The 136,995-nt window shown below is 42.0% G+C and overlaps 1 protein-coding gene across 6 annotated transcripts; it reads left to right on the top strand.

Moving 5' to 3' along the window:
• The first annotated feature begins 27,021 nt into the window (after positions 1-27,021).
• On the top strand, positions 27,022-108,290 carry PDE9A (phosphodiesterase 9A). Of its 6 annotated transcripts, none has more exons than XM_073359704.1 (19): positions 27,022-27,397; positions 39,458-39,528; positions 41,328-41,405; positions 42,363-42,406; positions 59,560-59,614; positions 60,475-60,545; positions 70,566-70,650; positions 78,770-78,851; positions 81,150-81,224; positions 88,891-88,977; positions 92,942-93,046; positions 95,728-95,810; positions 96,815-96,971; positions 98,034-98,147; positions 99,358-99,462; positions 101,614-101,742; positions 101,911-102,006; positions 105,417-105,503; positions 108,088-108,290. In XM_073359704.1, exons 1-18 carry the CDS (start codon positions 27,329-27,331, stop codon positions 105,465-105,467), a joined length of 1,557 nt encoding a protein of 518 aa, XP_073215805.1. In that variant the 5' UTR covers positions 27,022-27,328; the 3' UTR covers positions 105,468-105,503; positions 108,088-108,290. The 6 variants fall into 6 exon arrangements, with proteins under 6 accessions (XP_073215805.1, XP_073215796.1, XP_073215813.1 ...); XM_073359695.1 differs by having other exon boundaries at positions 108,083-108,290; XM_073359712.1 differs by lacking the exon at positions 98,034-98,147 and having other exon boundaries at positions 108,083-108,290.
• The last annotated feature ends 28,705 nt before the right edge of the window (positions 108,291-136,995 follow it).

The following is a 136,995-nucleotide window of genomic DNA, read 5'->3' as shown; positions in this document are numbered from 1 at the left end:
TTGAATGTCCAAGATATCTTGCGGAATAATAAACCTGGTGAAGCATTAATGATGTTTTCTAAGGTGCTAGGAAATTCATTACTTTCTGTGCCAGGAAAAGAATTTGTCGTCATATGGAGTTCCCTGGCCATTAAGGCCAAAGGGTTTTGTCTGTAACAGGAATTCTGCCTAAGAACAGCAGGATCAGGCTTCAAATTTCCAAAGGGCCCTCAGTCTAACCTCTAAATATGTGTTCACAGCTTGCATGTGTAAACATTTTCTGGTGCAGATAATTAAATTTGAAGGCCTAACTCCCATACCTAATTTGCCCATGGGCAAGGAATTTGGCCACTTCTCTTTTATAATCAGCCCTAAAAATCCTTGCATTCTGAACAAACAGTGCATTTTGTTAGCTTCTGGTATGGATACTCATTCACCTGGGGGTGAACAAATCTGGTGACAAATGTGTATAGGAATGCAGAAGTGCAGTAATCAAAGTAGGGTTAGTATCTGAATGTGAAGTGTTTGTTTTAAATATTGATTATTTGCAGATTAAAATATTTTTTCATAGCACGTATTAAATAAAGATGGATTCTGCATTTCAGTTTAAAATGTGGATCACTTTTTGCCTCTTTTATATTTTAATAAGGAAATTGTTCATTTCCTGCCTGTGAGAGTAGAGAGTAGCCCTTTCTTGCAGGAGTAGTGGAGCTAGTTTATTAAGGAAAACAAACTAGAATCTTTCTTCCAGACACAGTGGCTTTCTCACTTGAAAGTGGAATTAGACACCTTGGAGCAGGATGCAATGACCAATGTGACAATTAGAGAGATGATGTGGGTGAGGTAATAGCTTTTATTAGACCAATTTCTATCTGTGAGATACATTAAGCCTTCCTCTCTGTCCTGTGTGAAAGCAGGCACTCAGGAAAGGAGACGGGCCCAGCACTTCTTATACTAGTTAGCTTAGAGTGCCATTTAAACTCCATGTCTATTATGTTCCATCTGTTCTTGGATTTGTAGTCCATATATGTAAACAATGAATATTCCTGTGTCTTCCCTCTTTACTCTGCTCTATCTTTTCTCTCCTTTTCCCTCCTCTCTGTTCCCAGCCCTCTCAAGAATTTCATGGTCTTGATCAACTTCGTGTTTAATGTTGTGTGACTCTCCTAGAGATATAATGGGATTTAAAGCACTTCTGCATGGGGGAAAATGCTAGGAGCTGAAAGCAAGTTTCCACTTAAGGAAGCTTTGCAAAATTACATCAGAAGAAAGATTTCCATGCGTCTAAAATACTTCTAAAGAAAATATGCAGGGGGACTCTGAAATCTAGTACCTTTTTATGGGGAGGTGAGGGGAAGAGGAGCAAGAAATGAAGAAATGAACAAGTATGAAAAAAAAATTCAATTTGATGTACAAAAAACTGGAAGCCCTGAGGTGGTTAGAAAACTATAAAGGCCCATGTGGCACAGAGCAATTTCAAATGGTTTTGGTAAGTGCAGTCTGCAGCTGTGGCACTCCGCCTTGCAGAGCTAGAGAGCTACTTCGGCGTCACAGAGATATAGGGCCATAGCAAAATAGATGGAGAGAAAGGTTAAGCCCATCTGCCTGGGTGTTTGTAGACAGACCCACACAGGTTTGGCCTCCAGCGGGCCACCTACTTGTCACTGCAGTGCAGACATGAAGCTGGTGTCCTGGAATGCAAAATGCATTGGGAGTAATCCCACCTTTGAGAATTCCTGAACCACTTCCTTCTCTGGTGAGGTTCCAAGTGGGACAGCTTCCAAAAACTATTGGCATAGTCCACTATTACTAGAATTAATGTACGTCTTTCTTTATTGGATCAAAAGACTCATCCTAATCTTCCCAAAAGGCCACTTCTCATTGGAACCAAGGGAACTAGAAGAGGCTGGTAGCTTTCTGAGCCACCTTCTGGCACTCTGGACAGGAGGCACAAAAACTTGCCATCTCATGATGGGCCATCAAGACTGCAACCAATCTCTGTAGAGTCTTCTCCCTTCCCATGTGGCCAGCAGAGGGTAAGATATGGACAAGCCATAGAACTTCCCTTTGAACTAGTTTCGAGCATAATGTAAGATATCCGAACTCTTTCATTTTTGGATAAATTGGTCCACTCAGTAAAACAACTCATTTCTCAACTCAAAATGAGGAAACAAGGTGGCCAATCTTTCACGAGTTACCACCCTATTTATCATCCATCACTGCTGGTGTGCTCCCGGAAGTTCTTCTCGCTCCTGTTCTGCCACTAGATTAAATTGTTCCCTGACAATGTCTGGTTCCAGGGTAGCAATTGATCCATATAGTAACCTGGTCTCAGAGGCCTTGAAAGTAAAAGCTGCTCCCTTATTTATATTGTAAATCTTCAGTTTAGGGACTTTCTTTTACTATGTGTTTGTACAGTGCTTAGCACAATGAGGCCCTGATCCTAACTGGAACCTTTAGGCACAACCCAAATTAAAATAATAAAGAATATCTAACCATGCCTTGTAACTGGTTTGGCTGGTCCTTCTTCCTTCCAGCTCTCTTTGCACTTAGCCATCCGAGAGTGCATTGCCTCACATCCTGCTTTTGCTGCTCTGTGCCGATGCCCTGGAGAAACTCTAGCCTCTCTGGAGCACTATGGGATAGCTGCCTACATTTTCCCGGAATGGATTAATACAAACAAGGTAGGTGCAGACATACAAACATGGTTGTGATGGCAGTAAAGCTGCTCCATGGACACAAATTGAACCATGTTGCCTGTAACCAGTGAAGGTGACTATGTCCTTCTCCCACCATGCTAAAACGTGACTTGATAACACGACTTCAGACATTTTAGCCTGCATGTTGTCAGAGCTTTTTGGTCATGCAAAGCTAACTCGATTGAGCTAACCCTATTGGAAAAAACATACCCATTTAGCCAATCAAGCAAGGGTCTAGTAATTTACAAAACCAGGGTTCAAACCTCTAGTGAGGACAAAGGTAAAGGAAGTACAGTAACTCCTCACTTAAAGTTGTCCCAGTTAATGTTGTTTCATTGTTACGTTGCTGATCAATTGAGAACATGCTCGTTTAAAGTTGTGCAGTGCTCCCTTATAATGTCGTTTGGCAGCCACCTGCTTTTTCCACTGCTTGCAGGAAGAGCAGCCCGATGGAGCTAACTGGTGGGGGCTTGGAACCAGGGTGGACCAGCAGCCCCCCCATCAGCTCCCCTTTCCCCTAAGTTCCCTGTGTCACAGCCTCCCAGCAGGCTACCAATTGCCGGCAGTTCAGCTGTCCCTCCCTGCACTGCCATGTGCTGCTCCTGCCCTCTGCCTTGGAGCTGCTCCCCGGAACCTCCTGCTTGCTGAATGTGGGGGGGAGAGGTGGGGAAGGAAAGAGGGGGGCTAATGTGAAAGTGTCCCCCACCCCCCCTGCTCCTGCATTCCGCTTACCTCATCTTCCATAGAACAGGGGGAACACATGACAGGGCTCAGGACGGAGGGAGCTTCCTGGGAGCAGCTGCTGTCTCAGCTTGCTGATCAACTTAAAAAGGCAGTGTACTTAGAGTGGCATCAGCTACTTAAAGGGGCAATGTTCATCTCTCTCTCTCTCACTCACACACACACGGTGTGTCTCTGTCTGCCATGCTGTCTCCCCTCCCTCCATTCATGCTGCCTTGTAGAATGTGAGGCTACATTACCAACAATATGTTAACCCTTGAGGGCTCAACCAATTGCTAGTTCACCACCTCAACCAAGCTTCACAATCATCATCGCTGTGTACCAGTATTAAATGGTTTGTTTAAAATGTATTGTGTGTGTATGTATATATAATATAGTCTTTTGTCTGGTGGAAAAAAATTTCCCTGGAACCTACCCCCCCCACACACACACCCCCTATTTACATTAATTCTTATGGGGAGATTGGATTCGCTTAACATCGTTTCGCTTAAAGTTGCATTTTTCAGGAACATAGCTACAACGTTAAATGAGGAGTTACTGTAACTTAAATCTACTGAAAGTGCCCTGGGAGAAGCACTGTATTAAAACAGATGGAACCTTTAGCTCCTAAGGTTTCTTTTTCTCATTCCAGTGCTTATATTCCTATATAATACGAGTGGCAAATGCGATGTGCACGCAGGCTTATGGAGAGGCTACAGTGCTTTGAGTTTGGCAACAGAATATAAAGATGAAAGAAACATAGCAGAAATGTAATCTTCTGTACCTCATTACAGTCCATCTTCTAGATAGCCAAATTACTGTAAATACATTCCAGTGTCAGTCTTTCCTTTTTCATCTAATTGAAATAAAATTAGAAAGAATAATAACTCTGGAACTTTGCTTATCAAATCATGAGGGCCTGAATAGAAGCCATAATAGCATTAACCATCCATTGTTTATGTATACCTCTTGGGATGTAAGTCTCTAACTCTGGCAGATGCTGCTGTAAATTCCCTGGAAATACCCATCTCTGTTGCCTGAAAAAGTGGAGTTCTATTTTTAATGGCATTTCACCTTCAAATACTAAAGAGACCACATGGAAGATTTTTTTGTCTTCAGCTTCCTGCAAGGGGTACCTGTGGCATTTTAAAGAACAAAACAAAAAACGCCTGTTGTGGTGGTGCTTGCATCTCAATAAAGGAATTTCAGATAGGATTCCTCCTTATACTTGTAAAAGTTATTCCATATGCTGAGTTTATATGTCTGAGGTACAAAGACTTTAGAACAATATCGGGGATGTCTAATTTATATTTATGCTGATGTCCTATTCATTCAGACTTTCTCAGTGACCTCTTAATAGATTTAAACTTACGATTCCATTTAGCCATCACCACTCATAGGTTCCTGCAGTGGTCAATACACAGGATTGCTAATGTTAAAAGTGACAAGGAGGGTTGAGGTAATATCTTTTATTGGACCAACTTGTGTTGGTGAAAGAGTTCAAAAGCTTGTCTCTCTCACCAACAGAAGTTGGTCCAATATAAGATATTACCTCACCCATCTTGTCTCTCTAATATCCTGGGACCAACATGGCTACAATGACACTGCAAACATCTATGTTATAAGTGTTGTTCAAAGTCAGATTGACCTAGTATATTACAGAAGTCAATGGACGTTCAGAGTTGTTGGATATTTTCAAACCTGGGTCTGATTTTAGGAAGATCAGTTTTAGTCAAACACAAGTTATTGGGCTCAATACAGAGAGATCTGGGTGAAATTCTTTGGCCAGTGTTATACAGGATATCAGACCAGATGATCTAATGGTCTCTTCTGTCCTTACAATCCAAGAATTATGATTTCCTTACCTCTGAACTATGACTTTTTCAGCTTTTGGGGGGAGTCTGGTTTTTGGGGGGTGTTTTTAAAACTTTTGAAATAGAAATCACTTGCATTATCTGTCTTCTCTGGTAATTACAGGTGAGACTGTCAAAGCTACTTTATGAATTTAGAAACACATCTCTCCTTAATTTCAATGGGAACTGTGCATCCTGCAACTAGGGTGACCAGACAGCAAATGTGAAAAATCGGGATGGGGGTGGGGGGGTAATAGGAGCCTATATAAGAAAAAGACCCAAAAATCGGGACTGTCCCTATAAAATTGGGACATCTGGTCACCCTATCTGCAACGCTGAATTAAAATTTTGTGTATCCTCTTGATTGGGGGCTGGTTCAAATGTGTTTATGGTTTACTCTCAAGGGCTGTAGATGTATTATAATATACATTTCTCTTTGGAATTTAATTGTCTATATAGATGTAAAGAATTGAGCATTTTCCCTGTTCATTTCCCTTGTTATGGCTAATTTTCTGGGTGGAGTAATGTTGGAAATATATCTCCCTACAATCAGAGAATTACTTGCCATTCGGGAAATATTCTATTGCACATGCCCCTCTGTGCCACCGGAGACCATGCTCTCTTTCTACTGCCGTAAACTTTTTGTTCATTCAAAGACTATAAACACCACAGCCAAATTCTTTTCAGACATGTTGCATATGAACGGTCTGTCACCTGTTTGAAAACCGTGCTGTGAGAATCTGTCGCAAGCTGTTCCTGAAACTGTAGATTGCTATATATTCCGTTACCATGTTTTTATTTACTTTCTTCATCTGCCTGTTCCACTTTTTAGGTATAAGCAGGGTAGGGTAGGACTTTTTTCCCCTGCTTTTACAAAAGGGTCTTAGCCATGTTTCCTTCATTTCCATGAGTGATCCAGAAGCTTACTCCATCTTTAAGGCAACTCTGCACTACAGTGGGCTTATATAGGTTCCTGTGGAAGGACACAATGCTGTATTTGACAGCTCTCTTCTCTGTTTACATAGCACAAGCTTCCCTTGATGGAAAAACATATTGTAATTAAATCGTTGTTGTTGCTGGCTGTTTTTCGTTTCCTTGTATCGCAGTACTGCCTAGAGGCCAGGGTTCCATTAAGATAGGCACTGTATGCACATGTATGCACACACAATGAAAACAGTCCCTGCCACAGAAGCGTACAGTCTAAGTACATCACTGCTGTAAACAACACAACTCAGATGCATCTTGCAGGTCCAGAAGACTTTTATTTTAAATTCCTGAATGACTTTTGAAATCGTGAATGACCTTGTGTTCACCTGTCCTTGGGTTCACCGGTAAAGAAATATTTTGGTAATCAAATCCATGGGGGAAATGTAGCATTTAAACAGGGCCATTTTAATGCTTTACTTCCTGTTTTCTTATCATGCTTACTATATTTTCTAATGAAAGGACACCTCAAAGAAAAAATTGAAAGTGAGAATCATTTTGTGCATTTTCTGTTATCAGAGGCAACGTTCTTTTCCAATTCTGGCAATGTTTATGATGTTTTCCCAACATTAAGTGATGATTATGGTTTTGGATACACCAGAAGACAGGCCTCTTGCTGCATACAAATGAATGCATTTGATGATGTGACGTAAATGCTTCAAAAGCTAGGGCCTGGGCTAGATTCAAGGTTTTAGAGATTGATTTGATTATGACATGATTGTTTTATTTTTTAATAACATTTTAATTATATTATTTTAACTAGTTTTACTTCCACATGTACAAAAAGAAGATAGGAAATGTCAGGGCTATAGCACTGTTTAGCAATAGAAAACACCACATATGCTATTTGAAGAACACTCGGCCAAGATTTTTTTAAAATGTGTGTCTACATTTAAGTTGCTAAATCAGTATGTATATTTCAAAAATGTGGCCTGTTTTGAAAAGTGCAGAGCACCTAGCAGCTCTCATTAAAAGGTGAATTTATCGGCTAACCCTAGTGTGTGTGTGTGCGCATGGGTGGGACAGGGCATCTGTGCTAGAATTGGGGTATGGACTCAAAATCTTCACTGGGAAAAAAGAATTAAAACTGCAGTCTGATAGATTCAGTGAGTCTGTTTCAAAATAAGGAAAAGAACAGATGTAGCAAAATGACAAACTGGTATATGAATGCTCCTATTTTCAGTGTTATGATACAAAGAGTCAATTCTTTAAACAGGGAACAAGTGGCCAATTTAAAGTACAGTCAACTTCTTTCAGAAGGCTTTGTTTTCTTCTGAATGACCAGCCAAAACATTGATATTAATTCTGCTGTAGAACATGAAAAATTATTTTTGGTTGAACAGTCATCATTTCATTGCATGTGAATGGGATGTGAGGTTTTAATTTAATAAATAAGGCTGATTCTGAATCTATTATTAAATCTCTCTAATTTATGTGACAGGTAAGAACTGAACTTTGCAAGTTATCCTGTAACAGAATATGTATACTTGGGTCTTATATGATTAGTTATATGTATTAATACAGCTGGAATTCAAGTTAGCAGCTCACAATTAGAAAGTTCTTTACAACTACTTCCCTGCCTCGCTTTCCTTTGCCCTCGGCTCCACAAGGTTATGCATAATGACGTAATAACAATTTTAAAGTAGATCTCAGCAGAGAGAGGGTCAGACCACAGAGAATTTTTATTAAGATTCATATCCTTTTATCTTGAACAGAACAAAGAACTCAGATGATGTAGAGGGATCTATGAGGGTCCTGTGCACTGGGATGAACTACCCTACTTAGGGTTTGGGTTTGGGTTTGGGTTTGGGTTTTGGTTCAGTGCTGAACAGGTTTTTACGTTCTTCTTAGTTCTACTAGCTATATTGAAATACCACTGAGTTTCTTTGTACTGGCCTCTCTGTATGAGTGCAAAGCAATTTGGATGGTGAACATAGAATGACTGTTTTATTTTCCTTTCCTTTTTGGTTGGCTGGTTTTTAAAAAAATCTTTGCTGTTATCCAAGTCAAGGTACTTTGAAGTGGGTATTGACTGCAGATTTAAGGAACTATTATTTTGCGGGGGCGGAAGGGGCAGGAATATCAATCTAAAATCCTAAATGATGGTTAATTCTGAAAGCGGAATTAATTTCTTGCATAGATGAGGAAATCGAATACGCTGGCTAGCTCTCCTCAGAACACCATCTGCACATTACTGTTTGAAATAAGCCTGTGGATAGAAAGGTTATGAATGATGTAATTGTTATCATTAAAAGCAGAGCTCCTGTGTTTGACTAATCAAAATCCTCTTGTAGAACACCAAAATAATCCACTTGTTAGAGCAACACCAACATTTTGTGCCTATGTAACCTCATAAAGGAATTTATTTTTAAGTACCTATTTGCTCCCAGGGAATATTGTTTAAGGGTTTTAATCCAAACCCTTAAAAGCATTCTAGCAGTTAAAATGAATGCATGGCAGCTTTTATGCTTTCATCTATACACATGTATAAATATCAACAACTAAGTTGGATTCTTATGGTTATCTAAAATTTTCCTAGGCATGACTGAAACTGTATGCAGCCATGTGAGTCCCAGGATATCTGAGAGAAGGTGAGTGAAGTAATATCTTCTATTGGACCCGAAGAAGAGCTCTGTGTGGCTTGAAAGCTCGTCTCTGTCTCCAACAGAAATTGTCCCAGTAAAAGATATTACCTCACCCACCTTGTCTTTCAGAAGAATGACTGCCTGTAATTTATCATAGTGTTACTCATTTTTGGTATGAGGCAAAAATGTACAGGATCAAACGAGCAGTCAGGAACTGCATGGTTTACAAGCAACTTTTAATATTCTATGACATATGAACCTAATGTCAAGCAAGGCTGTCCAAATGATCACATCATGGATTTCAGTCACTTGTCATCCAGCATCAAATTCTGAGTCTGTTTCAAGGTACCGTTCAGGCATCCTAGCTCCCTACTAGATCTTCTAGTCTCAGTAGCAATGCTGTGGCTGACAGAGTCCCAGTTTGAACTTGTGGTGGTCAAGGTCAGGATGTTCTCACAGGAAGACCCATGATGATGGATTTGGCTTCTGCAGGGGATTGGGTTGAGTCTGGATCTCATCACCTTTCAACTATGATGCCGACTGCAGACCCACTTGATTATGCTGGCAGCCCCTCAAGCAATCTCATATAATGAGAAACCCAGCACAGATGGAATCGATCCACAGCACCTAAGCTAAGTGAGAAATTCACTTCAAAGGAATAAAAAGAGTACTACATTTTAGAGGTAACAATGTATCTTCATCTTACCAGATGGTCTGATAACAGAGTGAGTGTGCTGTAGACATGGCTACAAATAATACTTAGCCAGGAAAATTTTTGTAAATGTAGACCCAAAGATATACTATTCATGATCTGATGTAACACAGCATATCAGGAATATGCATTTTTATAAAGCCATCACCTTCTTTTGCACTGGACCCCGTGTCTCCAATTAGTGGTGAGTAGTTGATTTAAATGTGAGAGAGTTTTTAAAATGGATCATATATTTGCAAGAATTTGTAAAACACACAAATAAATAAAAACACCAAGACCAGTTCTGAGAAGCAGATAATCAGCAAGAGGCTTCTATGTGAAGAAAACTTATAAAAAGGCCAATTTTGCTCACTTTCCTCATACGCATAATCCCATTGGAATGGGACGTGTGCAGAAAACAAGAAGAATTTGGATCACGATCACAGATTTAATTCATGAAAACAAACGGATATATTGTACTTGGTCCTTCCGGGAAAGACAAGGCTCAACTGTCATTGACATCAAAGAAAGCCGAACTTGGTCTCACTGGGACTTGACACAAGGGGGCGTGGGAGTCCCAGGAACTGACCAATTACAAAGGAGGGAGACTGCAGCTAAGAAAATGAGTGCATATCAGAAATATCTTGGTTTAAGCATCTAAACTTTGCAAGAGGTAGGAATGGATGAACTGGTTTTCTCCGAATTTAATAATCTATTGCAATATCACAGGCTTGAAAATTGACCTCTAAATCAGGTGTTATTGGGCGTCTGTTTGACTTAGGAGAGACTGTGAAAACAAAAGAGGGAAGAGGGGAAACTAATAGGGCAAAGGTGAAAAATGGAGCTGAGAGTGTGGGGTGAAGGGAGCAGAGGAAAAATTCAAATGGAAAAATAAAATAGTGTGAAAGTCTTTTATACAGGCCATCTACTTGTTGTTTGCCTAACTTTGCTTTGTAGCTGTGTTACCAACTCTCTCAATTGTGTCACTAGTCTTGCAATATTTACTGTCTGACTTCGAGCCTCTGTCACAGAAGTCATGTGGTTGTTACATGAGATTCTCTGCTTTCATTTATAAAACAAAATAAAAAATCTATCCTTCATGCTTGCAAAGAAATGCTTGACAATGTGGCCTGAGGGCAACCTAAAGGCTAAGAAACCTTACGGCAAAGAAAAAGAGCCCAAATTTATTACTTTTTTAAACTCTTTTTTTTTTTTTAAGCCGATCATGATTTTTATTTATTTATTTATTTACTTATTTAGTTTGGTCCCTGTGTCCTGATTTTTTTGTAAGTTGTAAATTACAAGAAAAGATGGTTAATTAACTCAGGCTAATTTGGGGAACCCAAAAGAGAGTTTGAGAGGCTTACGAAAAATTGAACTCCATGAGGCTCACCTGTCCCTGATTTAGCACTATTTTCATCTGCTTCAGACATCTTTTAGCACTCCACTGAAGCAAGTGAGAAGCCCTCCGTGCTGATCCGACCTGTTGTGGATCTAATTTGATCTTCTTCACTTGCTAAAATATTCTCCCCCTCCATGTACTGTCATATCAGCGAGTATATCTCCACACATTCTGATATGTTGATTCTCTGACTCTTTGTATTGAAAAAGCATACGTATCTCTGCATGTTAGTGGAAGCAGTGCAGAATCATATGCATACAGAACAAAAATGTGATTGTTATGTATTATAAAGGAATATGTTTTCGTATCATACAGTGAATTATGTAAGCTAACTTCACCTGTACTGATGTAGCAAACTTCAGGTAGCTGATTCTGATCTCACCTATTGTACGTGTGTGTAAATCAGAAGTAACTTCTCTTTGCTAGGTTTCAGAATAGCAGCCATGTTAGTCTGTATTTGCAAAAAGAAAAGGAGTACTTGTGGCACCTTAGAAACTAACCCATTTATTTGAGCATAAGCTTTCGTGAGCTACATCGGCTGAATGCATCCGATGAAGTGAGCTGTAGCTCACGAAAGCTTATGCTCAAATAAATGGGTTAGTCTGTAAGGTGCCACTAGTACTCCTTTTCTTTTTGCAAATACAGACTAATACAGCTGCTACTCTGAAACCTGTCCTTTTCTTTTCTCTTTGCTAGTTGAATTGTACTGGCGCGAGACAACTGAAAGTGAGATCACAAGCCCTGGAAGTGTCTAACGTGCTGTAAAACAAAGAATTTAGTTTTGTATATCACATCCATTTTAATTTTTTCCAATATGTCTAGACATAGCACACAAAAAAAGTCTGCAAGCAATGGATAATCTTATAAAATGGATAATCAGATAAACGAATCTGTAAACTCAGGGGTTGTACCGTATGACTGGAGAATTGCTAACATAGTTCCTATTTTTAAGAAAGATTAAAAAAAGCAATCCGGGTAACTACAGGCCTGTTAGTTTGCCATCGGTAGTATGCAAGGTCTTGGAAAAAAATTTGAAGGAGAAAGTAGTTAAGGACATTGACGTCAGTGGTAATTGAGACAAAATACAACATGGTTTTACAAAAGGTAGATTGTGTCAAACCAACCTGATCTCCTTCTTTGAGAAGGTAACAGATTTTTTAGACAAAGGAAACACAGTGGATCTAATTTACCTCAGTTTCAGTAAGGCATTTGTTATGGTTCCACATGGAGAATTATTAGCTAAATTGGAAAAGATGGGGCTCAATATGAAAGTTGGAAGGTGGATAAGGAACTGGTTAAAGGGGAGACTACAGCGGGTCACACTGAAAGGTGAACTGTCAGGCTGGAAGGAGGTTACTAGTGGAGTTCCTCAAGGATCGGTTTTGGGACCAATCTTATTTAATCTTTTTATTACTGACCTTGGCACAAAAACTGGGAATGTGCTAATAAAGTTTGCAGATGACACAAAGCTGGGAGGTATTGCCAATACAGAGAAGGACCAGGATATCATACAGGAAGATCTGGATGACCTTGTAAACTGGAGTAATAGGATGAAATTTAATAGTGAAAAGTGCAAGGTCATGCATTTAGGGATTAGTAACAAGAATTTTTGTTATAAACTGAGGATGCATCACTTGGAAGTAATAGAGGAGGAGAAGGACCTCGGAGTATTGGTTGATCACAGGATGACTATGAGCTGCCAATGTGATATGGGTGTGAAAAAAGCAAATGCGGTCTTGGGATGCATCAGGCGAGGTATTTCCAGTAGAGATAAGGAGATGTTAGTACCATTATACCAGGCACTGGTGAGACCTCATCTGGAATACTGTGTGAAGTTCTGGTGTCCCATGTTTAAGAAGGATGAATTCAAACTGGAACAGGTACAGAGAAGGGCTACTAGGATGATCCGAAGAATGGAAAACCTGTCCTATGAAAGGAGACTCAAAGCGTTCGGCTTGTTTAGCGTAACCAAAAGAAGGCTGAGAGGAGATATGATTGCTATCTATAAATATATCAGAGGGATAAATACCACGGAGGGAGAAGAATTATTTAAGCGCAGTACTAATGTGGACATAAGAACAAATGGATATAAACTGGCCATCAGGATGTTTAGACTTGAAATTAGATGAAGGTTTCTAACCATCAGAGGAGTGAAGTTCTGGAACAGCCTTCCAATGGAAGCAGTGGGGGCAAAAGACATATCTAGCTTCAAGACTAAGCTTGATAAGTGTATGGAGATGATATGATGGAATAGCCTAATTTTGGCAATTAATTGATCTTCGACTATTAGCGGTAGATGTGCCCAATGGCCTGTGATGGGATGTTAGATGGGGTGGGATCTGAGTTACTACAGAGAATTCTTTCCTGGATGTCTGGCTGGTGAGTCTTGCCCACATGCTCAGGGTTTAGCTGATCGCCATATTTGGGATTGGGAAGGAATTTCCCTCCAGGGCAGATTGGCAGAGGCCCTGGGGGTTTTTCACCTTCCTCTGCAGCGTGGGGCATGGGTCACTCGCTGGAGGATTCTCTGCACTTTGCAGTCTTTAAAGCATGATTTGAGGACTTCAATAGCTCAGACATAGGTTAGGGTTTTGTTACAGGAGTGGATAGGTGAGATTCTGTGGCCTGCGTTGTGCAGGAGGTAAGACTAGATGATCATAATGGTCCCTTCTGACCTTAAAATCTATGATTCTATGAAATACAAAAGGATGACATAGCTGCAGCAATAATCTTGCCTCTAGATTCTTGTCCCCTTTTGAAATGAATGCAAACCCTGATGGATAAAGGAACTGTGCATAATTCCTTTTGGGGAGGGAAGCAATTATATAGAACTACTGTCCTTATAACTGTTCTGCAAAATGAGCATGTGAGAGAAAAATATATACAATATTACCAAAATAAAATAATATTATCCAAAACATTTAAGACTTCATACATCCAGCATGTCTGAGATTTTTTTTTTTTAATTTTTGACACTGTATCAGGTCTGTGGATCCTTTCATCCTGATATAAAAGTCCATTGAATCTTCCATCCCAAGTTCACAATAATGATTTGCCCACAGTATTCCAGAGCTGATATTATTATGAAAATATCAGTGCCTCTTTTCACTCTAAGTATCTCTCAACTTTTGGAGACTCCTTTTATTGTGATATCCAGTCCCTGTATCTGAATTATCTTACTTTCCTGGAGGATATAAAATAATACATGATTTTCCCTAAATAGAACCTGATACTTGTCTGTCTGCTATTTTGAGGCATATACTCTTGCCTAGAGCTCAGCTTCCTTGCCAAGAGGGTCAGTCAGTTTTAGTCTAGTGGACGGACTTTACTTTTCCATTTCTTGGCTATCATCTCTTTGAGTGATCCAGCAGGTGTCTCTAGACACAGTTAATTTTATTTTTTGCCCACCAGTTATTTAAGTTTTCAGCTATGTCTGTAAATTCTTCCATAACCTTGAGAAAATAAGTCCAGACAGATTTTAAGGTTGGGCTTTCCCAGAAACTCTGGATGTGGGAGCCAGTATTCTGACTACAGCCCCAACAGCTCATTAGAACATTTATACTTCTTCTTGTAGAAGAGTGCACAATGTCAGATGTGCAAGATTGTGAGGTGCTCAGATACTGTGGCAAAGAGGGCAATATAAGTAGGAATGGATTGCTGAAGTAAGAGGGGCACAGGATTAATGAAGGAGATCGGTAGAAAAGGGAAAGGAGGGAGAAAGGAGTGTAATAAGCAGGAACGGTGAGACTGTGCTGTTGAAGGGTTGCAGTGGTAAGGGAGGTGGGATGAGAGAAGGACGACAAAAAACAGTGCAATACAACAAATGGGGTGGGAAGTTTGTTGTCATTCTGCAATATTGGAGGCTGCCAGCAGATGGCACCATGGCTTGGGCACATTAAATTTAAGAAAGAACTTTCTATAGGAACACTTAAAAGAGAGTCAGAAGGAAAACTGCTTAGAGATGAGAAATAGCTAAAGCCAGTTTGTGCCAGGGCCCCTTAGTATAACCAGCGTAAGCAGGGTCTGAATGAGCTCTCTGCTGACATGTAGTGATGAGCTATGGAAGAAAACTTCAGGAGCTGATCTCGTTTGCATGGGCATGCCTACCCTGCCGAGGTGCTCAGCATGATGGGATTGCTTGCCCAAATGATGGCTTTTGCCTGGTGTTGGATCCCCAGTCTCCTTGTTATTGGGGCAGGAGTAATAAAGGGTGGTTGTTCTTGTTGTGTGAATTAAGGGCAGCAGAACTGTGCTTAACATAGCCTGAGTGAGGGACTCATCCTCAACAAAATGACACTTGCTAGGCAGGGGACATGGGTTCCAACTTCCAGTGAGTGGGGAGAGGGTGGGAACAGGTATTTGTACCTGGTGGTGTGGGCCCTAGACAGTATTTGACCCTTCCTTTCTTCCCTGTGTAATAACATAGCTGATTAAGACTCAATTGGGAATCTTGTTACACACCGCAGAGCTGAAATCACTGATATCTAGGTCTAAGCACTAGACCTGGGTCTCTGATACAAGATGCTGCCCAGTGTGCACCAGCAATGAGGCTCCCCCACTAACAGCCAGCTGAAATCAGCGAGAGCTGTGTTAAGCAGTGAGACCTGAAGACATCCTGGTGGATTGGTGATCGGGTGGCCAGCAGAGAAGACCAGAGTGGAGCCCTGCAGAGAGGTGTGGTAATGGATTGCAGGGTGGCCAGTGAACAGGAGGAGAGCACCGGTCGGCCAGCAGGGCAGCAGGCAAAGAGGAACAGCAAGCGAGTGCCTGGCAGCGGAGCGAGTAAGGTGCCTTCTTACTCCCCCGCCTCTCCGCACACCTCCACCCAGGTGGGAGGTGAACTGTGCAGAAGCACCTCTCAACTCTGGGTCTGCCCTGACCAAGGGCAACAACAGTGAGTGGGGTGCAGAGAAGGTACAGGACTTTTGGTTGCTGGACTGAAGAACCTGAGGGAGAAGGACACAGCCTAATTTATTTGTCAAGGGTGGTGGGTCTTTTGCTCATGGTTTAGGTTTATGAACCCTGTTTGCGGTGTTTTCCCAAATGAATGCTGAGTTACTTCCCTCCTTTTATTAAAAGTTTCTTTGCTACACTCAGACTCTGTGCTTGGGAGAGGGGAAATATTGCCTCTTAGAGGTGCTGGGGGGGGGGTATAATTGTCCCAGGTCACTGGGGTGGGGACTTGATCTGGTTTCATGTTGTACTGTTGAAAAGGAACTCCTAGATACTGAATCCAGCCCTTGTTGCTGCCAACTCTGACTAGCAGAATAGAGGCGTTAACCTCAGTGTCCTGGCCAACCCCAGCTTCGATTACACACTTTCCTCTTTAGTTTCAGTTGGGTACAATATTATTAACCTCCCCTCCTAAACTGTTCTCTAGAGCTTCGGTGTGCCATAAAACAGCTGCTGTTTTCCACTTCACTGGTCTTGGTGTGTATTTCAGCTTAAAATTATCAAGTGCTCTGGGGTCCTTTTGGGATGACAGATGGTATATTATAGCATGCTTTTATATTAGTGATAATAAGCTCTAAATGCAATAGCATAAACTCTGCTAAATAGTACAAGAGTAGACGTGCTCTACAATAAAATCTTCCACCCACACGCCATATCTGAAACCCTCAGCTTTGACCCCAATCTTGCAAACTCTTATTAGTGAGCAGAGTGCTTACCCCAGTAAGTAGTCCCATTGTAGGCACTGTACTTGATGAGACTACTTGCAGCACTACTCCCTCTAGCAAGTATTTGCAAAATTGGGCCCCATAGACTTTGCTGGGACTTATCACATAAGAATGGCCCTACTGGGTCAGACCAAAAGGCAGTGCCAGGTGCCCCAGAGGGAATGAACAGAATAGATAATCATCAAGTGATCCATCCCCTGTCACTCTCTCCCAGCTTCTGGCAAACAGAGGCTAAGGACAGCATCGCTGCCCATCCTGGCTAATAGCCATGGATGGACCTATCCTCCATGAACTTATCTAGTTCTCTTTTGAACCCTGTTATGGTCTTGGCCTTCACAACATCCTTTGGCAAGGAGTTCCACAGGTTGCGTGTGCGTTCTGTGAAGAAATATTTCCTTTTGTTTTAAACTTGCTGCCTATTAATTTCATTTGGTGACCCCTAGTCCTTGTGTTATGAGAAGTAGTAAACAACAATTCCTTATCTACTTTCTTGACACCAGTCATGATTTTATAGACCTCAATCATATCTCCCCTTAGCCATCTCTTTTCCAAGCTGAAAAGTCCCAGTTTTATTAATTTCTCCTAATATGGAAGCTGTTCTATACTCCTAATCATTTTTGTTGCCCTTTTCTGACCCTTTTCCAATTCCAATATATCTTTTTTGAGATGGGGTGACCACATCTGCACACAATATTCAAGATGTGGGAGTACCATGGATTTATATAGAAGCAACATGATATTTTCTGTCCTATTCTCTACCCCTTTCTTAATTATTCTTATCATTCTGTTCACTTTTTTGACTGCCACTGCACCTTGAGTGGATGTTTTCAGAGAACTATCCACAATGACTCCAAGACCTCTTTCTTGAGTGGTAACAGCTAATTTAGACCCCATCATTTTATATGTATAGTTGGGATTATGCTTTCCAATTTGCATTACTTTGCATTTATCAACATTAAATTTCATCTGCCATTTTGTTGCCCAGTCACCCAGTTTTGAGAGATCCCTTTGTAGCTCTTCGCAGTCTGCCTGGGTCTTAACTCTCTTTAGTAATTTTGTATCATCTGCAAATTTTGCCACCTCACTGTTTCCTCCTTTTTCCAGATCATTTATGAATATGTTGAATAGGACTGGTCCCAGAACGGACCCCTGGGGGACACCTCTATTTACCTCTCTTCATTCTGAAAACTGACCATTTATACCTACCCTTTGTTTCCTATCTTTTAACCAGTTACCAATCCATGAGCGCACCGTCCCTTTTATCCCGTGGCTGCTTACTTTCCATAAGAGCCTTTGGTGAGGGACCTTGTCAAAGGTTTTCTGAAAATCTAAGTACACTATATCCACTGGATCCCCTTGGTCTACATCCACATGACCCCCTCAAACAATTCTAGTAGATTCTTGAGGCATGATTTCCCATTACTAAAACCATGTTGACTGTTCCTCAACAAATTATGTTCATCTTTATGTCTCTGACCATATGGTTCATTATTATAGTTTCAATCAGTACTGAAGTCAGGCTTACAGGCCTGTAATTGCCAGTATCACCTCTGGAGCCCTTTTTAAAAATTGGCATCACATTAGCTATCCTCCAGTCATCTGGTACAGAAGCTGATGTAAATGATAGGTTACAGACTACAGTTAGTAGTTCTGAAGAAACTCAAATGTGAAATTTCAGAACTCTTGGGTGAATACCATCTGGTCCTGATGACTTATTGCTGTTTAATTTATCAATTTGTTCCAAAACGTCCAATGACACCTCAATCTGGGACAGTTCCTCAGATCTGTCACCTAAAAAGAATGGCTCAGGTTTGGGAATCTCCCTCACTTCCTCAGCCGTGAAGACTGATGAAAAGAATTCATTTAGTTTCTCCGTAATTACCTTATAGTCCTTGAGTGCTCCTTTAGCACCTCGATCATCCAGTGGCCCCACTGTTTGTTTAGCAGGCGTCCTGCTTCTGATGTACTTAAAAAAAAAATGCTATTACTTTTTTGAGTCTTTGGCTAACTGTTCCTCAAGTTCTTTTGTGGCCTTCCGAATTGTATTTTTACACTTCATTTGCCCGTGTTTATGCTCCTTTCTATTTTCTTCATTAGGATTTAACTTCCACTTTTTAAAGGATGCCTTTTTGCCTCTCACTGCTTCTTTTACTTTGTTGTTTAGCCACAGTGGCTCCTTTTTGGTTCTCTTACTGTGTTTTTTAATTTGGGGGTATACATTTAAGTTGAGCCTCTATTATGGTGTCTTTAAAAAGTTTTCACACAGCTTGCGGAGATTTCACTTTTGGCACCGAACCTTTTAATTTCGGTTTAGCTAACCTCCTCATTTTTGTGTAGTTCCACTTTCTGAAATTAAATGCTACAGTGTTGGGCCACTATAGTGTTTTTCCTGCCACAGGGATATTAAATTTAATTCTATTATGGTCACTATTACCAAGCGGTCCAGCTACATTCACCTCTTGGACCAGATCCTGTGCTCCACTTAGGACTAAATCCTCTGGTGGGTTCCAGGACTAGCTGCTCCAAGAAGCAGTCATTTAAGGTGTCAAGAAACTTTATCTCTGCATCCCATCCTGAGATGACATGTACCCAGTCAATATGGGGATAATTGAGTTTTTTATGTTAATAGCTTCTCTAATCTACCTAAGCATTTCACAGTCACAATCACCATCCTGGTCAGGTGGTCGGTAATATATCCCTACCACTGTATTCTTATTATTAGAGCATGGTATTTCTATCCATAGAGAGTCTATGGTACAGTTTGATTCATTTACGATTATTACTTCATTTGATTCTACACTTTCTTTCACATACAGTGCCACTCTCCCACCAGCACGACCTGTTTTGTCCTTCCGATATATTTTGTACCCTGGTATTACTGTATCCCATCGATTATCCTCATTCCACCAAGTTTCTGTGATGCCTATTATATCAATATCCTCATTTAATACAAGGCACTCTACTTCACCCATCTTATTATTTAGACTTCTAGCATTGGTATATAAGCACTTTAAAAACTTGTCTCCTTTTAGCTGTCTGCCATTACACGATGTAATTGAATGGGATTCTTTTTTATTTGACTGTTTCTCATCAGACCCTGCCTGTATTTTATCATCTTCCACCCTCTCCTCCTTACTAGGACAGAGAGATTCTCTATTAATAGATCCTCCCTTAAGGGATGTCCAAACCATGTGCTCCTCTGCAGCTGTCAGCTTTCCCCCAGCCCTTAACATTAAAAAGGTCGTAGAGTAGTTTTTAAATTAAGTGCCAGCAATCTGGTTCCATTTTGGTTTAGGTGGAGACCATCCTTCCTATATAGGCTCCCCCTTTCCCAAAAGTTTCCCCAGTTCCTAATAAATCTAAACCCCTCCTCCGTGTACCATCGTCTCAGCCACGCATTGAGACTCTGCAGTTCTGCCTGTCTGTGGAACTAGGAGCATCTCTGAGAATGCTACCATGGAGGACCTGGACTTCAATTTCTTACATAGCAGCCTAAATTTGGCCTCCAGGACCTCTCTGCTATCCGTCCCTATGTCATTGGTACCTACATGTACCACGACCACCGGCTCCTCCCCAGCACTACACATAAGTCTATCTAGATGTCCTGAGAGATCCGCAACTTTGCACCAAAACAACAAGGAGTCCAGTGGCACCTTAAAGACTTAACAGATTTATTTGAGCATAAGCTTTCATGGGTAAAAACCCCACTTCTTCAGATGCATGGAGTAAAAGTTACAGATGCAGGCATTATTATATTGACACGTGAAGAGAAGGGAGTTACCTCACAAGTGGAGAACTAGTGCTGACAGGGCCAATTTGATCAGGGTGGATGTAATCTACTCCCAACAGTAGATAAGGAGGTGTCAATTCCAGGAGAGGCAAAGCTGCTTCTGTAACTTTGCACCAGGCAGGCAAGTCACCATGTGGTTCTCCCGGTCATTGCAAACCCAGCTATCTATGTTTCTAATGTTCGAATCGCCCATTACTAATACCTGTCTCTTCCTAATAACTGGAGTTCCCTCCCCCAGAGAAGTATCCTCAGTGTGAGAGGATACCACAACATCATCTGGAAGGAGGGTCTAAAGGACAATGAAATGGTATTCAGGCATTACAGCTTTTAAATTATCATTATGTATTTATTTATGTTACAGTAGCATCTAGGAGTCCTGATCAAGAATCGGGGCCCCATTGTGCTAGGCTTTGAAAAGGGCAAGTATCAATACAGATAGTCAAAGCTCCAGAGAGCTAGCAAACTACAAGGTAGACAGCATACAACATGGAGTGGAGGTGGGGGATTTGGTAACAATACCACAGTTTACCATGAAAGGAGAACTCTCAGAATTTCACTTGCCAAACTAATGCCAGATGGTAGCAATTTGTAAGCATCACAACAGAGGCAGGTTTTAAAGAAGGATTTAAAGGAGCGCTGCACATTTTAACGGGTATTTTTTCCCCCACACAGGGAGGGCTGGCTGGGGGGAACACACAAAGTTGCATAAGGGGGAAGCAGATGGAGGCGGTTATCACTGGTGGGGCAAAGGAGAGGGTTGATGTCTCAGGAAGTGGGTAGATCTCATCAACGGTGGGGGATTAAGTGATGAAGTACCTTCAAGGCCAAGATGAGGGGTTTGTGATGGAACAGGGAGAGCTAGTGGAGAGGGGCACAAAGAGGAGGGTGAGGAGGCCTAAGCAGGGAGCCGGGAAGATGATCCTGGCAGCAGCACTTTGAATGGATTTTGGGCAGGGAGGAGGAAATGTGGCTGGTGCCAATAGTAGAGGTGCCAAAGGATGAGGGCTTGAACAAGCACCTTGGCAACCTGCACAGACAGGTGCAATGATATCTTAGAAATGTTCTGTGATCATTGATTAAGCAGGATGTAATCAGCATCAAATGTGATTGTTTCCAGTGCTGGCTAGGGGGGAAATGGCAAAGGAATAAAAGAAATGGGAGGAGAGAAAGTATTAAGGGCTAGTCTACATGGGAAAGTTGTACTGGTATAAGCTAAGGTGTGAATTTAAAGGGGTTTAAGATAAACCAAAAAAACCCCCTCTTATTCCAGAATAAGAGAATCTACACGGGTGTGTGTGTGTGTGTGTGATACCCAATATAACCATCCCAGTATAATATGTAAAACTTTCCTGTGAAAACAAGCCCTAAAACAGATTTTTGGGGGGTGGAAATCTAGGAGTGAGGGTGAGAAACTGAGCGGGGAAAAACCCTAAAAAAGAGGTGAGTGAGAAAAACAGATTCAGAGAGAGATAACTGGGGAGGGGGGGCGGAGGGGAAGGACAGTCAGGGGAAAATTTTTGAGCTTCAGTGGCAGAGGAAATGAAGCATTAGAATAAATGAAAGAGTTAAAAACTGTGGAAGAGTAAAGCAGTAAGACAAGGCCCTGAGGGGAGCCGGGAAAGTCAGACCTGAGAGAGGCGTATAGCAGAAGCTCGGAAATTGGGGAAAAGGATGCAGGTGAGGCAGAGGAAGCAAAATGGGAGGCAGAGATACAAAATAGACTAGAAAAATGTGTTTGATTTCTTTTTAATAACCTCCCTGTACTTTAGCCAGAGGGATGGCTACATGACCTAATCCCAAGAAATATTTCAGCTTCCTGAAACGGTTGGTTCAAATCATGCTAAGACCAGTGTCTGGCCCTTCATGCTTCTGAGGCAGATAATTACATTTCCATTTCCACTGGTCTGGGTATCTCTTTCAGATGAAGCTTTAAAAACTGCCATCCTGTCTTTCCTGTATAAACACTAGAGAACCCACAGTGCTTTCCGTAAGTACAGGGGTTTCCCCTTGGTGGCTTTGACGAAAGCCTCCTTTGCATCCCCTGCCAGGATTGCTGGCATAGTTCTAGTGCACTGGATGGTTGACCTCAGTGTCACACAGGTTTGAGGTCTGCACTAGAAAATTAAGTTGGCTTAACTATGTTGCTCAGGGGTGTGAAAAATCCACACCCCTGAGCAGCATAGTTAAGCTGACCTAACACCCAGTGCAGACTGTTCTAAATGGATGAAGAATCCTTCCATCAACTGAGCTACTGCCTCTGACCTATGCCGATGGGAGAACCCCTCCTGTCGGCATGTGGAGTGTCTACACTCAAGCACTACAGTGGTGCTACTGTAGCATTTTAAACGTAGACCAGCCCAAAGTCTTATTCTCAAAATTACTTCTAATTGTCTGGGTTAGGAATGCAGTCACAGGGATTTAAAACTGGCTGGAGGACAAAACACTGGTAAATGTAGAGTAGGGAATAAGATGCATGAGCAGGGAGCTGGATTAGATGGCTTTAGCAGTTCTTTAATTCTAGATCCACAAGAAAAGGGCAAGGGTACATGGCAATCCATCAAGTTGGAAGAGAGATCTATAGAGGTACAAAAGGGATTGGTGTTGGGTCCAGTCACACTTATCATAGATTCCAAGGCCAATATGGACCATGGTCGTCCTCTAGTCTGATCTCCTCACATCTTCATTAATGTTCATGAAGAGAGAGTAAACAGCATGTTAAGGAAATTCACTAATGATGCCATGTCTGTGTGAAGACTGAGAGAGCCAAAATATGGGCAGGAAATAACGAAACAAGGTTCAGCACTGAAAAATGCAAACTCCCTTACTTTTGTAGTGATAATCAAGATGGGCCATTTCCAGCAGTTGACAAGAACCTGTGAGAAACAGTGTGCGTGTGGGGGGGGAATAAACATGGGGAAATAGTTTTGCTTTGTGTGATGACACATCCACTCCCAGTCTTTATTCAAGCCTAATTTAATGGTGTCCAGTTATCCCTACAAAAGGTTTTTTTTTCTCTCCTGCTGATAATAGCTCACCTTAACTGGTTTCAGAGTAACAGCCGTGTTAGTCTGTATTCGCAAAAAGAAAAGGAGGACTTGTGGCACCTTAGAGACTAACCAATTTATTAGAGCATAAGCTTTCGTGAGCTACAGCTCACTTCCTCAGATGCATATCGTGGAAACTGCAGCAGGCTTTATATATACACAGAGAATATGAAACAATACCTATTCCCACCCCACTGTCCTGCTGGTAATAGCTTATCTAAAGTGATCATCAGGTGGGCCATTTCCAGCACAAATCCAGGTTTTCTCACCCTCCACCCCCCCACACAAATTCACTCTCCTGCTGGTGATAGCCCATCCAAAGTGACAACTCTTTACACAATGTGCATGACAATCAAGCTGGGCTATTTCCTGCACAAATCCAGGTTTTCTCACATCCCCCCCACCCCCATACACACACAAACTCACTCTCCTGCTGGTAATAGCTCATCCAAACTGACCACTCTTCAAGTTAAAATCCAAGTTAAACCAGAACATCTGGGGGGGGGGGAAAACAAGAGGAAACAGGCTACCTTGCATAATGACTTAGCCACTCCAAGTCTCTATTTAAGCCTAAATTAATAGTATCCAATTTGCAAATGAATTCCAATTCAGTAGTTTCTCGCTGGAGTCTGGATTTGAAGTTTTTTTGTTTTAAGATAGCGACCTTCATGTCTGTGATCGCGTGACCAGAGAGATTGAAGTGTTCTCCGACTGGTTTATGAATGTTATAATTCTTGACATCTGATTTGTGTCCATTTATTCTTTTACGTAGAGACTGTCCAGTTTGACCAATGTACATGGCAGAGGGGCATTGCTGGCACATGATGGCATATATCACATTGGTGGATGTGCAGGTGAACGAGCCTCTGATAGTGTGGCTGATGTTATTAGGCCCTGTGATGGTGTCCCCTGAATAGATATGTGGGCACAATTGGCAACGGGCTTTGTTGCAAGGATAAGTTCCTGGGTTAGTGGTTCTGTTGTGTGGTATGTGGTTGTTGGTGAGTATTTGCTTCAGGTTGCGGGGCTGTCTGTAGGCAAGGACTGGCCTGTCTCCCAAGATTTGTGAGAGTGTTGGGTCATCCTTTAGGATAGGTTGTAGATCCTTAATAATGCGTTGGAGGGGTTTTAGTTGGGGGCTGAAGGTGACGGCTAGTGGCGTTCTGTTATTTTCTTTGTTAGGCCTGTCCTGTAGTAGGTAACTTCTGGGAACTCTTCTGGCTCTATCAATCTGTTTCTTTACTTCTGCAGGTGGGTATTGTAGTTGTAAGAAAGCTTGACAGAGATCTTGTAGGTGTTTGTCTCTGTCTGAGGGGTTGGAGCAAATGCGGTTGTATCGCAGAGCTTGGCTGTAGACGATGGATCGTGTGGTGTGGTCAGGGTGAAAGCTGGAGGCATGCAGGTAGGAATAGCGGTCAGTAGGTTTCCGGTATAGGGTAGTGTTTATGTGACCATTGTTTATTAGCACTGTAGTGTCCAGGAAGTGGATCTCTTGTGTGGACTGGACCAGGCTGAGGTTGGTGGTGGGATGGAAATTGTTGAAATCATGGTGGAATTCCTCAAGGGCTTCTTTTCCATGGGTCCAGATGATGAAGATGTCATCAATATAGCGCAAGTAGAGTAGGGGCTTTAGGGGACGAGAGCTGAGGAAGCGTTGTTCTAAATCAGCCATAAAAATGTTGGCATACTGTGGGGCCATGCGGGTACCCATAGCAGTGCCGCTGATCTGAAGGTATACATTGTCCCCAAATGTGAAGTAGTTATGGGTAAGGACAAAGTCACAAAGTTCAGCCACCAGGTTAGCCGTGACATTATCGGGGATAGTGTTCTTGACGGCTTGTAGTCCATCTTTGTGTGGAATGTTGGTGTAGAGGGCTTCTACATCCATAGTGGCCAGGATGGTGTTATCAGGAAGATCACCGATGGATTGTAGTTTCCTCAGGAAGTCAGTGGTGTCTCGAAGGTAGCTGGGAGTGCTGGTAGCGTAGGGCCTGAGGAGGGAGTCTACATAGCCAGACAATCCTGCTGTCAGGGTGCCAATGCCTGAGATGATGGGGCGCCCAGGATTTCCAGGTTTATGGATCTTGGGTAGTAGATAGAATATCCCAGGTCGGGGTTCCAGGGGTGTGTCTGTGCGGATTTGATCTTGTGCTTTTTCAGGAAGTTTCTTGAGCAAATGCTGTAGTTGCTTTTGGTAACTCTCAGTGGGATCAGAGGGTAATGGCTTGTAGAAACTCGTGTTGGAGAGCTGCCGAGCAGCCTCTTGTTCATATTCCGACCTATTCATGATGACAACAGCACCTCCTTTGTCAGCCTTTTTGATTATGATGTCAGAGTTGTTTCTGAGGCTGTGGATGGCATTGCGTTCCGCATGGCTGAGGTTATGGGGCAAGTGATGCTGCTTTTCCACAATTTCAGCCCGTGCACGTCGGCGGAAGCACTCTATGTAGAAGTCCAGTCTGCTGTTTCGACCTTCAGGAGGAGTCCACCTAGAATCCCTCTTTCTGTAGTGTTGGTAGGGAGACCTCTGTGGATTAGTATGCTGTTCAGAGGTATTTTGGAAATATTCCTTGAGTCGGAGACGTCGAAAATAGGATTCTAGGTCACCACAGAACTGTATCATGTTCGTGGGGGTGGAGGGGCAGAAGGAGAGGCCCCGAGATAGAACAGCTGCTTCTGCTGGGCTGAGAGTATAGTTGGATAGGTTAACAATATTGCTAGGTGGGTTGAGGGAACCATTGCTGTGGCCCCTTGTAGCATGTAGTAGTTTAGAAAGTTAACTGATCACTCTCGTTATAGTGTGCATGGTAACATCCATTGTTTCATGTTCTCTGTGTATATAAAATCGTCCTACTGTATTTTCCACTGCATGCATCCGATGAAGTGGGCTGTAGCCCACGAAAGCTTATGCTCAAATAAATTGGTTAGTCTCTAAGGTGCCACAAGTACTCCTGTTCTTCTTGCGGATACAGACTAACACGGCTGCTACTCTGAAACAATGCAAAACAAGACAGACATTGAGCAGATGGCATTTGGAGTTCACTTAGAATCAAAGAGCAAATGTATTGCTCCCTCCAGTTTTTAGACGGTTTTCAAATATGGTACACATTTCTCAGAGTACTTAACATTTCCCTACATTTCTTTTAAATGGAGGAATTGCATTTAGGACATTAGTCAATAGCAACAGGCAGGCTTTGTTTTCTTCAAACTTTATTACTGTAACTCTTTCTTGCCTGTCTTGTGTTCTATGCATTGATAGCAAAGGTGGTATATAAATGAAACTGCTTCATTTTAGCTGGGTCAGTCCCAGCTCTGGCTACATGGTGTTTTTAAAATGGGTTGTGTCCGTGTTCAGTGCAGTCGGGAGTCTGTCACACTTCTTAAGATGTATAGAAAGGCAACTAAAAGGATAGATGTTAATGGATTATTCTGTTTCCATTTCACCATAAAAAAGAGTGACACTGACTGCAATCCAGTCTAATGTAGAGGATTCTCCCAGTGATAAGTGGTACTTTGTCTTGTGTGTTGAAAGCAACTAATCAAGCCCTGCTCTCCAGTACAGCATTACGGATTGATTGCCCACAGGCTCCCAGCTCTGAAGTCAAAGGGGGTTGCTATGGGAATCGGGAGGGCACTTGAAGACAGGATCTGAAGCTTGTGTTTCCCTGTCCAAGGCAGCTGAAGTCAGAGAAAAGGGAAACTAAGAGGAGGTGGCACACACACTGCCACAGCAAAATGCATGCATGTTAGAGGAAGGATCTTCATAGCATGAGACTGTGGTTTATAGAAAAGCAAAGACACTAAAGGATCTGGCAGTGGTGGCTCAGCATTGTTTGGCTAATCCCTTTTTCCTGCTATATAGCTGACAGTAAGAAAGTACAGTAAAAGTCCAACTGTAGCAAGATGGGATCCGGCTCCTCAACTTACCGGCCCAAGTGTATTTATTTGGATATTGATGGAAGAATTCAAAAGGTACTTTTCTTATATTTCACAAACTGGTGTCTCTTTCAGTAAGCAGCAGCAATAATGATGGCAGGCTGTATTTATTTTGTGACCTATAAAATATAAAAGGTTGTTTATATTCAGCTCTGGTATGGATCTTGACTCTTTGTAAAATGCTCTTGAGTTACTTCTGTTTTGCGAATGAATATAGGGGTTTTTTTTAAGTGCAGTTAGGACTCTCTGTGCTGCAGGGTGTGTGTGTGTGTGTATTCCTGATTTAATAGTCTTCCAGGGTTGCTCTACAAGAGCAGCCCTTTACGTGTTTGCAAAGTTTTGCATGTGGAAAGGTGCTTTCCTGGTTTTCACATGATCAATAGTAACTGGAAAAGAAGCTATGTTGCATTATTTTGAGATTGTTTAGCACATGGATATTAACGGTAGGAAGACATTTTAAAATATACTCTAAATGGTGTATAGGAAGCTATTTCATTCGTTGTTATAATCTATTGTGTATTTGTATCAGCAGGTAGGGATCCCCAATAACATTGGCAAAGTTCTTCTTCCGTATCATTAAACTTTTATCAGAACTTCAGATATTGTGTGCTCCGTGCTATACAGAACATAGAGGAAGATGCAGTCCCTGCTCTGAGGAATGTTTAGTAACTAAAAAACAGACAGCTCAGAATATGTGAAATATATTAGACATGCATTTTACACATAAACACCCTACGGTTTCTATTACTAATTTATCCTAGATCATCTTTCAGCTACAAATCAAGTGCCTTATCTTATACAGCAAATAGAAGACACTAAGCTATTAAAGAGTGATCTCAGTGTGGCTTGCAAAATTCAAAATAGCCATCTTTTAGGGTTCAAGCCTAAATTATTATTTTACCTAGCTTCAGCTTTTCCTTTGGAAAGAAATAGCATTATGCATTTCCCACATGTTTTAAATGACCTTATGAACACGTAATTTAGGATTAGCTGCCTACAGTCATATCCAAATGTGTTGCCTTTGCCTACGGTCTCTGCCTCTTCCCCCCCCCCCCCCCCCACTGCTCTGGTCACCTAGAAGACTTAACCAATTCTCCTGCATAAGGCACACTCACAGAAACATGCAAATAGAGAATCAGAAATGCAGTCAAAATAAGACCTTGAATAATGAAGAGCTGCACAAGTTTCCCCAGAGCAGAATATTATCACCTCATCATCAGTCTGGGGTCTTTGAGTTGAAGGTGAAATCTCTGTTGCTGTCAGCTCTTCGTCACTAGCAGAAAGGAGCATCCAAACTCTCTTAAACAGGAGGGAGGATTTATGTTTTGCCACAGTTTAGCAGAGCTAGTTGCCTAATAATCCAAGGAAACGACACTTGCAATGTGAAGTTCCCCAGCACCTTCAAAAATAGAAAAACAAAGGTTTTAATTTTTATTTTAAAAAGATAGAGATCATTTACATCATATTTACTAAATAATACTTTTCACTTCCTCCTGCTAAAACTTGAGCATTTCCCAGGATTAGTCTCTGGAGAGTAATTGTATCGTAGAAGAACACACCAGAGGCATGACTGCATGAAATAGCAACGCAAACTCCAGCAATATAAATTTTGCTCAATAAACATTATCTGTTTCTTTTGTCAGATGTGAAATTCCATCTGTGCAATGTTTGGAAGGATTCCTGCAGTAAAAATACAGAGTAAACGCGGGTTCATTCAGGGGTAAGCAGAGCATATCGCAAAGCTTCATGCCTCCTAATTAGACAAAAGGAATCCATAATCTTCCAAGGAATGCAGTATTTGTGATTTCTAGAGGCAACTCTTTAAACTAATGCTGAACTACTCCTTACTTGACCCAGTACTGAAATACGATCATTATAAAATTGTTTAGGCTAAATCCTTTCAGACTCAAAGTCTGGCTGAACTGATGAACATTTCAGAGTATTGTAATGGAGGTGGGCATCTCATGATAATTATAATAATAAATACTTTTGCTTTTACATGGCCTGATTCTGACCTCACACCGTTTTTGCACTGGGGTACACCATTGACTTCTGTGGAGTTACTCCTCATTTACATGAGTTTAAGTCAGAGGACAATCAGACTTATTGAGTATTATGCCTGAGGATCTGGTATGTAGCACATTGCAGTTGAGGATCTGTTAATGAAAACATTCACATTTAATTAAGTATCACGTCCTAGCAGGTAAGGGTACTGTTAGGTAAACTGAGGCACAAAGCAGTTACATAGCCTGCCCAAAGAGACCTGACTCAGTCTAACTGCTAGACCAGGGGTCACAGTATGTTGAATTCCTGGTGATCTGCAGAATGAAAGTGTTTGAGACCCCAGCAGTAGAATCATAGTCCAGGAAGGAACCTCGCGAAATCATCTAGTCCAGTCCCCGTCAGGGTAATCCGTTGGCGGGCCGCGAAACAGTTTGTTTACATTGACCATCCGCAGGCACGACCGCCCGCAGCTCCCAGTGGCCGCAGGTTGCCCACCACTGATCTAGATCATCCCTGACAGGTGTTTGTCTAACCTGCTCTTAAAAATCTCCAGTGATGGAGAGTCCACAACCTCCCTTGGCAATTTATTTCAGTGCTTAACCACCCTGACCCTTAGGAAGCTTTTTCTAATGTCCAGCCTAAACCGCCCTTGCTGCAAGTTAAGCCCATTGCTTCTTGTTCTATCCTCAGCGGTTAAAGAAAACAATTTTTCTCCCTCCACCTTGTAACAACCTTTTATGTACTTGAAAACTGTTATCATGTCCTCTGTCTTCCTTTCCCCAGACTAAACACACCCAATTTTTTCAATTTTCCCTCATAGGTCATGTGTTCTAGACCTTTAGTCATCTTTGTTGCTCTTCTCTGGATTGTCTCCAATTTGTCCACATCTTTCCTGAAATGTGGCGCCCAGAACTGGACACAATACTCCAGTTGAGGCCTAATCAGCATGGAGTAGAGTGGAAGAATCACTTTTCATTTCTTGCTTACAATACTCTTGCTAATACATCCCAGAATGATGTTTGCTTTTTTTGCAACAGTATTACACTGTTGACTCATATTTAGCTGGGATTGCAAAGGATTCACTCTGACCCCCAGATCCCTTTCTGCAGTACTCCGGCCAACTTTCACATGTTCTTTATTCATATGAGTAGTCCTATATGAGTACCCATAGGATTACAGTTATGCAGTGGCTCCCAACCTTTCCAGACTACTGTATCCCTCTCAGAAATCTGATTTGTGTACCCCAGCTTTCACCTCAGTTAAAAATGACTTGCTTACAAAATCGGACAATAAAATACAGAAGTGTCACAGCACACTATTACTGACAAATTGCTGACTTTCTCCTTTTTACCATATAATTATACAATAAATTAATTGGAATATAAATATTGTATTTACATTTCAGTGTATAGTGTTTATAGAGCAATATAAACAAGTCATTGGCTATGAAATTTTAGTTTGTACTGACTTCGCTAGTGCTTTTTATGTAGCCTGTTGTAAACCTAGGCAAATCTCTAGAAGAATTGATGTACCCCCTAGAAGACCTCTGTGTACCCACAGTGATACATGTACCCCTGGTTGAGAACCACTGCAGTTATGCATGGTAATAACTGTCTGCAGGATCAGGGTCATAGTTCTTGATGATAGACCGCTAAAGACAACAGCCTATGAAAAATAGTGCAGATCATGATTCATGTAATTTGTTTCAACTTACCCTGTGACTCATCACATTTCAGTGAATTCAAGGGAGCTGATAAAATAGTTTCTTGTTAGTTAGTAATGCAGCAAATTAAGCAATGGGCACTCTAAAACACCCTGTCATGTTAAACTATTTGTACAGTACAGTTTAGTGAATATTTTTAGAGTAAAAAAATGGTTTAAAACAGACTGTTTGGAAATTTGGAAGAGGGGATCAATATCCATAGTTAATGCTCCTTTCTGCATTCCCTTTAAAAGGTGGTATCTCTATTTAGCTGGTTGGGTATCTTTGGCATACTTCTTAGAGCCCCAAGCATTCCTCCAAACGCTTCAAAGGCATAAGTTTATGGCCACCATCCTTCTGGCCAGAAGGACTGCACTGGATCCACGCTGAGCTCTCATCACTTCCTGTACCAGTCACTACATCACTAAAAAGCGCACAGCTTCTGCTGCACTCCTCCTTCCCAAGGCATTCCTGACCAGGAATCTAGCCTGGAGCTCTCATGTGCCAGTGCTTAATTTATTCCAGGGCTGAGCCCTGGCGCCTCTCGGCTTGGCAGTTCAGAGCCCCAGCACTGTTGGACTTGCCGTGTCAGTTATGAAAGTAAAAAAAAAAAAAAAAAAAAAAAAAAGCTTGAACCCCAGCACCTAATTGCTTGAGCCCCAGCACCTCTTTAGTTACAAATTAAGCACTGACCAGTGCATATCACTGACCAGTATCGCACCATGTGCCCACCAGATAATTTCTCTTTACTGAGGGTTCCACCTGGAGATGTTTCTTCCAAACCTCTCAGTTTGTGGATATTAAAAAATAGCAGAGGATAAAAAGTATGTTTGATCATACAGTCGTGTGTCTTGAAATCTCAATATGCAGGATCTTTCTGGTTTCTGAGCTTCATTTCAGAATCACATGCTGTCATTAGAAAAGTAATCACTTACTCTCCATCTGTGTACTGTGTTGAAGTGAATATCCTCAAAATATGCCAATATTCTTGAGACAAAACTGGCTCATATAGATGTTAGATCTCTGGCCCCAACTGATCTAACATCCACCTCTCTGATACACAGGCAATGTGAAAAGCTAGTGGGGGGTTTAAGTTCTTGTATTGATGTTTCTCTCTCTTCTCCTGCCCCCAACTAGAGTTACACCTGCATAAACCAAGAATCAGGCATAACATTTTGAATAGAAATTTAAAACTTTAGTAGGATAGTAGCAAACACAAAATGAGCATCCTATGTGTTGTATCCTAACCACGCTCCACAGAAACTGAAATCATTTAGACAAGACTACCAATTATAATTATACACAGCTCTTATTGTTTTTTAATCAGTAGGTCACAAAGCACTTTAGAAAAGAGGCAAGTATCATTATCCCCACTTTATAGATGGGAAAACTGAGGCACAGAGAGGTGAAGTTACTCAGCCAACTATTAATTAGGTTGGGAAATAAAGGAGAAATCACCTGATATTTTGGATAGGGATGGGCTCAAGTTATACTACTTGTATCTGAATTTCAAACACTCCTAAACTCAGATGGTATTTAGAAGTGAGGTTTTAGATGGGGCTTATCTCTATGTTTGGGAAATATAACTGATAAGACAGGTAGTCTTATCAGTACTTTCTCAGCTTCTCAAGAACATTTGATTACAAAAATAGAAAAGAAAGTTTCTTCTTTCCCAGTGATTTCAACACAGTAGTATTTAAGTGCTCCTGTTTCACATTGATATAGCCATTTAAGATTGTTGGAGAGGAAAGGATAATCATAATGATAGAAACATCACATCAGACTTCTTATTCAGCAGTTCAAAATTCTTCTGAGAAAACTGTTGTTAAAGCAATTCAGTAACACTTTTCACAGCCTGGACAAGATACATTACACAATAAAGCATAATCGTATTGTGCCAGCTCCCTACCCTTTCTCTGAGCCGGACACAGGTGTTGGTAGATGTCCTAAGGTAGCATGACCTGAACATATTTCTCTTTGGTTTGGGCATAGACCCCCTTTGCTTACATGGATCCAGAGGCCCCGAACACAAAAACCCAATTTCACAGACGGGAATTCTGAGACCATTTGTATAAAGGAATATAAGCAAGGGAATGGGTACAGACCGATGGGCTGAAAAGGGATGGGTGACTGAAGGGAATTCAACAGCAATAGTGAAACAATAGGTACTATCCCTCCCCTTTCCGGCCCGCCCCCCACCCCCCCCAAGATACCCAAAAGTATCTCACACACACACACACACACACACACACACACACACACATGGCCTCAGATCACACCAGTGGTGCGCATAAAGCAGAAATGCGCTAGCTTGGTGGAGCGCGCTGCTTGGTGGCTGCTCAGTCTGGACCGCTGACCTGTTGGGGTACCTTGCTCCCTGGCTACTCAGCCTTCACCTGCCCTTGGGACACACATGTGAGTCTGAATCCAAAGTGTCCACCACTAGTTGCAGTCTAGCAGTGTTCATCACAGGCTTGTTCCCTGGGCTCACAGACACCCACACTCCGCGCAACACAGTCCTCCTCCTTCTCCACCGAGGCGCTTCTCCCCTCTGTCTCTCCACCTACTCCTCCCAACTGTTCTGGAATCCTCCGGCTTCTTGCCCCTATTGGCGATTGATCCACCAAAACTTGGCTGCTTGCACTTAGGCACCATCTGCTGCCTTATTATGGTATGTTCTACGACACCAGCTATGCTGCAGTGTTATTCTACAGACACTAGTGTTTTACATACTTTTAAAAGGTCGCAAACCCTGTACAGTTTGACAGTGATCCTGCCTATTTTACTGACTGAAAAAATACATCACCTAAGGGCTACCGATGTCAGATCCAAGGGGTTGATACTACCATACAAAGGGCTGGAAGCCAAGCACAGGCTTACTTCGAACGTATTTTTTGCACTACTCAATTAGGAATTTTACCAGGGGAAAAAAATTCAAATGTTTGTTGAAAAATTGGAACGAAATCCAATGATCAACAAAAATTGATAAGGGATAGAATTCTGGACATGTGGACGATGAGATACTCTGAAGCTAAATATAGAACAGAATTTGGGTTAATACACTGTTTCCTACTCATGGTATCCATTTCCCAAAGTGAAATACAAAGTAATTAGTCTCAGCCCTACCAGTTTACAACTATGTGTAATCAGAGCAGTTATTGTATCTTTAATAATCGCTCCTGCTCAGCCTTGAGTATTAAAATATATTTTATTGAGTGGGAATATTGGGCAAGACACGGGTTATTAATCTCTAACCTCTCTGCAAAGTAACGTGAGATCTTTGACGCACACCAGAGCTGTACAGAAGGGAGTAAGATAGAAAGGACATTTGTCTAAAAAAGTTACAGAAATATTAACATTGTGGATATGACCCAAAGCCCAGTCAATAAGCATTAGCGCTGACTCAGTGGCCTATTTCACACTCTTTGCACACTTAATCTAACTATTATTTCCACTCCAGAAAGTCTCAGTCATCTCATTAGTCACTCTGCTTTCTTTCCTTGCTTCATGTTACCCTCAGAAGCAATCCGAACATATCCTGTGCTTAAATCAAATGGCTACATGTTGGCTTTGTTGGAGGCTTATTAAAATGATTGTGCAAAATATTAAATGATGACCAGTTTCACTGTCCTTTTTTCTAAGCCTATTGGAAATTCCTCTAAAGACAAGGGGGCAACAGGGCTGAAATGTAGCAAATGTTAACCCTAAAACAGGGGAAGCAAACTATGTGCAGTTGCTATAATGTTTTTGAGGATTATATTCCTTCCATTGCTGTCTGGCACATGCATGAGGGAGAGGCAGTTAACTGGATTTATATATGGTTGGGGATCTTGAAGTTCGCAATCTGCAAATTCAGACTGAACCCTCTAGCACCCTCTCCCCCACCTTTAGAGTGTTGTTAAAAGAGAACCAGAATAAAAATGACTAAACTGAGCTGGCTCTGATAGTTCAATGAAGAGAACTTTGAGACAGCATTTCTGCAGGGAACTGGACAGGGAAGGAAATAGCTGGTGAAATATAGAGCCTTCTCTCTCAAGGTGGCGAGTTCAAATCCAGTCCAAAATTGTAGTTACCAAAAGTTCCTACAACATGAGGTCTATTTGAAATTAACCTAGTGGCACCAGTCCAGTTCCCAGCAGATAAGAATCCACACAATCATGTCACCCTTGCCAGTGAAGTTAACAAAGAATGGCTATATTTCCTCAATCCACCATTAAACCCTAGATGTCAGTTCTCCAGGGCAAGCTGAAGTGTGTTGCTGGGGCAGTGTAGGGCAACCTGAATTGCCCCTGCCTGTGCTATATCTCTTCTATGGGTACGTAGAAGAATTCAGTCAGAGTGCCAGCACCCTTCACTACAGTCACATGATTTTGGTCATTCAAGTGATTGGCACCCAGGTTGGCCTAGCAGCAGCGTAAGTGCCCTCACTGCAAAGCCACAGTGGAATTGCTGCACCCACACTGATACTGTACTCGTGCCTCTAAGGCTGTAGAACTTCTGGGAGCACGTCCCATAGTTCTTAGTCCTACTCTAAGCTGCGCTGCTCTATGAATTATTATTTTGTGGAAGCGTATATTGGGACAACCTGGGCACCTGTGTGGACGTGGTCTTAGCCCACCAACTCAGTGAAGTACTTCTTGTTTGGCACTCTCTAGATTTCTGTCCAGGATGGACCTCCATCCCAATCTGTTGGTAACCATGTCTCCTACTCTGAGATGCTGGCATTAATGCAACTTAAGATGGATACAGGACATCAGACGCAACAGAGGGCATTTCAGCAGCTGCTTGTCATCCTGAGAAAACGATGGCAGCAGGGCTTGCTAAGGAGATCATGCAGGCTGCATGGAGATATGGAGCAGTGGAGACAGCTGATGCAGCTTTTAATAGCTGTGGAATCCCAGTAAGCTGACTGGCAATTCTGGAGCAGGACCACAAGCACGGAGCGATGGGACTGCATTATCATGCAGACCTAGGATGACCGTCAGTGGTTCTAGAACTTCCGTATGAGGAAAGATGCCTTTCTGGAGTGTGTGATGAGCTTCCCTTGGCCCTCAAGTACTGGGACATGCAGTTGAGAGAGGCCAGAAGTGAGCTGCAGTTGCCATCTGGAAGCAGGTTACCACAGACTGTGACAGGTCAGTGGCTAATCATTTTCCCATTGGCAACTAGGGTGACCAGATGTCCCAATTTTATAAGGAAAGTCCCAATATTTGGGGCTTTGTCTTATATAGACGCCAATTATCCCCCACCCCCTGTCCTGATTTTTTCACACTTGCTATCTGGTCACCCTAGGTGGCAATGGATGTTTGCAAGCTAATATTGCTGTGGTTCACCCATAGATGGTGAAAATTGCTAATGGCTCTGGAATAAAAGCCAGCTCTGAGTGAATTGGCTTTTCAGACTTTGCTAGGGCTATAAATGGCACACACACATGCCCAAAGTCCACCCTCCCCCCCACAAGTTACACATAATGTAAAATAGAAAGGATACTACTAGCTCATTAATCGAGCCCTAAGGCAAAATAACTCACCGCCACAGTCTCAGAACAAAGGGCCCAACTCCTTTTCCCACTGAGAAATCACCAGGAAAACTCCCATTTACTTCATTGGGAGTAAGAATGTGCAGACAATCACAGAAACAATTGTATATTTGCTGGGAAATGATTGCTTGCTGGCTGACTGCTTTGTTTGAAAAGAGAAGGAAGCCAATCAGAAGAGCGCAGCAACTGACAAAGGAAAAGACCTTTTACAGCATAAAATCATTGGTTTAAAAGAAAACCTAAAGACAATCATTCAAATCTTGCTCTCCTTAGCAAAATGCAGCAAGTGATTTATGAATCAGTTTCTATCAAACTTTTAAAAGACCAAGAAAATTAGGAATCTAGCCCATAATCCACTTAAATATAACCACAAAGGAATATCTTTATTGCCTAACTTTTCACTCTTTCATTATTATCTGGAACTTTTAAAAATTCATCCTGGCTTCATTGAAAGCCTTGTGTTTTCCTTCATGAAACGGGCTGGCTTTCTGATCTTTAGTGCTTCCTGAATATTTTTTTATCTTATCCCAGTTTCTGGTCACTAATAATTGATTTCCAGAATGAGAACCCCGGACACCTGAAATAGCGCTCCCAGCATGTCACAAAAGTTCGTTCTAAGTTCAGCTACAATTGCCATCATCTCCTAAATTATTGCATTTGTCAGTTGTTTGTACAATAATGGGCTTGTGATATTGTGTCGGACAGTTTTAGTAGCTAGAACCTCTGAAAGATGCTGTGTTTTGCTAAGAGCAGGATTTCAGTCATATCTAAATCTGATTAAAATATATTTAAAACCTTGATTTACTGCTTTGATTGCAGCTGGATTGTAATAAACTAAGGTCCATCACTGTGGTGATTATCAAAATAGCCATATAGGGTAAATTGATGCCAGTTACTTTCCAAATAACATGTAATAACTGGTAATGATCTGTCTCAGGTTTTTAATGATCTAATTGTTCAATCCTGTACATTTAATCTAGATACCTGAATGAGTGGGGTCCAGGCAGTGAGGAGGAGGGTGCTGCAAAGACAAGAGCCAGACCTGAGGAAGAATAGATTAGAACAAGGAGCCTGAGTGGGGCTGCAGGCTGATGGTGGGTGGGGGGAGAGGGAGACTTGGGCAGGCTGGTCAAGGAGACTGCGACTGGATGAATAAAGAGACTGGGATTATGAGCTAGGGAAGGCCCTGGGGAGGGAGACATGGATCAGATCAGCAGTTAGGGCAGGAGGGAGACTAAGACTGGGAGCCAGGGAAGGTAATGGGGAGCAAGCCAGTAGGTGGGAGGATACTGGAACTGAGTGGGGGAAGAGTGAAGGAAGTGGCCGGGGAAGGGAGAGAGATCTGATGAGGAGCTGGGTGCAGAGGAGAAGTGGGACTGACTGGACAAAGAGAGTGGTTCAAAGAGCTGGGACGCAAGAGAGAACAGTGAAGTTGGATGAGGAGACTGGGAATGTGGGTGGAGGGGGCAACTGGAGGCCAGGGTTGGGGAGAGAGGCAGACTGGATGAGAAGCCAGGAGGGGAGAACTGGGACTGGCTGAGCAAGGAGGTTGGGACTGGGGTGAGAAGCCTGAGGCATGGAGACTAGGAGCTGCCAAGTGAAGAGAATGAGATTGGAAGAAGGAGCTAGGAGTAAGGAAGCAAAAGAATTGGAACAGGCTAGAGAAGGGGTCATGCTTGGGGGGGGGGGGGGGGGAATAAACAGAAGAATCCATGCCCAGTAGAGCACACTCCCCATTAGAGCCTGGAATGGAAAGCAAGATCCTTGAGTCTCACCATTCCTCTGCTGTAGGCAAATATATGTGACACCCACTGGCAAAGCGTCCTGTCCCCCCTCTAGTGCTGGTCCACATACAGGAAGACAACCTACTACTGCTATCAGTTACTCGAACGGCAGAGGTCTGTGTGGTGAAAGGAATGAGGCAGGGGATTGCAGGAGGACCATGAGTGTGTCCTTTCTCTTCCTGCAATCCCCTTCCCCACATCTTCTAACTTCTGCAACAAATGAAGCAGGGGTCTGACAGACAACAGTCTTCTTTACAACACAATCATGCTTCATCTCCAGAGCAGGTCTATCCTGTGCACTGAAAGAGGCAGGGGTCCAATGGAAAAAATAGTATGTGATCATGTAATTAAAGACTGTATCATAATGCAAATGCACAAAGGGATGGCATGGAACACCTAATGCCAGCATTTCCTGGCTTTTGGAGATTTTTAAACTGACATCTTTTAGGGTTGTCTTTGCAACCTTAATAGTGTTTTTTAACATAATTTTTTGTGTGTAAAAGGATAAAGGGCATTCTTTGGGGGTCAACAGCAGTTGGAAAAATTAATCTCAAGTGGATTCAACTGCTAACTTAATAGTACTGCAATAGTGCCATACATTACAGTGGGAAGTTTGGCTTCCTTGGAAAATATTACATTCCATCTAAATTACAGGACCGGATCCTCAGCTGATATAAATCAGTGCAGCACCGTTGACTTGAATTAACCAATGCAAATTGACACTGAGGATCTGACCCATTCTATAGATCATGATCATTCTCTAGATTAATGATAAAGTTTCTTTTGCTGTCATTTCAGATACCATATGCTAGATTTGTTGATAGTTCGGTTAGGATTCAAAAATCCCCTTTCCTGCTCTGCTTTCTCATTGAAAATAAATGAATTAGAAAAGGGGGAAGATAAGAAAGGGAGGAAAGAATTTCGATGCCCAGGGCAAATCAGATATTTTAAAAGCAAGAATGGTCATTTATGTAAAGCCAGTACATGAGGTCCATGTCCAATGGAATTTAACCGTACCTTCTCTTCTTTTTCTTGTTTTTCTTCACTGCTGCTGTTTTGCTTGGAAGGTGGTCTTCAGTAAATACTGCAATTCCAGAGATATTGTTGACCTCTTCTGCATTGCAACTGGGTTACCAAGGTAGGCATCAGTTGATACATTTGACAAGGGCTAACACACCTTTCACCTTGATTCCTTCCCTCTTCAGAACAATTCAGAGGTGGGCCCAAAATGGAACCTCACACCCAACAATCCCTTAGTTTTGGGAAGAGGAGAATATATTTCAAAATCTAGATCTGAACCTAGATTTGAATTTTGCATCTCAGGCATATCTCAAGTTACAGAATGTGAGAATCAGAAATTGGGGTAACAGTAATTCATGCATAATGAATAACAGAAGAGGGCTTAATGCACTATTGGAAGGTGCTCGGATATCACAATATTAGTCTGGTATAAGGAATAGAATAGAAGAGAGGGATGTTTTGAGAAATTGTGCACAGACAAGCCCAGTCAAGGATGCCAGTTTTACATTTGGGGCACTGTCAAATAGAACTATACCACTCTTGTTCAAGGTTCCTGGTATCCAAACAGAGTACCCACTAGAATTTTGCACAAATGGGACAAACAAACAAAAAATGTCACCGAGTCCCTTGTTCCAGGCCATGTTCTCCTTTAACTGGGTTATTTTTGTGAGGTGGGGGGCGGTCTAAAAATTCCATTAGTTTCCACTCCTGGAGTTTCTTGTTAATTGTTTCATTTGGGATAGAGTTTGGTGTACCTATCCTCCACAAAGAGAATTGGTTGGAGGTTTCACCCATGAATCTGGGGGAATCGGCCAGCAACCCTTTGCCTATGCGCTGGAGTCCAGTTCCCACTGCTCCCTAGACATCACAGAACTCTCTAAAAGGGGTATGCAGAGAGGAGTATGATGTCCCTTAGATGTACACACCCACAGTACAAAACCCAAGAAAAACATTAAATCACAGGGTTATTGAGTGTGGTTAACTCTGTGGGCATCTGGAGAATCCTACTGACTATTATTTACATAAAACTCTGGGATTGAATCCAATAAGCTTTGCTGTTTACCCTTGCTATTACCCCTCCTTTGATATTGGAGAGCTCAACAACTGTCATTTGCCTGTGATGTCAAGCACTTCCACTGTCCCTCAGAAAACCTTGTTTAACAATGTAAGCCATTCATGGACAATAACAGGAGGGTTTCAGTTAAACAGGTTAGGTTATGGTTTGTTTTAAATAGGGCCATACAAAGGGCTGCTGAAGTTTCACTAATTTAAAACAAGCTTCTGGTGAGCACAGTTCAGTCTGTGGTGCCCAAACTAGCAAACTAATATTCAGAAAACATTGCCCTCTTTTCAATTGCTGTTGGTGTTTTGTTTTTGTTTGTTGTGAAGGAGTTTCTTTAACAATTTCAGAATTCCCTTTTGTAAAAGAAGTGGATAACAACACTGATAATCACTTGTGTAGCTTGGAGGGGGTTGGATTTTGTGTGTATTATCTCAAGGTAAGTATTTTTATTGATTTTTAACTCCGTCAATATATATCTGCCAAGTCAATAAATCACGATACCTCCTCAGTAGAAGTCAGTATCTGATTATTCAACAGCACAGCATATGTGATTTTATAGGGAGCAAAGTTCCCTCTGGGGAAAGACAAGACCACAATTGCATTTTAATCACAAATGTCTCTTGTGGTTATACTGTACAGAACATAGCCATTAAGGACCTAATTCTCCACTGCCTTGCCCCTGGTGTAGTCATCTACATCAGTGCAAAGTGGGTGAGATACAGTAGCTACTCAAAATAGGAGTGTTTTAAGCCCACTTAGCCAGTTATACCTGTGCAATGCAAGGTCTGAGGCAGCACAGAATCAGGACCGTCACTTTCGAGGTTAAATAAACCTCTTTGATTTGTGTCTTTCAGGAACACAACTATCTCACTTTTGACAGTTGATAATTGCATGGTATCCATCGATCCAACAATGCCAGCAAACTCAGAGAGGTAAGCCTGAGGAGGACGCGATATTGTAAAATAGTGTCAAGCCCAGGGAAGAGGGTTTGTTTAGCCATAAACACCTTTCCTGTGCAATGTGGCAGGAGAGCCTGTGCAGTGGGAAATAGCTGTCAGCAGAAGTTGGGCACAAGATTATAACACTAATGCCTCTTTGGTTTGTAATTTTACCTGCTATTAAAGTAGGCGGAGTTATCTGAGGAAAAACTACTGCACATAAGTATTTCATGTAGAACATCCGTTTACAACCCACTATGTTTACTCCAAAGGCTCCCAGCTCCCTTAATTCACAGTCTTTTTTATTTCTCTGTTAGAACTTAGGCATGTCATTATTTGGAAACGGGGGGTCCCGGCTTTTATGAGGTGCTGCTCCAAGCCCAACTGCTCTGAACCCCATTTATTTTTGTTCCCTGGCTTCTCAGAGCTTGCTCTGCCTTGCTATTTTTTTTTTACGGTGGCCACTCTCATTATTATTTATTTATTTGTATTACCACAGTGCCTAGGCCCCCACCCCAGTCATGGGCCAGGACCTCAGTATGCTAGGCACTGTACAAACAGAACAAAAAGTCTGTCCCTGCCCCAAGGAACTTTCTTCTTCCCAGTGACTGTTTCCTTGACACCTCTATTTCCAAGCTAACCTGACTCTCCCCAAAGGGGAGAGATTTCTGCTGTGCTTGTAGTGTGACCATGGTGTGTTCTGGTGGCACTAAAGCAGCCTGAACAAGTCCTTGACTACCAGTGCAGTGGCAAATTTGAAGGCGATAAATTCATAGAAAGTGCATGTTCTTTATTTCCATGGGTAAATTTTCAACCCACAAATTTCAAGCTGGCTCAGAATGCATTCATATGCTTCCTCCCACTCTTCATGGCATGTACACCAGTCCTATACAGAAAACACAAAGTGTTTTATCAGTGTCATTGTAACCAGCCCTCTTTGATATTTTGCAGTACTCCATATAAAGTGAGACCTGTGGCCACTGGACAGTTATCAGGTAAAACACCTTTATTTTAGTCATATTTTCTAAAATGCCTTTGACTGAGCTGGTAGTTTGGGATTAAAATAATCTGGAAAATGTATTACTTGTATGTTCTCTAGCTATACTGCAAAAAAAAACAAAAAATTGATCTGACATGGCTGTGGCTATGCCATAATCAAGAATTGTGTAAAATATTTAACTCCCAAGTAAAAAGTGGTTAAATTCAAGTTGGAGACACATCTGTGAACATGTAGCATGGAATTTTCAAAAGGACTCACCACTGGTCTAACTCCACTCCCACTGAGGTCAAGGCTAAAAGTCTCAGGGTATGTCTACACAGCAACTAGACACCCATGGTTGGCCTGTGCCAGCCCCTCTGGCTGTTGTGTAGATCTGTTGTGTAGATGTCTGGGTTCAGGCTGGAGCCTGGGATCTAGGATCCTGCAAGGTTGAAAAATCAGAAGTGTACAGAGCAATGAAACAGCCCTGCAGCCCAAGCCCTGTGAGCCCTAGTCAGCTGGCACAGGCCAGCCACGGGTGTCTAGCTGCTGTGTAGACATACCGTTCCCACTGAGATCAGTAAGGGTAAGGCTGTTGCTGATCACTTTTGAAAGTGTTTTGTAGTGTTTTGTTTTGTTTTTTACCTCTGCAAACATCTCCTCAAAGTTGGGCACAACATTTGTACCCTAGGTAGCACTAACAGGCTGAGGAAAGGGTGTCGTTCCTTCAAACATTTACTGGGCGCAGGTTCAGTAGCTCTAAATAAATGCGACATGACTGAAGAAGCTCTGGGTGGACAACAACATTGCATATACCATGTGTGCTTTCAGGGGCCTGTTCTCCAAAGCAGCTAAGTTGTTCCTTCTCCAAAGGAACAGAAATGGCACTTTCACTTCAGTCCGATCTGCTTCACGTTTTCTCTCTGCTTTTGAGCAACATGCTTAGGCCAGCAGCTCCCAGAGTTTGGTGTGGCGAGCACAGGAGGTTCACAAGCACATTTTTGTGTTCAGCAGGGAGCCAGCTAGTCATGTGGTAGTGGCTGTTTCTGTCTACCTGGTTCTAGAGCAGTGGTTCTCAAGCTGTGGGTCTCCAGGGATGACGTTAGACTTGCTGGCCAAAGCCTAAACCCCACTACCCAGGACCAAAGCCGAAGCCCAAGGGCTTCAGCCCCAGGTGGCAGGCCTTAGGTTACAGGCCCCCAGCCTGGGGCTGAAGCCCTGGGGCTTTGGCTTTGTTCCCCCCGCTCGAGGTGGTGGGAGTCAGGTGGGCTCAGGCTACAGTCCCCACTTCTGGGGTTATGTAGTAATTTTTGTTGTCAGAAGGGGGTCGTGGTGCAATTAAGTTTGAGAACCCCTGTTCTAGAGGGATGCTGGCTTTGCACTGCAAAGAAGTATGCAGAGGCCTGTAAAGGCAGCTAGAAACAAGGAAGAATAGCCTGGCCCTAGCTGCATCTGCTAGCTTCCATTGGAAGAGGAATATCCAGAGGAAAAGGAAATGAGGCAGCCTGGCAATATGTCCAGGGGAGGGCCAAGCAATTGGGAAGCATGTCAGGAGAGAGGGAACAGGTGACAGAGAAGCATGTGCAGGGGAGCAGGACAAGGGAGAGGAATAGAATGGATTGAAAAGGGGAAAAGATTTTCTGACAGGAAAGAGACTTCACATAGCAGTGACTGCTGAAGACTGAGGAAGGCTATCCAAATGAGAGGAGAGGGGTCCATGTGATAGCAAATGGGAAGGGAGCAAGCCTGAGAAATATTCTTCTTATTAAAATGTGCTCCACACTGTAAAAGGGTCAGAACTCTTGGCCTAGGAGCTAAATACCTGCATTATCAAATGAGAAGGAAAGGGGTTTTAGGAGGTGTGCCCTTCCTTAAATTCCGACTAGTGTCATTGTTTGCTTGCCTCATCTACAAAAAGGGACAGATCCTCATTTGGTATGCGTAAGTGTGGCTCTGCAGTCGAGCTACACTGATTTACACTGGCTGAGAATCTCACCCGATGGCTCCAGGTAGTTTGGCTTTATTTACACGAAGCCCACTTTGTATTTTCCAAGAGCACATTTGCCTTTTCACACTTTCTGATAGTCCTGGTTTTTTGGTCAGCTGAGGGTGGGGGGAGGGGAGAATGCTTTGTGCAGAGTACGGCTCATCATTTTCATACTGTCTGTGGCTTCTTGCTTCATTTTATGAAGTAGGGATTCCCAAAGATCTAAGCTGGAAAGGGCTGGAAATTCCTGGTGGTATAGTAGCCGAAGCAGGCAAACATTTTCTGTTTTGGAAAAAGAGAAGCAAGTTGGACTGTATGCAAGGGAATTAATGTTTCTTTTGTTTCTGTTTCTCATTTACATTGGTTGCCATTAATTTTAAACATTCCTGACCTTTTTCAGGGGATAAAAAGAATTGAGAGTGGGAAAGTGTTTTTTTCTGTAAAAATGCTCAGTTCTAGTTCTTTCTTTTTAAACAACCCTGACTTCATGAAAGGAGGGTGCAATCACATTCTGCTTTCAGAAGCAACTAGCTGTTAGTCAAATAGATGCCAAAAAAGGCTCACAGCAGTTTCCATACGGGGTGTAGCTAGCACTGCTCTTTTCACTGCTCTCTGACACAGCTGGAAAACAGTGAAGTATGGGTAAACGGAGCAAAGAGGAGCATGAAAGATGAGATTGGAAAGTTTGACCCTTGGAAAGGAATATAAGCAGCAGCTTCACCACAGTGAGGCCTGGTCTACGCTACAAAGTTAGGTCGACGTAAGCCATTTTGCATTGACCTAGTTGTGCATGTGTCTACCCTGAAATTTGTCTCCCACCAATGTAAGCGCCTCGTTACAGCAACGCAGTTACACGTGCCTCCCCAAGCAGCATTGAGCCATGGTTGATGTACAGAGGTCAATGCTGTGCAAGCAAAGACACTGAGTTACCTGTGTTGACCCTAGCAGTCCTCCAGCAGCTGTCCCACAATCCCTACATTGACCACTCTGCTCTCAGTTGTGAACTTCACTGCCCAGGAGCACAGAGACCAGAAGGCCCCTCCTTCCTTTTAATGCCCCATGAATTTTGAAAATGCCTGTTCCTGATTGCCCAGCCTGGTGAGCACACCTGGAAGCTCTCCACTGTTGTGAACAACTGCCCAACAGACCATGCTGGCTACATGCTCCAGATGAGCTCCAGCTTGGCATAGACAGGAGATACTGGATCTCCTAGGCCTGTGGCGAGAAGAGGCTCTGCAAGCACAGCTATGGACCCACCATAGAAATGTGGCCATCTATGAGCAGATTGCATGGGGGTTGCAGGAGAAGGTGTATGACAGGGACCAGCAGCAGGGCCGCATGAAAGCAAAGGGCATGTCAGGCATACCTGAAGGCCAGGGAGACCAATAGTGATCCACAGGCCTGCTGTTTTCACAAAGAACTGCATGCCATACTTAAAGGAGAACCCACCACCGTGGATGCCTCCAGGGAGCCTGAGCCACAGTTCCCTGACCTGAACAGCAAGGAGGAGGAGGAAGATGGGAGACAAGCAACCAGGGGAGGGGTCCAGCTATGCCATTAGCCAGGAGCTGTTTGAGACTCCAATGCATCTAGTCAGTCCTGGCAATCAAGAACGAGTGAGCCCAATGGAAGGGAAGGATCTTGGGGTAAGTGTGTAAATTTATTTCCCATTACAGTGGTGGCACTCCCAACTTAACAGGACACATTTATCGATTTTGCATTATTTTACTTCTACTAGAAGAGGCAGCAGTACAAAAAAGAGAAGTAGTGTTGTTATATGCTTTTCATTCCCCTGTAGAGTTAGGCAAGGTGTGTACCATGAGGAGAAATTTGTTTATGTCCACAGGGATGTCCCTTGAATCCTTCTGAGAGATCTCGATGATACTTTCATAGAGGTATTTTGCAGTCCTTTCCAGAAGGTTTCTAGGGATGGCAGCCTTATTTCTTCCTGTGCGGTAAGACACTTTCCCATGCCAGTCAGCGGTAACTTCAGCAGGCCATTGCAGTACACAGGCTAGCAGCATACAGGCCTAGGCAACTTTGGGTCACCAGCAGCAGCTGTGATCTCTGTGCCTTTGTCACCCTCAGGAATGAGATATCAGCTAAAATCACCACAGTCTGTGGAAAATGGTGCCAGTATTCAGTGCCACTGCCCTAGTTTCATGCAACTGAGTAATTCCTGCCTCATTTCCCTCACCCCTAGCAAGACTTATTCACCACGGCTGGTGCTGAGTGGTGCCGTATACAAGCACTCCAAAGCAGAAGTGTCAATAGGCATGGCCTGTTTAAAACTTTGGGGGAGCGAGGGAAGGGAGTTCTGAACTTTAACTTTTGCTTTCTGTTGTGATTATACTGACAAGGGTACCTCTGTGTTTTATCTGTAACTGCTGAAGTTGCAGCCTTGAAGGGGTTCCCCCTTCACACCAGCAGAATACCTGAGCCAGATAAGGAGGAGAAAGAAGAGGACTTGGGACAACATGTTCAGTGAGATCCTGCAAGATAGTGCTACATGAGAATGGGAGCAGAGGGCCTGGAAGGTGAACATTGCAGACAGCCTGGAGAAGGAGAGTGTGGAGAGGAGAAAGGCCCAGGGTTCCCAGCAGGAAAAGGAGAGAGAGATGCATCAGGACATAATGGGGCTTTTCTTGCAGCAAACACAGATGCTACAGGCTCTTGTGGATCTACGGGTTCAACAATCCTGGGGTCTCCTCCCTTTGCAGTCCAGGGCGAACTCCATTACAGCACTTCCCTGCAGCCACCCATCAACATTCCACATGGCACCAGGGTCCACAGTCCTACCACACAAGGGACATTAAGGACCAACAGTGCTTCACTGACCTTATGAAAGCCACGGTAGCTGTATGTGTAGCACAAATGGATATGAATATTCTTTCCCCTTGATACATTTTGTTCTATTAATTTATTAAAGTTTTGAGTGTATTTGCTTTTAAATTGCACAGATTTTTCTCTGCACTGGTTTTGTTACTGAATAAAATTCAATTATTTGGAACATCTTCATCAGTTCATAACATACCTTGCAGAGTGCGTAGCAGTTCTGAAAGCACCCACTTACTTGTTCCTGCATAGTGTGACACAACTCACAGGATCAGTGACAAACCCACACAGTATAATAATCAAAATGTACAGCAAGCAGCACAAAATTAATAGGTACATTGACTGTTACATGCATAGATGTACACCAAGCACCATAAAATTCCTAACAGGCCCCCTCACAGCAGGGCCAGGTAGAGCACACCACACCACACCATATTACTGTGGCTCACTGATAAAGTGCCCTTTCAAAGCCTCCCTGAGCCATATAGCTCCTTGAGATCTTCTAATAGCCCTTGTGTCTGGCTGTTTAAACTCAGCAGACAGCTGCTTCACCCTCCACTCCAGCAGCAACTTTTCCCCCTTTGCTTCACAGCTATAATGCAGGGCACAGCAGGCAGCTATAACTATTGGGATGTTTTTCTCACTGAAATCCAATCTTGTGAATAAACAACACCAGCGACCCCTCAATCTACCAAAAGCACATTCAGCTGTCATTCTGCACCTGCTGAGCCAGTGGTTGTGCATCAATACAAGCACTCCTGGTGACTATCGCAAAGCGCCGATGCCAGAAGACAAGTGTGCACGCACAAGCGTATACTAACTGCAGCAGCTTTACTCTGACATAACTTGCATCAACCAAAGTTTGTACTGTAGACATAGCGTAAAGGTGTGATGCACAGGTGTACTGGTAAGAGGCCAGTCTTTGTCCTGGCCATAGTCACATAGGTCAGGACTGCGGAAGATTACCACAGTCACATGATAGGGGCATCCTCCGTTAACTCCAGTGAGTACTGTTATATCACAAGTAGCTTAGATTTCTGCAATGTGAAGACAGCGGTCTCATTCCTGAAGTTAAAATGGTCTTAGGACTCACAGATTCATGACAGTAGTGTTTTGGAACAACTAAAGTTCAAGCACTTCTTAATACGATAGATGCAAGTTAAATTATGCTGAAGATCAAATCCTACAGAATTCCAACCCTTAAGGAAAACAATAAAACTAAATTCCTCTCTAGCGTTTTCTTTCTGAGGCCTTTGTCATCACTTAGATGCACCCAATTCACCTCTGAGCTTTTCCTAGCACCACTGTCACTAGATCAGTCAGACAAGTCCTTGGGAAAAGTATAACAAAGTAACCTCATGACCAAATTTGGACTGCATATTGAAATGCAAAGAGATCAGTAGCCTCTTTGTCTTATCAACTGAGATGATATCTAGACAAACGCACAGGGCAATTAATGCCTTTACCACTTCTTTCTACAGAGCCTCAGCATTAGGAACAGTTACCAGTGCATTTCATATTCTGTTGGCCAGACAAAGAGTGAAGAATGCATCTCTGCCTCCAACTTCAGTTGCCCTTTATTTTCCTTGTCAATTAGCTTGTTATCAACCACTCATATGGAAGAAAGCCCATGATTCTTCCCCAGAGATACCAGCATGAATTGGAAGAGTTGGATCTACACAAATTAATGTAGCTGCCTGGTACGAGACCTGTGCGCAAATCTGTTTATATACCCGCCTTGCTGATTGATGAGCCCATTGATGATATATAAGTGAGACCCACAGATTTTTTTGAATAGTTATATATAGCCTATTGTACCTATTCGTTATTTGTGAAATGACAGAAACTTGTCACCAATGCCTGAATCTACATATATGATGATCTATTTTCATTTAGGAGACAAGATAACTCTTAAAACTTATGCAAGAGTGTGACATGCTCATTCTAAACAATGTCTTCAGGGAAAAGGTCCCCATCCTGCAAAGCTGTTCCCTACATAACTTATTCACACAAGTAGCTCGTGGGCTGGACTCTGATCTCGGGTACGCCAGTGTAAATCCAACAGTAGCTACTGTAACTTGCAAAGAGAGTACTCACCTGAGTAAGGGTTTGCAAGTTTCAGCCCTAATTAACTTGTGGAGCAATCTTAGATGATGAGCTGCAATGGATTTGGGGTCAGAATTAGAGCTGGCTACAAAACAAGAATTCCGTTTTGTGAAAAATTTCAAGGTTTCAGAATTTGTTTTTGTTCTGCAGTGGAACAAAACCATGACCTTTAAAAAATTTTCAGGGGGGCAGAGCAAGAGACCCTTAGCAAGAGCAAGAGACTAGCCTAGTGGTTAAGGCCCTCTCCTGGAATGTAGGAGATGCAGGTTTAAGCCTGTCCTCTGCCTGAGCTCTCTGGTCCTGTGATTATTAATTATTTCTGCAAAGTCCAACTGGAGAAATTGAGACTGACTCTATAGTCCAGTGGGTAGGGCACTTAGCTGGAATGTGGGAGGCATCTCTGCCTGCTTCAGAATGGGCACTTGAACCTGGGTCTACCACATCCCAGGTGAGGGCCCTAATCAAATGACTATTGTGCGGAGGGTCTCTTCTGTTCCCAGAAATTCCAGCTTAGACCTCAGCAACATTTCCATCCAAATTTCCATGGAAAGCTTTGGTTTTGATGAATCGGCATTTTCCAATAAAAACACATTTTGTCAAAAAATTCCTAACCAGCTCTCATTGTGCCCATTTCTAAGGCGTTTGTTCTTCTGATCTTTTACATTTGGAAGGGCTATCATCCTTATCAAAACAAAATGCTTAGAGATAAATCCTGACTGCGAGCTGGACAGAGGCACAAGCTCGGGTAGGTGTGTTGAGGATGGGACCATGGGGCAGAAATTATCCAGCCTGATTCTGGTCCTTAGGCTGAGATTATCACAGGCCTTGCTTGGCCACCTAGGGAAGTGTGAGGTAAGCCACAACCTCCCCCCGCCCCACCACCTGCTTTGACCTGCTCAAAATGCAATTCTGACTGTTTTTCAGGGGAACAGGACCAAATTGCCTGCTACTCCCTGTGCCCCATGAGCAACTCAGTGGGAAGTGGTAAGATCCCTGCTTCTGCCTCCCCATACTTGTAGGCTGCAATAGCTGTCTGGGGCCAGAGGTGAAGCAGGGGAGGGATTGTAACTCTGGCCATTCTAAAGAAGGCACCGAGGGGTTATGGGATATGAGGCCACCTGTTTTAGTGTGTGTGTAACCTACTCAGCCCAGCATATACCTGTCCTACTCTAAATTTCTCCTGATTCTGGCAGGAAAAATCTGTGCATGGCAGCAATCTGGCACAGTACACTTGACAAAGAAAGTGCTTTTACAGCATTGGTATGCACCTGTTTTCTGGCCAAACCTGAAGGCTGCTGGAATTTGGCCTTTAAAGAAAAAGGGCAAACTCCTCCTCTCTGATCCTATATTGCAGAGCTCATATCCAGGCTGTGGAAGCACTGCTGAATATCATGCCCTCATTTGGGGATCAGAGTAACAGCCGTGTTAGTCTGTGTTCGCAAAAAGAAAAGGAGTACTTGTTGCACGTTAGAGACTAACCAATTTATTTGAGCATAAGCTTTCGTGAGCTACAGCTCACTTCATCGGATGCCCGATGAAGTGAGCTGTAGCTCACGAAAGCTTATGCTCAAATAAATTGGTTAGTCTCTAAGGTGCCACAAGTACTCCCTTTCATTTGGGGATGAATTTCCATTGTCGTCATACAAGAAACCTTGCCGAGAGCTCCACACAGAGCAAGTGCAGAATAGGTAACAGATAGCTGCAGAAAGAGTTGAATTTGGCCTGTAAACTGTGCAGCATTATTTTACTGCAATATCATTGGGTGGGTGTAAACCTTCTGATTTTCACTTGAAAAATGTTGGGGAGCAAAACTGAAGTCCTTTGCAAATTATGCAAAAACTCTTGTCTTGTAAAACCATATCCACTTTTGTAAATGTGAATTTCAGAATGGAGGTGACAATTACGTTGCATGTTTGCATTCCAGTAGGAGCTAGAGGCCCTAATGAGGCATTGTGCTATGCACTGTGCATACATGTAAGGTCAGATTGTGATATCCTGATGCACATTAAGTTACACAAGGACTTGCAGTGAAATCAATGAGATTACTGATGGCATAAGGCAGTATTCAGCATGAGAGGGAGATTGCAATCTGGCCCATAGTAAGAGCCATTCCCTGCCCAAAAGAGCTAAATAGATACAACAGACAGAAGATAGGAGAATGGGAAGATTATTATTATCCTCATTTTACAGATGGGAAATTGAGGCACAGAAGTGCAGATCCTCAAAGGTTTTTAGGCACCTAACTCCCATTGATTTCAATGGGAGCTAGGGTCCTAAATGCCTTTGAGGATCTGAGCCAGAGAGATTAAATGGTGTCTGCATAATTCTTTTTTTTTTTTTTTGTATAAGCAATTATATCATTCTTGATTAAAATGGTGAAAAGAAATGGTGCTTTGTCTCTTTAAGATGAGAGGAACTACCATTGTTAGTCATATATATTTATTGCACTCTAGGGTTGTAAAAACACATTTTTGTTTTGAAAGTCATTTATTACATCCATAAACATCACATTGCAGTTGATTGTTCCCTGGATTAGAATGTCCTGGTACTTAGTGAGTTTTGACAGGCGGAAGGAGTGAAAGTAGAACATCTAGTTTTGTTACTGGGTTGGTTTTTAAAAGCAACTTGTCACTCTCTTGTATGCTACAGCCATTGAGACAGATCTGAGAGGCATTGAATTCAGGGTACACAGGTTTCTGTGTTTATTCTTACTGCTGGACTCGTAGCATTCCAGGCATTGTATACGGTAAGCAGAGATGAAGCTTTCCTGGTATTTTAAATAAGAAGTATTATTTGTTTTGTTTCAGCTCTTTGATTTTCAACAGCAGTTTTAAAACCCTTTCTGAGATAACTGAAAACTATTCCCTGTAATGGAACAAATCTTTTTATTTGCTCTTCAGGTCACTGAACCCGGGAATCGAATAAAATAAAAACACAACAGAGCATGAATTAGATCCTAGACTTTCAGATTACTGTGTGCTTGTCCCATTTTAGAGTCACATTCATGTAATAATCAAATCATTTGGAAAATAAAAGCAAATGTTCCTGAGAAGTATTACTGATATCTCTCATAATTAACTGTAATATTTTGAAGAGTAGCCTAGTGATAATGGATGATCTCAAAGGAAACAGAAGCTGTTTTAAAGAAATATATTTTATATGTTGGGTATCTATTTCTTACATGTGTATACAACTGATTCTTTTCCAAAATGTATTTTGCATTATGTATGTTATATTCATGATACATTTTGGTATATCAGAAAAGTACAAGAGGCAGCTGTTAGAAATGACAATATGTTGTTTAGAAATGACAATAAATGTGTGTGTGCCAATATATTAAAAATATATTTAAAACATATGCAAGAATATCAAATATTTAGCTTGCATTTCCAGAAGAGAGTGAGAGAAATATAGCATATTGTTACTGGACTTCATTTGTGGAGGACAGGGGATTATATTAGCACCATTTTCTCATTTTACTTTTTTAAACCTAACTAAAAGAACCTACTTCTTAAAATCTAGTATCTTGTTTAAGAAGCAGTTGCTGTTTCAAACACTAATTGCATGGTCTTGTGGATAATCTCAGCAAAGAGTCTGGGGATTTACTAGATAGAGGAAACCTGAACTACTCTGCTGAGCAAGTTTAATGGACACAGCTGCTGGAGACAGAGAGCTGTCTACACTAGGACCTCCAATGTTGCAAACAACAGTGCAGCTGAACCAGTGCTGGCAATGGTGGGATTTTTACATTTTAATTCCCTACTGTAGACAAGGCTGTAGAGATGGGTTAGGTTTGATTTTCAGGGGAAAGTGCTTGGGAAGTTTGTACTGCAAATGCCAATGCTCTCCCTCTCCTATGGATACTCAGAGGACTCTGTTCTCCAGCGCTGTCAACCTGGCACTTCATATTAGCATTTTATGCACTTACATTTTTTAAAGGTTAGCAACTTTTTAAAGTATACTAAGAATTTTTTAAAGAAAGTCTGTTTTTTTAAAAAATAAATCAATTAATATATTACCATATAATATAAATTTAGTGGTCTGATCCTGCCATCCTTACGCAGGCAAGATTCCCATTACTCTATTAGGAGCTTTTTCCTGGGTAGAGACTACTCCTGGGGGAATTCTGCACCACTGCGGACATGCAGAATTCGTGTGCAGTACAGAATATTTTTTTCTCAGCAGAAAATACATTCTGCCAAGAAGTGCTGCAGTTATGCCTTTCACCCTCTAGGAGCCACTGTGTGCCGGAACAGAGAGCAGCCACTCTGGGGTGGGAGCTGCCCCAGCTGCAGATAGGGAAGAGAAAAGGCTGCGTTCCTCAAAGTGCCCTGCCCATGGGGCAAGGTCAGGAGGCAAGGGATATGGAGGGATGGATAGGGTGTGGCACATGGACCTGCTGGGGGGTCACAGATTGGGGTTCAGAAGGGCCAGTGGGAGGCACAGACTAGGGTAGGGGCTGAATAAGGATGGGGGTACAGGGACACATGGGGCAGAGGGAAGGGGCTGCAGAGACATATGGGGGGGCTGGCTGAGTGGGGATGCAGGGACACATGCGGACAGGGGCAGATGTGCCTGACTGAATGAGAGAGACTAAGGGTCAGCCAGGGTCTGCATGGGGAAGGCTCCCTAACAATCCTTTCCTGCATAAAAAAAACCCTGTTCCATACTTCTCCCACCCATACCCAACAACCCTCCAAGTTCACACCCAGGATCCTCCAAAGCAATTACTTCCATCTCCCTCAGCTCCTCTGTTACCCTTGGCTCCCCCAAGCTTTTGCACTACTTCTGAGGAGCATAGGAAATACATTTCTGTATCACAGTTCAAATGAATTATTACTCTGATGTCTGTATTAATATGCCTAGTAATTAATCTATTTGTCAAAAAACCTTTCCTGAATCATTTTTGTTGTCTGTATTGTTACAGACATACTTGCTGACAGGTATTCTGAAATAAATTACCAAAATAATTGAAACTGGTGTGATTATATTGTGTTATTTTGACAAATAAAATATGCAGAATTTAAAAATGTTGTGTTCAGAATTTTTTATTTTTTGGCAAAGAATTCCCCCAGGAGTAAGACCTCAGGATTATGCACTTTTCTGCTTTATCCTAAGGATGTTTGTGTAGTACAAAGCAACTTTGCTGTCCTGCTGCATTATCAGTGGTTTAGAACAGAGCTCTGTAACTGGGATTTTACTTGGAAATACTGATACTATGATTGGTCCTTGACTGGGGCTGTTGGGCACTATGCTAATACAAGGATATTATCTTGTAGCATATTGGTAAAGCAGAATGTAGCCTGTAGCATATTGGTAAAGCAGAATGTACGGACTAGTGAGGTGGTCTCTACTGCAGGTGGGATGCATAGATGTTAATTCTCATTTAAGTCCATGCTTGAATGGGGAAGAAGGCATAAGCCATGTGCACAGAGGTAAAAATTAAAGCGTGAGTAGCAAAATCTAATGTAGAAGTAGGTTATCTCCCAAGCAATGTCAACAACAGATACATCTTCCATGTTTACTTTCTAGATTTACCTCACTTAGTCCAAAACTTTGGACACATTTATGTTTAATGTTATTTGAAATGCTCCATCTTACTTTAATTTGCATTCGTGCCACAGACTCTTGTCCAGTCAAAGTTATTTCTTTTTCATATATATTTACAGTTTTACTGAATGTCAGTAAATACAGCCTAAAAAACAAACCAAATGCCAGCAAAGGATATCAAGGCCAGTGAGGATCATAACATTTCAGACAAAAGAGTTAAGGGGTACCATTTTTAATAGTACCTAAGTTACTTTTGAAAATGATGCTTAGGTGCGGAAGTTATTTAAATGCTTTAAAATTTTTTACCCAAGATTTCCTTTTAGAATTATAGGCCTGTTCCACTTTAAAATGTCTATTGCTGATTCCTTCTCTATTGGTTACATTACATTTGGATAAATAGCGCAAAACAAAGAGTTTGGGACAGATCCTCAATTGGTGTAAACTGTCATAGGTCCATTGATTTCTATGGAGCTATGACACTTTATATCAGCTGAGGATTGCCCTTAGACATTTATATATTGTGTGTGAGTGTACATATAGATGATAGAGATAAATGATAGCTCTGTGTGTGTAGATATAGGTGATGGATATAGCTTCTGCAGCTATACTGGGGAGGATATAATCTGGCTGTCGTGTTTCATGCTTCAGGGCATAAGCATAAATAAAAAATCATGTCCCTATAGCATGGCATTTCATAACTAGAGCAGTTACCCACTGTCAGGAATAGAAAGGATACTAGACAAGTTGGATCAAGGGTCTTCCCTAGTATGGTACATCTTAGTTTTTATTGCAAGAATTATTTACTGGAGATTGTCAAAGGCAAGTATATCCTGAATGCCTTTCATTTTGTCAAACATCAGCGTTCTGGAAAGTTGCTCCTTATTTATCTGTCTTAAGGTTTGCTAACATGCCAACTACTGCAGTACTAAGCATTGTAAAGCCAAGATATAGCATAAACCTTTCCTATATGTCTAAAGTGTACTTGCTGTAGTTGTGTTGTCATAAAGAACAGTAAAGAGCTAGAATTCTCTCCTGCAGTAAGCATTGGTCTCAATGTTTGGTGTATTGCTTTTCCTCCCATTGAAGAATTAGCAATGTTTTACTTGTGAACATGGACACCACTTCTGTAGGTTTTAGGCTGTTTTTTAATATGTACAAAATCAAGAAATTTTACTTGCTGTTTTCTAGCTACCTGGTTAAATCACTCAGTGCTGTCTAGGGCAGTGGTTCTCAAAGCCGGTCTGCTGCTTGTTCAGGGAAAGCCCCTGGCGGGCCAGACCGGTTTGTTTACCTGCCATGTCCACAGGTTCAGCCAATCGCGGCTCCCACTGGCTGCGGTTTGCCACTCCAGGCCAATGGGAGCTGCGGGAAGGGTGGCCAGCACGTCCCTTGGCCCACGCCACTTTCCGCAGCCCCCATTGGCCTGGAGCGGCGAACCGCGGCCAGTGGGAACCGCAATTGGCCGAACCTGCGGACGTAGCAGATAAACAAACTGGTCCGGCCTGCCAGGGGCTTTCCCTGAACAAGCGGCAGACCAGCTTTGAGAACCACTGGTCTAGGGTTGCCAACTTTCTAATGGCACAAAACCAAACACCCTAGCCCCAGTCCTTCCCTGAGGCCCCGCCACTGCTCATTACATTCCCCCTTCCTCAGTGGGTCACTCTCCTCCACCCTCACTCACTTTCACTGGGCTGGGGCAGGGGATTGGGGTGCGGGAGGTGGTGAGGGCTCTGGCTGGGAGTGCGGGCTGTGGGGTGGGGCCAGGGATGCGGGGTTTGGGATGAAGGAGAGGGCTCCAGTCTGGGGGGTAGGGTCGAGGGATTTGGAATGTGGGAGGGGGCTCCGGGTTGAGGCAAGGGGTTGGGGTGCAGAAGGGGGTGTGGGCTCCAGCTGGGGGTGTGGGTTTTGGGGTGGGGCCATGGATGAGGGGTTCAGGGAGTGGGAGTGGGCTCTGGGCTGGAGAAGGGAGTTGGGGGGCAGGGGGGTCAGGGCTCTGGCGGGGGGTGCAGGCTCTGGGGTAGTGCTGAGGATGTGGGGTTTGGGGTGCAGGAGAAGGCTCTGGATTTGGGCAGGCTCAGGGCTGGGGCAGGAGGTTGGGGCTCGGAGTTGGGGTCACAGGCTTACCTCAGGGGTCTCCCAGTCAGCGGCATAGCAGGGCTAAGGTAGGCTTCCTGCCTGTCCTGGCTCCATGTTGCGCTGTGCCCCAGAAGTGGCCATCAGATCCGGCTCCTAAGCGGGGGGGCCAGGAGGCTCCACGCGCTGCTCTCACCCGCAGGCACTGCCCCTGCAGCTCCCATTGGCCATGGATCCCAGCCAATGGGATTGTGGAGCTGGTGCTCAGGGCGGGGGCAGCACACTGAGACCTCTGGCCCTCCCGCCTAGGAGCTGGACCTGCTGGCCGCCTCCAGGGCACAGCACGGAGCCAGGACAGGTAGGGACTAGACTGCCTTAGCCCCGCAGCACCACTGACCGGACTTTTAATGGCCCGGTTGGCAGTGCTGACTGGAGCCGCCAGGGTCCCTTTTCGACCGGGCTTTCCAGTCAAAAACGGGACGCCTGGCAACCCTAGTGCTGTCCTATCATTTATAGCTTGACTTCCTTTTCAATTTCATGTGTTGGGCCCTCTAGAAAATTAAAATGGGATTCATGCTAAAGCTAATAGAGCAAGTTAATACACAGACTGGCCTTTCTTGTTTGGGGACCTGAATTTTAATCCTAGTTTGGATTACAAAGGAAAATGAATATGGTGGTCTCCTCTCCTCCTGCATTTACTGTGTTGTGTGGGAGAAACTTTCACAACATCTGCTTGCACACTACCTGATTTATGATCATGCTACTAGTCTCTAACTTTCATGAGCACTAAATTCACCTGAAATTTTTTAAGTTAAAAACAAACAAACTAGAGGATCTAGTGGTTTCCTAGGTCTCCAGAAAGGTCAAAATTTTATATTTCCTGTAATGCAGTTTATTTCCACATTGTAGTTACTCACAATGGAGGACAGGGAGTAGGCCAATATCTGGAGTGTGTTTTTGCAGGCAATGGCTGAAACGCACTACAGACTCCACAGTCAACCAGCCAGCTCCGACTCTGCAAAATCACCTTATTTAGCAATGGTGTGTTATGCCCTTGTAAAGAAGACACTTCTGATACTATTACCTACCCTAGAATACAACATGGTTATGGAATGACACTTCCTAGATTTAAGAAGTTACTGAACTTTTCTGCTTTTTACAGTCAGTGCCAAAGATAGGACTAAAGCGTGATCCCAAGCTGTGCTTTAGCTACGTTGAGGCATTAACATGTTGTTACTGGGTTCTTCAGACAGTGTGTTTATAGTGTAAATGCAACCTGTGTGAGCCAGAAAGAGGAAAGTGGGCCAAGATTTTCAAAAGCTATTAGTGATTTTGGGTGCCTCCAGTTTTGGGTGTCCACCCTGAGACACCTGAAAGGGACCTAATTGTCAGAGGATAGGAGTAGAATTCTTTCTGGAAATCAGATATTTTTCAGATATCTCAAGTTGGGCGTCCAAAATGACCAGCCTCTTTTGAAAACCTTGACTGTAATCTGTAGCCAGAGGATATGAGACTGTGGTAGAACCAAGGAAGTAGCAAGTCCAGTGGAAGGGGAAAGGTACCATCACTGGCATATCTACATTCCAAACGAATGGTTACATTCAAGGCACCAGAATAGCTGCTTTGCTTTATATATTTCTTTGATGCGGACCCACTGCGAAAACAGGACAGACACGTGGATGGATTTTAAGCCGAAAGCTACAAATCTTATTAAACTTTAACACAGCGGAGGGACCCTACCTACAATCACCCCTGCTCATCTGTACCAGGCATTTAGTTGGTTCCAGTGCAAGACTTCCAGAGCTCCTACCACATCACTCATAACTCAGTGTAGGCACTCCTCAGCCTACCCCCTGGTACTCTGCTCCTTCTGAGTGGCAGCACAATGTACCCTCTCAAGGGGAACAAAGGGTGCAGCAGAATGGGCACTCTGCCCGTGAGGGCCCTAACATCTCACTTTGTCCCAAAAACCCAAGGCCCATCACCAAAATCCTAGGTTGGAAACTGTTTGTTTTATCCCTTTAACTGTGCTGGAACCAGCTGCAAATTGTGACAGATCAACAACTCAATCAAAGTACCCCCGTTAGGTACCAAACGCATTCCTACTTAACCCACTGTGGCTTGAAGGTGCTGCGAAGAAGGCAAAAAACTCTCTGGTCCTCTGCTACTTGGCCCAGGGGGGAAAAAGAATCTTTCCTGACGCCCCTAATCAGACGATGAGCTAGGTGTGCAGCCTCTGTCAGGCCAGGTTCCCATTCCTAGTTCAGTGTGGGTAGGGTGGGGCTGCAGGAATAAAGTCCAAAGAGGCTCCACATGGCTCCCTATTCCAGGTTAAATCCTGGGAGCTGGGGAATGCCAGCCAACCAGCACCCTTTTCCCCTCCAGCTGGCCAATGAGTGCCAGAGACTCCAAGGGAGAGGTCCTTCAGTGAGTAGCTCCTTACCTCACTGCTGGGACTGTCCCCCTTCACTGATGGCTCCATCAAGTTCCCCGACCTGTTGCAGCAGGTGGGTGGCATTTGCCAGGCTCTAAAGTTGAAGTAATGCATACAGTGTCAGACTTCACTGTCTTCTCTTTCTGTGTCGTGTACTATGTTTTCCCATTGTTTTGTTTTTTAGAGAAAGAGGAATTGTTCCAGAGTGTACTGACACAGGTTGCTGAACAATTCTCAAGGTAAAAACTTTACATCGTTGTTATGAATGCAAAGTTCTATTTCTTTTATTGACCCCGGCTGAGGCTTTCAAAGAGGGCTAAAGAAGTGAGGCACCCAACTTCCACTGAAATTCAAAGGGAGTTGGGCACCTCATGACCTTAGAACTCTTGACAATTCCAGCCTTACTGCCAGACTCAGCCCATACAACTCCCATTGACTGCAACGAGGAGATGCACAAGGCTTAGGCCAAGATGGAATTTGGACGGTATTTCCAGAAGAAAGGAAAGGTTAATTGATTTAATTGTGCTTCCATCATCTTATTGGCGGCAAAAAAAGTGCTGCTTTGTTTAGTTTTGTAGGCTCAGCATCGGTTTATCAATTTTCATGTGCACATTTTTCTTCCCTCAGATAATAATTCTGAATGTTTTTCGAATGCTTGTTTTATCCTCACTGGCTTCAGTAAGAGGGATCGATTCTGCTACATCTCTGCAAGCCACCAATCTGATTGAAAGAAAAAAGAGCTTCAAAGTGTACAAATACCTGTATGCTGGTCTTGAAGCACTATCAATTTAGTTTTGCTTCCCTAAGGGGCATGATAACAAGTATCTGCTGGAAGATGGGGTGATGACTTCATTTTCTTAGAGCCATAACTATAGCATTCTCTTTTAATTTTCATGGACTCTCCATCGCCTTTGAATGTGCACATATCTTTCTTCAAGGTTGTACATTCAGCACAGATTTTGCTGTTCTTTACTTGCCGTTAAATGTCATTCCTTAGTCCACCCTTTGAAACTGGTGTGTGGTTTCTAGCAGAAAATCTTTTCTTTCTTGTGTACATATAGATATAAATGTATATTTCAGATCTGAATTTGTTTCCCAGGGTGTTTAAAATCAATGAACTGAAAACTGAAGTAGCAAATCACTTGGCAATGCTGGAGAAAAAAGTTGAACGTAAGTGCCCTTTATTTTTTAACACAATTAGGAATTACTATATATAAAATCGATATCTGTTTAATTATAATACAAGGGACTGGTAGCATTGCCTATTATTAAAGTCTCCTGACACTTCTCATTATATCACTCTGTTTTCAGTTACTTATGACTTTTACCAGACTTTAGACATTTGGGCTGAAATTTTCCATGCTGGGTCTTTGCCTGAGGCTGAATTGTTCTGGAAATTTTCAGCCAAAAAAGTTAAGTCATTTCCAAGAAGCTAGGGGAAAATATGGTGTTTTGTCCATGTTAAAAAAATTCTGGTGACCTTTTCATTGACAAGCTCTAGCGCCCCTATGCTTTGGAGAAGGGACTTGAAAGTTGGGAAGGGAGGTGGTCTTTATGTCAGGATGTGCCTTTTTCTGTCCCTATGAATATTTGCCCAAATTTGGACAAGTAATAAGCCTCTGAAAAATCACAGTTTACACATGCTCAGTAGAGACTGCTTCAATTTTAGCTGCTAAATTCCCCAAATATTCCATCTGTACTGAGCACACTCCAGTCCAGTGATTAGCAGGATTTTCTGCACAATTGTAGTTCTGAGCTGCCATGGGCCAGAGCAGGGCCAGACATTGAAACTGAGGGCAGACAGCCTGTCTCTCCACGCCCTTCTGCTGCTGATGACAAGGTAGCGTGTAGGAAGAAGCTGCCTAATTTGAATGCAGAGGGAACAAGAGCCTCACCTGCAGGGGAGGCAGAGGGAGCAGATGGTGACAAGGAGCCTGTGGGAAGACTGGGACTGGAGACTGGCAGGGGGAAGAGGGAAACGGAGACTGGAAGTTGAGGGCGGGGGGGGACTGAAAGCTAGGGAGGGAAACAGGAGGGGACTGGGAGCCAATAGATTTAGGGGCTGCTGAGAATGGAAGAGAAGGTAGGGGGGACTGGGACTGGATGGACAAGGAGACTGGAACTGAGAACCAGGGTAAGGAGATGTGGGAGGAGGGGAGACAGATCTGACAAAGAGCTAGGGTATGGAGGAGAACTGGGAGGGGCCCTGGGATTGGGGGAGAGACTGGTACAGAGAGTCCAAAGAGTTGAGACTTGGAGTCTCTAGGTAAGGAGACTGGGCCTGGGAGGAGAAGCTGAAGGAGTGGAGGCTGGGATGGGAATGAGGAACAAGGGATGGGGAAGAGAGGGCTGGGACAGGGACATGTTGGAGGGGATGGGGTTGAAGGGGTCATGTTTATGGGGGACAGACACTACAATACACTCCCATCCAGAGCCTGACATGGAACGAAGGATTCCTGAGTCTCACCTTTCCTCTGCTGTCAGCAAATATCTGTGAAACCCATTGTCAAAGTGTCCTGTCCCGTCCCCCTCTTCTGCTGGTCCACATGGAAGATGACCACATGACAACCTACTACTGTCGGTTACTCTATCAATTCAAGTGGCAGAGTTCTGTGAGGTGGATCTAAAGGTTCCAATCCTGCTAATGACCCATGCTGGTGACAATAAGTTGCCACATGATGGAATTTCTGTTTTTTCGGTTGGCTTTTTAAAAAACCTAGGAAATTATACACATACAATACTGTGTTAACAGAACAATATAAGGTTGCAAAGTCAAGCACTCAAAAGTTAGGAAATGCCAGAATTAAGGTGGCTTGTGCTACCTTAATTCAGCCCCCTTGTGTGTATGCATACATTAAGATACAGTCCTTAATTACATGATCACATTTAATTTTTTTTCTTCAGGACCTCTGCCTCATTTAGTACACAGGATAGAGCTGCTCTGGAGAGGAATCAGGGCTGTGTAGTAAAAGAAAATGTTGTCCGAGGGACTTCTGCTTTATTTGCTATAGAAGTTGGAAGGTGTGCAGTGAATGAGGCACGGGACTGCAGGAAGAGGAAGGATAGTTTCATGGTTACAGTAGTTGAATGCTGGCTTGGAGAATTAGATTCTGTCCCTGCCTCTGCCACAGAGATCCTATGAGATGCTGAGCAAGTCACTTAAACCACACTTTTCAAAGGTGGTCACCAATAGTATGTCCCTCCTTTTCTGGATTCCTGATTTGAGACCTTGGGATCTGGTTTACAGAAGTGCTGAGAATTCAGAGCTGCAACGGCAGTCAGTGGGAGGTGGAAGGTGAACATATAAAGTGGTATAGAATGCTAAGCACTCTGAAAAATGAGGTCCTAGGCATCTCAAATTGGGCACCGAAACTTAGTGGACCGTAATTAAAATTTTTACCCTAATCTTGCTGTGCTTCCATTCTCCATCTGTAAAATGGAGATAATAGGGTTTGGGAAGATAAAGTAATGTTTGTGAAGCACTCAGATAACCTAGTGATTAGCGTGAAAACCAATGAGGAAATTAATAATTGTATATTCAGAGCAGGGTTTGAATAGTGTGCAGTAAATCAGGCCTGGGGCCACATATTGAACAATGAAAAGAAAACAAAATATCAAATAGCTGCTCATTAAATGAGCACTGCCCATCCTGTGCACTAAATGAGGAAGAGCGCCTGTGGAAAAAACAGTATGTGATCGTGTAATTGAAGACTGTATGATAACGCATGCACACAAGGGAGCAGAATTAATTCTGGAATTTCCGATCTTTTAATGCTTGACTGTTCAACCTTAATACTGTACTTTTAAAATACGTTGGGTGTGTGGATGTGATATATATATTTATAGTGCTGTTTTCACTTTTATGTGAAGTACAACTCCAAAGGATAAGTGCCTACACTCAATAAAGTGTAGTCCTGTAAAATATAGTCTCATTCCTTGAATTTTTTAGTACTTTTTAAAAATTAATTAAACAATGATAATGTAGCTAACTTCTTCCATTTTATGTGGTTATGCTGGATATCTGTACAAATCAGAACCCTTGTTAGTCATTTACACTCCCTTCCCTTACAGTCAACTTCTTTCATTAATACATTTACCATATATTAAAGAGAATACCATTGAATACCTTCTTCTCATTGAATACTTTAAACTTCCCATTATTAGCATTAGGTTTTTAAGGTATTTCCAATATATGTGAAAATATCTCACTTTCTTTTTCCCTTTCTGTACTCTCACACTGGATGAAATCTGGATCTCACTGAAGTCAAAGGAAAAAGCCCCATTAATATCAATGCAGGTTTTCACCTACTGTGGTTCCTATTCTAGCTGCAGCACACACACTGATTCTGAATATGTAATGTAAGTAAAATGTAAAATACTATATTGTCCACACCAATAAATATACTGCATATATAAAATAGACTACATCTATTTCATGTGACTTCACATAGTTTAGGCAACAGAGGCTACCTGTGCTCTTTATTAAAGAGGCAGAGGCTTTAAATTACCTTGGCCGAAACTGGAATTGTAAACACAGAACACCCACGCCTTTCGTCCCCTGTTTCCTGGTTGCAGATTAAAACACTGCAAGGCTCTATTATTGTTTCTATTCTTCCTTATTGTTTTAACAGTAAAATGATTGTTCTTAGTTACTCTGCAGCACGAAAGTAAAGTTCAAAGCAGCATTTTTCTATATACAATCTGATTTTTATTTTTTCAGCCTGTGTAGTGCATAAAATAGACCTATGGAAGAGAGGGCAATAGGACACATAAAGCACTGTCATACAGCACAGTTTCGACATGGTCAAGTTCTCATTTATATGCTCCATGGGCATAGGCACATTTAAGACAGAAATTGAGAGAACCTTCTGCCGCACCGCAGCTGCAGCAATGCCTTTTCACTCTAGGCTAGTACGAGCAGCTTGCCAGAATCCATGGACCAGAGCAGGTGAGGCCAACACTTCTGTGGGGCTCCCCGTCAAACGGGTATACAGAGCAGGCACCAGAGAGAGTGCTCTGCCGAACTATGCCAGCCAGCCAAATGCTTCCTTCTTCCACGGGCTCTCTCCCTGGTGGCTTACTAAACCCTAGCTGCAGATGCACTCTGCATGCACAGCCTTTCAGCACAGGCAGGCCAGCTGGAATGGGAGGAGATAAAGAAAGGTTGCTGTCCCATGGTTCAGGGTTCAATCCAGACCAGTGCGGGGTTATGTCACCACTGGCCCTGCCACACTGGGTTCCTTACGGTGCTTTGCTGCTGTAGCTTCTAGCCTGGAATGCTCAAAAGCAGCCTACAAGCATGCAGGTCACTCCCTGAAGTGTTTGTGTGCTAGACAGCCCTGGTTCAGCAGCTCTGACCCCAGCACCCTGTCTACAGCCCCACTCTAGCTTCCTCCAGCCTTGTTTCCACAAAACTGTGTGCTCTGCAATATCCATCCTTTCCTGGACAGTTCCGAGAAATGCTAAGGGTTCTGTGTTCTTCTAAAGACACAAACGCACATCACAGCTTATTAATTTAACTAGGGTAAATGCACTCTTCCATTTAAACACAGCTTTGAGTTGGTTTATAGCTAAAAATAAATCAACTTTGTTAACAACAGGACATAGGTTGAGTGATGCCAAGTAAAAGGAATAAAGTTAGAAAGGGTTACAAGCAAATAAAAGTGAAAACTCATCTAGAAGTTCTAAAACTTAATCTAGCAACGTACAGGCTGTGTTCAAGATGGTTTCTCTCACCAGACATTTTTCTCCCAGCCATGGCTGATTTTCCCTCAGTCAGGACCTTCCACAAAAGTACAAGATGCTGGCTTCCCGTGTCTTCCTAGGTAAAACATCTTTGCCTAAGCAGGTTTCTAACCTATATTCAGTTTCCAGAGACTTCAAACCCCACCATCTTGATTGAAGGACCCATCTTTCTCAGCTTGCAAGAGCTCTGGTTTCTTTTGTCTGTCTAGTGATGAGTGCCAAAGATGACTTCTGTCTTTGCTTATATCTTGCAAAGTTCAGTTATTTTGTTTCAAGAGGCAGGATGTCTTCATGCTGGTTCTTCCCTTCCCGTGGGCCTCCCATCCCTCTGTATGTATATGGGGCTTCAGTTGTTTTGATTCCACCTTGCTTAATTTACATAGGAGACAGGAAAATAGCTACCTTCTTTCTTGTCCGGAGGGGAGTACCTGTTTCTTCCTGTTTGGCCACAGATTTGTAAAGCATAATATCATAAAATATCCACATTTCCTCATATATTGTAAATATATACATTTCACAATATTAATCACCAGTGTCATTAGCTTTCAGAAAAGACCTTACTCTATAAACTTTTATAATAAAGTAATATTCTATATAATCAGTTGATTCAATTGCTTATCACTTGAGGTTCAGCCCTCCTGTCTTTATAGACAAGTAAACCTTTACAATGTGTTCTTTGAAAAGTAAAACCCGGACCCAGCTTCTCTCTCCTGGGGCATAGACACCATCCTATCTCCTCACCCATTTTTTGGCTCGATAGCCTTGTTTACCTAATATGTAACAACGGACTTTCACTGTCTGCTTGAAGACCTGTCTGGTCAGAGAATCAAATATGTATTCCTTTTTCGGAGGCAGACTGTGCTTATGCATTACTTACCAAACACCTGGTATTGACCAATGGGAAATCTTGGTAAATGATCACAATAAGTGGCGCCATTGTCTCCATCAGGGTATCAAAGTCTATGACAGAAACTGGCTCCTACAGCTTGAAGAGAAAAGAGCCCATAGGAAGCAAGCAGCTCCCAACCAAGATACATACATTTTCAATAACTGCCAAAGATCATGCAAATCTCGGATTGGACTATTCAGACACATGAGACATTGCAAACCGTCTACAACGCAGGCTACAATTCCCACCATCTCTCGCAGACGAAAGGATGCCAACACACACCAAACACATGTCAAGAATATAATTCTAGCACATACTCATGAGTTTTTGTCCGCACCCTTTGCATACACCTTGACAGAATATTAACGATCAGTGAATTATTAGTTTTCCAGTCACGTATTGCATGATACCTTTTAGATACAGATTATAACCAAAGTGAGTTAGGGCACACTGAATTGGTTGGGTCAGCTGAAACTCATTACCTGATACCAGCAAGTCCCTTTCCCTCTGGCACTGGGATGCTTTTAGGGCCACAGTTGCAAACTGTCTTATTTCAGCTACATGGTGAAATAAATTATGTATCTGCAGTACATGGGGCTTGGTAGTTGGATTTGGGAAGCCAGCATTCACAGAGCTGACAAATTTTCCCCAAACAAGGCTCCTCCTTAAACTGGGTTTCACAACAGATGTGGCTATCCAGGGCTATTTCTGCCTGAATGGATCAGATCGCATCTCCAATAGCCAGTGCTAGTGAAGAGGTGCTCCTTTTTTCCTGTCTACGAGTGCACGCATCTGCTCAGAATTTGACCTCAAGATCTTGCAACTGTGCCAAGTATGCAACATTTTGAAATAATTCCAGGTCTTCGTGTTTTAAATGTATAAGTGCAATGAGCTGGATCCTGAACTCCTTACTTAGGCAAACTCCCACTGAGTTCAATAAGAGTTATGATCCAGTGCAGAATTCAGGATTTGCCTTTTTAAACTACAGGGTCTTTTAAAAATGTATTTGTTGCTGCAAATTAATGTAAAGGGCCTTGATCTGTGTGCATAAACAAGGCAGTTTATCATATATAAGTAGTGTAAAGCAAATAACGCTTTTTTCAGCTGCTTCCTTTGCTCTTGACTTCTGCAATGGAGACCAGGTGCTGGCATACATGGGATGTGAAAAGTATAAATGGGTGCCAAGTGGACACCTACAGGGTGTAACTGACTGAAGTATGTAAGGCCTTGTCTACACAGGAAAATTTTCTCAGTATAATCCAATGTATTTATACTTGGGCAACCCTCACTGGGACATTCTTATTCTGGTATAAGAGTGACTTTTCCTTTTCTTACATTGCTTGGGAAGGGTTTACAGCTAAACCCCCTCCCGCCCAAAAAAGCCATTTTTATGCTGAAATAAAAGTGGGGAGTAATATCTCTAAAACGATACCTGTAAAACTTCCCCATGTAGATAAACGCGTAGTTAAGACAGCAAAGCATCCTGCAGTAGAATAAATGGCCTTAAACAAGGGGTGTAACAAGGGTGCAACTGTGAATCCCAAAGGAGCATGACTCAGGTTGCACCTGATAAAATACACAACCACATTGTGCCAGGAGGAAGAAAAATGACCCTTTTGTCAATGTCCTCCTCCCCGGCTCAAAGATCTATCACGTCACAGTAGTTATTAGATAGGTCAGCAACCATAGCTGAAATTCATTATCTGAAAAGGACACCTAAAGGAATGACATCTAAGGCCATGAGTGAGCTCAAACCACTTTATCTATCTATCTTTCATTGGTGCATCGTTGATGGCATTACATTTAATGACCACAAAATATTTCACAAATGTAAAGTGAGGGCAGAATCTGGCCCTGCCTCTCAATTTAAACTGCTGTTACATGTGATTGTACAATGCTAACAACATTAATTTCATGACCACAAATTAATTTCATGACCGTTTCCGGCCTGCCCAAAAGCTATGTAAGGAAGGAGAAGAACACTTAATTTTTTTTAATTTTAAAAACACCCTTTTAAAAAATAATTATATTAGTTTTCTTTTCCCGTGTTGATGGTGAGCAGGTTTGAGGAAAGCTGAAGCGCAATTGTGACCGGAGTCCCAGGGGAGCCACCTGAGGTCACTCAATTAGGGTGAACTGCAAAGAATGGGGCAGACAAACCCCAAAGCTGGTGAATATTCCAATACTTACTTTACCGAGCCAACACAAAACAGCTTCTATAGTACCTCACTGGTTGCCCAGAAGCCGACAACACAGTTCCCTTATAGTAACCCAGCCTCAGGCCTCCACCCAGATACCCAAGTCAAATATGATGAGGATTACTGAAAATCTTATTCATCATATAAAAACGTTATACCAATCCCAAAGGATCGGACACATGACCTCCCAAATTAATGAATATTCCAGATCTTACCCAGATACACGCTTACAGCCAATTCTTATTAATTAAACTAAAATTTATTTAAAAAGAAAAGAGAGAGAGTATTGGTTAAAAGATCAGTATACATACAGACATGAGTACAATTCTTGAGATTCAGATTCATAGCAGAGATGGTGAGCTTTGTAGTTGCAAAGAGTTCTTTCAGAAGTAGTTCACAGGTTATAATCCAGTTTATATTCAGGGCTGTCCAGTCAGAACTGGGATCTCAGTCCTTATGGGGTTAGGCTTCTCCTGCATGAAGCCTCAAGCAGATCTGAAATAAAACGGATTGGGACCCAAATATCTTCATATAGTTTCAGGACTTCTTTTAACAGCTCGGAATCCTTAGGCGAACAGTAGGCACTCATGTGGACTTTGAAGTGGACCCAGTTCCTAAGCATCCCCGGTAATTATCCATGCAGATTAACATAAGGCGATTTCCTGTTTTTCTACCATTCGCAGATGGGTTGCTATACATTGCAAAGAAAGATGAATACAGCGATATCGTATGTTTACAGTTCATTTAAATGTTAAGATGTCCTTTTGATCTCTGAATTAAAAGAATACACATAGACAGGGACTGTTTGATTACATTGTTGACGTCTACCAATATATATGTAAAAACACAAAACCACAAACATTATCTCCCCTTATGTTGTTAAGGGTTGAATTTGAGTAATTTATCCTGCCGGATGCTTAACTCTTTCTGGTCATGCATCATAGAGGTCATCATACCAGTGTATGAGACAGGAAGTGCAACTGACTACCAACAAAGCAGTAAAATTGAGCATACACCAAGTGCTGTCAAAAGCACACCAAACAAACACTGAATAAATAAACCTTTTTTCTCTCGTCCCTTTCAGCTCTAATCATCTTAAGGGTTACTCCTAAAAATACTAAGTACAAAATGTTCTGATGGAAATGTGCTTTCCAAGTCCCTTTCGTCAAACATGAATTATTTTCAGAACCCTCTCCTTTTTCTCTTCTCATATGTAATAATCTGGATTGAGCTTGTGTATCCCTTGTGTTTTTCCCCTTCCCATACCCAAAAGCAGTAACTGTAGATACTAGCAATTAGATGAAATCTGAGTTCTCCGCTATCTACAGAGTTATGTCCGTCCCAAGCAATTTTTCATCACTTGTATGTTATGCTATGGGTGGGTAGGATGATGACTATTTTAAGAGAGAGTGAATGAATACTGATCCAACAGTTAAAAGTTCCCTTGAGTTTCCTGCACATCAGCTTGTCTACGTAAGCAGTGAGTACAGTAAACAAATGAGCTGTGGCATGATCACACTGTGAATGATATGCGCTTAATAAATGGTTTGGTATTATGTCCTTGAGTATGTTGGTAGCCTGAGAGTGAGAAGGGAGGGAGATCCACGCATTGGACCTGCGTGAGGCTCTCAAGGCTGCAGGGAATGAAACGAGCTGCAACATAAACACAGACTCTCTGACTTGTGGCACTTATAATACATAGAGATGAGAGTATAGTATTTCCTGTTCTGTATGCAACAATGACCCTGGATTGCACAACAATTTATCCGCAAGGAATCATGACATATTTTAGGTAATTAACTGAAATAAAATGATTTCTAAGCACCAAGACATTTTTAAAATGTCTATTTTTGGTTTCTCTGTATTCAGGCATGCATCTCAAAGTCTCTTATTTCTCCTGGGGGAACTTTTTAAATTAAAACCTTTTATCTTAATGAAGAATTTGAATTCTAGCAGGACACTTTTGCCAGACTGTACAGTCACAATCTTATCACATTACTGGAGCAGTTCTTTGCCAACTAATTCCTTTGATTAGTGTTCTAAGGAAGAGGGGGTGAAAAAGGTAACAGAGCAGTAGACTGTTGCTAACTGCTCTGAAAAGATTAGATGCTATAGCCATTTTGTGAATTAAAACACGAGGTAATTTCAAAAATTGGCAACAGAAAATTCCTAAGGATTTTAAAGCTACATGGTGTCAGTAACTCCTGCAGGTATGGGAACTGGTGCAGCATGTAAGAACCTGTTGACTCACTGGATAACCCCACTGTTACAACCCTTTTGAAATTCTGCACAATTAATGAAATAAGATCCTTCATGTTTCTCCATGGTAACACCCCTGTTGTTTTGCTTTGTTGACAGTGGAAGGACTGAAAGTAGTAGAGATCGAGAAATGCAAGAGTGACATTAAAAAGATGAGGGAGGAAATGGCAGCAAGAAGCACCAGGTAAGTTCTGCTTTAGTTGCCACTGGGGAAAAGAAAAATCCAGCTGGATTTCTGTATTCAAACTCTGGTGAAGTAATTCCATTGAATTTAGTCATTCTGGTTTTTTAAACACAGAAGCAAATCAGCAGCTCAGTGCTGTGCAGGGCATTGGCTTCATTTGCAAAGACTGTGGTTTCATTTAAGAATTTATGGAAATTCAGTCGTTAAAAAAGCTTGTTCCAGATGACTGAAAGAAAAATCTTCTTGCAGACAGAGATTAATGTCTTGTTTTTTCTGTGTTCAGCCATCCAGTCATAGGAATTTTGCACCAAGTTTTATGCAGAGAGAGAAACTTCTGTCAAAGAAAACATTTATTTTGTAAGAGACTAGTGTTCTAATTAGCTCCACTAAGATTTAAAATGGAAGTTGGGAAAATATCACATAAATACATAACAGTTCTTCTAATTATGATCTCACACTTCTGCAGAATTGACTTCCAGTTTCAACTAGCAATGAGGGATTTCATTCTAAATTCAAGGAGTCACCCTACCGATCAGCTATTACCAAGTTTAGACTTGCTGTAATTAAAAAAACAGCAGAGGGAATTGTATCTTGTTGTGATACACTGCATCAGCTGGAGTGTTGGACCTTTATGTCTCCAAAATACATCATTAAGATAAACATATCGGTAACTAAGAGATTATTAACACTGCTGGTACGGTTATTAAGGAGAAATACACCAGGCAATTCAGACTCTTGCTAAAAAGGGCGTCTCTTAAGCGAAGTTAACTGTGTGTGTTGTCTTGAAAGCCTTTCACTTTTGTTCTATATTTAGGGTCACACTTTTTGGTCCTTAAGCAGACAAATCTTTCACTGAAGTAGATGGGAGATTTGTTCAAATATAATAATTTGGTTTTATAATTTTATGATTATCCAGATGAATGTGATGCAAGAGTTCAAAAAACACATTTGTATTAGATACCGTCTTAGAGCCAAAGTGTGCTCTGTCATTCTGGTGTAAATCTGGAGTAACACATTAACCTCAATGGAACTGCTCCAGATTTACAGCAAGCAGCGTGACAGACACAAATTTGCCCTGCTGACTACATAGTCACTTGTTAAGGCATCTGAGGGAATTTCATTAGCATGGCTAGGAATGAATTTGGCAGCAAAATCAATAGGATTAATAGGAAATTTGAAAGGTGGATAAGGAATTGGTTAAAGGGGAGACTACAACGGGTCCTACTGAAAGGTGAACTGTCAAGCTGGAGGGAGGTTACCAGTGGAGTTCCTCAAGGATCAGTTTTGGGACCAGTCTTATTTAATCTTTTTATTACTGACCTTGGCACAAAAAGTGGGAGTGTGCTAATAAAGTTTGCGGATGATACAAAGCTGGGAGGTATTGCCAATTTAGAGAAGGACAGGGATATCCTACAGGAGGATCTGGATGACCTTGTAAACTGGAGTAATAGTAATAGGATGAAATTTAATAGTGAGAAGTGTAAGGTCATGCATTTAGGGATTAATAACAATAATTTTAGTTATAAGCTAGGGACGCATCAATTAGAAGTAACGGAGGAGGAAAAGGACCTTGGAGTATTGGCTGATCATATGATGACTATGAGCTGCCAATGTAATGTGACCGTGAAAAAAGCTAATGCGGTCTTGGGATGCATCAGGAGAGGTATTTCCAGTAGGGATAAGGAGGTTTTAGTACCGTTATACAAGGCACTGGTGAGACCTCATCTGGAATACTGTGTGCCTTTCTGGTGTCCCATGTTTAAGAAGGATGAATTCAAACTGGAACAGGTACAGAGAAGGGCTACTAGGATGATCCGAGGAATGGAAAACTTGTCTTATGAAAGGAGACTCAGGGAGCTTGGCTTGTTTAGCCTGACTAAAAGAAGGTTGAGGGGAGATATGATTGCTATCTATAAATATATCAGAGGGATGAATACTGGAGAGGGAGAGGAATTATTTAAGCTCAGTACCAATGTGGACACAAGAACAAATGGATATAAACTGGCCACTAGGAAATTTAGACTAGAAATTAGACTAAGGTTTCTAACCATCAGAGGAGTGAAGTTTTGAAATAGCCTTCCAAGGGAAGCAGTGGGGACAAAAGATCTATCTTGCTTTAAGATTAAACTCGATGAGTTTAAGGAAGAGATGGTATGATGGGATAACATGGTTTTGGTAATTAAATATTCCTGGTAAATAGGCCCAATGGCCTGTGATGGGATATTAGATGCGGTGGGATCCGAGTTACCCAGGAAAGAATTTTCTGTAGTATCAGGCTGATGAATCTTGCCCATATGCTCAGGGTTTAGGTGATCACCATATTTGGGGTCGGGAAGGAATTTTCCTCCAGGGCAGATTGGAAGAGGCCCTAGAGGTTTTTCGCCTTCCTCTATAGCATGGGGCACGGGTCACTTGCTGGAGGATTCTCTGCTCCTTGAAGTCTTTAAACTATGATTTGAGGACTTCAGTAGCACAGATATAGGTGTGAGGTTTTTTGCAGGAGTGGTGGGTGAAATTCTGTGGCCTGCGTTGTGCAGGAGGTCAGACTAGATGATCATAATGGTCCCTTCTGACCTAAATATCTATGAATCTATGAAAAAAAAATTGTGTTCTAATATATGTTAGATTCAATTTGCATACGGGGGGGCAGGAGAGGCGGTTTGATTCCTGACTTTTTGTGGAGTATGTGAGTGTGTGCATGCAGGCATGCAGAGAGAGACAGAACAAAAAATTATGTTAATGCTACATTAAGGTTGCACAGTGAATATCACACCAAAATTAGGAAATGCAAAACTTATTGTTCTAACCTCAGTCTTGACTCGTTTGTGCTGCACATCCTGTTGTTTTGTGGTCTGTATTTTGTAATATGAGCAGCAATAGAGTAAGCTGTCGATTTAACCAGAAAATCAGAAATAGAAAATACTACATACATTCAATGTAGTCAAGTTAACATTGCTGTGGGACCGAAATGTTGTATTTTTGTGGTTTTAACTGGGCAGTCATAATGCTGATTTAACACAGGTTTTTTGCATTTAAGTAAGTAGGCTTTAAAAGAAAGAATGAACTTGCCTGTTCTTAATAATGTGATGATTTAAATGCATCCAATTAGAATGTTGAGTTCACACCTCCTCTAAGTCAGTGGTGCACTGGAGAAGTGAGATCCCATCTTTGCTGTTGCGGTTGTTCTACAAGGCTGCAGATCTGTAACATCTGCATCTTTGCAGTAGAAAAAGATAGAAGCTTGGGGCCTGCCTCACCATGGCAAAATTCTAGTTTTATGTTGATGTGATGCCATTGAAATCAATGTGTTAAAGAGTATGAAAGGTGAAAAAAATAAAATAAAATTGTTTTTTTTCATTTACTGCTGATTGATGGTGGTTGGTCAAGGCACCCTGGTTCTCCTAAGGTCAGAGGGACCTGTGCCAGCAGCGGCCACTGTTCAGAGGTAGTGGTAACTATAGTCAGCGACTGTTGCTCTTCTTGAGTTCTTTTTGGCCGATCTTGGGCTAACCCCAGTTGATTCTTTTCTCTCCCTTTATTCCCAGCGAGGTGTAGGGAGCAGCTTTAATTACCTAGTTACTGTCAAATCACAGTTACATTTATCCTTGAAGCCCTCTGCTTCAAAAGCATGGGCTCCTAGCCAATTCACTACACTGTTATCCCCATTTTACAGATGAGGAAGACGAGGTTGAGAGACAATCTGATGGGATCATGTAGTAAATCTGGGTATGTCTACACAGCAAAGAAAAAACCGTGGCTGGTCCTATGCAGGGCTAGGGCTGCAGTGCTGGTTCATTGCTGTATTGACTGCCGGGCTCTGGCTGGAGCCCGGGATCTAGGACCCTCCCACCTCTCAGGGTTCTAGAGCCAGACCACAGCCCGAGCCTGGAAGCCTCTGCAGCAATGAAACAGCCCCGCAGCCTGAGCCCTGCAAGCCGAAATTGGCTGGCACGGAACAGCCACGGGTTTTTCTTTGCAGTGTAGACATACCCTCAGAGGCAGGGCCAGGATTAGAATCCAGGTCTCCTGATTCTCCATCATATACTTTAATCACAAGATCATCCTTCCTACCATAATACTTACTTAACTTACATGAGTATTACGAGACTTGATGAGTGGAGTTGACCACTTTGACATCTTCAGGAGAAAAACACTGTAAAAGTGCAAAATTAATTATTTGTATTAATTAATTGCTTTTACTTTAATTGAGACCACTTACATCTCAGATTCTCCATTAAACGTATGGAAGGAAGCAAGGAATCCCACAAACACACATACTCCCTCTCCCACATCATCAAAGTAAAAGAAAAGTATCAGCTTACTCATTCTTATTTTTAGAAGGAAGACTGAGGTCCAAGCCGAATGACCTAAAAGCGTGCATAATAAGCCACCCACTGTAGTCATCAGCCTAAACAGAAAAGGAGTACTTGTGGCACCTTAGAGACTAACCAATTTATTTGAGCATGAGCTTTCATGAGCTACAGCTCACTTCATCGGATGCGTACAGTTTCCACGGTATGCATTCGATGAAGTGAGCTGTAGCTCACGAAAGCTCATGCTCAAATAAATTGGTTAGTCTCTAAGGTGCCACAAGTACTCCTTTTCTTTTTGCGAATACAGACTAACACGGCTGTTACTCTGAAGCCTAAACAGATGGCTCTTGCATCAGCAGCTGGACCTGAGCTGGACCAGAATATAATCAAAGATCCCAGTGAATTGCTTTGGTTTTCTAAGGCAAGGAAAGTCTGCTCCTTGTGTGGCATTGTCCTGAAGAAGGACCCCCACTGAAGTTGTTGAGTAATTACAAGTAGCTTCCAGTTTCCCTAGCAACCATGGCTCAGCTGGAGCAGTGACATGAAGAAGTGTTGACTCAGTGCAAGAGGAGCTTCATCCTTGAGTTGCTAAGCAAACAAGCCCTCCCCACGGCATGAGGGGTCTAAAAAAGACATCGAAGAGCAACGTAGTGGTTTTCTTTGCACTTCATCCAGCCTTCGTACCACAGTGTTTCATTCACTACACAGTTTATTAAAATGTATATAGACAAAGTCATATTTTAATGGTATAGAATAGAATAGTAATGATCAACGTATATGTTTTTAAAATGCCCCTCCTGGAGTGTCATCACATACAGATAGAAGCACATCAGCTTCTTCAAAAAAGAGGAGCAAAGCTCCCTTCCCCTTACCCACACACTAAGGGTCAGATTGTTAATGCAGGCCCCTATTTTTTGCACCTGCAGCTTGTAGAGGCTAATAACATGAGGGTGCTTGTGGGGTATAATTTAGGTAATGCATATACATAAGTGCTTGATTATGTCCTGGCACTGGTGCAAGTTACAGCAACATGAAGGCTGCTCCATGCTGCTCTGCCCTCCGCCCCCAGTAGCTACTTTCAGCCAGGTGCAGGGATTGCGGGACCACACCACCTTTTCTCCTATCATACCCCTAGCACAGGGGCTTGGAGGAGTGTGGCTTATGAGCCATTAATGTGCCTGTCCTCCACCTGGGGATCCCCCCTACACTAGACAGGAGAAACTGACTGGTTAATCTGAGTTTACAGAGTTTAGTACCCCCTCAAACTGCACAAATCAGCTGTGGGCTAATGATGAATCCGGCCCAGAGGTTCCCATTTCTATAGCAGGCTCTGATAATGAGGAAGGCCGTTCTTGTGGTTAATGCATTGGACTGCATCTCAAGAGATGTGGGGTCAGCTCCACGTTCTGCCACAGGCTTTCTCTGTGACCTTGGGCAAGTCACTTAAGGTTAGATCCACAAAGGGATTTATGTACCTAACTGCTACTTCAGGTGCTTAAGGCCAAAATTTAGATCCTCAAAACCCGCACTCAGCTACTGCTTAACCCTGTAGGTACCTCAGTTTCTGAGGTGCCTAAAAATCTGGCAGCAGGCATGTGTACAGCTGCTGAAGTTCTGACACGTCACTCACACTTAAACTCTGATGGGATCTTCAAACCAGGTGTTTCCCACTATCTCGCCTGTGGAGCCCAACCCCGTAGGTGTGCTCAGATGGAGCCTTGGAGCAGGCCTACCATAGAATCATAAAATCATAGAAGATTAGGGTTGGAAGAGACCTCAGGAGGTCATCTAGTCTAATCCCCTGTTCAAAGCAGGACCAACCCCAACTAAATCATCCTAGCCAGGGCTTTGTCAAGCACTGAGCACCCCTGGGGCCTGGAGGAAGCCAGCACCTGTGGGAGCAGGATCACAGTTGTGAATTCCAAATGGATATAGGTACCAACCTCTGGGCCAGAGTTAGGCGCCTAAGTCCCTGAGAGGGGTAGGGCTGAGGCCAAATCCCTCTCCTTGGTATTTCCTATTGGCTAGTTTAGGCCGCTCCCTATTCAATGTGCTGGCTTTTGTAGATCCCATTTCTGGGCACCTAACTCTCCTCATGCATTGTATAGGGAGCCTGAGCATCTGACTCGGAGCTGTGGGCTCAAGTGGGAGGCAGAGCACCTGAAGTTAGGAGATGCAATGCTAAGCCTAAATCCCCTTTGTGGATCTAGCCATTGGTTTCTCTGCACCTCAGCACCCTGCCGGTAAAACTGGAATAATAGTTCCTTTCTTCTGTACTTTGTCTGTCTTGTGTATTTAGATTGTAAATTCTTTGGAGCAACGACTGTCTTATTCAGTGTTCATACAATGCCATCACCATGGAGTCCCAATCTCAGCTGGGACCTCTAGGAGCTACTACAATACAAAGAGTAATACTATTAATGTTCATGAACTGATTGATTTCTTAGGACTGTTTTGGACAATCTCTGACCTCACCAGTGATACTGCTAATGCATAAAGCCCTTGTTAGATGGTATTCAGTACTGATCACCATCAACCAACAGCCAAAATTGCTTTGCAAAGAATACAAAATACAGCAACAGAGATGATAGCAAACATCAAAGTTACAAGGAAGAAGTTAGAGGATTGGGATATTCACACTGGAATAGAGGAAACGTTGTGACATAATAGAAATTTCCAAAATTATGAAAAGAAGAAACAAAGTTGATAGGTTGTTTTGATTTGTTGGCTTTTGGTTTTTTAGTTTTTTGGATTTGGGTTTTTTTAGTTTTCTTTGTTTTTTGCTTTTTGTTTTACTATTGAGTGTTTTTAAAATAAAAAGGGATAATCTAAACATTAGGAATCTAGGAGTGAAAGCTAAACTCAAGCAGAACTATTTTACACAAAAGATAATAAAGATATTGAATCGGTTGAATTGAAAGGTTTTTCGCCTTCCTCTGCAGCATGGGGCACGGGTCATTTGCTGGAGGATTCTCTGCACCTTGAAGTCTTTAAACCATGACTTGAGGACTTCAATAGCTCAGACATAGGTCAGGGGTTTGTTACAGGAGTGGGTGGATGAGATTCTGTGGCCTGCGTTGTGCAGGAGGTCAGACTAGACGATCATAATGGTCCCTTCTTAAAGATCTTAAAGTCTATGATTCTATTAAAGATGATTAAATTAAAGAGTATGAATGAATTTCAGATACACCTACATTTGTTTCCAGAGAGTTTCTTGGTTATTATGGTGGCCTCAATTATATATTACCTCATACATAGGCAAGAATGACTTGGCCCTGATTCTTTCTTATGATTAGAGAAAATGAGATTGTTAGGTGAGATTGGGAAGCAGTGTAACTCTAAGGATATGTCCACACTGCATTGTAAAGCCAGGTCTGTGGGACCTTGGCTTGTGGGTTTGGTGTTTCCAAACCTACACTTCAGCTTCCGCACTGCGTTGTAAACCTGGGTTTACATCCATATGGCACCACACAGATCTTCTGACTTGGGTCTGCAGCTTGAGCTTCATCCACGTTGCAAAATCACAGGGCTTGGACCTCAGTCACAGCAGAACTTGGGCTCGGAGCCACCCTCTAGCTGGTCCTAAGATCCAGTCCCTGAGTGCTCGCTGACCTGAGTTAAACTGATTTGTGTGTGAATGGAAGTGGGGCTTGGGCCCAAACCTGAGTTAGTACCCAGGCTTAAGATGCAGTGTAGACATACCCTCTATGTGACCACATACCAAGATATTTTATTATATTCAGTGCTACTCAAGAGAATGCACCTGCTGTTGTCCCAATGTTGAGTGCTGAATTTTTCATTTGCAGGACCAGCTGTCCCTGTAAGCACAGCTTCTTAGATGAAAACAAGAAGTTGGCACCCCGAAGGGACGTACCATCCTATCCAAAGGTACCAAAAGATGTACTTTGTTATCAGGATGTTAATTAAAAGAGCATGCCTTCCTATGAGAAGCTGGAATACAATGCATGACTTCACATCACTCTATAGCTTAATTGTTTAGATCAGTGATTCTCAAACTTTTTCCCCATCAAGGACCCTTTGGCATCTGACTAACTAACTGTCCAGGACCCCTTTCATATCCTGTACTATTGGAACACCCCTGCCAGCGTGACCTGTCACGCACTGTGTGCGAAAGGTCACACTGTGCTGAGGATGTCATTTTGAGAACAAAATGGCATCCTCCATGCAGCAAAAATACCAGAATGCTGTTTCAGCATGTTCCGGCCCTGGCTTAAGGGTGGGACTCCCATGTGACCCACAGAAAATCCCCCAGAGTCCGGGAACACCACTTTGGGAACCACTGGGGTAGATCAAGGGCCTAATCCAAAGACCCTGGAAGCCAATAGAAAGACTCCCATTGATTTCAATGGGTTTGAAATCCGACCCTCAATATTTGGAATCTCATTAAAGCTGAAAATGTTACTGAATTCCTGAAATTTGTCAAACATTTCGTGTTCTGTTTTATCTAATGATACTTAGTCTGCAGGCTCAGAACAAGATTTATTTTAGTCTATAACTTTATTCCCTATTCTGTAATGGCGCCTCTACCTTTTTCCCTCTCAGTGAATTATTTTTCAGTTAAAGTAATTTATGTAGTCCTGGCATCTGTCTCTTGAAAATGGATTTAATGAGCTGTAAAATGTCATTTCCATTTTGGCTTTGCTTAAATTTATGTGTGTTGTTGACACTACTAACACATGCTTTCTCAAACTGCTCTACATTCCTTTGTTCCATGATATGTACACGGAAACTATACCTTAACCTTTTACCCACTGCTAGAATGCTTGGCTTCTGAGATTAACTATTACTGTAGAGAGTTGCACTAACTGAACACAGTGGTAAACTTGTTCCTTTCTGCCTCGAACCCAAGGCTTTTAATTGCTTGGTTTTAGGAGAAGTTTAGGTTTTGTTTGCTCTGTGTGTGACATTCGTTATGGCTTTAAATACTGGATTTGTGTGACCTCAGGCATGTTAGGAGGTGGCAGTTCACTTGAAAAAGATTTGGTAATTACAATGCAGTTATTAATGAATACATCAGTATTGCTAATTTACAGCTGTCTAGCAAAACTCTATACTACAAATAAAGTATAATGCAAATGCAAGATTACTTCCTTCCAGAGATGAAGAATTAATCCTCAAATGTAATTCTTGCTTGAATTAAATAACAATGGAGTGGCGCAGATCATTTCATTTATATTCTCAGTATAATATACCAAAACTAATTATAGCCAACTATGGTAAGTGGACCAATTAAGATACTAGATTTACGTATTCCAAGAATATTTTGATCATGTTGTCTCAAAAACACAGTTCAATAGTGGTTAGATACCTTCAACATCTTCTGACACTCTAGAATTTTTTACAAATTGCCAGCCACTGTTACCAACACAGTAACAACCCAGAACACTGGGGGCCAATGCTTAAAGTGCTGTGAAAAAAGTGGCGGGGGGGGGGGAGAGGTCTGTCATCCTCTCCACATCTGCCCATCTCCTGCCCACAAAGTCCAAATCAATCCTGTCTCCCCAGCCCCACCACCACGACCACCAGCTCGGAGCTGCTGGTCTCTTTCTACTCCCTCCTCCCTTTCCCCTTCTGTGAGAACGGTGTCAGCTCCTGAGGGGAGGGAGAAAGAGCCTTACCTGTTTCCTGCAGCAGCTCTGCTTGGCTGCACTTCCCCAGGATGTGGGCAAGCAGGAAAAGCAAGCAATCAGAGGGGCTTTTCCCCTGGGGGTACTAAAAATGTGTACCCTAGGTGACCCAGCTTGCCTTTTAGAAATGTTATTTCCAGGGTTTGTGTTCTGTGCCAGCCCAGCACACTTTAAGTCCTGCTGGAGGCTGACTTGGATTTTGTTTTGGAGCTCTGAGTACACAATAAACACATGCATAAACTTTGCTGCCTAGCACCTGATTGAAATGTGGGAACCCTTGAGAAAAACAACTGTTCAAAATAACAATATAAATCACCTGCAGTTAAATATTTCATTCCCCAAAATATGAAGAACTTAAGATTAAAACCAACAAGAGACAATGCATTTTACCCACCCACAGCTGAGGCACTAAATTTTGGAAAATTAATTAATGGCATGCTGGAGAACTTCTGATGAGGGCAGAACGCAGCTCCCACAAAGACATGAGGGGAACTCAGTATGTAGTAGTTAATAATAGACTCTGTCTTTTTGTCTACAGTACATGCTGTCTCAAGAAACCATAGAAGCACTTCGGAAACCAACGTTTGATGTCTGGCTGTGGGAGCCCAATGAGGCAAGGAGTAAACAAGTTGTTGGTACTTGTGGCTTATCCCATGACCGCACTGAGACGGTCAGGAAAGCCGTCTTTAGTATCTAACAATGGAAGCCTAACGAAGGCAATGCAGAACAAAGACCTGGCCTACACTCAGGAATACCCTTTGTTCATTGACTGGCCACCGGAAGTCAATGAGACCACATGGGCGCTAACCCCAAAGTGTAGAAATGAACATGCAAGGAGTTGCACTGCCTGAGCTCATCGTGCTTTACCCCACGTACAAGTAGGGGTGCGCCTTGTTCCCTCCGTCAAACAAACCCCTGCATGCCCTTCTCTACACTGAGGCTACACCTTCACTGCTTAAAAGGGGGTGTTGTCAAGGTTCCTCCCCCACTCTGAACTCTAGGGTACAGATGTGGGGACCTGCATGAAAAACCTCCTAAGCTTATCTTTACCAGCTTAGGTCAAAACTTCCCCAAGGTACAAAATATTCCACCCGTTGTCCTTGGACTGGCCGCTACCACCACCAAACTAATACTGGTTACTGGGGAAGAGTTGTTTGGACGCGTCCTTCCCCCCAAAATACTTCCCAAAACCTTGCACCCCACTTCCTGGACAAGGTTTGGTAAAAAGCCTCACCAATTTGCCTAGGTGACTACAGACCCAGACCCTTGGATCTTAAGAACAATGAACAATCCTCCCAACACTTGCACCCCTCCTTTCCTGGGAAATGTTGGATAAAAAGCCTCACCAATTTGCATAGGTGACCACAGACCCAAACCCTTGGATCTGAGAACAATGAAAAAGCATTCAGTTTTTTACAAGAAGACTTTTAATAAAAAATAGAAGTAAATAGAAATAAAGAAATCCCCCCTGTAAAATCAGGATGGTAGATATCTTACAGGGTAATTAGATTCAAAAACATAGAGAACCCCTCTAGGCAAAACCTTAAGTTACAAAAAAGATACATAGACAGAAATAGTTATTCTATTCAGCACAATTCTTTTCTCAGCCATTTAAAGAAATCATAATCTAACACATACCTAGCTAGATTACTTACTAAAAGTTCTAAGACTCCATTCCTGGTCTATCCCCGGTAAAGACCAGCATATAGACAGACACAGACCCTTTGTTTCTCTCCCTCCTCCCAGCTTTTGAAAGTATCTTGTCTCCTCATTGGTCATTTTGGTCAGGTGCCAGCGAGGTTACCTTTAGCTTCTTAACCCTTTACAGGTGAGAGGAGCTTTCCCCTGGCCAGGAGGGATTTCAAAGGGGTTTACCCTTCCCTTTATATTTATGACAGGTGTTTTTACCTGGAGATAGCTAACTCGAGCTAGCTATAATCCTAGTGGAGACAAGGCACCATAGTTCTTACCTTGATGCAGTTAGTCAAGATAAACCCCTGGTGGAAGGCATAGGGATGACCTCATCTAGCTAGACAGAGGTAAACAGTGCCTGTGCCTTCACTCCACTCGCATTTTACAGTGAGATAAACATACCTTTTTTGCAATGAAGACACTGCCTTTGAGCATGTCTACACTGCAATTAAAAACCCAGGGTTGGCCCGTGCCAGCTGACTCAGGCTCACGGGGCTCAGGCTCAGGGACTGTTTAATTGTGGTGTAGACATTCAGTCTCGGGCATGAGCCCAGGCTTTAGGACCCTGCGAGGTGGGAGGGTTCCAGAGCTCAAGCTCCAGTCCGAGCCCAAATGTCTATACCGCAATTAAACAGCCCCTGAGCCTGAGCCCCATGAACCCAAGTGAACTGGCACTGGGCAGCCATAAGCATCTAATTGCAGTGTAGACATTATCCTTAGAGATCAGCACCTGAGGGGGTACACCAATTGCTGGATTAGTGCTATTCCCAAAGGTACACAAGGCCAAAAATATCCACTCAAGAAAGTTTTGTTTTTTCCTTTTCAGATCCCCTTACCTAATATATATTTTCATGACTCCTCAGCTTTTAAGTTGAAATTTGCTGTTTTAAACACAGAATTGGTGGATCCAGGTAATATGCCTGAAATCTAATTCTTTACTGAGTGAATCATTCTGGAGTGCAATAATTTTTGTTCCCTAAAGGTGCCAAATAGATTGTCCTTATTATACAACTCCTTGTTTATTTCTTCATAGTCCAAATATTGGTAATGTCATTCAAGGACAAGTGCAACAAAGTTAATGCCAGCCTGTGTTCTTTCATGCCCTCTAGTATAAGTGAGTCTATCCCTGTTCAGCAAAGCACTTAAGCACATGCTTAACTTTAAGTAAGTGACCAATCCCACTGAAATCAATGGTTTCAGAGTAACAGCCGTGTTAGTCTGTATTCGCAAAAAGAAAAGGAGTACTTGTGGCACCTTAGAGACTAACCAATTTATTTGAGCATGAGCTTTCATGAGCTACAGCTCACTTCATCGGATGTCTCTAAGGTGCCACAAGTACTCCTTTTCTTTTTACTGAAATCAATGACACTACTTTCCTGCAGAATATTAAACAAGTATTTAGGTGCTTTGCTGAATCAGGGCCTGGGGGCAGACATTGATTTGGATGCTCCTGTACAGGGATTTTGGTGTGCAATACATTCAGAGGAGATGCAAATCTAAGTGCACAGTATATTATTATTATTTATTAATCATCATCATCTGTGTTACGGAAGCTCCCCGGGGGCCCATTGTGCCAGCTACTGTAGAAACACAAAGGAAGAGGATGCCCCTTTTGTGGAAAGTTATAATGTGAAACAAGATTCAACAAATGGATGTAACAAACGATAGCCCGGAAAGGGAGAAGAAGGACGTAACTAGATCAGTACAATAGCAACAACAAAAAAGGAGAGAGAGTGGAGTTGCAAACTAGCAGCACAAATCAATCCTCAAAGAAGTGTTATGCGAACAGGAGCCATTCTGCTTCAGAATCGCTAGATGAACATATTCTATGACGAAGCAAATTTCCAAAGATTAAAAAAATCCCAACATAAATAATGACAGGTTTCAGAGTAGCAGCCGTGTTAGTTTGTATACACAAAAAGAACAGGAGGACTTGTGGCACCTTAGAGACTAACCAATTTATTTGAGCATGAGCTTTCGTGAGCTACAGCATCTGATGAAGTGAGCTGTAGCTCACAAAAGCTTATGCTCAAATAAATTGGTTAGTCTCTAAGGTGCCACAAGTCCTCCTTTTCTTTTAACATGAATAATGTTCTTCATTCAGTTTCTTTGTTAACATACTTCCAGCTGGTAGGAGTAACAGGAGGACTTTTATGTGGGTTCAGAGTTCAGTCTCCTGTTGGTTGTTAGAATATATAGCCATGCACGTTCACATGGAAGGTAACCGCATTTTCACCGCACACTTCTTGCCAGTTTGAGGGAGATTCTTTATGGTTATTTTTTTTCCAGGCACCTGTAGTTAAGCATCAAAGTCATTTACTTGTCAGGCAAAACGCTTTACCCACCATCTTAAAGATATCTAGCCTGTGGTGTTTTTACTGCCCTAAGAATTACAGCGTGCCAGGTAGATCATAAAAATGTTGGCAGATTGTTTAGCAGACCATTAATAAAGAGTAGGACTAGGGAAAAAAGCATTATCCATGGATTTTTGTACACTGAGGCACAGTATTTTAACAGCGTAACTCATTCATTGTAATGGGAACCATTACATTGTGGCATGCACACCGATAGCATGAGGGTATGGAGATTAGGAACATACCATATGCGGGACTTAGGCTCAGAAACAATCACACAAACCACTGTGGGCACAATACCATATGGTAATGTCTGTTGACATTTTCACCCTTTTGACTCTGTTTTATGTTTACATGAATCATTTCAATTATGTTAACGCTTACTTAACAGTAAGTGGTGGTTTATGTGGCTGATTTTGAGCAAGTGGGTTGTAAATCACCATGCTAGAGTGTAACCAGTGTGTAAGGCAATAACGTAATAGTTTGCTCTATTTCATCAACCCACCTGGAGAATCTCTTGCTCCCTGAGGAATGTATGACAATATAATCATATTTTGCCCACTGGGGCTAAAACCTAACCTTCTCTTATGCAGTAGTAACTGGGGTGTTAGTCCCTTGTTCCCTTCTAAAGCAGCTTACCTGATCAGTCCTGAGGACTGTCGAGCTATATGCAGAAGGAGGACAAAGAAACGAGGTGACCGTTTTCTGTTCGGATTTATGGAGCTGCTCAGGAGATAGGGCACACTCATATATTGACGTCCTGCCCCACTTTATCCTCACACTGAGTATCTCTGTGAATTTGTTGTCCCACCTCTCCCCAGACAGGGCTAGCAGACTATCAGAAGTTATTGCAGCCATGGGGCTTCAAATACCTCACAAGGAGCTTCCCCATGGAGATTGAGAGGAATCAGAATGGCTCCTCGCTCCAAGCCTTTAATGGGTGCCCGTGTCTTTGTAGAGGGGTACCATGCTGCATATACATTTTTAACCCATGTTATTCCTTACATCCTTGAACTGGTCCATAAAGGTCAGTACCTTTTTCAAATCCCTCCTCAAAAGCCACCTCTTCCACAGTGCTTACAATGTATCTGCCAACAGATGATGCCTAAGCTCAGCCCTGAAGGGAAAGGAAGGAAAGAAGCTTACCATATACCTGTACATTAACAAATCATATGTGAAAATTGTATATATTTTCAGTGTTGCCAACCCCAAATGTTCAAAAATCATAAGGCCCTCCCAAATCATGAGATTTTTAAATTAATAAATGGGGGGTGGGGGGGTTCTTTTCCTTCTGGCTTAACTCCCCTCCCCAAGATTCTCATGTTTTCTCCTGATTCCAGGAGCTGGAGCTTTAAGAAAAACTCCAAATATTGTGAGACTCACAATAAATCACAAAGTGTAGTCAACACTGTATTTTAGTGTTTCCTTCTGCCCCACCTTTTGTCTGCCACTTGTCTTCTTTGATCCCAATCCTGCAAGATATTCCTTGCTGGCAAACCACTGTGCCCAATGACTTCAATGGGGCTCTGTGTCAGCATCAGTGTGTCCCTTCTGCTCCCACCTCCACCCCCATTTACCAGCTAGCAGAATCAGGGCTTTCGACTGTAAACTCTGCAGGACAAGGTGTGTGTCTACATCTGTGTTTGTACAGTGCCTTGTACAGTGGAGCTCTGATCCATATTTGGCCTATGGGTGCTATCATAATATGAGTAATTGAACATAAATAATGTGCCAGCTTTTCAAAAGTACTCAGCATCCAGCAGCTCCTCGGGGGAGCTTGTCATTAACCTTAATGGGAGCGACTGGGTGTACATTTGCAGAACTGGCCACTTCATTTAGGTGCCTTAATTGAAGCTGAGCACTTGAAAATCTGGCCCAATTATATAACCTGTAAATTGGCAAATTGGTTAGGCAGGGGTGTGGACAGGTTGTGTTGCATCTCCATAATGTCATCATCCAGGGCAAAAATGAGACAGACAGACATAAAATATAGAATAGATGTGCAGTATTTATAAATTAAAATTTTTCTGTCTGTACTAAAAGTTTGAATTTTCTGAATTTTGTGTCTGCAGAATGTTAACCCTATTGTCATTTTGCATTATATTTCCCTTATTTTAATATTATTCATACAAAATAGAAAAGGAAATATAAGAAAAAATTAAGGAGATCCTTTACTGAACCAAGACATTTAATTTGCCAAGATCCAAATATATGCCTGCTGGATAATTGCACTAGATGCAGTTCAATCATTAAGGAAAATGAAGCTCAGCAAATGTGAAGTCTGCTGCTTGTTTCATTAGCAAAGAGTGAAGTGGAATGCAGGTCAAGTTGAATAAATGGAACTTTATTAAACCTTGTGCCCTGCTCTGTCCATGTGGCTGATTAGCTTCCAACCAACCTCCCTGCATTGTCTGTTCTACTGGTGTCTCATCTAAAACAGGCCCTCCTGGGCACATGGGCCCTCTGACTCCAGTTTCACTCATAATGATGCCCTGCTTTCAATTTCTTAAGAACATAAGAACGGCCATACTGGGTCAGACCAAACGTCCATCTAACCCAGTATCCTGTCTTCCAACCGTGGTCAATGCCAGGTGCCCCAGAGGGAATTAACAGTACAGGTAATCGTCAAGTGATCCATCCCCTGTCGCCCGTTCCCAGCTTCTGGCAAACTATCCTGGCTAATGGCCATTGATGGGCCTATCCTTCATTAACTTATCTAGTTCTTTTTTTAACCCTGTTATAGTCTTGACCTTCACAACATCCTCTCATCTTCACATAAAATGTTCTACCTTGTTAACTAAAATCCTAGCATGGATGCAGTCATATTGATGATTTATACTGGTATAGCTATACCAGTATGGGAAGGGAAATAAGCTGCACTGGCATTTTGTACCATTATAACTGCATGCACATGAGCAGCTGTACAGATAGAACTGTTTTGGTAATAAATCACAACCCTAACTGACAAAATTATACCAGTACAACTTTTCAGTGTAGACCAGGCCTAAATCTTTGTTTCAGTAACAGGGTTTGTTTTGTCTGTTTGTTTTTTAATGTATCAAACAATATGTTCTGGCCTTGGGTACCAGGGAACCAAGCATGATGCTGTAAAGCAAAATTGTGATGGTCTTATCTGAGTATCCATCAGTCTTCTGAGATTTTTCTTGCAGTTTTGTGAGAAAACCTTTTAAATTCACATTTGAATGACCCAAAGCCAGCCGTAATGGAATTCTACTAAACATGATATTAAATTAAATATGAGCTGACAAACATAGGAAATTTCACTAAGGGAAGAAATTTTTCTGGGACGCTATGAGTGCCCAAAAAATAGGGGTTTAAAATTCAAATATCTCCTAGGGCATATTTATAACACTATTCCAATGTTACTATAATTGAGATGCAAAAACTGGGTCAGCCACTCTTAAACCAAGACCTAAGTAGCATATAAATAAGTTATTTTCTATAATATTTCCAGACACAACAAAATCTAGACTTGGAATGGCATAGCTGAGCTAGTTGTGTTCTGTTCTGAAAACACGAATGAATGTCATATGCTGTTGTCTTAAACAATGTTTTGCCTTTGTGTTTTGGTATTCATAGATTCATAGATACACAGTTATGGGAGGGAATATGCACAAACCTGCTCTAATTTTGTAATTTTACAGTCTGAGGGGTTTTTTTTGTCTGTTTAGTCTATTGAGGATACTTGATTTTTTAAAAATTCCAGGAAGTCACACATGAATTAGATGTGCCCAGTTATCTGGACTGCACTCTACCTCCAGCCACTCTTATCTTCTGCTGTCTATTTCTATGCACTTGAGTCCTAATACAATGTCCATTGAAGTCAATGAAAAGGCCACCATTGATTTCAACTGGGCTTTGAATCAGGCCCATAAACCGGTTCCATTAGCAAAATCAAATTACTTCTTCAAGATGTGATATAGTGTTGATTTTCATGAGCAATGATCACTGTGACGCTCTGGGATGAATTAGGGCCCAATCCAAAACATATTGAAGTCAACAGAAGTTTTTATTTTGTCTTCAGTGGGCTTTGGATCAGGTCCTTAGTGAACTGGTTTTGATCTTGCAATCTTTGAACAGCTTTGTTTCATGATTAACAATAGGGCTCCATTAGACATCAGTGCTTGTAATGTGAAGATTTACATTACATTGTACTTTGTGCTTTATAAACAACAGTGATTAAAACAATATCCTGTCTATTCATCATTACAGATGCTGAGTTGTTTGGAACATATGTACCATGATCTCGGTTTGGTTAAAGGCTTTAATATCAACCCCATCACGCTGAAGAGGTGGTTGGTAAGTATTTCTTTAAAATTCCCAGTATTTGTGATTTTTAAAATACAGCTCCAAATCCTGCAAACACTTCCTCATGACATTAACTTTATTCAGATGAGTAATCCCACTAAAGGCGGTGAAACTACTCACATGTTTAAAGTTAAGCACCTGTGCCAATGTTTGCATGATCGGGGTCACAGATGACATGTTTTGGAATAGGTCTGTATTTGTTTACTTAAATCTTGATTCTGAGCTTTCTGTGGACTCACTACGGCCAAATTTATTCCTAGAGTAACTCAATTGTTAACATGGAAAAAACAGGTTAACACAGGGTGCTTTAAGGCTAGATACTACGTACAGTGTTTAATATTAATGATCTGAAAAGGGAAGCGAGTAGTGAGGTGGCAAAATTTGCAGATGAGACAAAGTTATATAGATTAGTCGGGACTGGGTAGACTGAAGAACTTCAGAGAGACCTAAATAAATGAGTTGGCAAATGACATTCAGTGTCAATAAATTCAAAGTAATGCACACTGGAGGCAAAAAATTAGGCAACTAGTACACCTTAAAAGGTTCTAAATTAGATGTGTCACCTTAGAAAAATGTCCTGGGTGTTATTGCAGACAGCTCAATGAAGACCTCTGCAAAATGTGCTGCTGTGGTCAAAAAAGCCAACAAGACATTAGAATTCCTAAGGATTGGGATGGAAAATAACACAAAAAATAGTATGATGCCGTTATGTGAATGAATGATGTGACCTCATTTGGAATACCTTGTGTTGTACTGGTCACTATCTCTCAAAAAGGATATTGCAGAATTAGAGAGGTTTCAGAGAAGGGCCACCAGAATGATTAGGGTAATGGAAAAACTCACATGAATTAAAATTGGGATTGGTTTGCTTAGAAAGGAGATGAATAAGAGGGATCTTGATAAAAGTATATAAAATAATGAATAATATAGAGAATGTAGATTAGGAATGTCAGTTCTCCCTGTCTTGAAACACAAGAACAAAGAGACATTCAATGAAATTAAAAGGTGGTAAATTCAAAATAGAATTTGCAATGCATAATTAGACTCTGGAATTCAGTGCCACAGGAAGGTGTTGAGACCAAGAATTTAACAAGATTAGACACTTATATAGATACCAGAGTTATCACGATAAATGCTAATAATTCTTTTTGGAAGAGACATTAAATCTCATGTTTCGGGGCTTAACCCAATCTCTAACTATTATAGATGAGGTAGACGTAATGTGGTGGGGGGACAGATTATCCCACATTTCCCTGTGGGGTTCTTACATTTTCCTCTGAAGCATCTGGTACTGGCCATGTCAAAAACAGGAGCTTGGACTAGATGGACGTTGGGTTTGATCCAGTATCAGTGGTGCTTGAACAGTTTTTGGAGTGGGGGTGATGAGCTGCACCCCTCTTTCCCCTGTCTGCGCCCCTCACCGCCCCCTAGAGCTGGGGCCGAGAGCAGGGCCATGGCTCCAGGAGGTGGGGACACAGACAGAGGTAAGGCAGCAGAGGCTGGGGCCACAGCTAGGGGCGGGGGTGGGGGCAGGGCCGGCGGCCGGCGGCCGGAACCCCACATGCGGGGCTGGTGGCCAGGACCCTGGGCTGGCAGCAGCCCCCGCACTCCTACTTCCCACGCCTATGTCCAGTATGGCATTGTCTGTGTTCCTATATTATACATTGGTTTAGCCTGAAATTACTAGTACTGGACATGATGTGACTCTCAATACTTCTGCATGTAGGTTGTTAGACTGTTTTTCATAAACATGGCATGTCTCTGCACTTCTATGCACAGCAGAAAATGTACTGTCTTTTAAGTGTATGTCACCTAGCATGTTGCTCTGCAGGATTATATCATTTTTGTCTGGTGGATGCAATGAAAACTATTTGATTGCTCTTTCTCTGGCCAAAAGTAGCAAATGTCAGTAAAATGGCATTGCTACAAAAATGATTCAAGGACTGGAAAACATGCTTCACTGTGAGAGACTTAAGGAGATGAATTTAGTTATCTCACTGGTAAAAAAAATCAAGAGGTGACTTGAGTGTTATCTCTAAAAATCTAAACAGGGAGAAGATTTTTGGTAGTAGGTGGGTCTTTAAACTATTAGAGAAAAACATAACAAGATCCTGCGGCTGAAAGGTGAAGCTAGAAGTTCAAACTGGAAATAAGGTGCAGATTTTTAAGAGTGAGGGTATTTAACCGTTGGAACAACTTTCCTAGGAATGTGGTAGATCCTCCATCACTTGGAATCTTTAAGTCAGGATTGGCTGTCTTTTTAAAAGATACGCTCTTGTTCAACCACAAATTGGGCAAAATCAGGAATTATGGGGTGACATTCTATGGCCTGTGTGGTACAGGAGGTCAGACTGGATTATCACGATGGTCCCTTTTGACATTAAAAACTATGAATCTGTGCCACCTACAATATGTGTAGAGATGCGTTCACATCAGTTCAAATTTCCCTGAGTAATTCAATGTGCTACTATTAATAGTTAATACAATCTCATTCTGAACCATGTGTGCGGCTCCTTATTTATTCTATAAAAATGTGAGTGTTACAAAAATTACTTCACAAATATTGGCTTTGCAAAAAGGGATGATAAAAAGAGACCCACAGTCCCTAATTCCAGGTGGTGATATTTCCCCAAAGCCTATAGTGTGCTTAGGGTTGAACTCAGGTGGACGAGAAAGAGCTACCTCACTTTACTTGAACGTTTCCTTTCTCAGTCCCACATTCACCTGCCTTTAAAATACCACCGAGAAACTGAGGAACAGGATGACTAATGCAACCAAATATTTTTAATAGCTCAGCATGCAGGGCTGATACAGCTTCTGAATCAGGAATCACATTTAGTGTCTGACTTCCGCTGATGGATGCATGAATTACAATCATATTACCTTGCACAATGAATGTGTATGACCCACATTTCAGTACAGAAGTTGTATGAGATGATGTTTATAACATTTGAGGAGATCATCAACATAGAATTTTTAAAGTTACTTTCAAAAGTCCTTCTCTACTGAAATAGAAGCCAAACAATACAGGCCTGGTTTTTCAGAAGTGCTGAGCTTTCCCAGCTCCCATTGACTCCAGCTGGAGGTTTGGGATGCTTAAAACATCAAGCCCAAGAACAAGCGGCTTGATCCTGCAGGGTGCGGAGGACTCTCGTCCTGATCCGGCAATGCACTTATGCTCAGTTTAACTTTAAGAATGTATGTAATCCCACATATGGCAATGGGGCTAGTCCCATGCTTAAAGTTAAGCACGTGCTGGAGGCCAGAGTGCTGAGCACCTTGCAAAATCAAGCCCTAAGTGTGTGGAGCTCAGTAATGCTGGGGAAGATTAGCGATCTGATAAGATGTCTTCAGTGTATATTTGTAAATTAAATAACTATTACATTCTTGCCTTTGAAGACCTCAAGAGTTGACATTCAAATTATGTCAGAAATGAGTTTTGTGGCCTCTGTATATTCCTAAGTGGGCCTTTGTCCCCAGCACAGTTTGGCAGACTTGGTGGTGTCTGCTGAGGAGATATGCAAGACCAGAGCACATGTTGTGCATCAGGACTGGGAAATCTTGCTATTGCCTGCCTATACTACTGGGTGAGGCAGATAACAAAGAGAGGGACTACTGACAATCCCTGGCCTCATATTGCTATCCCTCGTGTAGCTGGGGAAGGAATGCCACCTGGTACTTTTCAGTGACTCCATTGGATGGTTCACAGATTCTGTTAATAAAATCTTCATAGGGAGCCATATCTAGTTCTCCTCAGCCAGAAAGAGGAGGGTGGTGTTGCAGGGCTGCATGTTGTGATTTTTGAAGGGGCAAAAGTGGAGAATGATTTGGGATCCATATGTCTCACATGGCGACATGCAGTGCCTCGAGGGAGAGCAGGAAGTGCATGGACTCAGATCTTTCCATTCTGAAACATCTCTACAGTCATTAACTGTTTTACTCCTTCTTTTTGTAGCTGTGTATTCATGACAATTACAGAAACAACCCATTCCATAATTTCCGGCACTGCTTCTGTGTGACTCAGATGATGTACAGTATGATCTCACTCTGCAATCTCCAGGTGTGTCTCTGGTTTGTCCACATACCTATCTGTATTTCTGCTTCTATCACCAGACAAATATTCATCCACTAAGAGTCATAAAACCCAGGACATTTTCCTTCCAAAAAGGACCATCATTTTGTTTGTACATGACTCATTAATTTATTGAAAGCAAACAAGAAAACCTAACTATAATTAGTTATAGTGGAAAAAAAGGCTGTTCAAGGTTGGGCAACTAGCCTAGGGCTTGGGAGACCTGGGTTCAAGTTCATGTTCTGCCACAGATTTCCTGTCTGACCTTGAGCAAGTCACTTACCCTCTCTATGCCTCAGTTCTCCACCTGTAAGATGGAGATAATAGCACTGCCCTACCTCAAAGGGGTGTTTGTGAAGATAAATACATTAAGATTGTGAGATGCTCAAATATGACAGTAATGGGGCTATGTAAGTACCTAAGATAGGTAGGATGGGTCTCAAAAGTTTAGATAAGTATCCATAAGCACAAGAGCTTTACCAGAAATGACTTAAAGTTCTGGAAACTCAAACTTGGATAGTTCGCTGCTGGCTCCCTCCCTATGAAACAACTCCCTCAAAAAGCCCCAGCTCTTCTATCTTTGCTGATCAATGCTCCTTCCTCTTTGCTATGCTTCAGGGGAAGAGGACTTCTCCACTCCTCCGGTGTGGTACTCTCTTCAGTGGAAAGCCATGCAGCAGCCCTCCCCTCTCTCTCCCTTTCTCCAGAAGCAGCAGCTGAGAACAGGACCCATTAGTGTCTCCGCTGAGTGCTCCTTCACACTCCACCCATTCTGGCTCTTCCCCAGTACTTGGGTCCCAGACTACACCATCACCTTCTGAAGCCCCTGAGCCAATTAAACCATGTGCCTGCCTGTGTTCCAGTAGGGCATTCTGGGGAGCATGTATCAGGGGAACTCTAGACTCTCTGGAAGGTTGACAAGAGCTGCAGCAGCAATGGCTAGTACAGAGGCTAAACTGCCACCCAAGGAAGGAAGGAGTTTTACAGTCTTCCTCAAAAGAGGATCTGCCACTGTAGATAAGTGGTTGGGCTGGTCACGGGACATAGTGAAGAGACTCATCGAACAGATCCAGCCATGAAAAGGAGGTTGTGTTTTGTTCTGAAATAAAAAATGTTTCCAGTGGGTTCTTATTTTACCCCAATTGGTTCATCTATGTCTAATTATAATGAGAACTTATTGCCCTGGATTATATGAAAAGTAATTATTTAAATCACGGAATAAAATGCTCAGTCATTTCAGAGACTCTTTCATTTAGTCATCTAGGCCCTGAATCAGCAAAGCACTTAAGCAAAAGCTTAACATTAAGAAAATGACAGAGTAATCCCATGGAGACAAGGGGTAGTCCAAGATGCTGCACCCCTATAGCTCTCACTAACTTCTTTGGGATTTGTGAGTACTCAACACCTCTGAAAATCCACAAGACAGCTGGCTGACTGGCATGCCCTGTGGAATGAATTAAGCTTTAGTTATAATACAATAGAATCCTACAAATAGGAAGACTAGAAAACATCTCCTTCTATCATCCTGTCAAAGATATCAGTGATCCAGAGACGTAGTAAAAATCCAGATTTCCAGACAGTAGTTGTGACTGAAGTATATCTGACCTTCAACAGCCCAAGGACTGGCCTCTTTGATTTTAATCTCAAATTTAGGTGTCCCTCTTTAAATTGACCAAAAAGTAGAAAGAACCATCATTCAAGCTAAAGTTGTCTCTTCCTTGTCACTACTTCCCCAGAAGACCCCCAAATCAGACTGCAGCTCAAAGAAAGAGCGCTTATTAAAGCTGGAAGAACCATTCACCATGTATTAATTTAACCCTTTCTCTGGATGCAGGTAGTCTGACATTTGTATGAATTTGGGGCCGGTCAAAATCCCCGTGAAGTGACTTTCATGGTCTATGAATTGGGACTTCATTCACTATATAAAATATTTCAGCAAATGTTTTCTGCAAACTAGATTCAGCCTACGGGTTGTTCACAAACCGCTCACTGAAAATATTGCTTTGCATGTTCTATGTTCACGATTCATATTTATTCTGTATGGTCACCTTTGCCAGGTGTATTTTTCCCTCACTGGATGACCTAACATTTCTAAACTGCTTTCACTTCCACACAAAACAAATTTAATTTCATCACAAACCACATTTTGTTCCATGGTAAAATGAATCCCAGATACTGGCAAGAATTTGTGTTCTTGTGGATATACATATGAGCAAAACCGCTTCCACAAATATTCATCCTGTTTGGAAGTTGCTGAAATGTTTGTGAAAAATTTTCCTCACTCTCTTCCCATCTCTAGTTAGTGTGAAAGATAATAGTATGTAAATTGTCTTCCAACCGTCCCTCAGCTAGTGTAGACACTGGAATGATTTCTAAAGGCCTGAGTATTAACATCTCTGTGCTTTAAAACATAATATGAATATGAATAACTCTCAGACAAAATTCTACTGGCCTCCTCCAAACTGCTTCTATTTAATGCATCAAAGCCGAATCTGAGTCATTTGTTGCTGCAGTGAACAGTGAAATCTTCTTTCTTATCTGCAGTAAATTTAATTAACGAATAATGGTTAATTTTACCCGGGTGACTTGTTTTTCTGAAATGTGAATGTATTGGGGGGAAAAAGTATAGAAATTGTTAGACACTACATTATTATGTTTTTCTTTTGCAGGAGAAATTTCCCAAAATTGATATCTTAATTCTGATGACTGCTGCAGTTTGCCATGATTTGGATCATCCAGGATATAACAACACGTATGTGTGCCCTTTATTTTTTGTTCCTTTCAAATATATCTGGAAAACAATGCAGATCAGCATTTTCTTCTCATGTCCAGAGCAGAGAGTAGGGCAGCTAAGTAGGAATCTACCCACAATGCTCTGCTATTATGGTCAAACACTGACAAGGACAGAGCCACCACTGGTTAGGTTATATGCAACGCTAGCCATTAGCTTACTCAGTCCTGAGCTGAGGCTGCTAACTGTGCTAAACTCTGAAAGGAAAATGGCTCCCTCTTCAATTTTCTCATAAAACTTAGTATTTTCCATTAAAGGAAATTGGCAGCTAGAAAACATCTCAGGTCAAATTCTTTTGTTAATTATGCTATGTAGTAGAAGAATGGTCATATGGTTGAGGCTCAATTACACGGGAAGAGTTTCTGGTTCTTTTCCCAGCTCTGCCAAAGACCTTAAACAAAGCACTTAACCACTGTCTATCTCCATTTGCCCATCTATACAATGGAGCTAGATGGCAGGGATGATCTGAAGGTTACTTCATAAATGTCTGTAAAGCATAGTGTGAGCCTCAGATGGAAAGTGCTAGAAGTGCTAAGCATTATTACTTCTGTGAACTACATATAAACTCTAATTTACTTGTATTCAGCTATTAAATAAGGGCCTGATCCAATTTGCATTGAGCTCCATGAGCATCTTTCCACTGACTTTACTGGGAGTTAGTGGGAGTCAAGCCTGTGAGCTAAAAAGAAGAAGAGTCCCCTCTATCCTTCCCCCATATGTTTTTAAGTTATAGAAATTCAGTAATAACAAGTAAATAATGAGAGTCTTTGAAACGATGTGGAAGTATGATCATTTTCTCAAAAAAATATTTGGATTTAATATTAACTGTTGCAATAATTTATTATTAATTAATTAGGTATTCACAACAATATACATAAAAATAACCAATGTCTAATGTGTAACGTATGTTTTTAAGTATCGGGTGTAGGCAACGTGTGAGACCTCACTATTTTCCTTCACATCAGCTACCAGATTAATGCCCGAACAGAGCTTGCCGTGCGCTACAATGACATCTCCCCACTGGAGAACCATCACTGTGCTGTGGCTTTCCAGATCATTGCCCAGCCAGAATGCAACATTTTCTCCAATGCTACCCAGGAACAATTCAAACGGATAAGACAGGTATGAATGTTGATCCAGAAGGGAGGTATGACATGCAAACCGCTCTTGAAGTTTCAGTGTGCACAAATCTACCTTCTGAACAGTCCAACAGAATAATTCCATCAAGAGGTTAGAACTGAATAATCTCAAACTTGAAGTAACACAGAGAGATTCCTGGGCTATTTCTCTAGCAACTCTCGTTGGACAGTTGAGCTGACCTTCCTTGGGTACCAATGAGAAAAGTTTGACTCTTAAACTTATCCTCTTCTGTGTAGAAACTTACATTATGAAAAGAGTTGTTAGGATGTGACTGTAACTAGGCCAACTTGCTCATATGGTAACAACTTAACCATTAGGAGAACATTATGCTGAACTTAAACAGGGAGTTCAAACTGGAGACAATTTGTAAAGACATAAACAAATATTCACCTCCTACACATTTTATCATCTTTTTTTTCCCCATTTTTCATCAGTATTAAAAATATTTGTGTTTGCACAAAAGCTTCAACCTGTGGAGCCTATCTCTTTTTCTGTTGCGTGAGGCAGTGAAGTCATAAGAATAAATTCACGATATTTTCCGTGACCACAAACTAAGATGTAATTCGCATAGTATTATGGGCCAAATTCCGCCCTCAGATTCATGGATGCAACTCTCCCATCCATTTTAAATGAAAATGCAGAAATGCAAAACTGCCATTGACTTCTGTGGGACCAAGCTTGGGCCTCAGCATGTAGAATTGAGCTTTTAGTTTATTTCTTTGTGCACTTTGCATTCATACTAAAAATCAAACAAAGCTCAGAACAAGAAACAGTAGTTTCTCCAGCATATAATTATACAAAACCAATTACATAGTTAGTCATTCTCTTATGTCACTGTGAATTCTTTAAATTAATAGTCTACTTTGTCAAGTGGCCTCAAGTATGAAAGTTCCTCTTTCAATGGTGCTGATGTGATACATCTGTTCTTCTTGTCTGTGTTCTATCATAAGGTATTTGTGTTAATTTAAGCACATTTCTTTACACAGCAATAGCTATGCCTTGTGAGACGTTAAATCAATGTATTATTATTATTTGTTTTGATAGGGGATAATTACATTAATCCTGGCAACAGACATGGCAAGACATGCAGAAATACTGGACTCTTTCAAAGAAAAAATGGATAATTTTGATTACTCAAATGAGGAACATGTCACCTGTGTAAGGAGATTACATGTTTATCATTTTTCAGTGCCTACCATGGTTCGCAGTGATACTGCTACATTCTAAACTTTGGTTTTGGCCTAATCATGCAAGATGTTGAGTAGAAGTAGTCAGAATTTTTCTGTCAAAATGGGTTTTTTCAACAGAAAATGCAGTTTCTGCAAACTTGAAATTTTCTGTGTGGGGAAAAGATTTTGACAAGAAAAAAATCCAAATGAAATAGTTTGTTTTGGGTTGGATCAATCTGAATTGAATACTTGGATAGCTCCCCTCAGTGTAGCATATAAGTGCCTCCAACACCCTTCGGAGGTAGAGAAGTACTACTTTTACAGCTGGAGAAGTGAGACCCAGAGAGACTAAGTGACTTGCCCCAGGTCTCACAGGAAATCCTTGGCAGAGCAGGGTATTGGCCGAGCTCTCCCTAATCCCAGCCTAGCTACCTAACTATGGAACCATCCTTCCTACCCTTTTGGGGTGTCACTGTGAGTGGGTACCAAGTGCAGGGAAATGTGTGCCTAAAAACAACCGTTTGCACTGTAACGTTAAAAGAAACGTCAAAGTATTTCTGTAGATTTTTATAAAAGCTTTTTCCCCAAAAAACAATGAGAAGTCTGGGGTCACTTGATACAAAGAAAGTCTAGATTTCTCTTTCAGATTTTGAAATCTTAGAGTCATCTGAGCAAGAAATAATTACTGTATCTGTCTGGATATAAATTCTTAGTTTCATTCTAGTCTCCATTACATCCATCATAACAATACTTTGCTCTAGCCCTAATCTAATTCCCATTGAACTCAGTGGGAATCTTTCCACTGACATTAATGAGGGTGGGATCAGGTCCCTATAATGTCTTCCCTCCAGGAATGTCAAAGCCCTTTACAATCATTCATGGATTAAGCCTCCCATGGAGTAGGTAACCATTATCCCCCTTTCACAGAAAGGAAAACTGAGACACAGAGGGGTTAAGTGACTTGCCAAAGATCATACAGGAAATATGTGGCAGGCAGAACCAGGAATCAAATCTCTCTAGGTAGAAGGAAGAGAAACCAGATCAGTCTTGTGCCTTAGCCATAAGACTATCCTTCTTGTCTGAGATCATTTCCCTCTGCCTCTCTAAAAATGAAGGACTCATGGCTTCTATGGCTTCTGTAAAGGCAAAGAGGCAGGCTTCTATATTACCAGAGTGTTAAAGTATTTTTCCTTCTTCAGTTGAAGATGGTACTGATAAAATGTTGTGATATCTCAAATGAAGTCCGCCCGATGGAAGTAGCGGAACCGTGGGTAGACTGCTTATTAGAGGAGTATTTTATGCAGGTAAGAATGAGAGACAGAGACACAGATACACAATCATCATCATCATAATAGTAATTCCTATTTTAACTATGGCTGACAGCTGACTGGTACTACTGTATGACAATCCAGTGCCACAAGGATGAGGAGGTTTCTTTTGCATAAGGTGACAGAAGTGTGGCATAAGACAGTATGTTCAGAATAAAAGTTACTGTAATTGACTGCAATTTGTAAGATTAATGACAATAATGTAGAAATGCTAATGTCATTGGACTGCAGCTTGTTCTCACTAATAGGGCTGTCTTGTGAGTTTTTTGGCATGTAAACCCTTGTCAAGCCAAAAGGGCAAGAAGCGTGAGTATAGAAAAAGTCAATTAAATGTGCAGTATTAAATGGTCCAAGTTTAAATTATATCCGTGATGATTTGAAATGCCCAAGGCTGCATAGGATGAACATTTGCTTTAAAAATGAAAACATTCTGATTATTTCCAAAGGACACCATCAACTTCATTAGTCCTGAAAAGTCAGCTTATGCTCCCAAAACAGTTGCTTCTTTCTGGATTCCCATCCCTCTCTAGTGTGGCTTCTTGTAGTATAAAGCAACATTAAAACTAACAGTAATCCTCTGCTCTCTCCTACCCAAGCCAAGCTGTCTGTGAAGTAGCTGGCAGCATGCAAAGCTTTATCGTGATTGGAGGAACAAGATGCCAGAGTTTTCTTCTTTCTATTTTTTTTTAACATTTTCCCTGAGCTGAAGGAATCAATTTGACAAAGAAATGACATTAGACGTATCCAAAGGGGAAGGCTTGACAATAGGGAATCTTAATGACAATTAGCTCATTGTCTCTGCAATATTTTTATGCAAAATAAAATGATCTGTCTTTGCACTTTATTGTCTTCCTCACCCTAATATCTGACCCAAAGTACTACTGTACACACATTATTAAAGCAAGTCTGACAGATGAGAGTAAATTCTGGCAATGAAGTTAAAGGGGTGTCAATTTTTGGTGTATTCTGTGCCCTTCTTACTAACTATGTGCTTATAGGACAGTCCGATCACTGTAGACCCATTTAAGTCAATGGAGCTACGCTGATTTATACTAGCTAAGGATCCAGCCCATTATTTGTAAAGATCTTTCCAAAGTCTGGCACACAGAGATACATCCCTCCCTGAATCTATATGTACTAGGAGCCACTTGATAGACTAGAAACACTCAACCATTTTTGATCATGGTTGGCTAGTTGTAGCCTAATACCCAAAAGAATAATTCTCCAGAGGAGAAGGAAGTCAAGGACCCTTTCCCTCTTATGTAGAATGGCTAAGGGCTAGATTCTGTTACCTTGTCTCACACTGAGTAGTGCTTTACTCCACAAGAAGTCCCATGGATTTTGGGATTTGTATGCCTCTGAGTATCTCCCTCTTACGGTATGTCTATACTGTAGCAGGGAGCAAGTGCAACCCATGCCTGCTTGGTGTGGCACTCTGTCCCCCTCTAGTGGCAGCTAGAGATTGATGAGTCTGCTATAGCCTGGGCTAAGAGGCATGTCTTTTAGCTCATGCAGTAGAGGCTCATGCATTAAGCTCCAGAGGTCCCAGGTTTGATCCTGGCCGACAACGACCGGGGTCTGTTGGTGTTACACAAGCCTCTTAAGCCAGGCAGGCAGACTTGTGCTAGTGGGCTTACACTAAATATAGCTGTGTGGACATTGCACTAGCAGAGGCTTGAGCTAGCCACCTGAGCTCAAGCCCACCCTGCCTCCTGGGTTCGAGGTGAGGTGGCTAGCCTCCTCCAATGCCAAAACAGCCACACAGCTATTTTTAGCACTCTAGCTCGAGTCCCACTAGTGTGAATCAGTCTACATGGGCTGTGAGGCTCGCTCCTGACTGCATACATACCCTTATGGCCTTGTTATAATATGATACGTTTCTGTACATGCAGCATTTGTGAAAAACCAAAAGAAACAACAATACAAAGGTTATTAAAACAATAAGAGTCAGCTTCTAAAATGTATGACACACAGTTTCCCTTTCATTTGCTGTTGTCACATACACCATTGAGGCATGTGTATAGGATATCAGTGATCTAGTTACTGGTCTGCAAACAGTTTGTGTTTTGCTGCCCTCACAGTCTCCCTGTTGATAATAATCTTTGTTAACTATTGAATCTGTCCTAGAGTGACCGAGAAAAGTCTGAGGGACTTCCAGTGGCACCTTTCATGGACCGAGATAAAGTGACCAAACCAACAGCACAGATCGGGTTCCTTAAGTTTGTCCTGATCCCAATGTTTGAAACAGTAACAAAGGTACGTTATTAAGGTTCTAAGATGCCTGCAGGAACTGAGAACATTTCAGCTTTGGTTTTGCTAAACATTTAGTCAGCCAGTGACACCTCCTCTTACTCCATTTTTATCATTTACAGGTAAATAAATATTTAAAGAAATGATAGTTTGACTCTTCTCACTTTTGTTTAGCTTTTTCCAGAAGTTGACGAAGTGATGCTCCAACCTCTTTGGGAATCCAGGGACCGCTACGAGGAATTAAAACAACTAGATGATACTATGAAAGAGGCAAGCTATACATACCTAGAACTGGGTGACATATTTCAGTCAAATCTTAAATTTGCTCAAAAATTCAGTGAGAAGTGACCAAAACTGTTTGTGAATATGGGTTGAATTCAGCAAATAGTTTTCGCCGAATACATTTTTTTTTAAGTTGAAAAAGTCTAAATGGTTTATTTTGGCTTTTTAAAGGCAAAATGTTTTGACTTTTCATGTCAAAACAACATTTCTTTTTGAAATCTAGCTCCATTTGTTCAAATTTTTATTTAAAAGGGTAAAAACACCTGAAAACGTAACAAAATGAAAACAGTTGTTTCACTCAAATTACATATTTTGCTCAAGCCAAAGTGATTTTTTTCAGTCTTTTTGTTTCATCAAGAAAAAACAAACAAAAAAATCTGTTTCAATTCCAAACAAACTGATTTTGTGGATTTGAACTGAAAAATTGATTATTCTCTCAGCTCTGTACATACACTCTGGGTGGTACTAAGAAGTGAAACAGACAGTTCAAGTTCTTCAGTTTGATGATATTTATTGCTTTTGATTATATCTATGGTCACTTTTTCTTCCTATATATTTGTAAAGCACCAGGCATACCTATGCCACAAGATCATTATTAATAATAATTATAAACAGAAAGAGCAAGAGAAGCAGCCATGATAACTTACCACAGAAAAGAAAATGGCAAAAAAATTCTGGGTGCACAGAATGAGTCATTCAAAAGAGCCTGCCGAGATATCACCAGATGTCACTGGCATTATACCAGGAATTGCTCTTTCTCTCTCTTATACGGCACACACACCTGCACAAACACACATACCATACAATACAATTAAACAAACGGCCACATTAATTCATTTTATGGCCCAGGTTAAACTATCTATCAATGGTATTTACCAGATGTCTCTCCCGTTGGCATGTAAGACCTCGGAGAGCTTTGATGATATCTGTAACCAGGTGCCAGGTCTTTCGGTTCTCTCTGACCTGGGCCAAATCCTCTTCAGCACTGGGCAAGCAGGGGAATCACAGTGCTGTCATGCTTGGTCCTGCTCCCATTGAAGTCAATGACAGAGCCACCGTTGACTTCAGTGGTACAGAATGATGCCCTTAGTGCTCAGACTGTGACCTCTGCTCCTGAGTCCTCTCCCTCTGAGGTCAGAGTTTAGGTTTCTTTTCCTCTTGTCATGATGCCCAACAGCAGGTAACCCCAAATTCACTACATCCAAATCCAGTTACATTACATAAAAGCAGAGTTTATGGGCACAGGAGAGAAAACAGAAAAATCCGAAAATAAATTAGGATTGTGAATAAGCTCATCTAGGTGGATGCTCTGATAAAAGCACTGATCGAGGGGCACAAAGCTGGCATTACAAAGTATGGAAATAGGAGGACTTGTGGCACCTTAGAGACTTAACAAATTTATTTGAGCATAAGCTTTCGTGAGCTACAGCTCACTTCATCGGATGCATACCGTGGAAAATACAGTGGGGAGATTTATATACACAGAGAACATGAAACAATGGGTGTTACCATACACACTGTAACGAGAGTGATCAAGTAAGATGAAGTGAGCTGTAGCTCACGAAAGCTTATGCTCAAATAAATGTGTTAGTCTCTAAGGTGCCACAAGTCCTCCTTTTCTCTTTGTGAATACAGACTAACACGGCTGCTACTCTGAAACAGGTAAGGTGAGCTATTATCAGCAGGAGAGCCGGTGGGGAGGGGAACCTTTTGTAGTGATAATCAAGGTGGGCCATTTCCAGCAGTTAACAAGAACATCTGAGGAACAGCGTGGGGGTGGGGGGGAATAAACATGGGGAAATAGTTTTACTTTGTCTAATGACCCATCCACTCCCAGTCTTTATTCAAGCCTAAGTTAATTGTATCCAGTTTGCAAATTAATTCCAATTCAGCAGTCTCTCATTGGAGTCTGTTTCTGAAATTTTTTTGTTGAAGAATTGCCACTTTTAGGTCTGTAATTGAGTGACCAAAGAGATTGAAATGTTGTCCAACTGGTTTTTGAATGTTATAATTCTTGACGTCTGATTTGTGTCCATTTATTCTTTTACGTAGAGACTGTCCAGTCTGGCCAATGTACATGGCAGAGGGGCATTGCTTGCACATGATGGCATATATCACATTGGTAGATGTGCAGGTGAACGAGCCTCTGATAGTGTGGCTGATGTGATTAGGCCCTATGATGGTGTCCCCTGAATAGATATGTGGACAGAGTTGGCAACGGGCTTTGTTGCAAGGATAGATTCCTGGGTTAGTGGTTCTGTTGTGTGGTGTGTGGTTGCTGGTGAGTATTTGCTTCAGGTTGGGGGGCTGTGTGTAAGCAAGGACTGGCCTGTCTCCCAAGATCTGTGAGAGTGATGGGACATCCTTCAGGATAGGTTGTAGATCCTTGATGATGCATGGGAGTGCATGGGTCATTACACAAAGTAAAACTATTTCCCCATGTTTATTTCCCTCCCCAGCCCTGCGCGTTCCCCCCCTCCCCCTCCCACTGTTCCTCAGATGTTCTTGTTAACTGCTGGAAATGGCCCACCTTGATTATCACTACCAAAGGTTCACACACACACACACACACCCCGCTCTCCTGCTGGTAATGGCTCACCTTACCTGATCACTTTTGTTACAGTGTGTATGGTAACACCCATTGTTTCATTTTCTCTGTGTATATAAAATCTCCCCACTGTATTTTCTACTGCATGCATCTGATGAAGTGAGCTATAGCTCACGAAAGCTTATGCTCTTAATAAATTGGTCAGTCTCTAAGGTGCAACAAGTCCTCCTTTTCTTTTTTTAGGAAGGACAGTTCCTTCTCCAAGGAGCTCAGATTCTAATTCTGATTAAAAGTGGAGAGGAACAGAACACAGGTCTTGTGGGAAGAGTTATATAAGGGCAAATAAAATCTTGTGGAAATTCTCAAGTCTACAACAGAAACATGAAACATTCCTTAAAAAAACTAAAAATAAGTTCAAGGTGATAGTGGGGGCTTTGAGAAGCTTTGAGAAGTTTCAAGCTGAAGTGAATTTCTATACCTGAAATGTAAAGCTGTCAAAAACAGAGTTTCTATGGAAACTGATAGAGCCTTAATTACAGTATATCGACACAAGGAGTGCTGGTATAATGAGAACTGTGTAAACTCAAAAATGCCATCAAACAAATAGCAGGTAGCGAACAATCTCAGAAATTAAGTCAACAGATAATGAGAAATACTGAGGTGCACTTTCTCCAGTCAAGTACCATAGTTATTTTGGATTCAATGGGGCCCGTGATGCACCAAATTGGTGTATACTATTGCATTAGAGATTCAGCTGATATCTTATTGAGGATTAGTGATCAGCTAGCTGTAGCAGTCTGTCTGGGATGTGCCAGTGGTGATATTTGTTCTGTTTTGCTCTTTATTCTAGTTGCAAAAGAAAAAAAGTGCAAGTTTGACAACTGAGAGCACACAGAAGTGAAAAGAAAAACACTCTTAGCAACACAAAAGTCACAAGGTGAGTGAGTTTGGTTTTAAAATATTTTAAAAGTAGACACACATGGACAGAAGATGGTGCAGCTCAACTGACTTCAGTGAACCTGTCCCTTCTTGTGCCCCTAGAGAATTTGGCCAGGAGTCCATCCACATAAGATGAAGTTTTAGCAACCACCCTTTTCTGGAAAATGATTCACAGAAGTCAACAACAACAACAAAAAAGTCTTTCTGATTCATGCACTAAAATACCTGTAGGCAGCCATATGACAATTACAGCATTATCTAACTAATCTTTGTATCCTAATATTTATGAGTCAGTGGGTGTAGCATGCTGCACATGCTTTGTTTAGAATCATAGAATATCAGGGTTGGAAGGGCCCTCAGGAGGTCATATAGTCCAACCCCCTGCTCAAAGCAGGACCGATCCCCAACTAAATCATCCCAGCCAGGCCTTTGTCAAGCCTGACCTTAAAAACCTCTAAGGAAGGAGATTCCACCACCTCTCTAGGTAACCCATTCCAGTGCTTCACTACCCTCCTAGTGAAAAAGGTTTTCCTAATATCCAACTTAAACCTCCCCCACTGCAACTTGACACCATTACTCCTCGTTCTGTCATCAGCTACCACTGAGAACAGTCTAGATCCATCCTCTTTGGAACCCCCTTTCAAGTAATTGAAAGCAGCTATTAAATCCCCGCTCATTCTTCTCTTCCGCAGACTAAACAATCCCAGTTCCCTCAGCCTCTCCTCATAACTCATGTGTTCCAGTCCCCTAATCATTTTTGTTGCCCTCCGCTGGACATTTTCCAATTTTTCCACATCCTTCTTGAAGTGTGGGGCCCAAAACTGGACACAGTACTCCAGATGAGGCCTCACCAATGTCGAATAGAGGGGAACGATCACGTCCTTCGATCTGCTGGCAATGCCCCTTCGTATACATCCCAAAATGCCATTGGCCTTCTTGGCAACAAGGGCACACTGCTGACTCATATGCAGCTTCTCGTCCACTGTAACCCCTAGGTCCTTTTCTGCAGAACTGCTGCCGAGCCATTCGGTTCCTAGTCTGTAGCAGTGCATGGGGTTCTTCCGTCCTAAGTGCAGGTCTCTGCACTTGTCCTTGTTGAACCTCATCAGATTTCTTTTGGCCCAATCCTCTAATTTGTCTAGGTCCCTCTGTATCCTATCCCTACCCTCCAGCGTATCTACCTCTCCTCCCAGTTTAGTGTCATCTGCAAACTTGCTGAGGGTGCAATCCACACCATCTTCCAGATCATTTATGAAGATATTGAACAAAACCGGCCCCAGGACCGACCCTTGGGGCACTCCACTTGATACCGGCTGCCAACTAGACATGGAGCCATTGATCACTACCCCGTTGAGCCCGACAATCTAGCCAACTTTCTATCCACCTTATAGTCCATTCATCCAGCCCATACTTCTTTAACTTGCTGGCAAGAATACTGTGGGAGACCATGTCAAAAGCTTTGCTAAAGTCAAGGAAAAACACGTCCACCGCTTTCCCCTCATCCACAGAGCCAGTTATCTCGTCATAGAAGGCAATTAGATTAGTCAGGCATGACTTGCCCTTGGTGAATCCATGCTGACTGTTCCTGATCACTTTCCTGTCCTCTAAGTGGTTCAGAATTGATTCCTTGAGGACCTGCTCCATGATTTTTCCAGGGACTGAGGTGAGGCTGACAGGCCTGTAGTTCCCAGGATCCTCTTTCTTCCCTTTTTTTTTTCTGCCTTGCCTGTCCTTCCTGAACAGTTTATATCCATCCATGACAGTACTCCAGTCATGTGAGTTATCCCACCAAGTCTCTATTCCAATCACATTATAATTCCTTGACTGTGCCAGGACTTCCAGTTCTCCCTGCTTGTTTCCCAGGCTTCTTGCATTTGTGTATAGGCACTTGAGATAACTCGCTGATCGTCCCTCTTTCTCAGTACGAGGCAGGAGCCCTGCCCTCTCGTGCGCTTCTGCTTCCTCCTGGTATCCCACGTCCCCACTTACCTGAGGGCTTTGGTCTCCTTCTCCCGGTGAACCTAGTTTAAACCCTCCTCACTAGGTTAGCCAGCCTGCTTGCGAAGATGCTCTTCCCTCTCTTCGTTAGGTGGAGCCCGTCTCTGCCTAGCACTCCTCCTTCTTGGAACACCATCCCATGGTCAAAGAATCCAAAGACTTCTCTCCGACACCACCTGTGTAGCCATTCGTTGACTTCCACAATTCGACGGTCCTTACCCCGGCCTTTTCTTTCCACGGGGAGGATGGACGAGAAGACCACTTGCGCCTCAAACTCCTTTATCCTTCTTCCCAGAGCCACGTAGTCCGCAGTGATCCGCTCAGGGTCATTCTTGGCAGTATCATTGGTGCCCACGTGGAGAAGCAGGAAGGGGTAGCGATCCGAGGGCTTGATGAGTCTCGACAGTCTCTCCGTCACATCGTGAACCCTAGCTCCTAACAAGCAGCAGACTTCTCGGTTTACCTAGCAATATTCCAGAGATTATGACCTAACAGTGTATTTATCTAAATAACCTTCTGAATTGTATTATGTTTAGTTGACATTTAATATATTTGATCTGAATTTCCCTTCTGTACCAGAACAGAATTGTTGAGACCTTAAAGGTCTGTTGTGTTTGTTCACGGAGTGGACTGATGCAGCTAAGTATCATGGGATCCTTCAGCCCAGAGGAAAGATGGTAGAAAGCTGCCGAGACCACGTCAAGAACGTATTTTCTAAGAACTGTTGCTATCTTCATGGACACAAAAAAAGGAAACTTTGATGTATAGAATTTTTTTATTTTTCAACTGCTCTTCTAAATAAAATATTCTTATACAAACCTGGGTGGTGTAATTATTTCCTTTCATAGATGTGTATATAAAGAACTGCTCCTGTTCCCAAAGAAAAATGTTTTCATATGTACATGGAGGAAAGGAATGGGTGTTGGACCTTTTAGAGGAGCCATTTTATAAACATTTGTGTGTGGTATAGTGTGTGTCATAACAGTAAGAACAGAAAAATGCTTTATTATTCATGTATGGTTATGTAAATATTAGGAGCCAAATCCTGCCACAGGACACTAACCCTCACATGAAGAAAAGGAGGACTTGTGGCACCTTAGAGACTAACCAATTTATTTGAGCATAAGCTTTCGCGAGCTACAGCTCACTTCATCGGATGCATGCAGTGGAAAATACAGTGGGGAGATTTATATACACCGAGAACATGAAACAATGGGTGTTACCATACACATTGTAAGGAGAGTGATCAGGTAGGTTAGCTATTACCAGCAGGAGAGCTGGGGGGTGGGGGAACCTTTTGTAGGGATAATCAAAGGAAAGAGAGAAAAAAGTTTGACTCTGGTGGTCTAGGGGTGTTGATATGCACTGACATGTGGGAGAGGCAGGTTTATTTACTAGGCCTAGTCCCTCCCGCCCCTGCCAGCCTACTGAGGGCCAGATTGTAATTGATCCCTGTGCAAGAGCACAAGGAGGGGAGGAGGAGGAGGGGTAAGGAACCGTTGTTTCTTGTGCCCCCATTGCAGGGGTTAGCCGCAATTTTAGTCCCTGAGTGCAGGAACTGGTCCCTGCTAGCACCGGCTGGGACACTAGCTGCCAGAGTTGGCCAGCTGCACAGCAGAGTCCCCCCGCTGGGTGCTATCCAGGGGTGTGCTCTGTCTGTGTGACAGCTGCTCTCTTGGCTGACACACGGGGAACTGGACAGGAGATGTCCAAAGCTAAAAACATGAGCTGCTACAGCTTGCGCTAAACAGCCAGAGCTCTGGAGTTAGGGACTGCAGCAACTCCTGTCCTCTGTGTCTCGACACAGAGGGGCAGATGTAGCCCGTGTTCACCCAGGGTTACATCTGCACGCAAGGGAATTCCAAGCAGCATGCACAGCAGTGTCAGTGCTGGAGTGGTGCTCCTCCATTCCACCCCCAAGGAAGGTTCATGGCTAGTAGCCACAACAGAGCCTGGAACGGGCTTCCACACGTATTACCGAGGGCAGAATTTGGCCCTTGGTTTTTAAATCTTCACATGACAGAAGCGTAAGAAGTATTGCACTGTAGCTTTCACATAGGTATGTTTTTAATCAGACTCTTGTGGTGGAAGAAAACAGGCTGCCTTTTCTGTGCTTTGTCTCCTAGGTTATTCTGTGGTTGCGCTATAAATATGCAGAGTAGCACATAAGGAAGGCCTGGTGCCCACGAATGCTCGTGTTTCTCTTTGAAGGGCACACACACTGAAGCCATATGTCTGCAAGCTCCAAAGCTGCATGTGAAGTCTTAGCTCATTTTAAAAAGAAAGAAGAAGGTGGGTGGCTAGTCCTTCTTCCTCGTGACACAGGCAACACTTTGGGAATCTCAGGCTTTCCTTTCTAGGAGTACCAAGTGACTAACACTCGCTCTTTTCAGCATTGAATAATAATCCTTACATCCTTTTTGTACAATGCTCTGGCATTTCAAAGCCTTTATTCTCCTCTAGTTTGTGTTTGTTAATTCTCAGCTTCACATTGTTTCTCACGTGGTGGATATCCCAGTATTGTAATCTGCTCTCCAGACCTCCACAGACTGGACAGCTCCTTGAAATCTTTGCCCTCTTCCTGCTTGGCTGCCCCAGTGGCAGAACCACAGTGGGTAGTGCTGACTTTTTCTGTTGTACATTGCATGGTAGCCAGAACCAAAGCCTGGATTTTAACATCCAGACAAGGAAAGGTTCTAAACCCAGATTCAGATGCAAGTTATACAAATACCTTTATAATACAATGATCCAAATACACCTGAACTCTGTGATGTTTGAGAATTGAATCTGAATTTTGCAGCTACCTGTCTCTAGTAAATATTATACTCCAGAGTTCATGATGAACCAGATTCATTTTGCTGTGGAGTTCCTGGTTTCTTTTCACAAGGGAATCAAATTTACCATCTCCAGTTAAGTGGATTTCCTCCACAAATCAGCCCCCAAAGCAGATGTGCTGTGTAGTAATTACAAACAATTGCTTTAGGATATACCAAGTCCCGCATTCAACGAGAGCATTACATGAGAAAATCTCTGGTAATAAGACCACCTCACCCCACTCATAATAAAGATTTTTGAGTGTTTATTATTATGTTGTGTTACCTCGTAGGTTTCATTTCAACTGAAAGGCTCTTCAGCAAACCAAAGCTCTGATTCTCCAAGCATTTGCTTAACTTTACACACATGATAGTCTCATAGACATTAATGGAACTCCACACCTGCATAAAGTTAAGCATGTGCATAAGCGTGTTCAGGATCAGGACTCATCATGAGCTTGAGCCTTCTCCCATTGAAATCAATGAGAGTTTTGTAATTGACTTCAGTGGGACCAAGCTAATTCCCCATCATGTTTAAGGGTAGCCTGAAATCTCTGATTTACTTCTGAAGGGAGATTACTATAAAGGACACTGATGCAACCCTTCTGGCTTTAATGGAGGTGCATCAGTATTACTGAGGAGAATTTGGCTCTTACGTACTCAAGCATATGCTAATACCTGTCAGGCTCTTGTAACATATACTGCAGTTTACTAAAGGAACATGCAAAGTGCAAGCAGCTGTTTAGACAAAATGAAAACAAGACCCCTTATTTTATTAACCAGCTACTGATATATTTTGCCCCCTCTGTATTTGTAGTGTTTTCCAAGCAGTCCCTGTCCAATTTATGTTTAAACATGGGGATTGGAAGGCATCCTCTCTTAATTCTAGGTTTCACCTGTCTTTCCATAATATTGGATATTGTGATTTATATGTAAATGAATGGATTTGATAAATCCTGGCAATCAGCCCTTTCAATTGTCATGCATTTTCAGTCTGACATTTGAAATCTATACTTGGCATAAAAATGGAGCTTTTGGAGACATCCAGACAGGCATCTGAAGTGTGATTTAATAATTTTTTTCTAACCCAGTCAAGTATATATCTATGAATGTTATATTGTAATATTATTTTTGACTCTGTGATATGTGCCTTACAAAATGTTACACTCTCTGCTCTTCATATCCTTTGAGCATCATTATTATCCTGAATGCATTCCAGCCCGGTATTTTTACCATTATCCTTAGAATCACAGGCAAATACAAAAGAGTTTATATCTGTTCCACATTTTTGGCTTGGGAAACCAAGCTAGGGCTCTGTTTTGTTTTTAAATAGAGCGATGTCCCCCGAGTCCTGTACACACTTCACTCTTGCGCAGAGCATTTCTAATCAGATCAAAGTAAGGTCATATATCATAACTACGTAGCTGGGAAAGAGACAGCTTTAAAAACTTGACTACTCCACAGCAGCCAATTTTAAAGGAAAGTTTAGTGCATGTTAAATACATGGACTATGTAATGCCAAATAAATATCTGTACGTGGAAATTGTTGATAACAGAGTTGCCTCTGCGGTGTAATAATAATAGCATCTGTTCCCTATGGCAGTGAAGCACAATACTGGTACTGAGGATGAACCCATCATGAAAAGAAATGTCAGACAGTATTTAATTTTTCCTTTTACATCATGGGCTATCGTTCCAACCTGCCTCTCTGCTCCAGAAACATTGGAAGCTAGAGAAAGTCTTTGTGCCTGAGTTGTAATATTAAAAATTCATACACTTTTTATTACGATCCTAATCTCATTGTTTTGTTATAATAATTATAATAATTAATAAATAATAAAAAATAAAAGATTTCAGGAGAAATACACTAATTCTGGAACAAATTTTCCACAGAGTTGGGCAAAATCTTCCCTACCTTGCTTATACCCCATGTCATCTCATTGACTTCATTGGAGTTGGATGGGGGGTGGGGGGTAAGATGGAGCAGAATGAAGCTGGCTCCCACTGATTCCCTGGTGTAACATTAGAGGCACTTAACACAAGGCTGGAGAGAGACTGCAAGAATTATACACCTCTGATCCTGGGGTCCTTGTGTGCGGACTGGTCCTCAAAATAAACACTAGTTTCTAGAGGCCCCCAGGGGCTGTCTGTGCAGCTGGGAATCGGGCAGGAATAAGGTAACCTTGGCCATGCCATGTACCCCCTCCCCCACTGTCCCCCCATTCTCTGGCCACGTCGAGAAAGGGTGGCATACAAGGCTCTGTATCACCTAAAGATTCCCCGGTGCATGGGGAATACTCCAGTGTCTAGATCTGCTGGGTAGGGCTGCTTTTTTGCTGGCAAAGTCTTCTCCACATGCTGGCGAATCAAGGCCTGCTGTGTTTAAAACATTGTTAATGTTTTCCCAGGCAACAAAAAAGTGGGCGGGAAGGTCTGTTCTCAATCCCACAGGAAAGCGCAGGGTAAAAGTTAGTGACTGGGCTCTGCAGAACTGCACTAGAAAGCAGGCAATAAGTGCACCTATCACAGGAGAAAGGCCAACAGCCATAAACATGTGCCCTCCCCTTCCTTGAAATATAGTTACATTCATAACATTCCTCCGCACCCCTCATTTAACAAAAATAAAAAGCTTACCCAGAACCTTCAAAAATCAGAGCTGCAAAAGCGTCAGTATAGCTTCCTGTCACGTTGCGTTCTGCCCCTACTAAACTGAATGCAAGAAACGGGGGTTGGCATGTGGTGCAGTTATGCACAGGAGTCTGACTTACGTTCTCACCTCACTGTCTTTCCCAGTGGTTTTGTTGGCATGGGAGTGAAATTCTTCCCAGCTAGTATCCAATAAGTGTCACGTGCTTAGGGCTCAATTGTTCTGGTAAGTCAAAGTCCTGATCCTCTACCCCAGGAGAGCTGTGGGACGGAGACCCAGCCACACAGGGACAGTGGATGATGCACTGTCCCTTCAGCATGCTCAAGTCACCTTGTCCAGTCAGCTCAGCAGGCCAGTACACTGGGAGTGAAGGGAGGAGACCATGCTCCCATCTCCTCCTGGCATTTCTGGGATGTCTTGTGACTCCAGGGTCAGACCCTGTACTTCCCTAGCATCTTGTCCTCGTTGAGAACCCCAGGTGAGTTATATGGTCCGTGAAAATATATTCCCTTTGCTGCCTTTCAGTTTCATTGATTGGCCCCTCATTCTTGTAGCATGATGAAGGGTAAACAGCAATGCCTGGTTTACCATTTTTATGCCCATTGTTATCTTATCTAACCTATGTCATGCCTTGTTTTATTTGTGTTCCTTCTAATTATATACACTCACATTAATATTAATAATATTTATACATACATGATATGATATATTAATACATTCATGTATGTACATATCCTATTTATAATTAAGACTAGCTTGCTAATCCTATTACATATCTTGAAAAAAATATATAAAGTTTGAGTGAAAAGGCATAATCCCTAGATGGGAGGCTTGAGGTTCTAGTTGGGGGCTGGATAGTTTATATTTCCAGCTGGACCTGTGATGCTTGTACTGGCATGTGTACAGGCCTCACACACACACGTGCTATCTGTCGATGTTTTTATAATGCTGAACTTTCTCTGTTACAAGGGAAACTTAGAATCGGGAGGGTTTGGCAAATATGAACTGATTCTGTCTGAGCCAAAGCTCACTATAATTCTTCTTTTGAGGAAAAATCTTTCCCTTCCAAATTTTGTTGCTCCATGTACCCTGCCCTATATGATAGACGGCAGATCTTCCCCAGAGGGGAGCTGCTAAATAGTAGGAATTTGGAATAGCTATATTTCTTTCTCAAATAAATCAATTTGCTGTCAGACCATCAGTGGTAATTCTGCTATTAAGATAGCTGGGGCATTTCTGCAGTCAGCAAAAATAAAATCAAAGTAAAATATATGTACCCTAGTCTGTGTGCTCAGAGCACAGCTGCTAACAACAGAATACTTTCCCAGGCAAGCAGTCCATTATGGGGTCAGCTGCTCCAGCCATATTGCTCCACACTGTAGTGCTCATTCCAGCAGAGACCTGCAAAGCCTGCCAGCCACAGCAGCGGAGTGAGGGGTGCTTTCAAAGTGCCCTTAACTAATGCTGAGCCAAGGTGCCCTGTTAGACACACATCCTCCACCTGACAGGCTGACCCACTGCAAACCACAGGTTTTTGGGCTCTGGATAGTTCACAACCAGGCACACTGGCCAACTGTTCATCTGCTGTTAGCCTGTCTAACATTTCCTGTTTGGACTTAACTAACATTAGCTAGCGAGCAGTTAAAAAGTCCCACATGATGAAAAGTGACATGGGGATATATAATAAATGCCTGATGGCCCAAGTTCAGGTCACTCTGGCTGGAGTGCTCAGCAGTCACTAGAAGGGTCACTAGTCGTATCACTAAGCTGAATAGCAGTCCCTAGAAGGGTTCTAAGCACATGCAAATAAATTGCCAAGTCAATGCAACGGGAAAGCCACGAACATTTCGGGTCTTAAACTGGTTTGCTCATTCCAATGTTTCCAATTCTTTTGTGGTGTTTTGCAACAAATTTCCAGCTGGCTATGGAAAGAGTTCAATCTGCTTTTCAAATCGGCAGGCTGACAATCTAGTCTAGTGGCAGTGTTTGGATCCTGCTATCGTTAGCGCTGGCGGGTCTATCCGCCTTTCCATTGTCAAAAGCCTTGTAGTTGGGGCTTTATAACTCAGGCTGTGGAAAGGATCACTTAAGGTTGCAATTCTTTCTTAAAATTAAATTTTGAATGCAATTAACCTGAAACCCTTCGCGTTAATTGCTTTTTAAAAAAATCTAATTTCTCTCCTACACAGCCCCCCCTCACTCCTTACTTCCCATCCATTCGCTTCTCCTGCTCACTCCTTGTGCACTCCTTGTTCAGCCTGTCTCACACACGTAGGCTTTGCCATCTCCATAGCTGCAATTCTTCACCATTGGGCTCTGCCGGCACTAGGAATGGTGGAAGCTGTTGTGTCAGCAAGACTCGGGCATTTTTATTTCTGTGTCATCTGACCCTGATCAGCTGATACATGCTGCTTCCCCTTTTGGTTATCTGATCTTTTTGGCTGCTTATTGCTAATCAGGCTTATTCTACTGGATTCTGTGGTTCTAGACTGATGTTTGGAAATTTCACCAAAGTGTCCTCGCCAAGTGAAAGAAACCTTTGACACTGAAGAAGAGGTAAGGAAAAAAAGGTCTGGAGGTGGCCCCACTAAGGATGCGTGGTAAAAAGAGCATGCACGAAAGGGTCCTCTCCGACCAGGGCTATTGTAGGTATAGCTGTGGGCCTCTGGATGCACAAGAAACATCTGATGACTGAGGTCCAGATTTGTAAAGGTGTTTAGATGTTGCAGCACTCAACATTGCAACACCTAACTGATGTACATGCCTAAATCACATTTTCAAAAGGGATTTAGGCACTTATGAGCCAAAATGCCCCGGACAGTCAGTACATAAATCCATTTTGAAAACGAGATTGAGACTTCGAAATCGCTGCCACGCTGAGCATCTCAATGCCAAAATGCCTTTGAAAATCTGGGCCTGAGAGTTTGGTCTTGCTCCCACTGAAGTCAACGGCAAAACTCCCATCAACTTCCAGAGTGTAGGATCAAGCCTCTGAGGAACAAGGTTTAACAATTATAAGGTAACAGTCCTCAAGGGATATTGTTATTTGTTTAGCACAGTTCAATTACTGTAAACTGGCATGCACACTTACCGTATAGTGCTACTGAACTAACAAATAAAAATCTAGTAGCCAGGAAAGTGGTGATTAACAGCTTTGGCTTGAACAGGGCATAGCATGAGCAGCTGTTGTGCAAGCTTTCCCACACAGCTCTGCCTCTGCTCCTTAATCTCACCCAATACCCCTCTGCTACTCAAGTCCTAAACCTACCAATTTAATTCCCATGTAAATGGGTCCTGCTAACTTCCAGTGACATGAGCAACTTTCTAGGGCAGCTGTCCATGGATCCTGCCTTGATGAGCTCGTCCACTGTACCACCTTTAGAGTTGTGGTTCTTACACTACCAACATTTTCTTGCACTGGCTCACAACAGATGTCGCTGCATCTGCCTCTCTTGGGTTGTTGACAAGCTCAGGAAGCCCAACAGGATGGTTAGACTAATAAGGGGGAGGGCAGCAGAGTTAAGACTTTTATAAATGAATGGGAAAAAATCAGCAGCGGTCCCATGAGAACGAGCTACGTCTATTCCCCTCAGAGTGCTCTGCACTGGGGCTGCCTCTAGATCTGGCTCTAAGGGCCTGATTTTCAGAGAAGCTGAGTTGAAGTCAGTAGGAGCTGAGGGTACTCAGCACCTCTGAAAATTGTGTCTATATTATCACCTAGTAAGATTTGCTCAGGATGGCTAAATTGGGTCCTGATCTTGCAAACCCTCTGTGTTCAGAACTCCCATTGCTTTCAGTCGGAGTTCAGCTCACAGAAGACTGGCAAGATCTGGCCTTTGATCTCTGAGCCATTTGTTCAGCTCAGTGGGAAGGAATGGCTTATTCTTCACTTCCTGAAGGAGGCTCAGGAAGTTGCAAGAGTCAGCATGAAGGTTCAGCTGAAGTTGCAACAGTCTTTTCCCGAAGCCAAGGCAATAACTACTTTGTATTTTCATGGGTGATTTGACTGTTGAGAAGTTAAGACCTTGCTGTGATGAAGTGTGTATTGCTGTGCGCTGACAGGTATTTATACAGTATGTTCCAGTTAAGACTGACCACGTAAAACTAATCTCTGATTTAATTTTCTCCCAATGATTTACAATTCTGTTTATTGTGTCATCCTTCACACACATACTTTGCCCTTATACAGCCCTTTCCATCTCCGGATCTCAGAGGGCTCTACAAACATTCAGTAAAACTCACAATACCCTGTGAGTTAGGGAAAGATTATCCCCTCTCTTTTACAGACTGGTAAACTGATGCACAGAAAAATTAAGGGACTTCCCCAAGGCAGCATAGCCATTCAAATACCAGGAATAGAAGCCAGGAGCCTTAGCTCTCCGTTCCTTGCTCTAGCCATTATAGAGGATACTTGACCCTGACAGTCCTCATCAATCTTCTCTCTTCTTAATCCTCTTCTCTCCTTAGGCCCATGGTTTCCTTTTGATTCTACTCATGTAGTCCCTTAACTAGCCACCAGAGCTAAGAGGATCATGGCGACTCTGCAACCTTTTGCTCAGATCTCCCCCATGGGGGTAGCTTCAGTGTTAGGCCCGCCCACTCAGGTTGCTAGAACAATTACTACCGTGGTGTATAAGGTTAACCAAGGTGGAGAAACAGTGCTAGATAAGAGCACCTTTATGAGCGTACATGTTTTGTACCTGCTCCATGAGGCAATGAGAGTCCAACGTAACCCATCCAGAGCTAGAGAAATAAATTTCTAGAGCATATAAGACAAAAAGTCTAAAACACTAAGTACCTGCAGGAGGGTCATTAGGTTTATAGGCACATGTTGTAAATTAAAATATTACTTCTTCCTGGCTGTTTTTAAGGACTTTGTGCTTCCTAGTCATAGTTGTTACTCCCTATACAGTAAGGGGCAGATCCTCAGTGGGTATAGGCCCAACTCTGTTGTCTTCAATGCATATAAACTGATTTACGTTTGCTGACGATCAGGCCCATTGATTTTTTTTTCAAGATCATTCATTTGACTAAATGAAAAGCTTTTCTTTTTTTAAAATATTTCTCTCCCCATTTCCCCCCATCTCCTCCTTTTTCAGTGGCAAAATGGAAAAAGGACAAAGGGGGGACAAAAAATTGTTGGTTAAAAAAATCATGAAAAATGAAGGAAACAAACAAAAAGAGTTGTTCCTTTTTTTTTAATTAACAGGTACAGTAGCTGTGTGAAGCTCCCACATGCTGCCCCTTCATTCTGCCATAACTGACACATAAGCAGCTCTAGTGGGTGTGAAAGGCTATTTTGTTCACCATGCCTATTCAGTCTGGTCCTCTCAGCTGAGACGGTGAAACAAGGTGACAATTGTGTGGTGAGGATATTTTTTCTGATACGGACCTGTGTTCACGTTAGGATTTGAACCAAGCTCACCAGCTCAATTTAACATATAAACTGACAGTGCCGAGTTGTTCTGAACAAATGTAGCAGAGTTTCAGATAAGTTAGGGTTTGCCTTCACAGCTTTTGTCAAGGAAGGAATCTGAAAGTGGGACTGGATTGAGGGAGAACCCCCGTTTGCAGCACACATTTTAGTAAGCTGAAAAGTTCAGGCATTCCCCCTTGTTTATTCTTTTGCACTTTATGCAACCAGTCAGTTTATTTCTTAATCACTTAATTAATCCTTTAATTTTGTGGGAGAAATGTTGCACCCTCAAATAATGCCCCCCTCCATTTTGCACCTTCAATGAATTGTAGGCATTTGTATATCTGCACTGAGTCCCTTTACAGCAATCAGGCCCAGTGTATGTCCCAGACCTAAATACATGCAAATAAAGTAAATGCTACAAACACATTAAAAATGTATTAAAATTTGATTGAAATAAATTCTATTTTATTCCTTTCCCTTTGTACCAAACAACAATCATCAAAGGAGACCTCAACGAGATTACTTTTTTCCTTCTTCTTCTTTTATAAATTAAGTTAAATATATTATTCACACTGTAATAAGCTTATAACACCTCCGAACTTATCTCTGGGACAAAGGTCTCTTCTCATCCCTGGTTGTTAAAGTTTAACTGGAGAGATAGTAGTTATCTTTGAAGACATATTGCACAGGGAAGGGAATTCTGTGGAATGACTTGTAAGAGGAATTCAGCATTTGCCGAGTAAGAATGGACTTTACAGGCTGTAAAGCGAATAACAACCGACTGCACATCGTTACAAAAGAGGGAGAATTCTTCATAGTGTTACAGGAGATGATTCACTCTCCATGTTGTGGAGGTCAAGTTCTAAGCCTGTGTGTTAGAAGAAGCTTGCTTGCTGTATTAATTTGACCCCTGTGTCATTTTAGGGTTCTGTAAAATGTAAAACTATCACCAATAAAAACAACACAGAAATTAGCCCACTTGGTTGCAAAGACAGACTTTGCAGTATGAACTAATGCAATGTAATCTTCCTGAGACAACAGACAGACATTTTGAACCAATCACCCTAAAGAGTGGGTGACTTGGCCCCATTCATTTCAGTTCATTACATTGGCTCTGAAGCCTAATGGTAATGTTATAAATGTCAACAATGATAACTGTTTAACTGGTGATTATTTTAACAGAAACACCCATCTAATGTGCTTAGCTCCGTGGCGCCATCTTTCCTGTCCCAGTCTCTCAGACCAAGATCCTCAAAGGTATTCAGGCACCTAACTCCCACTGAAGTTAGGCACCTAAAAAACTTTGAGGATCTGAGCCTTAATGCCTGTGCCTTCCTTCTGACTCAGTCCCCATCAAGAGGATTGAGCGGGGCGGGGGGGGGGGAATCAACTACTGCTGGACTTCCCCACTCCCTGTTCAGAAGAAGGGAAAGAATAAAAATAACATTTTTCTCCTGTACTTCTGCCCCTCTCCCCCCTGTCAGAAATGTCATTATCTGTTTCTGAGTCATTGATAACTCAGAATAAATTGATCTTGAATGTTTATAGATCAGTGCCCTGACATATAAAGCACAAGATCCGGTATTAGTTGGTGCCTGGTATCGACCACCAACTAACACTAGGGAACAGGATGACTGATTTCTATACTTGGTACTTTAAAAGGATCAGTTTCACAAAGCTGCAAACAATTATGGGCAGAGTCAGCTGAGGGGAAGAATTTAATTAGAAAAATGTGAATCATAATTAGAAATCATTTAAGAGCATCTTACTAGATGCCCAAAAATCCACAGTCCCACAACTGAGGAAGAAGGCTATGCTGGTTAAAAAAACAACTTGGTTTAGAAGGAAAGTGAAGGCAGTTATTAAAAAAATAACAAAATAATATATAATAAATGGAAGAAAGGGGAAGTTGAGAGTAATGAATATAAATCAGAAGTTAGAAATTATAGAAAATTGACAAGGGAAGCAAAGGAACATCAGGAGACATCTATGGCTGGCAGAGTTAAGGACAATAAGAAGAGGGTTTTTTTAAAAAAAAAATTATAACAAAAAGAATCCTGACAATGATATTTGTCCATTACTAGTTGGAAATGATATAAGTATCAGTAATAATGCAGAAAAAGCAGAAGAGTTCAATAAATATTTCTGTTGTGTATTTGGAGGGGAAACAGATTATATAGTCGTATCATATGGTGATGATAATGCTTTTTCCATGCCATTAATATCACTAGAGGATGTTAAAGAACAGCTACTAAAGTTGAACTTTTTAAAATCAGAGGGTCCAGATAACTTGCATCCAGGAGCTTCAGAACAGCTGGCTGAGCAGCTCGCTGGACCATTAATGTTTTTTTTCAATAAGTATTGGAACACTGGGGAAGTTCCAGAAGACTGGAAGAAAGCTAATGTTATGCCAATTTTTAAAAGGGGTAAATGGGATGATCCATATAATTATTGGCCTGTCAGCCAGATATCGCTCTCAGGCAAGATCATGGAGCAGCTGATATGGGACTCAATTCATAAAGAATTAAAGGAAGATAATTTAGTTAATGCAAATCAACATGGGTTTACAGAAAATAGTTCCTGTCAAACTAACTTGATATATTTTTTGATGAGATTACAAATTTGGTTGATAAAGGTAATAGCATTGCATTAATATAGGACTTCTATAAGGCATTTGACTTGGTACGGCATGACACTTCAATTAAAAAATGATAATGATATAGAATTAACATGGCACACATTAAATGGATTAAAAACTGGCTCACTCACAGGTGTCAAATTGTAATTGTAAATGGGAAATTGTCATTGAGTGGCTGCATTTCCAGTAGGATGCACAGGGATCCGTTCTTGTCCCTAAGCTCTTTAACATGCTTCTCAGTGACCTGGAAGAAAACATAAAATCATCACTGATAAAGTTTGCAGATGAGTCAAAAATTTGGGTAGTGGTAAATAATGAAGATGGCAGGTTACTGACACAACGCGATCTGGATTGCTTTGTAAACTGGGCACAAGCAAACAATGTGCATTTTAATTTGGCTAAATGTAAATGTATACAGCTAGGAACAAGGAATGTAGGCCATTTTTACAGGGTCGGGGACTCTATCCTGAGAAGCAGTGACTCTGACCAAGATTTCAGGGTTTTGGTGGATAATCAGTTGAACATGAGTTCCCAGTGACTCTGTGGCCAAAAGGGCTAATGCAATCCTGGGATGCATAAACAGGGGAATCTCGAGTAGGAGTAGAGAGGTTATTTTACTTCTGTATTTGGCACTGTGCAACCTCTGCTGGAATACTGTGTCTGTTCTGGAGCCCACAATTCAAGAAGGAGGTTGATAAATTGGAGAGGGTTCAGAGAAGAGCTACGAGAATGGTTAAAGGATTAGAAAAATGTCTTATAGTGAGAAATTCAAGAAGCTCAGTCTATTTAGCTTAACAAAGAGTAGGTTAAGCGCTGGTCATCTGTCATCTGCAACCAGTCTCTGAAGACTTGATCACATTCTATAAATATCTACATGAAACACAAATATGTAATAATGGGCTCTTCAATCTAGCTGAGAAAGGTATGACATGTTCCAATGGCTGGAAGTTGAAGCTAGACAAATTCAGCCTGGATATAAGGCATAAATTTTTGACAATGAGGATAATTAACCACTGGAACAATTTACCATGGGTTGTGGTGGTTTCTTCATCACTGACAATTTTTAAATCAAGATTGGCTGTTTTCCTAAAAGCTATTCTGAATTAATTACTTTGGGGAAGTTCTGTGGCTGTGTTACACAGGAGGTCAGACTGGATTATTACAATTGTCCCTTCTGGCCTTGGAATCTGTGAATCCCTGAAGTCTGCTGGTGCAGCTGTCTCTGAATCACCTCCCTTTTAAATGCTCCACCTGTCAGTGCTCTAAGAGAGGTGGAGGAGAAGAAAAGTATTCATTATGGTAGAGCCACCACAGAGTCTGGGCAGCTCTCCATTGAAGATTTCCCACTGGAGTCTGCACTGAGGTGAGATTGGGGAGGAGAACTCTTCCTTGGCCCCTTTTGGGTAGTTAGCACCCACAAGATGATAGTAGGGTGTAGTGCTGGTGTGCCTAGAGGGATTATACCCAGAAGCTTCTTGCACCTTCTCAATTGAGCACCCACTCAGAACCCACTGTACAACAAGTATAGTAACTATGTAAAGGCCACATTCTACCCTCAGTCTTTGTGCAAAGTTCCCATTGACATCAGTGAGTTCTGGTGTTCTGGGAGTCATATCATGTGCTAAACTTGTAGCTATGGTGCTAGCCCCCTCTTCAAAATGAAATATGGACCGCCCATAGACTGTGTCTGATGCCCCTGCCCTGCAATTTGTCACACCGCGGATACTAAAGCCCTACAGAATTAAGGTGACCTGCTGGGCAAGGTCAAAAGAGCCTACACCGTCTACATGCTGCCGTGTAGGTGGCGGAGGCCTGTTTTCCACAGCTGTGCCCCAGGAAAGGGAGGTGTGAGTGAGTCATGCCCATGCACTCTGTAACTTGCAATAATGTTGCAACTGGATATCAGCTTTCTGAAGTGTTACTGTGTGTCCAAATGGAAGTTTGTGCAGCTGTACATACCCCTCCCTGTTCAGAATTAATTGAGTCCCTTGTAGACAGGGAGTGAAAGGAAATTGGTGTCAGTCACTGAGTATTGCATCTTAAACCTAGCAACCAAAAGAGTAAAAGTAAGGAACATATTGCACCTAATTAAGGAACAGATGCTAATAGAAAGGAACCAATCCAGAAAACCAGAAGCAATTGGTCACTCTAACTCTTGGCTAAATGCTATTTTGAAGTCACAATATAGCATCTGAGAAATACTGTTGGCTGTTAAATTTGCATCCAAACTTTTTGCCTTTAAAAATTCATTCCCCAAGTCTAAAGAACATTAGATGTGTCAATTAGCGTGGAACAGAAGAGAAGGAAAAGAAAACATATAACTGGCAAACTTGCTTGTTCCCTCTGCCAATGCTGCTTGCTACAAAAGGATTCCAATTAAATATTCAGCATATACAAAGCAGCAGATATTTAGTCCTGATAGAAATACATGCTGTATTAGACAATGTGGTGACTATACTGTGTATTTTTCTATCTTCAGAGGTGGTAATGTCTTTTTCTGTTCATATATAGATCATCCTACTTGTATAGGCCCCCATCCATTTCCAAAGTAAGGCGCAATACTGCAACAAATTTGAAAGCCTCTCATCTTCTCCAATTTTTCATCTTTTCAAGGTTCTTTTATTCTCTGTTACACAGCACCAGAGGATCCTTTTTACCAAATGACATGAATAAATGCATTCAATTTTATGTAAAAGCAGCACCTATTAGCAAGCAAAATACAGGGCCCTACAATTCTTTTTATGCCTGTTACTCACTGTTTAAAATGTCATGGAAAAGTGATATTTAGGTATCTTACTTCTCTCATGAATACAAGGGACTAATAGCTTGCAAAGGACCTATGCTTATATAAGAAGTCCAGTGCATTAACTAGGTCATTATGTTATCTAACAAAGGACATTGAAATCCATATTGGCTATCATTTACATCCAGTTACCTCACGCCCCTTACTACACAGCTACTGTGTTCAACAATTATCCGTGAACAGCAAGAGAAGGAAGCAGCAGAAAACTTTCATAGTCCCTGGTTCAGAATATCTTGGGTTGTGGGTTTCTTAATTTTTTGTCACCAAATAGGGATGACCTTCACGGGACTGGATTATGTTTACAATAAAGAGCTTTTGCAGGCATTTGACAATCACAAAAGCTATTTAACACCTCATATACTCCCCTGCCAAGAATATTTTCTCAGAGATAATGACATGTCATCAGTCATTAGAATTCAATTATTAGTGGTTTTCCAGTCACAGCTCTCCTCAAAATCATGCAATATTTAAACACTATTATAATCATAACTACCGCATGTGGGGCCCGGTTTTTAAATCCTTGGATCCAAGCCTGACATCCATTTTGGTGCTGGGATGAATCCCAATCTAGATGAGGCCTATTTTCTGAATCCAACTCAGATTCAGATGAAGATGGCGACAATTTCACTAAAATGGCTGATCGTAGCAGATTACCACTATCTTGAACTCAAACGTCACAGGCCCAAGCCTCTAACTCTAGCCTAAAATTATTCTAGAGCCAAACACTGTCTCTTTGGCCTATCTCTAATACGAACTCTCCTACAGTATTTACCTACATAAACATATAGAATGGTAGCGTTTCACTAGAAGCCTATTACAGTATTTTGGAATATAGCTAGCCTTGCCCAGGAACAATTGCACTTCATCTAGAAGGCAGAGGCTCTGAAGGTAAAAGTAACTATCTTAGACTGTATATACGAAATGGATTTGTCTTGGACCGCAAGTGGAAATGCCAATAGGCTTCATTAGAACCCCTCAGCAGGTATCTTGATTTTTACTTGTCTCTACCTTTCTAGTGAAGGAACAGTATTATTATATGTATTTATGGTAACACCCAAGGTCCTCAATGAGGACTGGAGATTGGGGGAGAGAAGAGGGGTTGTTTTGTTAGGCACTGTGAAAACATAAAGAGAAACATAGTCTCCACCCCAAAGCGCTCGCAGCTTCACTGGACATGGCATGCAAATAAGTTCAACAAACAATAGGAGGAGAGAGAGGACAAGAGCTACAGTAAAAGATTACATAGTTTCCTGACTACGCAAGCATCTTGATAATGCTGAATTGGTAAATTTGTTTTTCTGCCTCCATTCTTAATACAAATTATGCCTGTTTTCATTTAGATGTGGAGAGAAGGGGTTGTGTGGTCTTTGTTTATTTGGTGACTGTCATGAAGAAGAAAGGTGGTGGTAGTTACAGGAAGGGAACCCTAGACTACAAGACCTATTGCATTGCTCCAAAATTTAGTTGCCAGTTGGAACCAATTGAAATTTTTCACCTGGAATTTTCCACTACGGTCTAGCTCGCTTTTTGGCAACGATGGTCACAGCATGTTCCATCTCCAGCGGTTGCAGGAGCGGTTGCCTGCCTAATATTGCCGTCTGCAGCACTGACCGGATTAAACAACTGATGGAGCTGCTTTCTGGTCGGTGGAGCTCTGCTCGATAATGTAGCAGACATCTTGGCATGTATTGGTTGTTTGCTGCTCAAAGGAGCAAAACCTCTAATCCAAATATCCCCATTGGATCCAGCATGAATTTTGTGCCTTGAACTTACCTATTTTCAAGAACACTGTTAATAATGTTTTGTACTGAATTTTATAGGATCATTACAAGTGCAATCTCTAAGCTTTTTATTGCCATGTTCTGCTCAATTAGCCACACAGAGAACACTGAACTAATAATGAAATAGAACAAAGTACAGTGAAGTGAAAATGTAGTTCCTTTATTCCACCCAACAAAGGATCCTCCTGTAGCCTGCCTGTAAGCGTGGGTGTAACTAACTAGACAATGAGCAGATGACCTAGAAATCAATGGTTACTATACAAATAGCAATGAGGATGAGAGAGCCAGAACTGTATTATAACAGGGCCATGCCTTTGTTCTTTGTCAGGTCTCTTCAATTGTAAGGTAAGGGCTCATTAAAGTACAGCCCTCAGCTGGGGGTGATGCAGGTATTCACTGCTCCAGCAGGAGCTCCAGGAAGGCTGGGACCAGATTCTTCCCTTCCCTGCACTAGTCCTGGGATTGATGGAAAATGGCTGGTACCTACTCAGTTCTGGGACTAAACTAGCCACAAGTACAGGTTACAAGTTGTACCTGGGGTTGCCCACGACCAGAGGTGCTGGAACGAGGGGTGCAGGGGATGCAGAAGCACCCTCTGGCTTGAAGTGGTTTCCATTATAGACAGGTTTACAGTTCAGTGTCTCTCAATTATACAGATTGTTCCAGCACCCCGCCCATGGCCCTTAAGAGCCTTCTGCAGCTGGGTAACAGCCGTGGCATAGAAACAAATTAGTCCCATTTCCGCCTGCCTTAGAATGTGCTTAGCACTGAGGGCTTCAGGGTAGGGTTGGGAGCTGGGGTGCAGAGCTGATGAATGTTAGGCTGAGGATCCTACTGTCAGGAATATCTTCCCGAGGGGATTTTCTAGCTGGCACAAAGAGACGGCAGTGCAGAGACGAATACCTCCCATTGTGTCTCACTGACTCACAAGAGAGACTGTGTGATCACAGCATCCCTTAAGGGGGTGTAGTGTATGCGCCCATCCTCATCCAGCCATAGCACCGACTTCTCCTTGCCTGTTTTGAGTAGCTAGCTCCGGCCTTTCTGCTCAGGAGAGCACAAGAATTGCAGTAACAGCCATCCCCTTGAATCCTGTTCAGGGGCTGGCTGCAATCTACCCTTTTGCCTTTGTTACTTTAACTCTCCCATCGGTATCCTGTTATATAGGGAACTCAGCTCACTTCTTAGTGAATAAGACAGGTGGCTGGGTCACAAAAATATCCCAGAGTAATTGGCAGGCTGGCTGACAGTTTCTGCAGAAGGCCTGAGGATTGAATGGGTATGGAGAATTAAATACCTTCTCAGCTCAGGAGTGAGAGAGCAGGTGGAAGCTTACACTGCTGCAGATTACATTCTGTTTGTCTTATAGGCAGAGAACTTAATTTACTGCTTCCATTTCAGATCCCACAGCTTTCTTGAGCACTGTTTTTAACAGAGAGCTCCACTGTGACATAAATTTAGAGCTGAAGCCAACAATCTTTACTCATGCAAATAATATTTACTTAAGTAAATCCTGTTGACTTCACCTGCACTGGAGAAGGAACAAACTCATGAATGAGGCTTGCAGAGCTGATTCCTTTTTCCTTGCAACAAATGGATGATTTCTTCATTTCTCATCTTTCATGGAGTCATTGTCTTGTCCATGTGCTCCATAATTTGCTTCTACTTACTTATGTCATATAATAAAAATATCTCCAGAGTGAGACCCTGGCATACTCTGAAGTGCTGCTCCATATACTTCTCAGAAAACAACACTGATACATGATTTAAAATAGCTTAAAGCTTGGTTTAGCTAATCTCAAGACTCTCCATGCAGACCTTTCAAAGTGGAGTGCAGCTATGAAGGCTGATTCATGTTTTGCCATGACTGCCAGCTAAATGATATACCTGTCTCATCAGTGACATTTTCAGTGAAATGAGGATTTGGGTGGGAGGGGTTGGTCATGATATAAGAAAAATTGATTGTTGCTCATTTTGCTAATGAGTATATATTTTATGGGGGGGGATAGCAATATTTATGATTTTATTAGATATTTTTAACATTGCAGAGTTTATATTAGCGCAAAGATTATTGTAATAGGGAATGAATTATTTTTATTTTATTTAAAGGTATAGGTTATGGACTGGAGCTTTGTATTATGGTTTTGATGTAGCTTTGTTTTGGTTTTTTGAAATTAATTCCAGTATAAATGGCTGTTTTATTTTTGGATAGGTTGAGGCTGGGGCTTGAGCTAAAACTTGTTTTAATTGGCTTAATGCTTTTTGTTTTGTTTATTTATTTTAAGTTTGTGTAGTGGGGTTGAAGGGTTTTTTAAAAGTTTTTAATAAAATGTTGGAAAGATTATTTTTAGAAATGATTTGAGAGTGATTATATTTGTGGGAGCTGGGAGTTATGGGAATGGTTTTTTTTTTAGTTGGTTTATTTGTGAGCATAATTGGTTTTTTGAGGGGCTATCTTAAATTTTGGGGGTTTTTGGATTTTTCTGTAATTTTTGTAATTTTGTTTAGGATTTTTAAATTTGTTTGGGTATAAATTAAAATATTTACGTAGGAGATTATATTGTGTTTACATGGGTGTGATAAATAATAGCGGTATTAAGTTTGTAGGTATTTTGGTAAAACGTAGTTGGGGTTGTTTGAAAAGGGAAAGTAAATTTATAATTGTTTTGATGTAAAGGGATAGTAAAGAAAGTACTGGTTAAATTGCAAATAGAAATTATTGTGGTTTTTATAAATGGATGTTTTTTTAATATATGGATTTTTTTGTTTTGGGGGGTTGTTTTTTGTTTTAGGATAGTTGTCTGAAAAGATTGATATAAGTTAGTTATAATTACTTTTGTTTCTTAATGGACAAAATACCATCACTTCGATTAAAATTAGCATTCTGTATAAAACAGCTTTTCTAGAAAGTTGAGAAACGTCTAATTTGAAGGTATGGATACTATGGGAAATAAGACCAGTTAAAGTCAGTTTTGATCTCTAAATAAGTTAGAAACGTTCTTTACTGAATAGCTGGCCAACCATGTATATTCCATAGCTCTCCCAGTCTTTAAAGCTCTCTGGTTAGTGATCTGAGTTAAGATCTGGATTATTTGCAATGGGTATCATTGGCAAGGGAAAAGAACTCCTCTTAGCCTGTGTCTCTACACTACAGAGTTAAGTCGACTTCAATTATGCTCTGCAAGGACACCAGAGTGAGAGCTGCCTTCACTGTGGAAAAGCAAGCGGCAATTGCTGTGTGGAAGCTGGCAACTCCAGACTACTACCAGTCAGTCGCAAATCAATTTGGAGTTGGAAAGTCCACCACGGGGGTTGCAGTGTTGCAAGTGTGCAGGGCCATTAATCGCTTCCTGCTATTAAAGACTGACTCTTGGTAATGTGCAGGAAATAATTGATGGCCACCAGTTCATCGGGGTTGAGTCTGCTGGCCTCTGCCTCCAGTCCCCCCTAAGTATCCACATGGTTCTTGGCGGTGGAAGTGGGGTTGCCACCGAGCATAGTGTGCATCTCCTTATAGTAGTGGCTTGTCTTCAGCGCTGCACCAGAGCTATGGTTGTCCTCTCTTGCCTTCTGGTACCCCTGCCTCATCTCCTTGACTTTAGCACTGCCCTGCTGCGCATCCCTTTCGTGCCCCTTCTCCTGCAAGCCACTAGCAATCAGCCTGTAGGTATCGAAATTCCTATGGCTGGTGCGAAGCTGCGACTGCACAGTTTCCTCTCCCCATATACTCGTGAGATCAAACACCGCCGGGTGTGCTCCCCATGTGAGCACATCTGCTGCGTAAAGCTGGCACAGTCAGCTGGGAAGATGCTGTGTGAACTGTGTAGGCCAAGCTAACAGGAAAAGGAATTTCAAAAATTCCTGGGCCTTTGAAGGGGGGAGGGGCCGCATACCTGTGTACCTTCAGGGCAGCAGAGTTCAAACTGCTGACCAGAGTGGTCATGATGGGCAATGTGGGACACCTCCTGGAGCTGAGTTAGGGCAACATAATCAAGTGAGGTGTCTACACTGTTGCTGTGTCACTCTAACTATGTCGCAAAAAGATCTGTGCTGCTCGTTGAGGTGGTTCTATTATGTCTGCATAGCAGGGGAGTTACATCAGCAGGAGGAGCATTTCGGTGTGTACTCCTCCACTGTTTTGTCGATTAAATGTGTAGTGTATATAAGGCATCTAGTTCTATCCCAAACCCACAGAGTAGCCTTTGCTCAACAATGTGCATAAGTGTTTGGAGGGTGTGAATTTTGTTATTAATCCATGGTAGCCTAGTGATGAGGATATAATTTTCTTTGCAATAAAGACCCAATACTCGACTGGGTTAGAGCACCCCCAGTCCACTGCTGATTTGAGCTGGCTGTCTTGATAATATCATAGAACAGGGGTGGGCAAACTACAGCCCATGGGCCAGATCCGGCCAGTGAGCTGTTTTAAGCCAGCCCTGAGCTCCTGCTGGGGAGCAGGGGCTGGAGCTTGCCCCGCTCCGGCGCTCCAGCCGGGGTGCTGTGTTGGGGGCCACACCACGCGGCTCCCAGAAGCCGTGGCATGGCCCCGCTCCAGCCCTTACGTGCTCCAGTGGCCCCCTCTGGGGCTCCAATGGGAGCTGCAGGGGTGGTGCCTGCAGATGGGGCAGCGTGCAGAGCCGCCTGGCTGCGCCTCCACATACGAGCTAGAGAAGGGACATGCTACTGCTTCCGGGAGCCACTTGAGGTAAGTACTGCTCGGAGCCTGCACCCCTGACCCTCTTCCCCACGCCTCAATTCCCTGCCCCAGCCCTGATCCCCCTCCCACTCTCCAAACCCCTTGGTCCCAGCCCAGAGCACCCTCCTACACCCCAAACTCCTCATCCCAAGCCCCACTGCAGAGCCCTCACTCCCAACCAGAGCCCTCACCCCCTCCCACACCCCAACCCCAATTTTGTGAGCATTCATGGCCCTCCATATAATTTCTATTCCCCAATGTGGCCCTCAGGCCAAAAGATTTGCCCACCCCTGCCATAGAATATTTGGAACAACCAGTCTGTCCTGTTTAATGGGTGTCCATAGTATCTGTATTCACTCTTGGTTTTCTTTTCTTCTTCCATATAAATTCTAACATCCTCCGCATTCCTGCTATGATCATGGAAAGATTTTGTAACAAGAAAAATATCCTTGGCAACATGTTCATTTTTACTGTAGCTATTCTTCCCAACCAAGAAATTGCACACTTCCTCCAGCACTCAAGATCTCTTTTTTTCATTTGCTGAAGTAGTAGTTTGACATTTAAATCATAGAGCTCGTCTAGGTTGTTTGAGATTTGAATGCCCGGGTGTCTTATAAAATTTGTTGCCATCTGTACCCAGTGTTTTCTGGTGGGATGACTTCTCAGAGTCTGGCAAATTTATAGCTAGCATTTCAGCTTTGGCATAATTTACTCTCAATCCATATGCTTTCCCAAAGTCTTTAGATACTAATTTTAGGAAAATATTTGGTTTAGATAAAAATATTACATCTGCTTATAACACTATTTTCTGATGTGTTCCTTCAAGTTTTATTTCTGTGAAAGATTCATTGTTTCTTATCTTGTGTGAACGGCTCCAGGGCTAGTGCAAACTGTAAAGGAGACCATGGACATCCCTTCTTAGTCCCTCTGAGTAGTTCAAAAGGAGATTTAACCCCATTAACTCACACGGTTGCTCTTAGGCTGTTGTAAAGAGCAGTTTTCCATTTAAGGAACTGGGGTCCATAGTTCATGCGGGACAGGACTTGACACAAGAAAGCTTTCTCTTTGTCAAGTAGTGATAAAAGAAATAGTTTGTTTTTGATCTGACATGATAGATGATACCAAGTACTCCCCAAATACTGTCTGACATTTGTCTATCCATAATTAATTTTTGTTTGAGCTAGATTTATATAAATTGAGAGCATGAACTACAATTGGCTATCTAGTATTTTTGTTAAAATCTTTGTCATGATTCAGCAGTGAAAGTCTACTGAAAGCAATCATTTTCATGCCCATAATTTGACGCTTCTCAGTTTCTTAGAGTGGAATAGTCTGAGAATGGGTTTTGTAAGTTCTGCTAGGGCTTTTTTCCCTTTTGATGACATTATTTAGCCCTTTGACATTCAAAGATGGCATTTTAAAAGTAGACTTGGCAGAATTCAATTTTTTTTCTAATTTTGGTGCATATTGATTATTTTTAAGCATTTTTAATTTTTAGCTATTTAAATTTTGGTTACAGGAAATTGGGGGGGGGGCCCTCAGCCAATAATTATTTAATTACAGACATGTCACGGTTCCTTCCCCACTCTGAACTCTAGGGTACAGATGTGGGGACCTCCATGAATACCTCCTAAGCTTACTTTTACCAGCTTAGGTTAAAACTTCCCCAAGGTACAAAATATTTTACCCTTTGTCCTTGGACTTCCACTGCCACCACCAAACGTCTGACCAAGTTTATTTTATTAGGAAAGAGCCCATTTGGAAACCTCTTCCCCCCAAAAAGCCTCCCAACCCTTGCACCCCACTTCCTGGGAAAGGTTTGATAAAAATCCTCACCAATTTGCATAGGTGACCACAGACCCAAACTCTTGGATCTTAAGAACAATGAAAGAAAGCATTCAGTTCTTGAAAAGAAGAATTTTAATAGAAGTAACAATAAAAAGAATCACCTCTGTAAAATCAGGATGATAAATACCTTACAGGGTAATTAGATTCAAAACATAGAGAATCCCTCTAGGCAAAACCTTAAGTTACAAAAAGGCCCAAAAACAGGAATATCCATTCTATTCAGCATAGCTTATTTTCTCAGCCATTTAAAGAAATCATAATCTAATGCATATCTAGCTAGATTACTTACTAAATTCTAAGACTCCATTCCTGTTCTGTCCCCAGCAAAAGCATCACACAGACAGACAGAGAGAGATTTGTTTTCTCCCTCCCCCCAGCTTTTGAAAGTATCTTGTCCCCTCATTGGTCATTGTGGTCAGGTGCCAGCAAAGTTATCCTAGCTTCTTAACCCTTTACAGGTGAAAGGATTTTTCCTCTGGCCAGGAGGGATTTTAAAGGTGTTTACCCTTCTCTTTATATTTATGACAAGACATTGTGATTCAAAATGTTAAAGCTTTATAACCTCCAAAACACACATTGTCAACATCACGTGTCAAAATATACAAAGTAAATATGTTTAAAATCAAACTCTAAGAAGTTCTCGAGCAGCATTTGCTTACTTTGCCTATCTGTAAATTTCAGTTATCACAATGGAAATCATTTTTCATGGGTTTGGAGGGGAGTATGAAATTGGTGTTTACCAACATTTACTGATAAAAATCGAATCCTTCCAACCTTATTTAAAAGGCAGAGCCACTGAGAATAACTACTTAATTTACTGAAAAACTCGAAATTATTGTGATTCTTTAGCTGTGTGAAGGCATGAACTCCTGAGTGGTCAATGTCTATCTTATTTCTAATTATGTTGTGTTCCTGAATATGGCTTAGTTTCTGTTTATCAGCTTCCATATCGATATCTTGTAGTCTTTTTCCCCTAACCCTCATGCGTCCCTCCCCTTTCTGGCATTTCCCTTATTTAAATCCAAAAATAAAATACCAACATAGCACATAAATCAGTCCCCAAACTCCCATACTCTCCCCATGAACACTTGTAATCCACCTAGGGGACCTCAAATCTCACCATTAGGGATAGATGATCATCTGATCATTTTGAATGGGTAGGATTTATATACAACCTCTAATGGATCTTCCCCATCTCCTCTCTATTTTCTCCAATCTCGTCTATCCCTGGGGCCACTCCTGCATATATATATATATATATATATGCAGATCACACACACACGTCCTTCTGTTCTTGCAAGAAATGGTTTAGGCTTCTCATTGCAAGAAAGGGCTCTTATCTGTGGATCCCAAGCAGAGACCGGCATCTTCCTCCAGCCCAGGTTTAGAGTGCCTAACAATGTGGGGTGGGGTTTAGGACACATCCCTCTTCAGCATGTGCTACTGGCTATGTAAGGCAAATCCCTGCCTAGTGTGTTGGCTTTTGTGGGTCCCATTCTTAAGCACCTATCTTTCCCCATACATTATTACTAAGCAACTAACTCAGGTTTTGTGCATTCCACTAGGTGGCTAGCAACCTAAAAATTAGGCACAGCAACACTTAAGTTCCTTTGTAGCTTTGGGCCTTAACCTCTCTATTTGTCTTTTCCCCTATCTATAAAATACCTACGGTCACAAGTCAGGACAACTGCAGCTGTATTTCCCCTCGGTGGTTCAACAAGGGCACTTGCTCTTGGCTTCCAGCTCTCCAAACATTGCCTTTCCAGGTTGAAACCAGGCTGTCTCTCCTGTGTGACCACGGTGGGTATTCCTAGGTTGTACAGGTTCCTGCATTCACTGCGTATTTCCCAGCATAGACAGCTTGCCCAAGGACATTTGCTTCCTTTCGCTTCAGAGAATTACCGGCATTGTCAACAGATACCTGGACCACCCACATCTTTCTAAATAAGCCTACTTTATACTTAAGGTAAAAAGCACTAGAGAGAGAACATTAAAAACAATAAAAGAACCTAGATGCATGCTACTAAGCTCACCAGGAACACCCCCATCCTAACACAGATTCTGGCAGGAGCAGTCCTTCAAATAGGGTGACTAGATGTCCTGATTTTATAATTTTATATTTGGGGCATTTTCTTATATAGGCTCCTATTACCCCCCACCCTCTGTCCCGATTTTTCACACTTGCTATCTGGTCACCCTACCTTCAAACCCCACACCAGGCAATTCAGTGTCGTTACAAGTTCATCACAGCTTCAGCTCAGACCAAGACCCTTTATACAAATCAGGGTTCTTTGATCTAAAGTTTTCTGAAGCAGGTAATTAGTACACTATGGGTCTCCCTCCCCAGAGCATACTATCAAAAGGTTTTGCATTCCCCTCATTTAAGGTACTTTCTAGAAAAATCCACTTCACATGTATAGTTCCAGAAAGCCCTGAATGCGATTGCATTCATTTTGTCTTCTGCTAAAGAAATTCCATAAAATCTTATAATAGTACATAAAAAATTGCATTTCTAATACACTATATTAACCCTAATTCAGTAAGGTTTTAACTTTAAAATTTCATTCAGGATATTCGAGTATAGTGTCAGTCTGTCACAACCTACCTCCCGTCAAATCCTTCTTGCCTGGCACATACCAGTAGTCATGTTGACAGCAGTGAAACTACTGAGTAAGGGATGCATGATTTGCCCCTGCAGGTCAGCCTCTCACATTAAAGCTTCTATAGAAAAGTGAGCAGAACTTATGACTTTTTGTCATCTTGATTTTAGAGCAGGGGTTCTCAAACTGCAGGTTGTGACCCCTCAAGGGGTCATGAGGTTATTACATGGCGGGAGGGGGGGCTGTCAGCTTCCACCCCCAAACCCTACTTGGCCTCCAGCATTTATAATAGTGTTAAACATAAAAAAGTGTGCTTAATTTATAAAGGGGGTTGCACTCAGAAGCTTGTTGTGTGAAAGGGGGCATCAGTACAAAAGTTTGAGAGCCACTGTTTTAGAGCAAGTGGGGAATTTATTTTTATATATATATAATATATTTATATATAATTTGTTATATAAATAGGGATTTTGTTATATAAAATACAGCAGATAACTTACATCAAGATGTACCAATGAGCACACAGATACAGAGATGTTGACGTAGAAAGCCTTCAATCACCATGCAGCATGGGTTCAGTTTCCCAGCAACTGTCCAGTCTAACTGAGCTCAGAATTTAGTTGTGGATTTTTGATTGTATACTTTGCATAACTACTATTATCTGTATGTAACAGTGAAATATGGAGAGATGTCTGAAGTCAGGTTGTTTTAAGAAGAACACACAGTATCAAGGAGGAGAAGGGTAGGGATACATAGGCAGGTGGTAGACCTGGAAGGGGGTATGCAAGAAGAAAAGTTTGGGAACCTCTGTAGAGTGTTTCAGTGCTTATGCAAACTCTGAAGAGCTTGCTAAAAAATGTACATTTTATTGTAAAATGCTGAGGAAATTAAGTCAAACTTGGTATTTCTTCAGCTTTTTCCTTCCAGATATTTATAAATTACTCCATGAGTTTTCAATATAAGCCTCTTTTGTAACTTGGAGACTGACAAATAATGGCTCCAGACTTGTGAATGGGACAGAAAAGCCCCTTTCCCCTGTGAAGTTGACAAGTTGTAATGGTTATTACTGTAGTGTCTAGGGACTAACCAAGAAACAGGGTCCCATGGTGCTTAACACTGCACAAACTGAGTAATAAGTAGTCCCTGCCCCACAGAGCTTACAAAGGGGTTGGGACAGGGAAGGAGATACACAAGCAGAGCGATGGCCAGCAAACAATAAAAATGCCACTATTTGTGCCATTGGGTAAATAAGACACACTGATGGCTAGATTTTTAAGAGTACATAGCCTTCAGCAGCCCCTATTGCTCTGGGTGAGGGCTGGTGGAAAAACACTTGAATATCTGGCCAGGGATATACAGTGAGGATGTTTCAGCTGTGAAATTTGGACCTAAATTTCAAACACTCCAGTGTTTGGGATTCTGGTGCAGGTTTGCCTTTAATATGTTGGAGTTTGATTTCAGTGGAAGGTTGCAGGACTATCTTGTGTTGAAAGGATCTTTGGGATCAATATATGCGCTAATAAGTCCTGCTTTGCCTCTTCTGTCTTTGATTTTTTTCAATTTACTTCAGAACAGTGATCCATGCTACACTCAGGACTTTAACATAGTATAAATACAGGAACTGACCTAGTTTTGTGGGAAAGCTTCTAGTCGAGTACAGAAATGCAAAGACTTAATTATGATAGTGGTTTATTTTGGTTATCAGCACATAAGAGGACAGAGGGGCTGGAATAGAGAATGAAAAGGGAGGAGCACAGTACTGGTATATTTAGCTATAAAAGGCCATTTTAATGCTTCATACGGATTAATGGTTCTGTTAGAAAACTATGCCATTCTTGGCATGTTCCTATTTATGGTGGGCATTAAGTTATGCTTTAGTCCAAGCATTCTAAGCCAAGACGTAAACAAAAATCAATCACCCACATTTAACATACTAAAGCAGTTGAGATACCAAGGTGATGAGTGTGGTCTCGAGATCGACAGAGAAACCAGATGAAATAGAGGACAAAAAATGATCAGGCACACCAAACGTTTGTGTAGCTGAATCATTTGCCGTTAATATATGTAGTGACTAAGTTGTATCACAATGCAAGTTTTTAATTAATCTCTTCCTACAGTGACCCATGTTAGATTCCAACTATTGGAAGAGCTTGTGTTTGCACCAGGATATCAGATAGAGCTAGGGTAACTTAGGCACTTTACAAGAACTGAAAAAATAGATGCTTTGGAAATGTTAAAGTTGAATTCCTT

This window comes from Lepidochelys kempii, chromosome 1 (genome assembly GCF_965140285.1).
Source record: "Lepidochelys kempii isolate rLepKem1 chromosome 1, rLepKem1.hap1, whole genome shotgun sequence".
Classification (NCBI taxonomy): Eukaryota; Metazoa; Chordata; order Testudines; family Cheloniidae; genus Lepidochelys; species Lepidochelys kempii.
Note: the sequence above shows the minus strand (reverse complement) of the source record. Positions and strands in the feature narration are given on the sequence as shown.

Bases quoted from the DNA above. Each gene is read 5' to 3' on its own strand.
- PDE9A (XM_073359704.1), top strand. From the start codon at position 27,329: ATGGGATCCGGCTCCTCAACTTACCGGCCCAAGTGTATTTATTTGGAT. The intron at 39,529-41,327 runs GTAGGCATCAGT...TGTGTCTTTCAG, and splicing joins ATTGCAACTGGGTTACCAAG to GAACACAACTATCTCACTTT. The intron at 70,651-78,769 runs GTAAGTTCTGCT...TTTCATTTGCAG, and splicing joins ATGGCAGCAAGAAGCACCAG to GACCAGCTGTCCCTGTAAGC.